We start from the raw sequence: 144,179 nt of genomic DNA, 5'->3' as shown, positions 1-144,179 counted from the left end.
AGGTGTGAAGGCTTCCCAGGGACAGTAAGCCTTTTGAAGTCTTAGCTACATCAGGTTACTCTTGTGATCAATTGAAATAGAGTTCCTTATGGAAAAAATACATTTATCACTTTATAATAAGCAACATGTCTTTAAATCAAGTCTCTTTCAAAATGAAATCACTGTGTGGCACTCTATATGGCATTTTGATAGAATCCTCTGCTTTGGCAGGTTTAGCTTCTGCAATACAGGTCTCCTGTCAGAATTTAGATCGCCAGCGCCTGTCAGTGGCGAGCACCGGTATTGCACCCATTTTTGACAGCTGTCTTTAAATCAAATGTCTTTAACATGGGATTTTGTCCTGAGAACATATGATTCTTGCTGACATTGTACTGATGTGGATCCTTGCAGTAGAGTAATGTAGAACACCCAACAAGAAGTTGTATCCTTTTGGTGGGTTTGTGAGCCATGATTTTTAGCAATTTTGACGTTCAAGAAAATGAATTCCCAAACAGCTCTGGGTTGCTATTGGCAATCAGTATTGCTATTCCCAAGTGGTTTTAGGCTACTGTGTGTGTAGCCCAATGGTGGTTTTAGGTAGTGACCTCCTGTGCTCACTAATATAGGCAAAAGTGGGTGGCAGCCTATTTTTCAGATTTTTACTGTGCATTATTGGATTATTTCTGGCGAGCAGCACGCTTTCCGGGGGCCACACTAATGTTTCTGCTGCCAGCGATGTTGTAGGGCTTGTATGCGTGGGTGAAAACATCCCACACAACCTTCATTGTATTTACTCATTAGACTGAAGTATACTTACTGCTTTCTTCTCCATACATCTTATGTGTATTATCTCTGTATCCAGTATATAATGGTGGATAAGCAAATCATTTTACAAATAGCTTGTCCCTGTCTGTTGTTTTTGTATGGCTTTTCTGCCTCAATATGACACAATGCTCTATTTGAGTGCAGTAATGGGGCGAGGGAGGGGCATACATTGGAAATACGATCCTCACTGTGCTGACCTCTGTCTCATCAGTGAGTCATATTGTACACATGTGTTAACCAGAGGACAAAGCCAAATAGCCCTCTAACTGGTATTTGTCAAAGAAGAGACAGCACAGAGTGATTGTGGTATGCCAAATGCAAGGTAACCCAACTTTATTGCAATATAGACTAGGGGAAAAAGCAAGATTAAAAGACAAGCTCTCACTCAAGGCTTTCTCCACAACTCAACAGGAAACAAGTTGTATAGGCTATATGATGTCACAGTTATTAAGACCTATTACTCCTGGTCATAGGCTCCCTCTACTAAGCTACATTTATAATTCTATATGTCCACAACAATTGATTGGACACCCTTATCTAAGATCCCACCCATAAACCTTCCCATAAAAAAATGGGCTGCTCATCATATTGAATATTATTGGTAGGCCCTAAATTACTTCTGCAGTGATAAAAGACATGTGTTCATCGGTTAACAGGTGGTCATACTCTCCATGAACTGGCTGCATGATGACATGTTTTATGTAGATAAGAGGAGAGAGAGCACAGGCGTATCACCTTGTGTCAAGGATGGCACTCTGTCAAGAGTGGCACAGGGCACTCAGGTAGGTTTTGGATGGCTGTGGTGATGTAAGATGACAGATAAGCACACACAGCAGGAAGCTCAACAAGAAAGAAGAATAGGCAACAGTAGCTGTGAACAAAAAGGGGCCGGGAATACAAAGGTACAAACAAACTGGATTCCCTCTTGGGGTGTATGCAGAAATGGGAAAGAGTGTTCCACGGACCTTTGGAAACTCCAGCCTTCTGCACAGATTGCTATTACAGGGGCCCACTCTGTATGCTCATGGCTGGGAACAACAGCAGTGGGTGTCTGTACCTGAACCCTTAGGCACAAAGAAGGTAACAGTACTTCACAAGACTGAAGCTTGTACGGGCCCAGCAGGAACCAAACAATGACACGAAGTACAACACTGAAAACGCGACAAGGGAAGGGGCAGAGGTTGCCTGCCGGAAACCATCAGTCAAGCTCTGTACAAAGGATTCACATAAGACACAAGTGAAGACAAGCACAGAAATATCCAGGGAAAAAGAAGTCAAAGAGAACAAAGTTCAAAACAGAATCCAGAAGAAAGGAAGGGCAGAAACCTAGCATCTAACTGTAGGGAATGGTGACCGGAAACTGTACAAGGAATAGTAGAACAGTATCTCAGGGCTGGAAAGACAAGAGAAAGCTAGCAAAAGGAAATGAAGGAAACAGTATAACTGAAATGGGTAACCTAAGGGGAGGACAGAGGACTCAAAGAAGAGAAGGACAGGGATCAATAACAGGGGGTTGCAAACAAGGAAGAGAGAAAGGGCGCAGCAGCCAGGAAACAGGGGGGCTGCAAACAAGGAAGCAGGGCTGCAGTAACGGATGACACAAGGTGCAGGCAAACTGTAGTGGACTGCAGAGGACTGTAGTAGGCTGCAAGGCAGCGTGCCCAGAGGAGCAGGGCAGTGAGGCAGGGAGCCCAGAGGACCAGGGCTGAAGGCAGAGGAGTATAGCAGGCTGCAAAGCAGGGAGCCCAGATGACCAGGGCTGAAGGCAGAGGAGTGTAGCAGGCTACAAGGCAGGGAGCCCAGAGGAGCAGGGCTGCAAGGAGTAAGCCCAGAGGAGCAGGGCAGTGAGGCAGGGAGCCCAGAGGACCAGGGCTGAAGGCAGAGGAGTGTAGCAGGCTGCAAGGCAGGGAGCCCAGAGGAGCCGGCAAAGGGAACTGGATCAGAAGCAGGATAATACGGCAACAGGAACAGCATACAATTCGTGGCTCAAGGCAAAAAGGGGCTGGGAGGACTCTTGATGAAAGAGACTGAGCTCCTGCAGGCAGCTGCTTAAATACAGCCCTGCCCTGTACTGAGGCAGGCTAATTGGCAGCACCTGGAGCAGCACACCTGAGGAAATCTGCCTCCTCCCTCTCTGGTCCTGAGAAGGTGGAAGCAGTACTGATCGCTAGGGCATCTGGGGATTGTGGTTCGAATACTGATGAATGGGAATAGCCAGCAATTGATAACTGTAGCAAGGGGCATTATGGTACATGTAGTTAGCGGAATTAAATAAGAAAGTACCAAAGACGTGCAAATGGAAATTAAGGACCAAAGTGTGAATAGGGGTTGTTCAAAGAGTATTCTGAAGATAAATGAGTTCTGAATAGTCCATGATGGTTGCCAATGTGTGCGCCAGTGGCACAGGCATGACACCTTGTTTTTAATTAAATAAAATAGCCCATGTTGTATCCTGCCATGTTGTAGCAGAGCATCAAGGACCTATTCGTGCAACAGTAAATGCTATCCTGTTCTTGACACATTTATCAATAACTATTTGTGAGTCATGCTACTTCCACTCTGTTAAGATTTCATCACGGCAATTAGCTGTCTTTTTAGTCGCATTGCGTTCCTGTGTCACACCTAGCTGATCGCCGAGGCATTAGTCTGCCAACACTTATGAACTTCCTGGGATGTTCAGTCCATCCCATAAACTTCAAATAGTCTGCCGTGTTATCATAACTTAATTTACCTCGACAGCTGGATGCACACAATGGTATAGAGTTTCCGCCCTGTAAGCCTCCGCTTCGAAGCCTTGGGCTTTTGACATTCATTTGAGGCAGCTACCATCTAGCTGGACACAGCATTTTCCCTGAATTAAATGTATGTGTTTAAGTGTGCTCAACTGGGTTTTTTTTCTTAAAGCTGCAGAGCTCAATTTCTTCTGTGCTGGTGCAAAAAATGGCAGCTGCTTGTCACGTTATTTTCCTCTGTAGGACACATTTGCTCTGCATTTATTTTGCTATCTCTCGAGCCCTGGTGCATGTCTGGCACATGATACTTCTACCTATGGGTAAGCTGCAACCTCATCCTACCTATAGCCATGCTGCCCTACTTGTGTAGTGAGCCCCTATCCTGTCACCTAGTATATTCTATTTAATAACACAATAATTGTGCCAGCTAATGCTAATGCCTTATCTGTCCCCTACTTGTGTAGCAAAACTATTCTTTGTGCCAGTTGCATTTCCAGGAGAATTTAAAGTGCAATTTCAAATGTGTCCTTTCTGATTTTATAATTCGATTTATTCTGAGGAAGGCAGGGGGCACATGCTCTCTAGTCAACAATTTCCCCACTACACATGTATAAGATTTTCATTCAGGCATACCATTAATGGATTCCTTCTGAATCTGCTTTGGCTTTGCACAGGGTCCAAAGAAATCCCTCAACAAACGCTGCCTGTACAGTGTATTTGCATGCCGCATTTACTTTTCAATGAGACAGACTGGGAAAATAAAAGACTAAACGTGAGTTTGCCTTAATTGTACTCTTTCTTCCTCCTCTCCACTTTGTGAATGTGTAATATTGCATGCAGGGCACCCAACAGCACGTAAGTGCTAACGTTGGTGGTCCCATGCATGCTATTGACATTTCTTGCAAAATGAGGGTATTTATTTTGGAAAACGATGGAGAGGGTCATTTTAAAATAAATGCAAATTGCATTCAAGTGAAAACCATTGTTAGCACTTACTTGCTGTTGCCTCCCCTTCATGCAATTTTCAGCATTTACAGAGCAGAGGGTACTTGTGAAGAGGAAATCAAGGCAACATAGTCTTTACTGTTGACTGTTAGACTCTTCTGTGTAACAAATTAGATGGCTGGCTGCAAATTACCCTTTTCAGGGGGCGTTTTATAATGGATTCCTATGGAATCCACCTGCTATTTACGAGGTACAAATATGTGGCTTGTTCATAGGCATCCACTGGTTTTACGCCTGCATGAAAACCTCAAGCTGGCATACAACTGGGTGCTCTTCCAAGATGGAGGGGGAAAGCAAAGCAAAATCACAAACTATACCTTGGAAAGGCATGACAATGGGCAGAGCATTACGCCTCACGTTTATGCCTCAATGCAACACCCCACCCCATAGGAAATGACCGCCGGAGAGTTATAGCAGAGAGGAAAGTTGAGTTTACCTGGTTTTATTCATTACTTTCACTCCAAACCTTGCAAATATTAGGAATTGCATGCATGGGACCTCCCGACATGCAAGTGTTAACGTTATAGTCTCCTGCATGCAATTAACATTTGTTAGAAAATGACGGCCACTGTGTGGAACAAGTGGAAACAAGAAATGAAATGAGGAAATGTGGTTCTTAATTAACCACAAGGTGGTCCTCTCTACTAACAGCCTAATTTTGAATAAAGACGGGTGTTAAATGTAGACGCTAAAGCTAGGCATAATGCTTTTTATACCACAGATAAGATCTCCTTCGTGTATTCCTCCTCTGTCTCAACAGTGTGCGTTTCGTTGTACACCTGCAAGAGGTTTTTCATGCTGGCATGAAACTGATGGATTCATATGGAATCTGCCCTGGTTTTGTAGCTGGGAATCTGCCTCGGTTTTGCAGCTGGTCAAGCCCCTGCAGATTCCGCAGGAAACCATAAGCAAACATCAGCTGCAAAGCATATTTGCAGGCAGCGTTTACATTTCCAAGACGGAGTGGAACATGAACATGAATGAAAGAGTAAAAGCGAGATTTAAAAAAAATGTACGCAGAGAAACCGACAGCACGGAAGTGCTAACCAAGGCCGGCCTTAAGGCCAGTAGCGCCGTGGGTGAAGTGGCGCCCCCCCTCACCCACTGCGCCCTCCTGGTTAACAGGGGGGGGGGCAGAAGGGGGCGAGGCCAGGATGGGCAACTTTTTTTTTTTTTAACCTCCTATCTCCTGCAAGGAGGTTAAATAGGTGCCGTTAGCACCCCATTGTCAATGAACGAGCCCGCCATCGCGGGTTCATTCATTGACAATGAGGCGCCTGCCACACCTTCTGCCACCACGCCAGCTCGGGGGAGCGCTTGAAAGATTCCCAGGAGCTGGCGTGGTGGGGGGCTAATGGCACCTTTTCTTGTGAAAAGTGTCCACGGTGTAGGGGCGCATTTAAATGCACCCACCGCCGTGGGCACCTTTTACAGTAAAAGGCCGCCTGCTGCGCCTTGTCCCACAATGCCAGCTCGGGGAGCCCTTGAAAGACTCCCCGAGCTGGCGCGGCAGGGGCAAAAGGCGCCCTGGGAGGCGTGGCGCCCTAGGCGGTCGCCCGGCTCGCCCCCCCTAAGGCCGGCTCTGGTGCTAACGTTGATAGTCCCTTGCATGCAATATACATTTTTTTTATAACCCTGTAAATTCTGAAGGAGTTGGCTATTAGTGGCTGTTCCAAGAATCAACAAATTCAACCATTTTTTTTTAAAGATAATCCGTGCGTACGACTGCCTGATTTACCTTCAATTCCCATGTTGCATTTACAAGAAACCCTAGGTAGCCATTGTTGTCGCTGTAAACTTAAGGCCATTGGGTTTCCATGTCCACTCTTCCAAGGATGGGGCGAGCAGCATTTTTCCAACGGTTCCTGACTTTACTTCCATCGATTGTCGTTTAATCTCTATAAAGCCACCAGATGGTAACATTACACAGCTAATCAATGTTGAATTTAGAAATAAAGTTCTATTTTTCTCATTAAGCATGCCTTGAAGGAAATGCCTTTCACTTGTGGATACTGATGGAGTATATATCTCTCCCATCTCGTCCTCCTGCACAACTTAAAATGACATTGTGGAATACACTGGCGCTGATCTGCGGCCAGCCATAATCAAATTGGAGTGGTTATTTTAAGGCACTTTTAAGCACACTGCTATTTAGTTTAAAGCCACAGTTTCACATTTATTGGAATCTTTTATCGTAGCATGCACTTTTTGTCATATGTACGTTATCTTTATATTGCCTTAAGTAGTAGATTTGTATTCCAATTTTCTGTAACATGACCCGTCTGAGAAATTAACATATACCTTGTTTATTTTTATGGTCTAGAATTTCTAATTCCCAATTGGGGTGGGGGATGTGAATTGGGCTTCGTGTTATTTTCGAACACACTGCGTTCACATGCACAACTAGCACATGCAGTTCATATGATATTATGCACGTGTTGCCCCCAGTTGCCTGAGAAATGAAAAGGCACGTTATAAAAGATGAATTAATGCCATAGCGTGCACATAGGCTTTTAGATTTTTGACATGCCAACTTTAATCCAGCTGTGAATGTTCCGTCGGAAGCGGCCTCTGTGTTCAGAGGTGAGAGTGGGAGAGAGAGGTGCGGCTTGATCTACTTGTGGCAATGTGCCTAGGTCCTTTCCTCAACAGTAGCTGTAACAGCAGATCAGCTTGTGCAGCGTGAAGTGCGGCATGGAGCACCTCTTGGAGCCGATCCAGTGCAGCACGGGCAGCGCCAGCCGTGAGGGGCCGTGTGAGGAATGAATAGCGATGATAGAAACCCGCCCTGTAGTCCTCAAATAAGTGCTGTGGTGTGTCGATCTGTGCAGCGCAGCAAAGCTCAGCTTTGAATATCGCTATAGGACTGCGACTTGCTTCTAATACGTCCTCCGGTGGAGTGACGACTGTGGGGCGTTGTTCCCTTTGAGTCGTCTTGCTTGGGGTGCGTGTAATTGACCTTATTACACCTTAAAGTGGAAATTGGCTTGGGGTGTGAAAACGAAGGAAAAAAGTTAGCATCATTGCAATATCATTGCAGGATCATTGCAGTTTTTTTGTAGTACTGTATCATCACCGCCACAGTACTTGTACTACTAGCACTATCGAACTACTACTTCTTGGGCTGGGTGGAAGACCGGATAAAAGAGGGAAAACTTAAGCGAACCTATGGTATTGCAAATTACGTAGGGGAAGTATGCTTTCCTCACTCACACCCACGCACAAGGCACCATGTTATGAACAGGGAAACCTCTGAGAACTTGAATATTCTGCTCCCCCCCCTCCAAGTAGATGTTAACCTGTTCAAGGTGTGTCTATAGCTGTAGAATCACTTGGGAAGCAGACAAATAATGAAGAAGGTGAGGTGGCATGGGGGGAGCAAAGGGACTTGCCCTGTTCCCAGGACATGGGTTGGAGAAGATCCCCACATGAGGCGACAGGGGCGGAACTTGTACTAAACAACCAAACTGAAGAGTCGACCCCTAAAGTAATGCTCCCTCCCCCAGTTCCCAAACTCGAGTTGATAACTTCAATAGGAAGAAGGAGCCCAAATGTGGGAATTAACCATGAGGAAGCTCTCAAAAAGTGCTCAAATTTTGACACAAAACCTCAAGCATCCCCTCAATTAAGGAGAGCGCAGATAACCAACAAGGACATGGAAAAAGATGAGAAAGAGGGTCCTTCTTCAATGACGGAATCTGTATGTATAGAGGATTGTCTTTATCTGGAAGAGGTGTTTAATAGACCCTACTCACCGGACGATGAGTCCTGGAGGGTTTGGGACCAATTAGGTTCTGTGTCCCCCCCACCATCTTCTTCACTGCTCTCTAAATTAGAGCAACAACACCTAACATTGGCAAATATAATGGCGAAGGACGTGGAACAGCTCAACTCGACTTGCTAATTTCAGAGAAGGCTGAGTGCGTTGAACAAGCTGACAAAACTCTCCCCGGGGGTGGCAGCTGGACCGGGAAATCCGTTGGAATCCTTGACCTTAACGGGACTTAACCCATGCCCAAAAGAGGGTTGCGCTTTACTTTCATCGAGGGAAACTGGGATGGGGTCAATGACTCCTCCAGATTGGAGCCCATGGATAGGATTGCTTCGGAGGCTGCAGAGGTTCCAGAGGCTGATTTACACGACCAAGTGGCGTCACGTTCTTACTCCCTGAGGAAACAATATCTGAATCCACTGCCTCAAGTAATTCACAACTTAACAATTCCTTGATTCGGTGTAACCAGGATGAATATGACTTTGGAGCAAAGAATGGAGGGTTTGATGCGGCCCAGATGCAAAATTTGATCATGGCATCATCAGAGGTTTTTATCAATCCCTTCATCAAATTATATGAAAATAAATCAACAAAAAAAGATCAAGCTACCTTGTTGGCCTTATCAATCAACAAACAAAGGTCAAGCTACCATTGTTGGCCTTATCTCATACAAAGTTGATCTTCTTGGAGTCATTAGTGAGTACCGTTCAAGCAAGACGTGACAAAATAAGCGGAGTTGTCCGCCCAATGGCGGGCTAGGCTTTTTGGCCTAGCGAGAGGAGAAATGACTGACAAATCAACAATGATGGTGGCCCTAATGGATGTAGTGAAGTGGCAGGGACACCAAAAGGAGGCCCATTGTAGGTTGGTGGCACATGAGCCCCAGGTGGACGATACAGTCTCGAGTAGCTTAAGACCTTGCCCTTTGGAGGTGGAAGAGGGCTCGCAAAAGCTATCGACCTCCAACTCAGGCCGCGGCTGGAGGTTACCGGAAATACATCCTCTGCGAGATCAAAGAAACCTGGACGGTCCCAGGAGGGAGGAACCCCAAGGCCAACACAGTGACATAGGTGGGCACGAGACAAAGATTGGGCAGTGACCCACAGGGGGAGACCTCTGTCGCTGGGATTGTCCCGGTCATGGCCGAACCCCATGACAAGGATGTGCTCCGAGAGGCGGGGGTGAACGTATTTGCGGTCTTCAGAAACAAAATCACAAGCCCTCAGGAGAAAATAAACCCTCGGTCCTTCCAACAAAAAAAGCTTAAAAATGTGGTGTCAAGTGGAAGGGGGGACCCTTGTGTTACAAGGGCGTTCCTGATAAAACATCTCATTTCCTAAAACAGGTAAGGAGGGGATAAGAGGGCGGGCATAAAATGGTCACTGAAGAAAACAGAGAGAAGAGTGGTTTAGTACAAACTGAGCTGCCAGAAGAGGACATACAATTGTTGCTGAACATCTCAACGTATACGGAGCCATCGTCCAGGGGGGAAAATGACCAGATGAACATAACCTTTGAGATGGAGGATAGGGACACTAGCTTGACGACCAACCTGATGGACATAAGTGCAAGTAAGACCACAGAGGAAGATCAATGGGAGCCGAGGGGCGATGCGTGGTTTAGGTCACCTTTATTCCACAGAATGGAACAAAAGAGAGGATTGGTGCACAAGCATTGCTTGCCCAGGGCGAATACGGGAAGGCTTCCCTGGAAATCTCTCCTACAGAATGATCAAAGGTTCCCATCCATCTTAGGAGGTGAAGATCTAGGAAAGAGGTTTATCACAATAGAGCATTTGATATCTGAAAAGATGGCTTAATAATTAACAGGTCAAACTTTTTAAAACTCCTCCACTGCTCGGCCAAATTGAGATTTCTTTCCCCGGAGGACATCAACATCGTGGAAGTCGTGGAAGAGGAGTGCCTGGACTGGGTGACACTCCATTTGTCATCTAATCTGGTTAAGAATTGCCTGCTGTAAGCTGCAACTGATTTTTTGCCCTTGGGTTTCGAGCTAACCGAGGGGAGATGCTATGGCATTCAGTCCCTCCTGTGGAAGGGAGGTGAAGGTACCCTGGGGGGAAAGGTGGAGAGGCTAGAAGAGGGTGAAAGGTTGAATAGTGTCACCAAGAACCCTAATATCTGGGGGGAGTAAGGGGAAATCACGATTGAGGGTCACTTTTGAATGTCGAAAGGGTGAGGATAGTAAACTCGAGCAGTCACATACAAAGGTAAGAGGGTCGAATCCAAATGAGGATTGGGGATGGTTGGCTTCTTCCCTGGTGTGAAGATCAGACTCATAACTCCATAAAACAAGAACAGCTCCCCTATCTGTGACTTCTTGGAACTCAAGGGGGTTTACAAACTTGTTTAATGAGGGGGGATTAGACTTGGACCCCCTGGATGTGATTTGCATGGAAGAAACCTGGTTGTTGTCTACACCAATTTGGGAGGGCTTTGATGTGTGCTTGTCCCAGGCCCTGGTGAAGAGTCGTGGCAGGCCCTTGGTTGGTTTGATAACACTGGTAAGAAGGGGCAGCATGTGTGTAGTCTTGCAGTTCAATCGTGTAAGCCCGTTTGCGCAGTTAGTGGTATTGTCATGGGTACATTAGCGGGAGGGGGACCATCGGATACAATTGCTTTTCAAACGTATATTGGAATCCAGCAGGAATTGGGGATGAGGTTTTTGTGGATCTGGTGACTAATGCACTGGACTTATCAAGGGTAGAATATAACAACCCCTCAGTGTTAGGGAGAATTCTCATAAATGTGCTAATTCCCTTCACCTTAGAGACCCCCAGCAACTTTGCTGGGTTTGAGGACTTGATTTCTTTACCTCCCATGTATTTTGATGTTTGTTTTACTCTTGTGTTCTTTGATTATGGTGTTTTAAGACAACTCCATAGGCATCATCTTTTCATGTGTGTTACACAGCACCCTTAGTGCAGTGACACAGGGAAGTTTTTTAGGCTGTCCAAAGGTTTAAATACCTTCTCTGGGATAAACTACTGTTTCCCAAAGAATGTAAAGTTAAATTGACTTTAATAGTCTTTTCAAATTCCTAGACTCAGCACACAATAACTTACAATAGAGTGCTAGAGGGGTTACCCTCCAGGGGTCTAGAAACTCATGTAGCAGTCAAATGCTACCCTTTCCTATCAAAATGGCTGGTGTCAGTGGTTATACAACGAACTACCATGATTGCTCCCGACCGCGAACACCGGTAGCTAAAAATCGTGGGAGCCATGTTTTTCAAGATGCCGCCTAAGCCCCCTTTGTTTAAACAGGTCCCGGTCTTCTTTTTTCACCATTTCTTTTTGGAAAGGTCCCTCTAGAGTTTGTCTCTGTGTGCCAAACTAGGTTTGGTCCCTTTGTTTCGATGCCTTTGGCGGGCTTCAGGACTGAAGACCGCTTCTGGTGCCCAAGTGTCTCGGGTGGGCAGGAAGTGAGGAACGTGCCAAAACTCCCTGTGCTTAGTCTCCTAGGAGACCCAAATGCACTCTGGCATGATTGGCTTGCTGACTGTCCGGCAAGGACAGCCACCCTGCTGTGTGAGTGGCAGCTAGGCTGGAATGAATGGGAGAAAACTGTTTAAAAGGCAAGTCTGTTGGCTTGGAAGGCAGAGTCGACCACTGGAACGAAAGAACCAAAGACGAGCTGGAAGAGGACGGCTGCTGCAACTACTGGACCGTTGGTTTGCCCGGTGGAGCCCTGCTGCAGGTCCGAATTACCACGTTCATCTCGACAGAGAAGCCCCTTCAAGGACGACATCTTCCTTTGAGATGGTAGGACCAATCAACTCTTAAGCCACCTGGATACCATTTGCAGAGCTGGTTAGGATTAACCAAGGGAAGAACACCAGCTTGTGTGCTTGAAGAACGGCAACCGGAATCGAAGAATTGCCATTTTGGCAGCTTGGTGACCCGTCCCAGTGCAGTGCAGGAGTCACCCAACGTCCTCCCTCTTGTCCCCACGACTGAGGCTCAGAAACAGCGAGATCTGCAGGAACTGCCAGAAACAGAAGTCTTCAGCTGCATCTTTTTTTTCAATATAAAGTGCTGTGAAAACCCAACTGAGAGAACTTACCTCTCACCACAAAGGTTTGTGGAACTTTGGCAACTTGTAGGCCTAGTTAGCTTGTGACCCTACATACAAACCTTTCTTCCGTGAACTACTTCTAAGAACCGTGGCAAAGACTTTTTCGTTTGAAATACCAGAACCAATTTTACTTATACAAGACACTAGCCCATTAACTTTGGCCTACCTACTGCATTGAATCAACTCCTCTGGTGAACTCTGTTTTAAAGTAACTGTAATATTCGTTTTATTAACTTTTACCTTTTTGCTCCTACTTCAATGCTATTTGGCTCCTACTTCAAGGGAGCTCAACTACTTAGTAATCAGTATTGTAGTATAATTGTGGTGTGATATTGGTTGCCCTATTTAGTGAATGCATTATAAATGATTGCGTAGTAAATTAAGAAGTGTTTTACCAAGAAACCTTGAGTATAAGTGTCTATCCGAATACTTGTCATTGTAGACCTTTGTGTAACACCCTTACAAGCTCACATTCCCACTTGAGATAAGCCTGGCTGCTCAGCTCGCTACCAAAAACTGTGTGGTACAGACTTATACAAAAGGTTGGTTTTGCTTACACCTGTGTGTAGTGGTCCCAGAGTGTACTGCATAAAAACTTTTCCTAACACTCAGTTATGATATGTGGTGACCTCAATATCAGATGTTTTGATGTGAGTGGCCTAAAACTACACAAAGACCTTTTATCCAAGAAAGCAGCGTTGTGGGTGTCTGCGCTAAAAGGGTTGAATATTATTATATTAAATGGTCATATTATAGGGAAACCAACAAACAATGGTGGGAACCTCCAAACCCGGTACCTAGAGGTAAAACAATACATATGAAACAGGTAGTGGTGCCGGAAACACGAGAGCAACTGAAGAACAAGGCAAAGGGTATTACATCAAAAATTCATTTTATTTTGTTATAGATTGTAAAAAGTCTTTAATTAATTCTAAAAATAGTGCATTTACATTTTTTTAAAGGAAAATGTGAAGAAAGTGCAACAACTGTTCCATTGTTAGGATAAAAAATACGCTTTCTAAAAAAACAATTAATGGGATCAAAAGCAAACACATACAAATTCTGTGTAATGGAAATGATATTGTTTCATTCCATACAAAAGTTACTTTTTCCTTTAAAAAAAATGTAAATGCACTATTTTTAAAGCTGTATTGAGCTGTATTAGTATGAATGAATGTATGAATGTCTATTATATAGGATGTGTTTTACAAAACTACCTGTTTCATATTATAGGGGCCACTCCTGGGAGAACAACCTGGTCCAGGGATGCTCTAAGGCCCACTTGGATTACACTTTTGTGTCCAATTATTTGTTTGAATGGTTAGAATCCCTGGAAATTATTCCAATGCAAAACAGTGATAACTCTGCAAAAAATAACCTTTAAGGGGCACATTGAGGAAGTAATGGTGTCATCAGAAGGCCCTTTACAGGTCAATCAAGGGCGCAATCGCCTAAGAATTCCCCGGATGGAGGTTACTAACATCTTTAGTAGACTTGCAGGATTCATGTCGAACAAGGACAGGGGGTGGATTACTCCCCGGTTTTCGTGGCCTTCCAGCTAAAAACCATTTCAGGGGTCAAACCCGATCTGGAGAGATTACACGTGTCAAGTATGGTAGTGAAACAGAAGAAAAGAGAGCTACGGTCTGATCCAAGAGCTATAGATCGGCATCACTCCAGAGACAAAGTGAGATAAAAGAAAATAAGGAAACAGCGTTACAGAAATTGGCTGCTGGATTCCAGGGCTCAAAGGTTTCAAGATGATGCTGAAACCATGACGAGGGCTCTGGCCAACAGGAATAGTCGAGATCTCTGGACGCTATTGAGTAACAATGCGACATTTCAACTGGCTACTATGACACAGAAGGTGCCAGAGATGGTGTGGATTCGATGCATTACCAACCTTTTCTCAGCACGTGTACAACAGCGACCTCTTACATCTAAATAGTGTTCAGTACCATGGGCAATAGCTTTCAATAGAAGAAAGCGGGTCCAGACGGTCTAAACAATTACATCTTTAGACAGAACCCAGAGGAATGGCCTGACTTTTGTATGATTCTGTTCACATGAATATTGGCAGTAAGAGATGTCCCGGTTTCATGGAGGATGGCCGTAGTGGTCCCTATCTACAAAAAAGGGGAAGGGGACAACCCACAAAACTACAGGTCCATTGCCCTTTTAGATTCTCTTGGGAAAATCTTTGCAGCGATTCTATTAAAACATCTAAATTCATGGATTCAGGAATCAGGGCATTTTGAGACTAGGCAAGCAGACTTTGTTCCAGGGTTGGGAACAAGTTTAAACTGTATGATCCTTTATTACCTGAAGACGAGAGCCATGGAGTCTCAGCAAAATAATCTATATGGCTTTCATTGATTTTGCGCAAGCCTTTGACAGCATCAGTAGAGAAATATTGTGGGAGAAAATGTCTGTCTGGACCTATCCGCTAGCTCTCTTGGAAGCTATTAAGAGCCTCTGCTCGGGAACTTCAATCCAGGTGAGAATGACTGCCAGAGGGCTACTCTCATCCTCAATTCCAACGGAGAGGGGACTGAAACAGGGTTGTCCCTTGGCTCCTTCCATCTTTAATCTATTCCTCTCAGATATGGGTTCACGCCAAGAGGGGTTAGAGCTTTTCCTCTGCAACTTTACGGGCAGGGCATCCCTTGGGTTATGTACGCCGATCGTTTGGTGGTAATAGACTGCACACTAATAGGCCTCCAAAGGCAACTTATCCATCTAAACGTGTACTTTAAGAGCAAAGATGTGCGGATCAATACAGACAAAACTCAAATCAAGGCTTTACCAGCACCAGAAGGAAGGAAATCCTTAATTTTGCATTGTATATAGGCACGCAGAAGATTGAGCGCGTAGAGTCCATAACGTACCTAGGTATTCTAATAAATAAAAGCGTAAAGGAGAAGTTATGGAACGTAGATCTAAAGCACAAGTGTATTAGGCTAGCGACGCAGACTAAAGTAATTTTAAGGAAATTTGGCAGAGTCACACTGGTCCCAATCCTAACATTTTATAAACAAAAGCTAGCTCCCATTCTACTGTACGGGGCGGAAACAGTACTGAGGATTCCACCAACTTTTTGTAGTTTTCTGGAAGGGATCTTTTGGAGGCGTGTGTTGGACCTGCCAAATAGCTTGCCAGTTGCACTTATTAGATTTGAATTGGGATTGCAGTCACACAATACCATTGTGAAGTGGAAGTCACTATGTCTGTACAGGAAAACAATGGTGGTAAATAGTGCTCCAGTCCTGGATATATTGAAGAGTGTTAGGGAGCTTTATCCGAAATGTGCTAATTCCCTTCTACCTTAGAGACCCAGTGCAGTGACACAGGGAAGTCTCTGAGATTTCCCAAATGTTTAAATACCTTCTCTTGGTAAAACTACTGTTTCCAAGAGTAGTGAAGTGAAATTGACTTTATTTACAAATTGTAACTTTCTAGACCCAGCACACAATATCTTACTATAGGGTGCTGGAGGGCTTACCTAGTATTACCTTTGTCTAGTTTCTCATGTAACATTTTTATGTTACCCTTTCTGCAATTAATGGCTGGTGGCAGTGGTTTACTTTTTACTACCATTATGTGTTTTTACCAAGGGCTGCAATTGCAGCCTTGGAAACGCACCCATTTCGAAAAAATGGCCCAGTCTTCTTTTTTTGCCATTTCTTGTTGGAAAGGTCCTTCTTGAGATTTACTCTGTGCGGCAAACCAGGTTTGGTCCCTTTGTTTGTTTTATCTTTGGCGGGGTTCACGAGTGAAGCCCGCCTCTGGCTCCAGAGTGTCTGGCAGGGGCAGGAAGCGAGGGAGGTGCCCGAAACTCCCTGTGCTTAGTCTCCTAGGGGACAGGAATGCACTCTTAGGTGATTGGCTGGCCGGCTGTCCGCCAAGGACAGCCACCCTGCTGGGTGACTGACAGCTGGGCTGGAATGAATGGGAGAAACCTGCATAAAAGGCAAGGCTTTTTGCTTGGAAGGTAGAGTCGACCACTGGAATGAAGGAATCCAAAGAAGAACTTGGAAGAGATGCCTGCTGCAACTCCTGGACCGTTGGTTGCCCGGTGAATCCCTGCTGCTGTACTGAAACTCTGAATTCGCCTCAACTAGAGAAGCCCTGAAAGGACGACTTCTCCCCTTGAGTTGGTGGGACCAATCAACTCCAAAGTAAACTCGTCTGGACATCCTATCGGTGCTGGCTGTACTTCCACTGCTGCTGCAGGAGCCAATCGCCAGGGAGAGGAACACCAGATTTCAGTGCATCGCTTTTAAGTTGGCCAAGAGCTCCAGGAAGATGATACGGACTCCCAGGAAGCAGGACTGACTGAGTATGAGCCACCTCAACTGAGTACTGGACCCCATATGCAAGGGAAGTCCATCTCAACAGCCAAGAGTCTGCAGTAGTGCTATTTGCTTAGAAGTGAGGAGTTGAAACCGCAAAGTGCATCTTAATCGAAGTTTACTCATTGCTGCCACCGACCGTCCAGATCGTAGTGCAGGAGTCCCCAGACGTCCTCCTTCTTGTCTCCATGACTGAAGCCCAGGAACAAAGAACCTTCAGACTTACACAGGAACAGGAGTGCAGCTGGATCCAGTTTTTTCGCTATTCGAAAGCTACTGTAAACCTAAGAGGACTTACCTCTTGTTATGTAGCCGTGCTTATTCTCAGTTGACACTTGCCTTGGTTGCCTTGCAGAGTTGCTTGCATCTTTGTTTTTCACAAGTCTTACAGCTTGTGGCCTTTTCAAGTGTTCTTATTTCTACAAACTCTTTTGGAAACTTTGTGCAAAACTTTTATTCACCTATCCGAAGATCTTCAGCTTCCCTAGACTTTGCTCAACTAACATTGACTTGCTTGGTTCCCTGAAAGACTCTTCTACCTTTGACTTTGTGCCTTTACCTTTCCCCAGGAAAGTGTTAATTTACTTTGCATTGGATGGTTTTAAAAGTACTTACGAGTTTATTGGGTATTGTGTTTTATTCCTATACCTAACCTAAGGCTTAGATAACTGACTGTTAAATTAATAAATAATTGTTTAATCAAAAAACCTTGAGTGTAAGTGTTTATTTGAGTGACTGTTGTGTGAAACTGTGTGTTACAAACTTACTGCTCACATTGACCCCTCTTGAGATAAGCCTGGCTGCTCAGCCACACTACCAACCTGTGTAGTTCAGACTTATACCAAAGGTTGGGTCCCTATTGCCAGGGGGGTCAGGGTTGTTGTAGTGCACCCAAAGGGTACTGCATACAATCTTGCCTAACACTGCCTGCAGCCGGTGAGGATCTATTGTAAGGTTGTTACTTTGAGTGTTTGCTGTACTTTTGTTCAACTAAAAACCTTCACAAGGCTAAGCTCCACTAGAAAAGCAATTGTAACATGCCAAGTATGGATAACTTCAAGCAGGAAGCCCTGGTCATATTAACAGTAGATCAACTGAAAGAAATGTGTAAAGAGAGGAGTCTCCCTGTTAAAGGAAAGAAAAATAAATTGATTGCAAGGTTGTTAGAACACCAAAGGATGGATAGTAGACCTGTAACTCCTACTAATCCTGAACATGTGGAAAATGTTAATGAGGATGATAATTCTGAGTTAAGCTCTAATGTTTTAGGAGAGTCAGAGGACAGAGAGGAGTCCCAGGATGGGAGCCCCTCCTTGCCTCAGCAGGCCCTTTTGCCTCATCCTTTGTCCACTGGGACCCCACAAGGTCCATTACTGAGTCTGGAATTTGTGTCTCTTGGGAAAATGAGACTTGAGTTAGAATTCAAAACATTACAAATCCAAGTTGAAACCAAACATCCGGACATCAAGCTTGGGGAATTGGAAATGCAACATGCTCTTGAAATGAAAGGATTGTCTCTTGAAAATTTTTACACCCCAGAGTCCTTTATGTCTTCCAGTCCCAAGATGCCTCGCCTGCCCAAAGAAGCAGTGAGTATGTATGATGTGAAACTTGATATTTTGTATTGGTTGGGTGCTTTTGAATGTACTCATGGGATTCAGGAACTCTCAGGGAATCAGCTGATTCCTTGGATTTTGTCTAGGCTCTCCCAGGTTGCAAGTGATGCTGTAATAGAGGTGGGGTAGGTGGATAGACTTGAATATGAGAATATAAAGCTGGCATTAATAGCCAGATTTAGGAAAACTCCTTCCCAGTACCTTAAGAAGTTTAGGACCCTCAAAAAGACTGATGATACCCCTTGGACTACCTGAGTGTGGAATGTTTGAAAAACGTAGATGGTTGGGGTAAGGGTTACAGAGTGAACACCTTTGAAGGTATGAGAAATGTATCTTAGTTGGAATTTATTTTTGATTCCTGCCTTTCTTAGCTGAGACAGCATTTGGCTGACTCAAAAGAGATTGATCCCAAGAAGCTAGCAAAGGCTGCTGACTTGTGGGTTGCCAACAGGGCTACTCACAAGGATTCTGGGGCCACTCACAAAAAGGATGAGGGGAAACAGTACAAGTAGGATGACAACGAGAAATCTAATTCCAACCACCCAAAAGAGGGCCACAAATATAAGAAGGGTAATCCATTTGGGAAACCAGGTCAGTCTAGTGAAACCTCTGGCGCTAAACCAAAGGGAGGTCAGCAGAAGCCCCCATTTAGCAAAACATTTTGTAAATGTTATCCTTGTGGGTCAACTGACCTTGTGAAAGGGGATCCCAGATGTAAGGGTAAACCTTCAGGGGTCCACACTGCCTCCTTAGCCTTCTTCCCAGAGGATGTGGTTTATATGGCAAGTGTCAACTTTCAACTAGAGGCCGAAGACCCTATTCGAGTCTCGGACAGTGTTTCTTTAGTATTCCTGGGTCTGTGGGAACAGCAGAATGTTGATGTGTATAACTCTATTCCAGATAATACCAAAGAATATTACAAGAACAGTGTACTTGTGAATGGCCAGGAAACCCCTGCCATTAGAGAAACTGCGGCCAGCATTACAGTGGTGGATGAAATCTTTTTCAAACCTGAGGATGTTGCTGAGGCACCCAAAGGCCCCACTAAGCTTGCTGGAGGCCCTCTCCAGATGGTTCCAATACTACCAGCTCTCATCCAGTGCAACAATATGACTGCAAGAATACCTGTCAGTGTACAAAATGAGGTGTCTGGGAGAGTCCTGTTGGGAAATGACTTTAAAGTTCTTGGAGTGGTATCAAGCACCCCCAGTCCTCCCAGTAAAAGGAAGCAGAAACAGACTAGGAAGGCCAGAGAGTTCACCTTGGATGACTCTTAATGGGTAGTTACAGAGGAATCTATAACTCCCAGCCCACAGGAAGGACCTTCTTCAAATCTCAGGTCGAGAAAGGAGACAAAGGGGAAATCCAAGGTCCTAGGAAAGAAGAAAGGTGCCACTCCTGTGCACAAAACCAGGACATCCCCGAGATAACAGTCCAAAGTCACACCTGTGACTCCACCAGCTGAGGCTGAGTGGGAGGACCAACCAGAGGATGGTGAACCAGCTACTGGTGAAACAGAGCTGGAAGAAGACCTTCCCCCTGTTAGAGATCTGGATCCTAAAGAACATCCTGAGTTGCAGACTTTGATTGCAGAAGGTGGCCCCTGTAGGGCAAAGAGAGTGTCCTACTCTTGAAGGGCTTCGCCAACAGGCAGCTTCCCTGCTGGAAGGGCAAGAGCCAGGGAAGCACAGGCTGTACTGGGGGGATGGCCTCCTCTACAGTGAGCCTATAGAGTCTACCCCAGGGGACTACAGCAGATTTGTAGTGCCTCAGGATGTGATACCCCAGTTTCTACAGTTAGCCCATGCGATTCCTTTAGCTGGTGATTTAAGTTTTAAGAAGACCAGGGAAAGGATTTCTCTATATTTCTACTGGCCCAAGATGGGGTCTGATGTAGACAAATTATGTTAAAGCTGTCACACTTATCAGACTTCTAGCAAGAGTGGAGCCAAGAACGTGGCACGTTTGGTGTCTCTCCCAGTGGTGGGAGTTCCTTTTGAGAGGTTAGGGATTGCCATTTTTGGTCCCCTTGACCCCCCCACATATTCAGGCAATTGATTTATATTGGTTGTGGTAGACCATGCTATCAGGTATCCTGAAGCTATACCTATGAGGCCTGTTACTACTCAGGCAGTGGATAAGGTCCTCCTTGGTATTTTTACAAGGGTAGGTTTTCCTAAGAAGGTTATCTCAGACAGGGGGACCAATTTTATGTCCCACTACATGCAGGCCATGTGGAAAAACTGTGGAGTGACCTACAAGTTCTCAACACCCTACCATCCACAAACAAATGGATTGGTGGAGAGGTTTAATAGAACTATGAAGAGCATGATCGGTACGCTAGAAGAACCCCTTAGAAGAAAGTCGGACCTTCTACTGCCAAGCCTTCTCTTTGCTTATAGAGAAGTCCCTCAGGAAGGGGTTGGTCATCCAGTTAGAAGTCCATTGGCCTTAATTAAGGAGGGGATGGAGAGTGCTCCTTCCCACAAGCCAGTGAGAGTCACTGACTATGTGTTAGGCCTCCGAGGGAGAATAACACACATGATGACAGAAGCTTCTGATAACTTGAAAGCAGGTCAGGCTCTGGTTAAACATTGGCATGACCAGAAGGCCAGCATGGTTGTGTTTACTAGACCAGCTAGTTATGGTACCTACAAGGCAGAAGGCCTTACAGGCCAAATGGATTGGATCATTCAAGGTTGTGGGCAAACTTGGAGAGGTCAATTATTTGGTGGACTTGGGCAACCCCAAGGAGGCCCCCAGGGTCTTTCACACCAATTGCCTAAAGGCATATGTATCCAGAACAGAACTGCGAGCTTTGCTCTTAGCATCTGATCAGGAGGAGGAGGAAATTGAACCTCTCCCTGATCTTCTCAGGGGACAGTCTTTAGATTTAAAGATAGAAGGAGTTCATCTCTCTTCTGATCTGACTCTGAACCAACAAGAGGAGTGCAAAGTTCTGTTAAATCAGTTTGCCTCCCTGTTTTCACTAACACCAGGCTTGACCCCTTGGGGCCAGCATGATATTCTCACTGGTGACTGTGTACCTGTCACAAGCAGGGGTTACAGAATGTCAGACCATGTCAGAACCCACACAAAGGAGGAGGTCAGAAGATGCTTAATCTCGGGGTAATAGAGCCATCTACCAGTCCATGGGCCAGTCCTGTTGTACTAGTGCCAAAGGCAGGATCCAAAGAGTTGAGATTCTGTGTCGACTATAGAGCTCTTAATGCAGTCACCACGACTGATGCCCATCCTTTACCTAGGACAGATGAGCTGGTGGATAAACTTGGCTCAGCCAAGTTCCTCGGTACATTTGATTTGACCGCAGGCTATTGGCAAATAGCTATGACAGACCATGCCAAGGAGAAAACTGCATTTTTCACCCCAGGAGGTATCTACCAATTTAATGTCATGCCTTCTGGACTAAAAAATGCACCTGCTACATTTCAAAGTATGTTAAATGATGTTCTGAATGGGATGGAGGACGTCTGCATGGCATACTTGGATGACATTGCAGTGTTCAGTCCCACTTGGGAAGAACATCTTGACAACCTTGGGCATGTTTTTCAGGCTCTTGAGCTGGCCCATCTGACCATAAAGGCAAGCAAGTGTCATATTGGTTAGAGTAAAGTGGTCTACCATGGACATGATGTAGGAGGAGGTGAAATCAGGCCATTGCCTACCAAGGTACAAGCTGTACAGGACTGGGCCACCCCTACTACTTACACCCAGGTGGGAGCCTTTTTAGGTCTCACAGGTTACAATAGGAACTTCATTGAGAACTATGGGACCATAGCTTCTCCCTTGAATGCAGTCTCCTCACCCAAATTCCCCAAGATGGTCAGCTGGAATGTGGAGTGCACCAAGGCATTTGAAGGACTTAAAAAAGCCCTTTGTCAAGCTCCAGTCTTAAGAATTCCTGACTACAACCAATCCTTTATTGTACAAACTGATGCTTCAAATACAGGATTAGGTGCAGTTCTGAGTCAGCTGGTTGAGAAAGGCAGGGAACACCCTATCTGCTTTATCAGTCGGAAACTGAAGGACAGAGAAACAAGGTAGGCAACCATAGAACGTGAAGGTTTTGCCATTGTGTGGTCTTTGACGAAGTTTAGACCATACTTGTATGGATCTACTTTTGTAATTCAAACAGACCACCAACCCTTGAGATGGTTAATGCAGATGAAGGGGGGTCATCCTACATTGTTAAGATGGTCAACCAGCCTTCAGGGGTTTGATTTCACTATAGAACATAGATCAGGATGTAATCACCAACATGCTGATGGTCTCTCCAGAAAGTATGACCGACTGGAGTAAGGAGATTTATCCAGGAGTGGATTAAATCCTCTTGTCCCTTAGTATGGGTGGGACAAGTGTTAGGGAGATTTATCAGAAAAGTGGTAATTCCCTTCTACCTTAGAGACACCCAGCTCTTTTTGCTGGACTTTAGGACTTTAATTACTTACCTGGAGACAGTGAGACCTTTTTCCCACTCTCTCATGTATTTTTCTGTGATTTATTTTTTGTGTTTCTTTTGACTTTGGAGTCCGTCAAACTCCATAGGCATCATCCTTTACATTGTGACACACAACACCTTCAGTGCAGTGACACAGGGAAGTCTCTGAGATTTCCCAAAGGTTTAAATACCTTCTTTTGGTAAAACTACTGTTTCCAAGAGTAGTGAAGTGAAATTGACTTTACTTACAAATTGTAAGTTTCTAGACCCAGCATACACTATCTTATTATAGGGTGCTGGAGGGGTTAGTTAGTATCACCTTTGTCTAGTTTCTCATGTAGCAATTTTATGTTACCCTTTCTACAATTAATGGCTGGTGGCAGTGGTTTACTATTTACTACCATTATGTGTGTTTACCGCAGGCTGCAATTGCAGCCTTGGTAATGCACCCGTGGGTGCCCATTTCGACAAAATCACCCTGGTCTTTTTTTGCCATTTCTTGATGGAAATGTCCTTCTTGAGATTTACTCTGTGCACCAAATCAGGTTTGGTCCCTTTGTTCATTTTGTCTTTGGTGGGGTTCACAAGTGAATCCCGCCACTGGCTCCAAAGTGTCTGGCAGTGGTAGGAAGCAAGGGAGGTGCCCAGAACTCCCTGTGCTTAGTCTCCTAAGAGACAGGAATGCACTCTTAGGTGATTGTCCGGGTGACTGTCCAGCCAGGACAGCCACCCTGCTGGGTGACTGAGAGCTAGGCTGGAATGAATGGGAGAAACCTGCATAAATGGTAAGGCTTTTTGCTTGGAATGTAGAGTCGACCACTGCAACGAAGGAATCCGAAAAAAGAACTTGGAAGAGACGCCTGCTGCAACTCCTGGGCCGTTGGTTTGCCCGGTGAAGGCCTGCTGCTGTGCTGAAACTCAAAAATTCGCCTCGACTAGAGAAGCCCTGCAAGGACGACTTCCCCCCTTGAGTTGGTGGGTCCATCAACTGCAAAGTGAACTCGTCTGGACATCCTCTCGGAGCTGGCTGTCCTTGCACTGCTTCTGCAGGAACCGATCGCCAGGGAGAGGAACACCAGATTTTGGTGCATCGCTTTTAAGTTGGCCAAGAGCTCCAGGAAGATCCTCCGGACTCCCAGCAAGCAAGACTGACCGAGCCTGAGCCACCTCAACAGAGTTCTGGACCCCAGATGCGAGGAAAGTCCATCTGAACAGCCAAGAGTTTGCGGTGGTGCCATTTGCTTAGAGGCGAGGAGCTGAAACCGCAAAGTACAGCTGAATCGCTGTTTGCCCATTGCTGCCACCGACCGTCCATTTCATAGTGCAGGATTCCCCAGACGTCCTCCTTCTTGTCTCCACAGTGGAACAACGGACCTGCAGACCTACACAGGAACAGGAGTGCAGCTGGGTCCAGTTTTCCATATTCAAAGGTACCGTAAACCTAAGAGGACTTACCTCTTGTTGTGTAGCTATGCTTGTTCTCAGTTGAGACTTGCCTTCGTTGCCTTGCAGAGTTGCTTGCATCTTTGTTTTTCACAAGTCTTACAGCTTGTGGCCTTTTCAAGTGTTCTTATTTCTACAAACTCTTTTGGAAACTTTGTGCAAGACTTTTATTCACCTATTTGAAGATCTTCACCTTCCCTAGACTTTGCTCAACTAACATTGGCTTGCCTGGTTCCCTGAAAGACTCTTTTACCTCTGACTTCGTGCCTTTACCTTTCCCCAGGAAAGGGTTAATTTACTTTGCATTGGAGAGTTTTAAAAGTTCTTACCAGTTTAATGAGTATTGTGTTTAACCTATGTTTTATTTCTATACCTAACCTTTGCACCTGAACAGTCTTGATCTAAATGTACCAGTGATAAATCAATGTCCACAGTGTCCTAGCAATTTAAGTCACCTGATGGTGTAGGAAGTGTCTGTGTGCCATCCCCTATGGGTATTGTGATGCCGGAAATGCATCTGAGGGACAGGGCCTCTGAATCCTTGTCCTTTCTCTGTTTTTACCGTGTGTTCTGTCATGTTTTCTGCCCAGGAGTCCATGAGGGACTCCTGGCAGTGCAGCTCTCTTTTGATTTGGTGAACAGACCCATGGGATACCCTTATGGCACCCATGGGTAGGGGTACAACCCTGTGCCCCTAGTGTATGTTTTTGGGCACCTGTGGGTGGCCCACAGAGCAGGGTATGGGCTGGTGGCAGCTCCATGCTGAATTTGACAGGTGCTCTGGGTGTCCTCCATTTTGGGATACCCAGGCCCTGCCATTGGAATCAGTTGATTCCTGATAGGAAACAAGATGGCCCCTGTGGCCTCTTGCTTTCTATTGCCTGTTATCTTGTTTTTCCCAAAGTCCTGGGAAGCCCTGACTCTGTCCCTTCCCCCTGACTGGCTGTTGGGTGGAAGTTCCATATATGGTGTTGTTGTGAAGGCCCAGCTAGACTGACTGGAGCCTTCCCAGTGACTGTATGTTGTGGGTACCTCCTGTGGGTGGGACCTGGGTGAATGGAGTGTGTGACCAATATACACTCCTTGTTGTGGTTGTCTGGTTTCTGGCATGAGAGACAAAGACTGAGACAGCCCTGCCCGAAACTGGCCTGAATGCAGTGTGTAGTGTTGAATGGCTGGGTACTTGTCCCAATCCACATTCCTTGTTGTGAGTGTCTGAAAGGGAGGAGTGTGGCCTGAATGCACTGTGTGCCTGATTGGCTGACTGACTGCATGAATGCCCTTCTGTGTGATTGGCTGCTGTGTGTGTGCCAGCAGTGTGGATGAGAGACAGAATAGTATATCTGGGGACCTCTCACCACTGGAAATTGTTCAGAAGCATTCAGAAGCTGAGTCTCCACTCAAGAGTAACTGGATTTGCTGATCCTCGACGTCCAGCTGGAAGAAGAAGACTTGCTGTGGCATTTGCTTCGACGGAACTGAAGGTTGTCGAAATTGTCGAGGGCTGACCCGAGAGAGGACCTGGCTAGGCGCCCTCTTCCCGTGCTCCGAGGGACCATCGAGCACCGCTGAATCTTCGCCGAAGCGCCCTGGAAGTCAGACCCTCGAAAGGCTGCCGACCCGAGACGGGACCGCCGAGGAGATCGAAGTGAAGCACCCGGACATCGACGCCGTCGAAGTCCATTGCCGTCGACCAGGGTTCGCAGGTCTGTGTAACCGCTGGAGGCCCGTCGAAGTTGTGTGCCCAGCCGTGGGAACCACTTGACGCCGTGCCGCCGACGATCGGAGCCGTCCGCTCCATTGCCTAAGAACATTCAATCGAAGGACTCTCTCGACCGCATCGTCGACCGCTTATCCTGCCGGAGAAAGTCGAGGACGACCAACGCGCCGAGGAGAAACCTGCCGGTGGGTTTCCCGCCACCCGACGACCCCAAAGACTCGGACGACTCGACGCCCTTGCTGGGCTCCCGTCTCTACAATCTTTGCGGTCCAGAACTATTGTCATCGAGGTGCCCCGCACACCTCCGCCTTGCAGGACGCCGACGCCCCGACGCCGACGAGCACCGCTCGGACGGAGCTGCCGCCTCTTCGACAACGTTCGGCCTCGTTTGTCGACGGACGTTCGACGCCCCGTGCCTCCCGCCTGAAAAGGAAGGCATTCAAGAAGGGCCGTCGATTCCCCGTCGCCGAACAGCGAGTCCCTCGACGCTTGTCGACGCCTTTTCGAGGAACTCGACTCCACCAGGTACATTGGGGGGGTAAAAACATTATAGGAGAGAAATAGACTATTGAACAATATCTGGACTGGGCTGGTGTTATATCTCTTTATTTTGCAGGTTGCCCAGGTGGGGGGATCTCCACACAGAACTGTGTCCAGTAGCAAGGGCCAGTATTCTGCCTATTGTTTCAACCCTCTGTTATCTCTCCTCTCTCTATTGCTGGTTTCCTTCTTATTGATCTGTGTGCCATTTCTACAGTATTGTGAATGCACTTTAATGAGGTCTAATATTAGTGGTACCACTTTAGAATTGTAGATATTTACCATTGCTGATTTTCCTGAGCACAAAGTGCGTTATTGTGATAAGTGTACATAACCCTTGAATATTAATTATATAAAGACTGTGTTTTCAGTAATACAGTGTGTGGACATTCCTTTGTGGGGGCTTGGGGATACACTGTACTTAAGAACCAGCCTGCATCACCTCCTGAGAAGCTAGGCCTTGATTGCTCGCCCATCGCTACCGTATTAGAGAATCTTGGCTGGGGTCCTCTGTGCCTCCCCTCTACCATATAGAGAGCAGAAGTACAGACCCCCCCACCGGTCTTCTTTACAAAGCTGGTGGCAGCGGTGGGATGCTTATGGTTTTAAGACTCAGTGTATAACCGTGCCACTTACAAAATATCCGCACTTTATTAGATTAAGGTTTGGGTGTGTACCAAATAACTGCATTACAGGCAATGGAGCCCATTGCAAATGGTAAATTGACTCGGATGAGCTTAGAGGCTCTCCAGAGTGCTTGTGAAGCCAGGGAGTTGGACTTTGTGGATAAGTCTAGGGCTGAGCTGATAGCTGCCCTGGTGGACTACCAGACTGATGGTGAAACCCTTGATGAAGGGGGGGATGCAACCAGTGAGGACTCTGCCCCTGGGGTTGTCGCTGAATCTGTTTCTGGGAATGCCACCATTCCTGCTGCCTCTGTTCCAAACCCCAGCAATTCCATGGAACTTGAGTTATTAAGGATGAAATTGGCCTTTGAATATCGCAAGTTGGAAATAGAAGCTGAGCTTAAGAAAGAGGAGCTGGCACAGCAAGTGGAACTCAAGAATAGGGATCTTGCGCTCAAAGACAAGGACACTGAATGTCAGAGAATCCAGCTAGAGAGAGCTAGAGTGGAGACTTCAGCTAGACCAATTGAGAGTGGCAGGTCCCCAGCCACCAAGTTTATGAAAGATTTGGTTGGTGTGTTTGTGGAGGGTTCAGATATCCTCCAATGGATTGAAGCGTTTGAAATGGCTTGTGCAATTCATGATGTAGATAAAAGAGATTGGGCTAAGTGTTTGTTAAGCAGAGTGCCTCAAACTGGATATGACTGTATTCTGAAGCTGAGTGTGGAGGAAAGGGGTCAGTATGAGTGTATGAAGTCTGCTTTGATTGCCAAGTTTGGCAAGACACCTACCCAATACCTTAAAAGGTTCAGGGATTTTAAGAAAAGAGAGAATGTGTCTTGGGTTGACTGGGTGAGTACTGCGCACATGAACATGATGGGGTGGATTGACGGTTACAAGGTGAAAACTTTTGTTGAGTTGTCCCACCTCTTGTTTTTTGAGCATTTTTCTGAAGCCTGTTCACCAGAGCTGCGTCAGTATGTGGCTGACCAGAACATTTTGGACCCCTTTAAGCTGGCTAGGTTGGCTGACAAGTGGGTCTCCCACCGGGTGTCCCCTAAGGACTCCAGTGGGAAGGACAAGGACAAAGAAAAGGGGACCTCTCAGAAAGCTGAGGAGTCCCAAAAGCAATCACAGTCGGGTAAACCAAAACCTTCCTCTCCTAAGACCCAAAAATCTGGTGGGGATAAGTCCTCTGTGGGTGGGAATAAGAGTAGTGGTCCACCTGCTGCAAAGCAGGTTCCCAGTGGTTCCAGTACCGTACCCCGCACTCCTGGCACTTGTTGGGATTGTGGGGCTCTGGATCACAAAAGGGGTGACCCCAAGTGTAAAGGTAAGGCACTTGGAGTACAGGCTGTCAGCCTGACCTACCCTTACCCCGTGGCTGAGGTGGAGGCCACTGTCCTCCCCTCCTCTACAGGAATCACATTTGGTGCTCCGGTAGAGATTTCCTTAGTGTCCCTTGGGGCCTGGGACCAGTACGCAGAAGTACTGGCAACTATCCCGCAGAACACCCGTAGGTTTTTGAGAAGTGTCCTCTTGAATGGCCAGCCTTCTACTGGTTTGAGAGACACTGGGGCAAGCATGACAGTGGTGGACAGGACCCTGCTCAAGCCAGAGGACTATGTAGGTGCTCCTCTGAGAACCACCAGGTTAGCTGGTGGGCCTCCCAAATTATCGCCTGTAGCCCTAGTCACACTCATGATTGGAGACAAGACAGCAAAGCTTCCTGTCCTGGTTCAGGACAATGTCCCTGCTAACATTCTGTTAGGAAATGATCTAGTAGAGTTGGGGTTGATCTCGGATGGTCTTCCCATGACTGCTGCTGCAGTCACTAGGTCACAGGTGACACCGGGTCTGGCTGTGAGTCAGGTATCCGAGCCAAAGGCGAGGCCTAAGGCAAGAAGAAGGAAGACCAAGAAGGCCACCTCTGTGGAGGGAACACCTTCTCTTCCTGCTGTTCCGACAGCACCCAATGGGATCCATGCTCCGGACGGGCTGGGTCCAGCGGAAAACCCAAACTCAACTCCTGTGGGAGAAGAGACAGAAGACTCTCCTGTGGGAGAGGTTCTCAACCCGGAGGATCATCCCGACCTTCAATGCTTGTTAGCTGAAGGGGGACCCTCCCGGGCAGACTTCTGTAAGGGACAGAGAGAGTGCCACTCTCTCGAGGGCCTGAGGAAACAGGCCCTGTCCCAGGCACAAGGTGAAGTGCCTAGGACATTCAAGATTTATTGGGAGGGTGAGCTCCTTGTTAGTGAGCCCACTAAGCCCGAACCTGGTGCCCGCAAGAGGTTGGTGGTACCCCAGGTTTACAGGCCCTTCCTACTGCAGTTGGCGCATGAGGTGCCCTTGGCTGGTCATCTTGGGACCAAGAAGACTAAGCAGAGGCTCTCTGCCCATTTCTACTGGCCACGGATGGGAGTAGAGGTGGAGTCCCACTGCAGGACCTGCCCAACTTGTCAGTTGTCTGGCAAGACTGGAGGCAGGGTCATTGCCCCACTGCAGCCATTACCAGTGGTTGGCACACCATTTGAGAGGGTGGGCATCGACATCGTCGGTCCCCTTGACCCTCCCACTTCAGGTGGACATCGGTTCATCCTGGTCTTGGTAGATCATGCCACCAGGTACCCTGAGGCAATACCCCTTCGGACTGTTACTGCCAAGGTGGTTGCCAGGGCTCTCCTGGGCATTTTCACCCGTGTTGGATTCCCCAAGGAGGTTGTCTCTGACCGAGGATCCAACTTCATGTCTAGTTACATGAAAACCATGTGGAAAGAGTGCGGGGTAACCTACAAGTTCTCCACCTCTTACCACCCCCAGACCAATGGTCTGGTTGAGAGATTTAACAAAACTCTCAAGGGCATGCTAGGTGCTTTGGAAGAGCCCCTAAGGAGGAAATGGGATCTCCTCCTGCCATGCCTGCTGTTTGCTTACAGAGAGGTACCTCAAGAGGGTGTTGGTTTCAGCCCCTTTGAGTTACTCTTTGGACATCCCGTGAGGGGGCCCCTCGCCTTGATCCGAGAAGGCTTGGAAGCCACCCCTCCAGGTCCCGCCAAGCAAGTGGGGGACTATGTGTTAGGCCTCAGGCGGAGGATGACACAAATGATGGGTCAGGCAACAGCAAATCTCAAGGCCAGCCAGGAATTGAATAAGTACTGGCATGACCTGAAAGCTTCGCAAGTGGATTGGACTCCGGGACAGGAAATCCTTGTGATGGAGCCTACCAAGCCTAGAGCTTTGGCAGACAAGTGGACTGGACCCTTCAGGATCATCTCCAAGATGGGCGAAGTCAATTATCTGGTGGACATGGGAGCCTCTGGGGTAGCCCCCCAGGTATTCCATGTCAACAGGCTCAAGCCTTTCCACAGGCGAGCAGAGGTCTCATGTCTCTTGCTAGCTTCAGGGCAAGAAGAGGATGAGAGTGAGCCCCTTCCTGATTTGCTGCATAGCAACCCTCAGGATGGCTCAGTGGAGGGAGTACAACTCTCTCCCGATTTGACAACAGAGCAGCAGAGGGCCTGCCGGGCTTTGCTCCAGCAGTATGCCCCTCTGTTTTCACTGACACCGGGCCTTACACCGTGGTGTAAGCACGAAATTGACACTGGTGACAGTGTGCCTGTCAAAAGCAGGAGCTATCGTATGTCAGATACCGTCAAAAACCACATCCAGGCTGAGGTCGCCAAGATGTTGGATCTGGGTGTTATTGAACCCTCCACCAGTCCCTGGTCCAGTCCAGTGGTCCTTGTCCCCAAGGCAAGTTCCCCGGCGGGTACCAAGGATTGGAGGTTCTGTGTGGACTACCGAGGAGTCAATGCCGTCACCAAAACTGACGCGCACCCATTGCCCAGGGCTGATGAGCTCGTGGACACTATAGGTGCTGCCAAATTTGTGAGCACCTTTGACCTTACCTCAGGCTATTGGCAAATAGCTCTGACGGACCATGCCAAGGAAAAGACGGCATTCTCCACACCTGAGGGACTCTACCAGTTTAGGGTCATGCCCTTTGGGTTGAAGAATGCCCCTGCCACCTTCCAGAGATTGGTCAACCATGCGCTCAGTGGGCTGGAAGCCTTTTGTGTGGCTTACTTAGACGACATTGCCGTCTACAGTTCCACCTGGGAAGAGCATTTGACACATCTGGATAAGGTGTTGCAGGCCTTGAAAAGGGCTAACCTCACTATCAAGGCCACCAAGTGCCAGATAGCTCAGGGGAAAGTTACCTATCTTGGTCATGAGGTAGGAGGGGGTCAAATCCAACCTCTCTCCAGTAAAGTACAGGACGTACAGAACTGGGAGACGCCCACTACTCAAACCCAGGTGAGAGCCTTTTTGGGCCTCACTGGGTACTATCGCAATTTCATGGCAGACTATGGAACCATAGCTGCACCCCTGACAGCTCTAACTTCACCCAAACAGCCTAGGAAGGTTAATTGGACTGAAGACTGTCAGAGGGCCTTTGATGGCTTGAAAGAAAGTCTGTGTAGGGCACCTGTGTTGAGTGCGCCTGACTACAGCCGACCCTTTATCGTCCAGACGGATGCCTGCGACACCGGAATTGGAGCTGTCTTGTCCCAGTTAGATGACAAAGGGAGAGAACATCCTATCATATTCATCAGTAGACAACTCAAGGGTAGAGAACTTAGGTGGGCTACTGTTGAAAAGGAATGTTTTAGTATAGTTTGGAGCCTTAGGCGTTTTAGGCCCTACCTTACGGGGTCCACCTTCAAGGTCCAAACAGATCATAAGCCCCTGAAGTGGCTTATGCAGATGAAGGGTGAGAATCCGAAATTGCTCAGGTGGTCGATTAGCCTACAAGGGCTAGACTTCACCATAGAGCACAGACCAGGGAAGAGTCACGATAATGCAGATGGCCTTTCCAGAAGGTATGTTGACCGTCTGGATGAGGGTGTCTATCCCGTGGGAGATTAGGCACCCTCCACCTCAGTCTGGGGGGGGCGACTGTGATGCCGGAAATGCATCTGAGGGACAGGGCCTCTGAATCCTTGTCCTTTCTCTGTTTTTACCGTGTGTTCTGTCATGTTTTCTGCCCAGGAGTCCATGAGGGACTCCTGGCAGTGCAGCTCTCTTTTGATTTGGTGAACAGACCCATGGGATACCCTTATGGCACCCATGGGTAGGGGTACAACCCTGTGCCCCTAGTGTATGTTTTTGGGCACCTGTGGGTGGCCCACAGAGCAGGGTATGGGCTGGTGGCAGCTCCATGCTGAATTTGACAGGTGCTCTGGGTGTCCTCCATTTTGGGATACCCAGGCCCTGCCATTGGAATCAGTTGATTCCTGATAGGAAACAAGATGGCCCCTGTGGCCTCTTGCTTTCTATTGCCTGTTATCTTGTTTTTCCCAAAGTCCTGGGAAGCCCTGACTCTGTCCCTTCCCCCTGACTGGCTGTTGGGTGGAAGTTCCATATATGGTGTTGTTGTGAAGGCCCAGCTAGACTGACTGGAGCCTTCCCAGTGACTGTATGTTGTGGGTACCTCCTGTGGGTGGGACCTGGGTGAATGGAGTGTGTGACCAATATACACTCCTTGTTGTGGTTGTCTGGTTTCTGGCATGAGAGACAAAGACTGAGACAGCCCTGCCCGAAACTGGCCTGAATGCAGTGTGTAGTGTTGAATGGCTGGGTACTTGTCCCAATCCACATTCCTTGTTGTGAGTGTCTGAAAGGGAGGAGTGTGGCCTGAATGCACTGTGTGCCTGATTGGCTGACTGACTGCATGAATGCCCTTCTGTGTGATTGGCTGCTGTGTGTGTGCCAGCAGTGTGGATGAGAGACAGAATAGTATATCTGGGGACCTCTCACCACTGGAAATTGTTCAGAAGCATTCAGAAGCTGAGTCTCCACTCAAGAGTAACTGGATTTGCTGATCCTCGACGTCCAGCTGGAAGAAGAAGACTTGCTGTGGCATTTGCTTCGACGGAACTGAAGGTTGTCGAAATTGTCGAGGGCTGACCCGAGAGAGGACCTGGCTAGGCGCCCTCTTCCCGTGCTCCGAGGGACCATCGAGCACCGCTGAATCTTCGCCGAAGCGCCCTGGAAGTCAGACCCTCGAAAGGCTGCCGACCCGAGACGGGACCGCCGAGGAGATCGAAGTGAAGCACCCGGACATCGACGCCGTCGAAGTCCATTGCCGTCGACCAGGGTTCGCAGGTCTGTGTAACCGCTGGAGGCCCGTCGAAGTTGTGTGCCCAGCCGTGGGAACCACTTGACGCCGTGCCGCCGACGATCGGAGCCGTCCGCTCCATTGCCTAAGAACATTCAATCGAAGGACTCTCTCGACCGCATCGTCGACCGCTTATCCTGCCGGAGAAAGTCGAGGACGACCAACGCGCCGAGGAGAAACCTGCCGGTGGGTTTCCCGCCACCCGACGACCCCAAAGACTCGGACGACTCGACGCCCTTGCTGGGCTCCCGTCTCTACAATCTTTGCGGTCCAGAACTATTGTCATCGAGGTGCCCCGCACACCTCCGCCTTGCAGGACGCCGACGCCCCGACGCCGACGAGCACCGCTCGGACGGAGCTGCCGCCTCTTCGACAACGTTCGGCCTCGTTTGTCGACGGACGTTCGACGCCCCGTGCCTCCCGCCTGAAAAGGAAGGCATTCAAGAAGGGCCGTCGATTCCCCGTCGCCGAACAGCGAGTCCCTCGACGCTTGTCGACGCCTTTTCGAGGAACTCGACTCCACCAGGTACATTGGGGGGGTAAAAACATTATAGGAGAGAAATAGACTATTGAACAATATCTGGACTGGGCTGGTGTTATATCTCTTTATTTTGCAGGTTGCCCAGGTGGGGGGATCTCCACACAGAACTGTGTCCAGTAGCAAGGGCCAGTATTCTGCCTATTGTTTCAACCCTCTGTTATCTCTCCTCTCTCTATTGCTGGTTTCCTTCTTATTGATCTGTGTGCCATTTCTACAGTATTGTGAATGCACTTTAATGAGGTCTAATATTAGTGGTACCACTTTAGAATTGTAGATATTTACCATTGCTGATTTTCCTGAGCACAAAGTGCGTTATTGTGATAAGTGTACATAACCCTTGAATATTAATTATATAAAGACTGTGTTTTCAGTAATACAGTGTGTGGACATTCCTTTGTGGGGGCTTGGGGATACACTGTACTTAAGAACCAGCCTGCATCACCTCCTGAGAAGCTAGGCCTTGATTGCTCGCCCATCGCTACCGTATTAGAGAATCTTGGCTGGGGTCCTCTGTGCCTCCCCTCTACCATATAGAGAGCAGAAGTACAGACCCCCCCACCGGTCTTCTTTACAGGTATCAACTGATTTAAATCAACTGCAAGTGTGTTTTGGTGTGTACTTAAACGTTACATGTGATTTGCTCCCTTCTGAAGAAAGCTTAGATAACTGACTGCTAAATTAATAAATGATTGTTTAATCAAGAAACCTTGAGTGTAAGTGTTTATTTGAGTAACTCTGGTGTGAAACTCTGTGTTGTATTGCCGCAGGTGATTGACCACTCTTGAGATAAGCCTGGCTGCTCAGACACACCACCAACCTGTGTAGTTCAGACTTATATTAAAGTTTGGGTCCCTATTGCCAGGGGTACAGGGTTGTTGTAGTGCACCAAAAGGGTACTGCATACAATCTTGAATGACAAAGAGCAATAAGAACGAGGTGGGGGTGCTCAGGGACAGAATTGTTGACTCCTGGTAACTTAAGTGTAGAGAGGACTTGGAATTTATGAGTTTGAATGAGGAGACACTGTTGAATGTCTACAGCTAAAATCCAACTGAGAAGGGTGGATTGGACAGAGACCATGGATGTGAGATCTGCATACAAGGCTTCCATCAGTTTTAAGATGGATCATAAGGCCATTAACCAAATGCCAATATATCTGGTAAAATTCCAGTCTAATAGACATAGGAATGTCTTTTTGAGGTTGAACATTCTCCCGACAAATGAAATTCTATGGAGGAGAAGGGACAAGGTGGTTGATTCTCCGCTGTATAGGTACTGTATGGCAGAGGTCGAAACAACTAAACATCTCCTGTTGGATTGTGGGGCATTGGAGGCGAAGAGGGGGACATTCTTAGGTGATGTTTTACAGGAGTATAGGACCCTAACAAAAGATGAATGGTGGGAGAGGTCCATGTTGGTCGAAAAAGTTTCAGAGGTATTGGCTATTATGAACAAAGAAGTGTTCATTCATGTTTTTTGAAGGATTAAAGGATGCCTGATGTTGGAACTTTTAAGGACTATGTTGGGAATTTGCTTTGATGTTGTTTTTGCATTGGGCTGGAGGGAGTGATTGTATCATGAAAGGTTTGTAATAAACCGTAACATGTTTAAAGAAAACAAATAAAAATGTAAACCAGCTTCCCATTCTCCAGGTTTTAAGGAACGTTTTTGTGACAGAAATGGGTCACACCATAAAATAAAATGGACAGCGTTGAAGCACCATCGTTGGAGCTGCCTCGCTCCTCTAGTTCTTTAGAGCTCGACCAGCCATGTGCTAAGCCTGTAAAGACAGGAGCTTTGGGCCCTATGAAAAAGTAGTCAGGCACCTTCTAATAAGTCTGGGAGCTTCTTTTATACGTTCCTCTTAACTGCATCTGCTAAAAGTACAGTATCTGAAATAGTTTCAAACAGAATTAAAATATAAAACGCATCTATGGCAGCGCTTACGCTTCTGGTGCAAAATGGATTTCGCACTGTTCTCGCTCCCTACAGGGAACCTACGGAACCTGACCACACCTCTTGGCACAGCCAAATCCTCCTGTTACACTAATCTTGTTTCCTCCCTCATTCTCGTGCCCTTGTATCTATGCATGGCCCTCATAGCTATGCCACTACCAAGAACTGCTCCATGTTCCCCCTCTCCACAGAAGACGTTGGCTCTACTTATCTAAAATCACCAAATATGGGACACCATGCCCAGGGACGTCAAATCACCAAAATGCCAGGATGTCACAAAAAGCATCATCACGCGATCTTTGACCGTATTGGCATAACAGTGAGGGATATCATATGCCCTTTTGGAATTTACATCATCACATTAAAAAATAAAAAACGCAATAAGTGTAACAATAACGTAAAGCACAACACTGAATTGGACAAATGGCTGTTGTAGTTGTCAACAGTACATTAACTACAATGATACCTCAAAATTCAGTTAAGATATGCAAGTGGAAGGAAGATCAATCAGCACCATCAAAGGCCAAGAGTACTGCTTCACTATGTCAGCATAGTCTCTTAAGAACAGTTGCTGCCATTTAATGCCTGTTATAGGCTCACATGACAGGAACTGCCATGATATGTTGTGAGCTCCAATATACCCAGGTAAGGATATTTTAGGCCAGGTTAAGCCTCATACTCCATGTAAGTCATTATATGCCGGGCACAGCCCCACAAACCCATATGCTGCCATCATACGCCAAGTGCAGCCTCAATCTGGACCCAGCCCACACTGGACCCCAGTATCCCAACGAATTATAGACCGACCACCACCGTGCCTTTTCTTCTAAAAATCTTGGATAGATCAGCTTTCCTGCAAATCCTAGAGCATCTAGAAGTAAATAACATCCTTGGACTTAGACAATCTGGCTTCAGACTCTTGCAGGGAACCAAAACGGCGCTGATTGACCTTAAGACCCAAATTGAAAACCTCAAGGACAAAGGCACTCTAGCCCTCCTCCTATTATTAGACTTGTCGGCTGCAAGGTACTCTGCAACCACCTCTCCACAGCTGCACACTTCTCGGACAAAGTTAATAGCTGGATCCAAACTTTCCTCAACAATAGATAAATGAGGGTATTTGCACCCTCAGCTTCAGCACAACCAGCAGCAGTCACATGTGGCGACTCTCAAGGCTTGTGCATATCCCCTACGCTTTACAATGTGTTTACAAAACCTTTGTTTGATGATCTTGATTATTTGGGTGTCACCTATGTCCCTCTTACCGGCAACTACGCTACCTACTCCAAAGCGCTGAATGACATTTACAGCATCATCCAAGCTTGGATGGCCAAGCATGGTCTTTGTCTAAATGATGACAAGACCAAACTACTCATCGTGGGCTCACCCTCCAAAATCAATAACCTAAACACACATTTCAACTCTTTCAACATCGATGGCAACAACACCAAAGTCTCCAAGGCTGTAAAAATGCCAGGCATTTACAAAGACTCCACACTGAACCTCTCCAGACAAAGTAATGTGATTGCATCCTCAACCGCCCACCCATGCAAACAAATTACAGCTTGCAGACCATACATCATGACTGCCAACCGCATTACCCTAGCCAGGGCACTAGTCTTGTGCAAACTGGATTACTGCAATGCTCTTTACTTAGAAACCAATCAACAAAACATGCATAAGATGCAGGTAATTCAAAACAACGCCATCAGATCAGCACTAAACATTGCCAGATCTGAACACATCTCATCTTCCAGACGAAACCTGAACTGGCTTTCAATCAAACAAAGAATTGCCCTCAAAACCATATCCCTTACTCACAAGTGCCTCGATATTAAAGCACCCAGCTACCTTAGTAACAACATCTCCCGAAATATCTCAGAACGCCCCACCAGAGATGCTCAGTCTCACTCTCTCAAAGTCCCGTGCTTCAAACTCCAGACGGCAGGAGTTAGCAGCTTCCGGGTCTTAGCAGCTAAGCTGTGGAACTCCCTACCACGTACACTCTGATCAGAACCATCCCTAACCACACTTAGGAAAAACGCAAAAATCTGGCTCTCCGCACAAGTGCACTAGCAACATGCACTTCTTACACTGAACTATCTCTGCAATCTAATGTGTAATAATACAACACTGTATATAATCTATGCAACTTTCTGAAACATGTAATATACTTTGCAAGCCATTCGTAAATTCATCACTGCCTTCTTACACTGTACTATATCTCTAACCTAATGTGTAATCATACAACAATGTATACAATCTATGTAAATTATTGCAACATCTGATATACCATGCAAGCTAAAGTGCCCAGATGCCTCAGTGCTCGTTGCGCTCTGTAAATAATAAATAAATACAAATCTCCCAAGCACCGCCAGATTAGACCAGGTAAATCTGGGGCATGCCAGAAATAAGTTATATGTAAGGTGCAACCTTACATGCACAGGTTTGGCACCAGTATACCAAGATTTAGGACTTGCGTACTGAAATGAGCAGAACCATTATTTTGGGTTTAATACATGTTATTTGTAAAACCAAAATTACAATCTAAATCAATTTGAAAACATGAAACAGGTCATTATCGAAACGTTTTGGGTAAATAGAGGTTGATTTTTCTCTTATTTTCTGAATAGGGCTTGCTAACATAATCTTTCCATTTAGTAGCACCTCAAAACACAAATATTGATCTTGTCCTCCTTACAGTACTCAATTTCTGAACATTAGAAGGGTCAAGGGGTAGGCCAGCATAGCTAGAATTCACATCTGTGAAAGGCTACCGGAAGAACACAGTTACAAACAGCAGCCACATAACCCACAAAGCTATCTCCATTCCTTAACAGGCAGTGCTTAAAAGAGGGAATGTTTGCAAAATGTAGAAAAGTACAGATTGAAATGCTTTTTACAGATTGTTCTAAAATATGACACAAGAAATTAAAGGTGTCATTTAAGGAAACTGTAAACACTCAAACATTGAGCACATTGAAAGTAAACAGACTAAGCCAGTTCTACCCAATCATAATCCTAAAGTTTCCATGGTCAGGTGATATTGTGGAAAATGCATACTTTTCTTAAGCCAAATGGAAGGTTGCACTCTGCATTAGCTGTTTGTGGTGTTTGGGCCCACATTGTACAAAGATTTCTATCTTTGAAAAGGTGGTTAGGACATTATTTGCTTGAGCGTGAAAATCAAAGTGATTCAATTCAGGAAACCATTGTTTTTTCACTCAGCAACAACACATTACTTTCTGAGTGCTAAGGTTACTGGACCAGGGGACACATAGGGAATACCAGAGGTACCAAGGGAGCTGCCAGGATTGACAGTTGCTACCCCTAGTTACACCAAAATGATGTCCAAGACCTTGTCCACCTTCTATTTCTCCCACCTCCTCCTTCATCCTGCTCTCTGCACATCGTCACCACACTGTCTTCTCTTTCTTATGTCTCCTCCACCTCCTGCACTGAACATCTTCCCATCCCTTGCTCTGCCAAACCAGTCTATGCTTCAGTTGATCACTTTGCAACACGAAATGTTAAGCAACTTGTATCAAACACCTCCTCTCTTCGCCTTATTTAACCTCTCTTTATCAACTGGTATCTTCCAAGACTGTTAGAAAACAGCCCCATTATTGCCTATCCTCAAATAACCCAAGTGCTGACCCTAACAACCCCTCATTGCACAGTCCTGTGTTTTTTTTTTATTAAGTGTATTCTTGGTTTACAAATGTAACCTTATACACTTATATACATTTACAATAAAAGAAAAGAAAAACAAAAAGAAAGCAACATGAATTATTCAGATCATGCTAGACCCATTTTCACTACTAAATCATTCCATACACAATATCTCATTATTAAAAATCGATTACACACTATTCATGACATACATTCTTAAAACCTAATCTAAGCCGATATAGCTGTGCTAAACGAGTGATAAAGCGCCCCAAATATTGATGCTTGACATTCAACTTCAACAAAGCTACTTCCTGGTCTTCCAAAAATGTAATATTGTGTATCGGGCTAAATTACCTACCATTAACACATCTGTTACAAAAAAACGTAATGATGGCCAATTATATACAAATCTATCAAAATAACAAACACGGAGATACATGCTAGACTTGCACTTTAGAAACAGATATTTTAGCGTTTTGAGTTTTTCTGGATTATTACATAGTTGGTAGGTTCCATCAGCCTTCGCAATATTCTGCCAGGGTGGTTTGATCTCGTACTTCCAAAAGATTTAATCAGAATTTCATTGGAAGCGTCTGTGATCTTTATCTGGAAAGAGCAACGGGTAAGGTTGAAGAGAATGTTTAAAATAATCTGTAGTTTGCTTCAAGGAGGCAAGGTGTGCAGAATTTTGGTTCTAGTACCGGTGTCTAGCTGGCTTCATAAATAAATGTTCTGTTGTATTCTCCTTATTTACAATGTACCTAATCTTACCTAAGAATTGTTGATTTAATTCACATAATTCTTTATTCCGAAAAGAGGCCCCTTTGCCATAGCTTCTTTGAAAATCCCAGTGATGTTTGCATCTTTGGGATTCTGTATTTTTAAAAACACAGTTGCCCTTTTCGAAATGAACGTTCAGTGCTTATGTATGAAAGTCTCAACTTGCATGTTAATAGAATCAGGGAGGCACTCTTAGAAACCCCTCGGATTGTCTTGCAAAACCATGAGAAAAGGCTCTCAGAGGATAGATATACTTTCTAGTCCATAAAACAACCAATGTATACATATTTACTAGTACCTCCTTCCTAACAGAGTCATCGAGAAACCAACATATTTTCTGGCCAGCCCTTTCAGAATCGCTCCAAGGGCTGCGCATCTTCACACTTGTCCCAAAGATATTTAAACGATAGCTTATTGTTTTCCTCCATTCCTAAATAACAATGGTCATTGACTACTTCTAGGGGTACTGTATTTAATATCCCTTTACATTTGCTTTGGGTTCTTTTATTTGGAAAAATCATAATGTTCATGTTCCTACTGATAATCAAATGGTTGTTAATAGCATATTTGCTAAGTGCATTAATGGCTGCTTGAAGGCCGCATTCTGTACGATCATATATAATCTGCATGCTCTGTCCAGACAATGAGCTTTGCCAAGCCTATGAGGTACACTTTTAGACTAACTAGTTCATGGTAATCAGCCAAAAAAACATTTAATAAACATGGTGCAAGTATGTGTCTTTGTTTGAAACATTTATCTCTATTAATGTCCCCCGGAAAATGCCCTAATCTATACTTTAATGGAGTTGTTAGTGTTTAATATGTTAATACACTCTACCCAGATTTCCTCAACAACTCTTTGCTGAAGTTTCCGCCTAAGGCATATACAAAAAATTGTGTTGAAGGCCAATGTGAAGTCAACAAAGGCCACACATATTGACAGCTGGCTTCCTTCAAGGCTGATTTGGTCAATGCATTAAAGACCAAACGATTATTAGCTTAAGACCATTTTTCTAAAAAAAAAAAACTATTTGGTTAGGAGGGAAGAAATGTTTTTCCTTGGTCCATTTTTTCAGTCTGTTTAATACCATTGTTTCAAAGATCTTACTGACACTATCCTGTAAAGCAATATGGCTATACTTGTTCAGCTCCATTCACCCGTATTACAAATTGGAAGGATTCGATGCAGGGCTTCATTTCAACTTTCTAGTGCCTTTAGCTCCTCCGGACATCTAGCATTCCGAGCTCCCCCTGCAGATAACTAAATTGGCGGGAGCGAGAGTCAACAAACTTACAAGGTAAAGTGTTATTCTGTCACGCTCTAGAAGCTCAGTATGAACACGTGTGTAGATCTTGTACCATGTTATTCTGTGCATTCTTATATCCCCAAAAAATTGCAATTATGGGCCTGATTCATGGAAATGTATGTAGAATTCCTGCACGGGGTGCGCGCCGAAAAGGACACTGCGCGAGTCTGTGCGCAGATAGAAAAATGCTTGCCCCTCGTATTCATTGAATTTACAGTGCAAAGTAACCGTATTCGCAAGTCATGCCCGGACTGCCCCGACACGCCCACACACAAAGCATAAACAGCCAGAACAGCTACCTTTGCACGTTCCCCAGGCGCGAATACACACATCCTTCAAAATGTGTGTGGGGTCCCCTGTAAGCAGGCCCGCGACTCAGGGACCCTGTGCGGATCCCCCATAACTGTATTCAGCACCCCAACAACATGCGTATAAATAAAATTGTAACTCTGCAATCACTCATGAAATCTGCGTGCAAACCCCCGTAAAATGTTCCTGACCCCTGCTACACCTTATGCGCACCCCTAAGTTACATCGGATCCCTGATTGAGTACATGCACACCATAATACGATGTGTAACCCCACCTGCCCGCTGCAGATCCTATGCGCAAGTGTACTTACGCCTGCCTTCAGGTGGCGGATAGTGTGAAGGACTTGTGTGGCCATTTCTCAGCCGAGACGTTGCACAATCGAATCATGAATATGTCTCGTGCCGCGCAATTGTGGGCGAGCGAGGGACTGCCTGCAGGCCATCCCTGGGAATGCCTAGTTTTTCACAAGTTCTTCCCCATTTTTGGTGTTCCACCCCCTTACCAGCCCTCTGCGCAAGCCACGCCCACGCTCTGCTTGGAGTCTCACGCAAGGCCCTCAACGGCTCGCACAGAGGTGCCGAGCCAGTGTGAACTCCACGCTAGTCTAGGAAAAGTAGCGTGCAATTGATTCCATGAATCGACGAAGGTGCGAAGTTGCACACACAAGTACCCTATTTTGCAAGCAAGAAAATTCCATGAAGCAGGCCCTAAGTATTTCCCACAGATTTTCCTTTTGAATTCATAGAATGCATATTTGTTTTTTAAATAAACAAACAGGACAGCTTTTGAATGCCCTAGTTTACTTATACTTACTCGAATGCTGTAGGAGGTGAACCCATCAAAACTGCATCGAATGAGTAAGCCATGTTTCTTGTATTAGGGGCACATCATACTTGGAAATCTCTTTTTTAACTTTAGGATTATTGATCAATTGATTATGTCCTCTTGGAGTCCAGGCCAGGGTTTCCAAAAACTGGAAGTAATTATCAGGAATGTTTCACACTATGTTTTTTCAACATTTGTGGTAACCACTTCCAGTTGCTTGTTCCAATATCAGCCACATAAGACTTTTTACCACATATTTCCACCTTCCTGACAAGCTCCTTATCCACGTGAGGTTATACAAAAAAGTTCTCTCCTTTTGTGAGCTTTTATCTCTTCTTTCTAATTTAGATGTCATCATTATATGTTGTGTAATGGCTTTAACCACTAAATTTGACGAAAAATGAACTTGAACTGAATTTAGGGCCACTAAAGTCATCTCTCTCTACTGACTATCACTCTAAATTCCTAGTGAGCACTTTCCTCAACAAGCTCGAGAAACACTCACTTGCTGACCCCCTGCAGTCTGGGTTCTAGGTCAAACACTGAGTCTGCACTGAACGATGTTGTGAATATTGTCACCACTACCTTCCACTCCATGCCCCTTTCATCCTCGTCCTTCCAGAACTTTCCCTTGCTTTTGACACTGTCCATCATCCATCGCTGCTTAAAAGTATCTACCTCATTAGCATCAAGGAACCATATACGACGTTGGTCTTCCTATGTCACTGTCCATCAAATGGGACTCCAGTACCTCATCACTACCACCTTTTCATGGTGGTGGGCCTCAAGCATCAGTCTTAGGCCTACTCTACTATCGACCTCCTTCCTTGGCAAACTCATGTAATCGTTTGGCCTTAAATATCACCTCTTTGCTGAAAATATTCCGATAATTTGCTCCTTCCGCTCCTTCACGCCTGCAATTAATGAACGCATAACCAGATGTGTAACCAGTATACAAAACCAGATGGTTCTATGCCGTCAAAGTGTTAAGTCATCTTTCTCCCTGCCTCCAATGTCAACCACACTATCCCCCTCTCTCAGTGTTCTTGTCCATGATCTCTTCACTCCCTTGCCCATGGCTTGCAACCTTGAGGCCCTCTGTGATAGTGACCTGAAATTCTACCAGTTTATGATGATGACGCCTACTGCAGCCAGACCGAAACTCCTGCATCTCACTAAAACCCTTCTTTCTTCCCTTGTGCTCAGCAAACTGGACTACTGCGCAAGCCTATGTATTGGTCTATCACTTTACTCTTTTGCTCCCCTCACCAAAGTCCTCAACTTTGCGACACACCTTTTTATCTAGATCCACTCCACCACTGCTTACCATCAGCACACTGATGGATGGTTCTCCATGCAAAATTGCTCCCTCATTAAATTCCTGCAACTCATCTATATATCCATCCCTGATCTTGCCCCCTCTACTTTCTTGGATGCATGTAATTGTAATCACCCCTTCAAACTATCTGCTCCTTGTCTCCTCAAAACCAATAAGTACCCGATTTCCCAATGCCTCCTGCCACTTTCACTACTTTTCCACACTTGCATCTCTCTTCTGGAATGCTTTCCCCCTGGCAATAAAAGCAATCTCTGCAGTGGAACTCTACAAAACCAAACTTGAACTGCAATGGAAGGAGTCCAGCCCCTCCCTCTGATCCAAACTAAACACCCAACACCCTCACCTGCCTTCTGCCCTGAGAGCTACCTTTTAAAATGTTTAGATATGCAGAAACTGGTATCAAGCTCTCAATGCAAGGGACATTCTTAAGTCCGCCAGCAAATGTCCCTGGTTTGAGACTTTTAACCCTTCATCACCATATATACATAATACACTTCAACAATACCCTACAATACCCTTATGTAAAGGAACGTGACTATAGGTCTGACTCATTTCTGTTATTGCATACTTTGTAAGTTATTTGTGCTCTCAATGACGCCCGCTTCTTAAATAAATTCAATTACAAAAATACAAAATGCACCACATTTATATTAAGAACATAGTAAATAGATGTGGTTGAATTCAACTAGTGGCCTTAAAACAATCAAAGAGTCAGAACTCCTTGCAGTGACATCACCACAGAGGATTATGAAAGTCATATTCCGCTGCACTGACATACATGGCACCGCTCTGCTCATGTCTTATTGTTAAGCAAAATGCTTACCCTTCCACTGCCATGCACCATATCCCTAGTGTCACCCCTCACATGCCTCTGTTCCCAGGGCACAAAGGGATAAATAGAAAGCTGCTTGGCATCGGTCTACAATCCACTCCCTTCAGCATAGCCCAGAACCCATCTATGTCATCCATCAAAGCCACTCTAAAAAATAACTATTATGTGAGTAGATCGAACCCAGTGCAGTTGCTGTGCGTCTTGTTGGGTTAAGCATCAAGGTTATTATAAAGTATTATTCAAGCACATGAAATGCAAAGCAAAACCCTAATAAAGATCTGTATCAACTAATACTGGGAAGATGTGCTCAGTTGCTTAAATTGTCCACATCCCTGTTTCATCATTTAACCAAAGTGTGTGACCCTGGGAAAATCATTTAATATCACTGTGTCTTATCTGTAGTTCTGTAAATGATTCTGATTTACTTCATAGCTTATGTTAATATATCATGCTATTATGAAAAAAGCCCAATGACTACAGAGTTGCTCCATATATAATAATAGTGTAATTTAGATATTTTGCACCACAATGTTATTTGCTACTTGGCTTACTTGTGACAACTTATTCTAAATCCACTTCCATGGTGCCTCCAAGTATCAAAGGCTGATGATGCTCCTTGCAATGTCCTTTTCTGTGAAATCACTTCTGTTGGTGCAATCCATATGCAAATTAGGAGGTTTGCTTGTATTTTTCCCCAGAGCGTCTCGTTAGCGCTCTAATACATGAGTGTCCTGCATCTGTAATGATCCTGCAGTTTTATATTTTCTGTTATGTGTTAAAATACTATCTGCCAATAATGTTAGCAACAAAGTAGATTGGGGCAGAGGTGGGCGGTTTGAGGGTGCGAAAGAGACCGTATGGAATAGCACGCATTGCATTTGGGTGGAAGAGTAGCAGGACTATAGGATGGATTCAATGAGCAACTGGGAAGTGATATTGTGTGGACTTTTATGGAACCAATGTGCAATGCAAAACAACGAGCCACAAGAAAAGACTCCAGTGCCTTTTCTCCCCAAAAAAGTGACACTATATACAACTAGATAAAGACAAAGAGATCGTTTCCCTACAAATAAATAGCATTATCGTTAAGGTCGGCAAGCCATCTACTCACTCCTCTGAAAACAGCAGCAGCGGTTATGAGGAAGACTTATGCAAACAATACGAATAACACTTTCAGATTTCCATGCCAGGAAAAATCCGTAGACACAAACACGTACAGCACTAAAAAATGATGTAAAACGTTAACTGGGACTCTTACAAATAGTAAGGTTCAGCATAAAGCAATAGGCTCGCCTCTGTGTGAGGTCATTGTTTTCATAATCATGTCGGGTTCCTTGAGTTTCGTTTCCCGGGGACTGCGGCTGCTTTCTGTTTCTCTTTGGAGCCGTGCCTGAGTTTCATTTTCTGGTTTCCATTCACATAAGTGCGCCGCTCTCAAGTCACATGACACTGGAGATAGGTTTATAAAGGTGGTTTCTGTAAGAGCACTGAGCACACAGCCCGGGCAGTCTACTGGTAGCAGAGGAGGAGACTGTCTATCGGAGTCTGAGTGGACGTAAAGAGCTGAAAACATGAGGTAAGGCAAGATTCGGAAGGCGCTGCATGCAAACGTATGTAGTTTTATTTACATGCCATTTTCTCAAAACAGCTTGATTGGTCCTGTCATAGTATCAGACAATGACGTTGCATTACGTTGCTTCACCAGTTTGGCAGATATAGACAGATGTAGCACGCCGCCCAGGTGTTTAGTTCCTGTTGAAAACAGAAGTGTAATCATAAAGTATGCTGGTATGTGTAGAGTGTTTTACTTTTGGCTCATATTTGCCAACATTATGTGACCAAAAAGATGTAGGATTTATTTATTATTATTTTTTCCTCCGAAAAGACGTTCCAAAAATTGTCTACTTCAAGTTTCAAAAATAATAATTCGCATAACAATGATATCACAGGAAAATACAAAACATACATTGTTGGTACCATTGAAGCATTCTAAAATACACAACCCATCAAACAGCACAACATGGAAAGATGTTCAAATGTTAAAAATGTATAATTCTAAATGGTAAGTTAACACCAAATGCAATTACACAGAAGGTGATCACACACAGCTGGTAGGCAACGTTTGCCACTGCTCTCTAGAAGCAGCAGCCTGGGGAATACATATGTATTCCTGTAGTGCAAGGTGAACACTGAATGCCATGGAGACCGATACCCCTCTCAGTCTGATAGGCAGATGCTGTGTTATGGTGTTACGCTCTGCCACTTGCCTTCACTGGTGGTTCACTTAAGGGTTGTACCGGCAAGAGTACAGGACAGAGTCATGTAGCTGTCAGGTCAATGGATTGGTCTGAGCCCAAATTAATCACCTACCAGCCCACTGTACAGACAGACTAATGCGTTGCATGCTTTGTCCTGGAGCCTGTATTAGAGTCACAAAAATTACCTGCCACTGTAAAAAGCAGTAGGAGCTGTCACACATCTGTAGGGGCTAGGACTGCTTAAAAAGCAGTAGCGTACTGCCTACATTTATAGGGTTGGCAAGTATGTTGGCTGTATATGCTGAAACTATTGCATTAGAGTAAAGCTAGGGAGAATTGGCAAATGAGGAGGTACACACAGTTTTCTAGGTGTTGTTTGGTTATTTACCCACCAACTTTCGCCCTAAACACATTCTCCTCAGATCTATAGCTAATTTTTTCAAGCCCTATCATCAAACTTTTTGCTCTTAAGTGTCTGCTAGTGTTTTTTCACAGCAGTGTTCTGAGAGTTAATGACTTTATAGGAGCTGTAAACCTGATACTAATATAGTGTTAAACCCCCGTTCCAAGGGCTGGAACGCGGGTAACGGCCCTTCAGCCCGCAAGGGCGGATAACGTGGGCACCGGTCCGTTACCCTCGTTCCAGCCCTTGGAAGGGGGGAATAAGACCAGGGATTTGATGCTTTGTTATGAGCAGGGATCTTGCAGAAAGGAGGTGGGGGACGTGGCAGAACACTGGGAATAATAATTCCTTTTTGGGGTTCGGGAAGTACAGGAAGACACATGAGAGATATGGGGGAGGTAGCCAGGAAGATGCCTGTATAGTTTTCCTGTTCGGGAATGGGGAGGGACGCACACAAGTGAGGTGAAGGAGGATGACAAGGAGTGTGTCTTTCCTTTTTTAAAGGGGGAAGGAAGCTTTGTGTTGAGGTAGTCCCCTGTGGATTCCCCTCTCCACCTCCCCCAATGCTGGTCCATGCGGATGCTGCATTGGGTGGAAGAGGGATGTGGGGGTGAGCATACACAACATGAAGTTACAGATGGGCTGCTGCTAACTCTGAATCATTGTCTGCCGTCGTTCTCCTCCATCAGATGTCACTTGGAACCTTCAGGGGAGAATATATCCCACAATTGAGAGCCATCCATCTATAATGATATCATGTTTTCTTTGATTTCAATAAATGTTTCCAATCATATTTCCCAATTTTCATGGTATATAAGAAAACCGATCCCATGTGAAATCATGACATGTACATAGATATGAACTGCATCCACAAAACATAGGTGTGCAGTCAGTCACTTACAGCTCCATATAAACCCAATTCTGTTCGTGTGAAGAAACATTTGCTTAATATACTACAATACAACTATTACTGCATGAAATAAGTCAGTTAATTACAACATCATGGAAACCAATAGTAGTGTACAGGGGTTCATTGGCTCGTAGGTTTCTCTTCCAAACTATATTAAGACATAATCCCTCGGTATGCCACACACACTTTTGGAAGGACCAAAACAATATGTATATGTATGAACGAATATGTATCATGTTATCTTATTTTGCTTGGCTTCAACACAAGATACAATGGTTTGGGTCCCCCCACATCTTTGGTATTGCTGCTAGCACCCACCAGTTAAGTTTGTACCTACCGCATAGCTTGACATGTGTTACCATCGTGTTTGCTAATCGAGCACACACCTTGTTTGCTGGGTTAGCAAACAAGATAGTAACCCCTGTTCGTTTGATGACAGAGCGGAAAAGCATTAAAACTGCCCTATCAAACTGCAGTGAATGGTATGTCTATACGGTGTACAGGTTGCCAGGTTACCAGATCACAAACACAATATGACAATGCTCATTGAAAGGATTGGTTTCATCCCTCTGCACAAAACGTGCACACAGTATGCATCAACGGAATGCAAGCAATTCACAATTAAATGCAAGGGGGGGTGTGCATCTGGAAGACGTGCACAAACTGCCCTGTCTGCACACAGTTATGTAACTGGGTGGAAACCGCTGGGCAGAAGTGTGTTTGAACACAAATAACAGACTCTTTGCAAATTAAAATTGGAAGTTGGAAAAAGGAGTTTGCAAGCAAGTGAGGGACAAAGGGTCAATCCCACAGGCATTTGGTGATTCACTAAGCAGTAACAAAAACGTGTCTTTACATTTCGCTGCTAATATTTTCCGCATTCAAAAATGGCACGATGTGACCAGTGCAGTTTGGTGAATTACTTTACAAGTACGCTTTTTTCAAGGCATTCGCAGATTTGATCGGAAAAAAACAACTGAGTGGTAAATTTGTTCCAATTTCGGCAGTTTGAAAAAAACGAACAGCCGAAATTTCAAATACGTGTACTATTCGGTGCCTTTATAGTGAACAAGCGGACCAGAGGATGCAGGGGTGTCCTCCGCACCCTTGTTCACTTTTAAAACATTGGTAGTATAATACATTTTGAAAAAAAAGAGGACCCTGCGGTGCCTGTTCCCATGCATGGAAGTGAAGGGAACCAGCGTTGCAGAGAGATGCAGGAGACGGCGGCACACAAGGAGGTGTGCCGCTCACAGGTAAGTAAGGGGGAGTGGGGAAGCGGGTTATCAGACTTGAAATCCTTTTTTCAATGTATTTTACTATCATGAGGGACACTTCACCCTCTATAACGTTTCTTCTTGTTTAGTGAAGGGAGTAACACTGGTATTGGATGTTGCACTCTGATTCTCTTATCAAATACGGCACACCCCAGACTCTTTTCTTGACCCTCTCCAGTCATATGGGGTTTAGCTAGAATTCTCAAATTGTTTCCACTTTTGTGGCATGGCAATAGCAGCACATACAGATGGAGTCATGCCGATCCCTCCATCTCGTAGTAACATAGGTTGTCCCCCAAAATTCCATCCACTCTCCAATGTATACATGGAACAATTTGGAGCACTTCTAGAAAAAAAAACATCACTCTCCACCAACATTCTGACAACACCAACAGGTATGCCAAAGTGTAATTGGCACACAGTATCCACTTCCTGAAATCATGCCTCATACTCAACCAATCCTAGACCTCTTCCAAGTACTTGAAACTAAACCCAACACAACATGAATGTCACTTCTTTTATTAGGCCCCAACAAACAACCATATACAGTATTTGCTGTCAGACAGTACCAAAGTTAGCTTAAGAAATTTTTTTCCGAAAAAAATAAAATCCTTGCTTTCACTCTACAACTTCTACTCAACTGTTGAAATCCATTTAGATCAGAGGTCTTCAAACTGTGTGGCTGGCCGCCCTAGAGGAGCCGGAAAGATATCCAGGGGTGGGTGCGAAGCCCTTAAAAAATGTGGCAACTTCATGTAATGGGAAAGATAAGCAGATATGGCTTCTGGGGGGGCCTGGCAACAATATTTGCACTCAAGGGGGGCTCAGCAACAGGGAATATGGCAACCAAACACATTTCAAGGCCCTTTTCCACCAAACAGTATTCCTATTTTTGACCACATAACACAATCTTGCAAGAACCTCATTAGACCTGCACATGCCATGCATCATGTTCATGAATGGTTGCATTATATAGACAAGTGTTGGCAAAGCCAATAGTTTGGGCTTTTGTGTAGATATGCAATGGGGATTTTCCAGGCAGTGTCTTAACAAGGCTCACTGGGAATAAGATGGCAACAGTTGCTCAGTGTTGTTAGTACCTGGGCATATTATGGCATGAATGGCAACCTATCTATTGCCTATAATAGAGCCAAACATTGCAGTGATTGTTTTGAACAGAAATTCAGTATGAGACAGATGCAAGGACACACATTGCTCTATAAGTAAGTGACTGAAGACACGCTCGGCAAAGACAATTTTATTACACCAGAATGTCTGTCTTGGGTTGATAAAGCTATGCAAAAAGTAGCACTGCCCTCTTAGACAAAGACAATTTCAGAGAGAAAATGGTTTGCATTTGAGCTAATTTGCATACCCAAAATGTCTTGCTGTTCTTGCTCAGAACTGGAGGTGAACATCCAGCGATGGCTACTAGGTGGTGTTGTGGAATGTGTGACTTGGCTCAAATGTTCGTATGGCCATTGCCGGCCCAGGTTGCATGAGGATGCATGAGGTCTCCAATTCACAGATGCATTAGTACATTTCATACAGACTTTGGGAACCTCCATCAGTGTCACATGCATGCTGTTGCCCCAAGATTACTCCCATGGCCTTATGACCATGGGCTTGGCTTAGTCTTTTGTAATGAATCCTACAAACTCCTCACTAATTCCCTGCATAAAGTCTCCTTTCAAGAGGCCAGGGAAAGGCAGACACTTTCTGATCTTGACCTTGGGGGTGGTTTTCTGCAGTAGGGTCACCTGGGAGGAGAAAAGGACCCTGTGGGATGAGACATAGTATTTGCCTCCCTCTAGGGAAGATGGCTCTGCAATGCATGTAATGATAAGTGTGGGAGACCTGTAAAGCTGAAAAACTCCCTAAAACCCAAAGGGGCAGTGAAAGGAAAGTTCTAAATACCATCAGTATAAAAGAATTGCCTTCCCCTGTACAATCAAGGCTAATGAATAACTCTTATGGCGTTCCTCTAAACAATGTTATAAGGAACAAACTGGGGATTAATTGTAAAACACCAGAAATAAGAAAACCACATTTTTCCATTATTGACTTCAATTCCCATAATTCTCTAGGTACTTGGACAAAGAAGAGGGCTGAGGAGGCACAGTGTTGCAGGAATGGTTAGTTTATTAATTCAGATGACCCACACCTGTGGGAGAGATCGAGGCTTAAAAGGCCATCTCATTTGCAGGCCACATGAGGAGAGGAAGAGGAGATGCCATTGTTGGTGAAGAGTAGAGGAAGTCAGAAGCATAATGGTTTGTGCTGGCAGTCTAGCCAGAAGCTGGTGGAGTGAGAAGATGCCGGGTCCACTGCTTGGCAGATATCAGCTGCGTTCCTGAGAGGGTCTGTGCCCCTAGAAATCTGATGTGCAGCGGTAGAACAGCAGGAGACATGCAGGAGGAAAGCTTTCCCACTTGTGACCTGTTCTGCAGAGGCTGTGCAGCGGAAGGCTTGCAGGAGGCTGCCACAGGTGCCTGGCATGCACCCAAGGGCCTCTAGGTTGTCTCAGGTGCCTGGCGTGCACTCGAGGGCCTCTAGGTTGTCTCCAGGAGGTTGGGGTGACCCAGTGGGCCTCGGGAGCAAGAGGAGCTCAAATTGGAAGTGGCATAGGTGAAGGCCGACTCACCGAAGCAGTTTGCAGAGTTGCGAGTAGCCAGAGCAGAAGAAGTTCTGTGAGCGACGAGGGGAACAGTGGTGCTCTTGTTATCCGGTGAGTACACAGTTTATCAGTGACCCCGGAGTGTCTGTCCCCTCTCGTGTGAGAGAAGCAGGCATTCGGTGAGCCAGCAGCAATTATGTGGAAGCAGAATTAGTGCAAAGCAGCACTTGCGTGTGAATGAAAGTGATTCTCGCGTTACTTTTTACTGAGCTAGTACAAAGCAGCAGAAGTAGCACTCACGTGCGAATGAAAGTGATTCACACAATACTTTTGAATACTGAACTATTATAAAATAGCAGCAGCAGCATGGAAAACCCAACCACCAATGGGGGTGACTTTGTTGAGAGTAAATTTCAAAAAGCATTGCCCAAGCCAGGGGAAACTGAAACCAAGGTGAATACGACATAGCCAAGATTGCCAACAGCAGAAGGGGGCTAATGCAAGGTATTTTAACTCTGAAATGTGTTGCCCATAATTGTACAACATCTGGTACACACAGGGTTACACACACATTGCCAAACCAGGTGAGCGGCAGGAGGAGACCCTATCCCTATCAGTCTTTGGTTGTTTGTATAGTGGGGAAACAGGAGTGGCAAAAAGGCTGCCCTTATAAGGAAAGGTATCCAGAAGGAATTTGCAGGAGAATATTAAAGAGCATCAATGTGAATCTTGTTTTCCCTGAAAAGTAGTGGACAGTTTTGAAGCTGCAATTTGTTGAATGATGAATGGTGTGAATCTGTTGTAAACCTCTTATCAGTTGACTTTGACCATAAAAGCACTTGTTATGAGGCAAGCTGTTTGGGCAAAGGAGTATACCCAGATGGCAAACCTTTGGATATTGTTGGCCTGGCATGGAAGCAGGCCAAAGTTGAAGGAGTGCTACAAGGTGGTCTTGACAGAAAGACTTTGGGCCTCATTACGACCCAGGCGGTAAGTTACCGCCTGGGTCGTACCCTTACCACCATGGTGTAAACAACGTTTACACCATGGTGGATGGCGGATTTACCGCCCCATTCCAAGGTGAGTGGGGCGGTAAATCCCCATTTCCCGTTTTACCCTTCCCCATTCCCATTTTTGCCCCATAGGGCATAATGGGAGTGGGGAAGGCGCTAATTACGCCACCGTAAATTACGGTGGCGTAATTAGCACCATGGTCCCTTAGGGCCATGGATTTTAACGCCTGCAAAAAGCAGGCGTTAAACTCACCATGGCGCAAAGGAACCTCGGAATCAGGCGTTAAGGGTCGGCACTGTTTACGGCGCCGTTAACCCCTTAACGCCTGATTCGTAATGAGGCCCTTTATGTTGTGTGTGGTGCTGGAGGAAGAGCCATTCAAGGCCGTTACAGAGAACTTGTATTTCTTTAAGTCTTCAGAATGGCAGATCATCCTGACTTCATTGTTGCTGTTGAGTAACTGAGAACATGTTTAAAGAAGGAGAAGATACTTATATCTTCTGTGTTGGAACTTTCTGTTGACAAGTCGAAGTTGTTTCAAACTGTATTAGAACTTTGTTAGGAATCAGGATTTTCTTGTGCTCTTTTCTTGAACTGTGAAGCAGAATCACGTTTAAACCTGGGGAAGGGGAGTTCACACAGGTTATGAAGAGAGTGTAATCACATTGTGAAATCAATCATTATTGTTTTGAACTGCAATACATTTTCTTGTTTATATGTTATATGAGTGTGAGGAACAGATATCCTTTGTTAGATTGTTTCCTTTAGTTTATTTTAGGCACAGGAATCCTCATCCCGTTAGGGATAGTGAGGTGTTTAATCGAGCCTTATATAATAATAAAAAGGCATTTGTTAAGAAAACTTCACAACTTTGACCGCTTTACATTTCTGACTAAGTTGATACAAACCAGGAATCTACAAGAAAGAAAATGGTTAAGGTTTCCTTATGAAACAAATACTACACCCTACAGTGGCAGAGGAGTTTGTTTTACATGTTAAACCACAATATATCATCTTCAAAATAAAACAACGAATAGTAATTAAAACAGCCTTCCAACTTGACCAGCAAAAAACCCTAATCTATATTAAGAGTGTCAGACTATAGTTACAAATCTTATAGTAAACTCACTTTGACACTTGTGCCTGGAACCTAAATTTCATGTACCCTCTCATCAATTTCTCTTGACAGTGTTAAAAGTGAAGCAGGATAAACGGAGGTCAAAGCACCCATAGAAGTAGATCTATGATCTGAGTCAGACACTAGCAAGGAATACCTTACCCCTCCTGGCGATTCAGAAGGAATTTCTACCAGACAAGTAGAAATACAATCAGAAGAAGTAACAATTGCTACGCTAGATGCCCTTTTAACAAAATTGACAAAACACCAGATGCAGTCTGAAGCCAGGTTCCAGAAAGGGCTCGACAGAATATCTGCATCTTTACAGAGACAAGTAATTCTACAAGAAATATTACAGCCCTATAGAGAAGGGGAGGATTTAGGGAATTGTTTCCTAAATTTTGAAAGATCGGCATACCGTTTAAATTGGAGCCCACGTTTAAAGACCTTTTATTTGGCAACTCTTCTAAAAGAAAAACTTCAGAACTCCTATCATCTCCTAATTTCAGAAGGATTATTAAAGAAGGTAGGCCAGACAGAAGATTTTTTTATAAAACAGAAGCTTAGAAATATTAAACTGAATCTAGAAGAGACTCCTATAGAATTATAGAATTGGCTGATAGAAAACAAAATACATTGTTGAAGGGACACAAAGAGCACTAACACTTTGCCAGATTTTCTGAGATGATGAAGCCCTAGGGTTATTTAACAGACTTAACATAAATGAAACCAGGTTAACTTTTAAGGAACCTTCCATTTTGCTTGAATCTGTTTCCAGTAGCTTCAATAGGTTCCTTTCAGAAGCCTGGAGATTGTTTGCAAAATTAAATTATGATTTATTTGGAACAATTCTATTTGACTTAAACCATACATTACCGAGGCAACCCGTTTCAACGTTAGCAAATGAAATATAACAAAATAGCAATAGCTTTATAGGCCCTGAACATCATTTTAACTGGATAGGCATTGAAGAATTTAGAAAGTTTAAAAATACCTCATATAACGTACAATATTCTAAACAACTGATTTATTACATGGTGTGAGCTACACTAAATAAATGCCAAGACAATCATACACTGGGGCTCTTTAGCTCACATTCACATTATAATTAAAAGAATGAGCGGGGTAATATCTATTAGACGATGAAAAGACCATTATGACCAACTTGCAGTGGTCACCTTTAGCACCAATTTATTCGCTCTGCAATAGGTGTGAGGGGTCAAAATTGTGAGGCAGACAACTTGGTGAAGGTTTTTCAAATAATGTCATTTTACTAACCTGAAAGGTTGGATAAACACCTCACTATTCCTACCCTGAGTAGTATTTCCCTTTGTAAAATAAACTAAGGGAAACACTCTAACATAAGGTTTCTGTCCCTCACACTTATACATACAATAATACAAGCTAATATATGGCACTTCAAAATCAACAAATATAACAGTTACGTTCACAATAAGATAACTGTTTCTCCTTATAATCTGGGTACATTCCCCCTCCCCAGATTCAAGCAGGATTCTGTTCAACAGTTCCAAAAAGAGTAAGGAAATCCTCTCTGTTAAATAAGTTGTAACACATTTCTTTGTGATTCCAACTTATTAACAGAACAGAACGCTCCAACACAGTTCTTTGTGGTTCCAACTTGATAACGAAAAGTTCCAACACAATTGTTGGGCTCCCACTTGTAATAGTAAGAACTCAAACACTCTTCTTTGCATGAACCAAGGATACTTCCTTAGTTCATCAAGGTCAACATAGATAGTCTTTGTCAAGATTATTTTGTCACAGCATGTTTGTGTAGAAACACTTATATACTTCTGCAGAAGTTTATATAAGACTTTCTTCCACAGTGAAAGTTTACCAGGATGATTCTTAAACACCACTTCATAGCGCGTCTACAACTTCCACCTGGTTTACTTTCACGCAAGGCCTACTACTTGAATGACACCTGGTTTACCCCCATGCCAGGCCTACTACTTCGATGTTCCCTGTTCTGGTATACTCCCCCGCCCAAACACCATTGAATGTTATCACAAAACCCCTGACCCGGTATAAAAAAAAAACACTCAACAGAATGTGGAATTTCACTCCTAAAATCATTGGGGTAGGAAGATTTGGTATTACTGCCACTAATACCAACATGGGTTTGGCTATAATAGTAATATCAACTTAAGTTAAGGAGTGTCCTTCTACTTGTCCATGAACACAACCAAAAGTCTTTTCTCATAGGGTTCCCCCATATGCTGGAAGAGCGCTAGCTTGTACTGCAGAACCTCTACTCCATGTATCTAACTGTGCCCAGATTGATTTACCTGTTATAATGTTCTTTTCTCAGGTACAACACATTACATCAGGGTTACCTTTAGATTCCATTTGGGGGGATTGCAGGGGTATCATATTATCATAAGAAATTCCATAATTTTCTTCGTCCCACTCATCCCTCAAAATAGATGGAAATGTGGATGTACTTCAATAAACAGCATGTTAAAAACTCCCACATCTCAAACAGTCTAATTCCTTGGAGACATGACCTTCAGAAAATCCTGGGTTTCTGAATCCTAGAAAATGATCACCCTTACAAGATTCTGATCTCTGCAATGTATTTAAACTTGGAACTTTATAATAATTAGTAGATGACAATGTTTTATGGTTAACTGGTAGAAAGTTCCTGACATGGTTCCTTTTGTCAAAACGGGATTGCTTAGATTCAAGGGTTAGGTAACCTGGTCAGCCTCTGAACGCCATGAAAGATCAGATGGTTCTTTCTTCATGGGCTCAAGGTTGGGACAAGAATTTTAGCCCCCTTCTAATGGACCTTTTTCAAAAAGTACAACATACTTTCCCTCTCTCCTTCCTTTTTTAAAAAAAAACACACTTAGTTTCATTAACTTCACACTCAGAGGGATCTGGTCTTAACTTTTGATGTGAATTTAGGTTTGTAATCTTTTCTCGATTCCAAGATTCCCAAGTTTAATGAAGGCATGGTATCAAAGCAAGACAGACACAAGTAATCACAGTTCAAGGGTGTTTATTAAACTCTAAAAGGGTGAAATAAATGCCTAATCCAAACCTAAATCTAAGATGAGAACAATCTTTGACCATCAAATAATAATAATAATAATACACTCCTAGTAGAGTCTAGTCAAAGGAAAGGGCCTATACTAAAGAAAAACGATTGCCAATCCTTACCGCTATGCTACAAAATAGTGTGGGATAATGTTCACAAGAAAAGACAGAAGTGTTCACAAAATTATAAGTCAGGATGTTATGGCCAGGTTCTTCCTTCCCTGCTTTTTTTAGCACAGGACAAGGCAGGACTCTTGAGCACAGCACACTCCCGGGATTCTCCCATAAGGTTACAGTTCATTTTCATCAATATCAGGGACTTCTGTGTCCAAGTCTCTTTCATGCAAGGAGTATTGCTTCTAAGGGCCTGCTGTGCCATAAACAACAAACAAAAATGTCCTTTTACTCACGTCGGTTGATTATTCTTCACCCTTTTTTCCCCTTCAACCGGGCTCCGATCCTTCTCTCAATGGTAGCTTCATTCAGACAGGCTCAGACCAACCACTCACTGTGGACATCCCTCAGTCAGATTCACACTTGTTGTGACAATGTTCACAGGTGTATTACTATTCACTCCAATTCGCAGGCATCCCTCTGTTGGGTTCATGTTTGCCACCATAACACAGTTCACTTTGTTTCCACAAAGTGTCAAAGACTTTCAACTGTAAAATGGTGTTGATTTGACCCTCATATGACCACTTTGACACCTCAGGCCAGCCTCCGCTAAGGCCTCTTGGTATTTGTAGTTTCAATCCAACCTAGTTCAATTCATTATCTTAGTTCGGGAAAGGTGTACCAGCCAGAGCCCTTCGAATGAGCACCCACGTGCAGCCGGACCACTCTGTTTCTGGTACCAATTTCACTTACAACAGACCTCTGTCTTTTATCTTCTATCTTCATATACAATGTTGCCACTGCAACCTTGAGCCTAACACAGTCCGGTCCACTATCAGTTTCCTCCGATTCACTGGCAGTGCTGAACTCGCTGGCTTCTCTTTTGCCGCTGAAGTCAAGGATGGTACCACAATGGCCACTGTTAGGGAGAATTCTCAAAAATGTGCTAATTCCCTCCACCTTAGAGACCCCGAGCAACTTTGCTGGATTTTGAGGACTCGATTTTGTTAACCTGGACAGAGTGAGACTCTTTTTCCCACTCTCTCATGTATTTTCATGTGAATTTTACCTCTGTGTTTCTTTTGATTATGGAGTCTGACAAACTCCATAGGCATCATCTTTTACATTGTGTCACATAGCGCCTTCAGTGCAGTGACCCAGGGAAGTCTTTTAAAAACATTCTTTGGGATAAACTACTGTTTCCCAGAACAGTAAAGTGAAATTGACTTTACTTAGCAGTCTACTTGCTAGACCCAGCACAACCTATCTTACAATAGAGTGCGGAAGGGGTTACTTAGTATGCCGTGTCTAACTGCTCATGTAACATTTTTATGTTACCCTTTTCTCACAGAATGGCTGGTGGCAGTAGTTTTGTTCTGAACTACCATGGTTTGCATTTCCCTCGGCTGTTCGCAGCTCCAGTAATGCTAAATGTGGGAGCCATCTTTTTCAAAATGGCACAGAGCCAGCTTTGACAAAATGGTGCCTGATCTTTGTTTTGCGCCATATCTTTGTGGAAAGGTCCTTCTAGAGAGTTTCTCTGCGCTCCACACCAGATTTGCTTTCTTTGTTCATTTCGCATTTGGCAGGGTTTCTGAGTGAAACCCGCCTCTGGCTCCAGAGTGTCTGGGGTAGGCTGGAAGTGAGGGGGGTACCCGAAACTCCCTGTGCTTAGTCTCCTAAGAGACCCAAATGCACAGACAGCCACCCTGCTGGGTGAGTGACAGCTAGGCTGGAATTAATGGGATAGAACTGAATAAAAGACGAGTCTTTTGGCTTGGAAGGCAGAGTCGACAACTGGACAAAGGGACCGAAGAAGAGCTTGAAGAGGACGCCTGCTGCAACTCCTAAACCGTTGGTTTGCCCTGTGAAGCCCTGCTGCAATGCCAACTTGCCAAGTTCGCATCGACAGAGAAGCCCCTGCAAGGACGACTTCTCCCTTTTGAGTTGGTGGGACCAATCAACTCTATTGTAAGCCACCTGGACACCCATTCCGGAGCTGGTTGAATTTCCTCAGAGCTGCTGCAGGAAACCGTATAGCCAGGGAGAGGGACACCAGAATGTGTGTGTTACTTTTAAGCTAGCCTGAAGCTTTTGGAAGATCCTCCGGACTCCGACGAAGCAGGACTGACCAAGCCTGAGCCCCCTCCGCAGAGTGCGGGACCCCAGAAGCAAGGATAGTCCACCTTGACAGCCAGGAACTGCGTTGTTGCTATTTGCGGTAGCTGAAACGCGAAACAGCCACTGAAAGTGAAGTTTGCCTGTTGCAGGTTTTGGCAGTCCCAGTGCAGTTCAGGAGTCCCCTGACATCCTCCCTCTTGTCCCCACAACTGAGGCCCAGGAACAGTGAGATCTGCAGAGCTGCACAGGAATATAAGTCATCAGCTGCACCTTTTCTTCTTTCTAACTTCCACAACTCACAAGCCTAATCATCTTGTGGCCCTATATTTGATTCTTCTTTTCATCAAAGACTCCTAAGAACTTGTGCAAAGACTTTTCCATTTACTTACCAGATGTGCTTTATCCTATCCAAGACTTTTGTCCATTGACTTTGGCTGAGCCTATTGAATTGAATGACTCTTCTAGTGAACTCTAAAAGAATCTGCACTGCTTAAAAATAATTGTGATCTCTTGTGTTCTAATAATCTTTTCCTTTTACCAACTTTTAAAGAGTGTTCTGAATGCCAACAGTAATATATTAATGTCCCCAGCACCCTTGTTACTGAAGTCCCCTGTGGATGTAGGTTGTGTCTGTGGGCCATCCCAAAAGGGTGGTGTCTGATTCAGAAATTCAAAGTGTATAGTATTGAAGTATATTTGTGTGTTACTATTCCATTGCTCCCTTCTGAAGAAGGCTTTATAACTGACTGATAAATAAATTAATAATTCTTTATGCAAGAAACCTTGAGTGTAAAAGTTCATTTGAATACCTGTAACTGTGAATCTTTGTGTAACTCCACTACAGCTCACATTTCCCTCTTGAGATAAACCTGGCTGCTCAACACGCTACCAAAACTGTGTAGTACAAGCTTATACCAAAGGTTGGGTTGCCCAAACCGGTATTCATAGTTGTTCGTAGTGTTCCCAGAGGGTACTGCATTCAAACTTTGCCTAACAGCAACCGCTTCTCCCCGCCCTTACTATCATTGTGGGAGGGTCCCATGTACCGCTGGCATCCGTCTCACCACTCTCCAGCTGCAATTCCCAGTCTTACATTTCCTTTCTCTGAGGCTTTGCGGGTCTGGGTTGAAAAGAGCATGGGCAATTCCCTCCTTGTCGTCTCCTCAGGTCCCACCGCCTTTCTCCTCTGTTTGACCTGCAATCCCAGAATGGCTGCTTCCTCATGCGTTCGGCCTTTCTCAAAGTGTGCTCTCGTGCATCCTCCTTTTATCCCTGTGGAGAAGGGAAAGGGCAGTTAGGTGCGTGTAGTAATCAGCAATTGCCTGACTCTGCCTGACCCTTGTGTTGGGACATGCCAGGTACACAACTCTGGAGTCTGTTGTCTTTCACAATGTGGGAAAGTGTTTGTGTCGGAAAAGGGTGGGGGTAAAGTTTCTAAATTTCCTACTGGGTAGGATGGGAGAAAGGTGTCATAAGGAAGGGGATACCATGTCTCACCCTTCAGTATCCCACTTCCTCTCCCCAAAGACCCCCCCCCCCATCCAGGTGATCCTACCGCACTGATCCACCCCCGGGAACTGGATCCAATAGCGATGGTCATTCCTGGCCACCTGGATGACAGATACCCAGGGACTAGAGGGTGAGACACCTTAAACTTTCTCACATACCCTTCCTCCATGCGATGGAGCCGCATCTGTTTCGCAGGGGAACCGGGAAAGGAAATCTACATTCCCCTGGTCTTTACCTTTTCAGTGTTCCACCGTGAAACAGTAGGGTTGCAGGTCTAGAAACCATTGCATGACATGAGGGTTGGAGTCTTTGCGTTGGCTCATCCAAACTAGGGGAGAATGCTCTGTGACGAGTGTGAATTTCCTTCCTCAAAAGTAGGATATAATGTGTATAGTGGCCCACTTGATGGCTAGGGCCTCTAATTCCAGCACAGAGTAATTATTTTCACATGGGAAAAGCTTGCGACTCATAAACAAAATGAGATGTTCTAATCCATCACAACTTCGAGATAGGACTGCTTCTAACCCTGTAAGGGAGGCGTCTGTTTGCAATATGAAATCTTTAGAGAGATCTACCACCTTTAGAATCGGGTTCTGGCACAGGGTTTGCTTTAAGATAACATATATCATCCCTGTCAGTCCAATGATGTTTCTGGGGTTCAGCGTTGTTCAGTTTATCTGTTAACCTAGCTGTTTTGTCTGAAACGTTTGGGATAAACCTACGGTATTATCCTATTAACCCTAGAAAGGCTCTAAGATCTCTTTTAGTTTTGGGGGTAGGTGTGTCTAAGACGACTTTCACTTTCTCATGTTGAGGTGGAACATTCCTATTCCCTACAAAGAAGCTGAGGTATTTCATGACTGATTTGGCCAGTCTGCATTTAGATGGGTTAGCACTTAGGCTGGCCTATCTGAGGACTTTCATAATAGTATAAAGATGGAAAAGATGGTCTTCCCAGTTTTTACTATAAATCACAATATCGTCAATATAAGCTCCACATAAATCAAAATAGGGTTGCAATATTTTATCCATAAGGCGTTGGAAAGTGGCTTGCGCACCGTGTAAGCCAAAAGGGAGCACTTTGAATTTGAACAGTCTTAGGAGTGTTGAAAAAGCAGTCTTTTCTTTATCTGGCCCATATACTGGGACTTGCCAGTACCCTTTCGTTAAGTCTAGGGTGAATAGAAAGGTGGCTGCTCCAAGTTTATGAATTAGGACATCGATGCGTTGCAAGGGGTAGGCATCAAAATCGGAAATGGCATTAACTTATGGGAATCTATGCAAAACCTCCAGGAACGGTCAGGTTTAGTGACCAACACGATAGGGAGGACCATGGGCTCAAAGAAGGCTCGATAATATTGGCTTTCAACATTTTATTTATTTTCTCAATCACTATCTGTTTAAGGGCTTCCGGGAGTCTATACGGTTTTAAATTAACCACTTTACCCATAGGTGTTCTAATATAGTGGTATGTGTGTTAGGCAGAATTATATGCAGTACCCTTTGGGAACACTACACACAATTAGGACTACAAGTGGCAGCACACATTTACCTTTGGTACAAGCCTGGACTACACAATAAAGTGGTAGCGATGGCTGAGCAGCCAGACTTATCTGAAGAGCAAGTGAGCAGTATCAAATAGTTACACAAAGGACAGCAGTTACAATGATTCAAACAAACACTGACTCAAGGTTTCCAAGTAAGAGAATATACATTTATTTACTCTTCAGTTGTATAACATTTCACCAAAGTGAAGCAGTTAAAAAAATCACACTCTTAATACACCACACCACTCCCAATAGTGTCCAGACAAGTTAAGCTCACAAAATGAAGTGGGAGCAACATGGCACTCTGTTAATTTAAAAGGGAGGGAATGAAAAAATTAGACAGAAAGGAAGCAGTAACAACAAGTAAGTAAGCAGGGCAATCTAGAAAGAGGAACTACAGTGATGGAATCAAGAAAAATAGGCTTGGGGCCAAAGTCAATAGGACAAAAGTCTTTTGCTCAAGATCACACAGTGCAGGGTAGTTCGCATTTAAGTCTTTGCCAAGAGTTCAGAACGAGGTTGGTCGGCAGAAAAGTTAGCTTTAAGAGAAGAGAAGGACAAGCCCTCACATTGGCGAAAGGTTTCACACCCTTCCACCGTGGCTGGACGAAACGAACAACTGGATGTTGAACAGTACTTTAAATGGAGAAGAAGCTGTAGCTGAGGCAGACATTGTGGGACAAGTTTCTAAATATCCTACTGGGTAGGATGGGGAAAAGGTGTCATAAGGAAGGGCATTCCAAGTCTCACCCTTTGGTGTCCCACTTCCACTCCCCGAAAACCCCCCCATCCAGGTGATACTCCCGCACTGGTCCACCCCCAGGAACTGGCCGTGTCCTGACCACCTGGATGACAGATCCCCGGGGACTAGCGGGTGGGACACCTTCAGGTTTCTCACATAAGCAACATCATATATCAGCCTTCCAAATATTTCTCCTTTATGTATCTCAAAGGATTTGTTGATCGATTAAAAGGTATAGTTCTTTGCCACTAGAGATTAGGGGGCACACCTTAAATCTAGGTCCCTGATCAGGCATAATGCAGGCAGATATATACACAGGAAATTCTACTTCTAATAATAAAGGAACCAGCAGTTTATCGTTCCCAGGAATAATATAGCTCTGATGAAAGAATAGATGGTATATATTCCCTTCTACTGGCTGTCTGATTGGAATAATAGCTTGTCCTGAGAGTTTAAAATAATGTAATCCCACATTAATTTTAAGAGGCCTTTGATTACAATGGATCTCTTTTCTTCTCCTGGTTCCTTTGATGGAAATAGAACGAGAATTCATCGCCTCCCTGGTAAGGGAGGTATTAGAACCATGGATAATAAAAGAGGCATATTCTTTAAGAAGAGGGAGTGTATGGCCGTACCAATCTTCTTATGACTCAATCTCTGTCTGATCCAAATCTGTAATATACATATTGGATCCCCAGTTTGTATCAACTGATTCCGATCCCACTTCTGAATCCATATATGAGGGGTCAGAAATGTGTGGTGGACAACTTTGGGAAGGTTTTTCAAAGACCCGGTCACTGAGCATTGGTGCATTGTTGGTTGGTAGCCGTCATGTGATATTGAGGTATGATTGGGCTTTGTGTGTGCTTGTTTTTAGTTTCATGTTGGGTGTTGCGAAGTATGTGTGGTTTGTGGTGAGGTAGATATAGGGTTATATTTAGTTTAAACTTTGAGGGTGAGTATGCAGAATATTAGGTTTCAGTGCAGTTAGTTGAGTGCAACACATTTCCTACCCCCAAAATGTCAATCCAAGTGCAACACTTTTCCTACCCCCAAAAACCAGCTAAGTGTAACACATTTGCTACACCCTACTAAGGGTGACATATTTTCTGCCCTCTAAATTACAGCCAAGTGCAACACGTTTCCTATCCCCATAAATACAACAAAGGTGGAACACATTTCCAACTAAGTGCGACACATCTCCACCACCAGAAATCCATCTAACTGCAGCACATTTCCTACCCCAATATACAGCTCAGTACAACACGTCATCCCTCAAAAATCCATCAAGTGCAACACATTCCCTATCCCCCAAATACAGCTAAGTGTGACACATCTCCACCCCAGAAATCCATCTAAGTGCAACACATTTCCTACCCCCAAAATACAGCTAAGTTTGACACATCTCATTCCTCAAAAAGCCAACTAAGTGCAACAGATTTCCTACCCCCAAATATAGCTAAGCGTGATTCATTTCCCATCCCCCAAAAATCCATATAAGTCCCAACACATTTCCTACCCCCAAATACAGCTAAGTGCAACACATCTCCACCTCCAATAATCCATACAAGTCCAACATATTTCCCATCCCCAAACATCCATGTAAGTGCAACACAGTTCCTAGCTCCAAATACAGCCAAGTGCAACACATCTCCACCTCTGGAAATCTAAGTACAACACAATTCCTACCCCCAAAGTACAGCTCAGTGCAACACACAAGATAACTCCCAATACATCTATCCCGGGAGGATAGCTCAGCAACAATGTGTTTGCCTTGGAAGCAAGACGACACGAAGAAACACAGGTTTGATCCCCGTGTGTGCGCTTAGAACCTCTGGGTATTTAAGCTCGTTATAAATATGCAACTAAGACAAAAAAAAAAAACTTTTATGCAACCATTCCTGTAACAGCGCCTCAATGCCCACGGGCTGTGTGAGGGCTTTAGAAATGTAAATTAATTAATTAATCTATCAGGCTATCTAGGTGGTGAAGCAGGTAATCTACACAGTGTTATAACATAATGGTGGTAATGTAGAAGTGGCAGGGTTTTCATTGAGCACAGTAATGGCTTTATTCACTGTCTCTCATCCATGGGCAAATAGGGGCTAATAGGACATGGAGCTGCCCATAAGGGAGCTGCCCTTTGCCGTAGACCCTTGGCCCGCTGCCCGGACAAGGCTGCCCTGGGAGGTTTGTGAAGGGGTGTTGGGCCGGTCACGTGACCGGAGTCACGGACCAATGAAGGCTGCAGGGGATAATAGCTGTTAGAAACCAGGCAAAATTGCCAGGCTGCTAATCGTTGTGTATTTCCACTTGAGAAATGGCAGACACAGAGAACACCAGAAGTTTCTTATGTAAAAAAATACATTTAAAAAAGATGGCTGTTATGGGAATGACAATTACACTGAGCCCCTTGTCCATTTCCATTGGTGACCAATCAGGGGTATAGCTTTTGGGTAAACATGCCTTGATGACAGCAGTTAAGAGGTATGTTTTTGTGGAGGGGTGGGGTCATTCAGTGAGATGTGTGATGAAGCCTACAGACCCCTCACTGAAACTCCGCCTAAAGTCTCTTCCAAGGTGGCCAGTAAAAGGTAGAAACTTCCTGATCCTAACCCTGTGGGTAGTATACTGTGGGAGGATAACCTGGGAGGCGATAGGGCACAGGGTGGTGAGGAGATCTCGTGGGACACTTTATTTGTCCTTTGAAAGGAAGTACCTTTCTGGGTTGCCAAAACAGGTAATGGCCTATTGCCATTAAAATATCCCTTATCCACATATAAGATCTGCGGGGTATACGTTCTTTTAAAAATGAGCAATCCTTAAAAACAGAAGAATTTTATATAGTATCCCAAGTAGGACACCCTTCTTACTCCCATGGGTATAATGTAAAGGAGTATGTGGAACAGCTAATTCTAACAGTCCATCTTTTAATTAGTTCAGGGAAATTAGATCTACTCTTAAAATTGCTAGAAGAAACACATGTCTAGAAGTGCACTACGCATCCCAGAATCCCAGAAGTACTGGGATCAGGAAGAGGACTGAAGAGGCATGCAGTTGCATGAGTCAGGCAACTGACCCTATGAGCACACACCTGAAGAAACCTGGGAGGCATAAAATCCCCCCTCAGGTGCATGGAATTGGAAGGAGATGAGGGAGCTGGAACTGTGACTGGAATGCAAGCCGTAGCATTAGTATCAGAAGGAAGAAGGCTCGAGACCGGCAAACCAAGCACAAGTGGGAGAACAAGAGGGATGCTGCAACATGGAAACAGAAGATTTCACCTGCATAGTCTGATAGGGTCCTGTTTCCCCAAACTCTGAAGTGCAGAGGCTGTATAGCAGAAGGCGTGCAGGAGACCTGTCTTTCCCCATGTGAGCCTGATTGCCATGGTTGTCGCGTATTGAATGTGCTGGAGACACTGAGGCAAGGAGTAGTTACCAAGCCGTGGGTCTCAGGAGCAAGAGGCGCTACAGGAATGTGTTTGGCCGGACCAGAGGCACCTTCACGGAGGAAGGGTGTGGGTCCTTAAGCAGCCAGAGGCAGCAGAAGTCATGGTGGGGGTCGTAGAATCAGTGCAAGCCACAGAGCAAGTGTTGAAGAAGATGGTAAGTGAAGCTCAGCATTCTAATACCTTGTGCAAGCGTTGCCGACAACAGTATCCAGTTCCCCGTTCACTCGCATATGAGTAAAGCGAGAAGTTGTTAATTGAATCAGAAGTACCTGAATAATGGCAAATGTAGCACTCACGTGTAAATGAGAAGCTCTTTTACTCACGTAGAAATAAAATATTCCTTACATCCCTTGTTCACCATTCTAAGACTGTTACTCGGAAGTACCTGAATATTGGGTAATGCATCACTCACGTTTAAATGAAAAGTCGTTTTACTCGCGTAGGATGAGAATACTGCTTACATCCATTGTTCACCATTATAAGACTGTTACTATTTGAAGGAGTGGTCATGAGCCACCAATTAAAGAAAGTGAACGTTGAAAAGACCATTACCAAATACCCAACCAGTCTTTTACTTCTAAAAACTACATCAAGAAGTGGTCCCATGTGGAGGAGGACTGAACTCTATCCTTCACGTTACATGAGAATACAATTCAATACCGAAATTTACATTTCTAAACTCTAAAAACAACATCATGGAGTGGTTACGTGTGCCTAATTGTGGTTTCTAAAGGAAGATTGCATTCTTTTCTTTACTTGAACAAGGCATACCTTTCACAAATAAGAAGTTAAAGTGTATATATTACTGAAGCAGAGAACACGCATTTCCCAAGCCAAGGGTTTCCCCAGGGCCTAGCCCTGCCAGTTGCACGCCTGCACTTCCTCCCTGGCAACCCTTGCACCTGGGGACTGTTTTCTGTATCCCTACAATCCCCCCACCAGCACTTATGTCTGCACTCCCCCTGCACTTGCCACCAGCTGGTCGTTCTTTTATTTATCTTGTTATTTATTATCCCATGTAGTACACATTCCCCTCCCCTTCCCTGCCCCCCGCACTTTCCTTTTCCACCCTTCCCTTGCACTTGCGCGAATTGAATGACACCGGGCCTAGTAAGATCGTTGTCTGTCTTCCTTCTGTTCCTCCTCCCTTGCCTCGTCGTGCCTTGAAACACCTGTGTCTAGACGCATTATAAATGCCATATCATATCATATCATATTAACATTAATACCAGCCTTTCTCGAAATTGAAAAGCACTCTGAACATACTGTGAAGTTACTAACAGTTAATTGGCCTAAAATACAAGTGTGCAAGCATTACCTGGAGCTAAGAGAGGGACACCAAGGCTTCTGGATAATTAATTGTTCTGATATCTGGCAGAAAGGTATAGGTGAAGCTGGGGAAGGGGAATGGATTGCTTGTAAAGACTATTTTGAAGCAGACACAACCTGTAGTGCCAAAGACTGTGGACGGCAGAGAGAAGTGAGTCTTAAAGGAAACCCCTGGTTGTCATTGTTGCTGACAGACAGCAAAGGCAAAGAGGCAGATATTCAGAGGAAGAGTGCCTGGTCTACCAGAGATTGTTGAAGTATGAATTACGTTTAAGTATATTTTGTCGAAGACTGTCTAAAAGCCCAAATCACTGAAGCTGCAGAAGTAGTCCAAAGTACTGAAGCTGTAGTGGTATATCTGGTTGTCAGTAGATGCAACATTGCAATAGGTTAAACAAGGTGGAGTACTGTGAGCCAAAGATGACTGTTCTCATGGCAAATCAAGTAGAAGTGTGGTTGTTGACATAGAAGCAGCAGTACTGAAAAGTCATCCTGACAATTATTCCACTGTGAATGTTACAAACTGTAACTAAAGAAATCCTTGCTGTTGACCAAGAAATGTGTGTTACTAACAGTGTGCAGATTGCATTTCCTTTTTGAACTCTGACACATTCCTGGGTGTAAAGTGAATATCTTACCCAGAAGAAGAGATTTGTTGCCGGTGGAACTTTGGTTAATTCATTTTTACTTTGACTTTAAAACATCAAGAAATGATTCAAGACCTTGCTTTCTTTGGTTGAATATTTGCAGAATTGACTTTGGATCCAGGGAAAGGTTACCCAGGACATTAGAAGGTCATTCAGGAACTGTGAATGTTGTTCATTTCATGTTTTATTGCTATATATTTTCTTTGTGTATTTGTTGCTGAGTGTGTGGACCAGTTATTCTGTGTTAGAATGTGTTCCCTTTGCATTGGTTAGGCAGGGAATTCCACAGTAGCGTGGAGTCAATGAGGCATTTTTTATATTATTTTAAGAATAAAATGGCATACTTTGATAAATCAGCAAACAGTTGTCCGCCTCGCATTACTGACCCCTCACAGATGGCCCCTTTGAGACCCTAAGAGGGTGTGGGGTCCAGCAGAGTGCCAAGCCGATTCAAGGGTTAAAAATCCAGGCAATTGCTATTGTGTGATTCATACCTTCCTACTCCGCTTATTGGCTGAGTGATACCGCCTGGTGCTAATAATATCCACACATTACCTTTCCCTTGAATGGAAATCTTCTCTACCCAAGAGATTTATACCTGAAGGTTTACATCACTGGATGTCAGAACATTTTCAAATCTTGTGCCTAATGTTTACTGCGGAATCCTCTTTAGAGTCCTGTTCAAGGCACCTTTGGAGTCTGTGTCAGATCCAGTTTCATAGTAGGTTTTCTTCAATCAGGCATTTAAGGTTAATATTGTTTTACAATGTATTTGATTTGCTTTTAAGTGTATTCACAACTAAATAAAGAAAAATAAATACTCGTTATGGCAGTGACTCTGGACACCCCTTTGCTTTGTCAATACACAAGTGGAACTGTCTTCTAACTCTTCCTTGTCTTACGCTAGTTCTTCCTATTTCAGTAGGATGGAACTGATTCATGACTTATTCACTCTTATAGTGCAACGCAGCATTATATGAAAATTCATGAAACCGTCAGATGAAGGGTTTCCCAAACATGACCTGAAGGATGATGCATCAACAGGTGTGGACCTTAAAATAAGTGAAGAAATTAACTCTGCAAAGAAATTAACTCCAAAAACAGTGATCTATATACTATGTTCCTTATATATATTTGATGCTTGTTTCAATTTACTCTATTTTACTTGCACATTCATGATGTGGTGTTGCAGTTTTGTAAATTATATACATTGAAGTGTTATAGCCTTGTTCAATTTGCTATGGTTATGCTTGCATTAATGTAATGTTATCTTTACGTCTACAGTGAGGTTACCAAAAATAACTTGAAGCCAAGTCTCTTGCAAATGGAATGCCACTTCACGTGGGGGCTGCTAAGGGATGACACAGACCTTGATGATTTGGAGGACAGACTGTATGACCAAATTGAATTTGTTGTAACGAAAAACAAGTCCATGGTATACAATTTGCTTGCCTATGTGAAGCACCTGAAAGGCAACAATGCAGAGGCTATTGAAAGTCTCCAGAAGGCAACGGATTGTATCCAGAAGAATCATACTGATGACCAAGACAGGAAAAGCATTGTTACCTATGGGAATTTCTCCTGGGTGTATTATCACCTGAACCAACTGGACGATGCTCATACATACATAACCAAAGTGGAAGAGGCCTGCAAAGCATTATCAAGCCCTTTCCGCTATAAGGTTCAACTTTCTGAAATATATGGAGAGCAGGGTTGGTCCTGCCTTAAGTTTGCAGGAAGGTATTATGAAAAAGCAAAGGATTGTTTCAAAAAAGCTCTAGAATTGGAACCTGACGAACCAGAATGGAATTCTGGGTATGCCATAGCAGTGTATCGTCTTTGTGGTTTTTTTAAACTAAAACCCCCTGAAAGTGATGATGAAACCTTAGAATTGTTGCGCCGTGCAGTGAAGTTGAATCCAAGCGACACTGTTGTCATGAGTCTTCTTAGTTTGAAACTGCAAGAGATGAAACAATTTGAAGAGGCTGAACAATACATGAAAGAGGCACTCGAGAAGACCCCAGATCTTCCATATCTCCTCCGCTATGCTGCCAAGTTCTACAGAAAGAAGGGGTCACCAGATGAATCCTTGAAGCTTCTGAAACGGGCTATAAACCTGACACCAACATCTGGGTTTCTCCATCACCAAATAGGTCTTTGCTACAGGCAAAAGTTGATTCAGATGAAGAAAAATGAGAAGTATTCAAAATTATCGTATCCTCCCAGAAGCTCTAACGTTGAAAAGGAGGAACTCATTCGAAATGCGATTTATCATTTTGAATTGGTTGTCGAACAAAAAACGAAGTTTATTTATGCATATTCGGACCTGGCAAACATGTACGTTGAAGCAAACCAATACGAAAAAGCAGAGGAAACATTCACGAAAGTCCTTGCTATGGCTAATCTTACTCCTCAAGAGAGTCAACAGGTAAACTTAAATTACGGACGCTACCTAGAATATCACAAAAAATCGGAAACTGAAGCCATCAGGCATTATAAAAGAGGGCTGATGATCAAAGATGCAAATTATGAACGTGATATGTGTAAAGTTTGTCTGAAGCGCTTAGCTGAGAAAATGCTTCAAAGAAATGCACGGAATGCCACAGCTTTTGGTGCCCTTGGATACATGCATCAACTTGATGGAGAAAAGATGGAAGCGATTGAGTGCTATGAGAAAGCACTTCAGCTGGAGCCTGACAATGAGGAATACTTGTCTGGTTTGTGTGATATGCGTCTTTCAATATGATTAATATCCTTAATGCACAAATTCCTCTATCTACATATCACTCGCTTTGACATTCCCTCCAAAAATTAACTATTTCATTGATTTCCTTTCAGACAGCCTGCATTTCACATTAGTCTGAAAAAGTATGTATTTTAATGTGACTGTACAGTATTGTCACAAGAAACACAAAAAGCTATATTTCCAACAGAACTATCATTATGAACCTTATATTCAACTAATCTTCATTATCAGGTACAACAAATGCCAAAAACAATCGCCAATACCTTTTCTTTCAAAACTACAAAACAATTACTGTAATTTATTATTGCATTTTGTGAACTGTTTTTCGATAATAATAATTATTTTGCTTTTGTGAGTGAAAAAAGTTTGGAGATGTTTTCTTGGCATCTGTTGTACTAAATAAGCAAGATGTAATAAGGTTTATAATAGCACCCATGTTAACAATATTGTATATTAAACTTCCCAATGGGTTTAATGGGACATCCTTGTTTGTTATAAGATTGCACAGTATTGTTACCTTTGGACAACCTGCAGTGACAATATTTTCCGAGCATTAAAGATAAAATTAAGTTTTAGGCTGAGAAATCTAATTTGGTGTTGATTTATCAAATGACATTATATGCATACAAACTAAGGCACTAACACATGGCAATTCAATAATATGTATTTGTTTATAGAAAACGTATGAGGCATAACCTGTGACTCTTGGTTACTTAGAGATTCTAGGATATCCTCTCCACACCCATCAAACAACAGAATGCTACATCTCTACAGTCTACTTACATATCACATTCTCGGCCAATGCAGCCTAGCACCATGGGCCCACAAGACTCCCCTATGGACACAAATACTATGCTCTGGCCTGCTCGACCAACTACATGCCTACATAACTAGAAACAGATCTTTATGCATACTTCATGGTACTCTAAAACTGCACGCATCAACACAATGTCAAAGCTACCTTGCATTCTCCTTGCCTCCCCACTAACCCTACTCTTTCAGACCTGCTAGAGTACCTGGAGAGCGTGCAAATGCCAGCGTTGTGCGTTTTAAATTCCAATAACATAGCATAACATTGAGGAATAGTGCTTAGCTCAGCAAGTCTTCTCAAACCCAGCTTTTGTTGTATGAAGTGTACCATAGTTTGGGTTTCTTTAATGATCTCTCCAATATATAAACGGACCTGTTTGCTCAGGTATAAAATGTTGCGATATTACAGATTGCCGGTGCACACAGAAAAGTTATAATGCCAAAAAGAGAATAATTCACACAAGTGCACAAAGATCACAAATTATGTCAAATACAGATGTAAATTAAGAGTGCAGTCTTAACTCCTCAGTTACACATTGCTACTGCTGAAAAACAATGAACATCAGTCATCATTAAATTAGTGATCACCATACAATGTAAAGACCCTCTTGCTCATTGTTCCCAGAATACTCCACTCACAGTCATCTTTAAACTGTCTGTAAAATCCATGTGCTTACTTTGGCAAAGTTAAGTGGACATGGCACACTTACATGTGGGTATAGGCTTCTAGGTGCTGCAATCGCAGCTGTTATTGTAACCCCATTTAATTGTACTCATGTTATTGACCACGGAATGTTGATCAGACCTGCCAGTCGATTCACGTTTTGAAGTTCAGGCTGGTGTCATGTGAGAAGCCAGTGCTTTTCTCCTGAGCTATCCACCCAGATGTCCATTACTTACCACCCAAAAAGTGTCCACCCTGAACTGCACTTGCTTATGCTGTATAAGAGTACTTCATGTTCTGTGATGTGAGTAGCATAGGTTGACAAAACAGGTTGGCTTTGTTATCAATGTAGTCCAAACTCATAATGTGCACTGTGAAACAAATGCAAACGTTTGGCTAGCTCACTTTGTAAAATTGTGTTAGCCCTGGCTTTCCTCCTCCATACACGTGTAGCTGTTGTCAAGAGGCCTCTCCTCCTTCCATTTGCACAGTCCCTGTCTAGAGGCTTCAGTTTTTGCAACCATTGATGCCTCAATCTGTCTGAACACAGCCTCCACTTTCTCGCAAGCACAATGAGCTATTCCAAGCCTCCTCCACTCCAGGGCCATTCCAATATATGTTTCTTGTGATACATTTTGAATCGGCAAAAAGGCATCACAGCCCTTTTCCACCACAGAGGCACTCCTTGTGTTCACATGCAAGATGAAGCTTCACAGCCAGATGCTTGTATCTGTTCTGTTTGTCACTGTGCATGTTCGTTCATGTTTTAAAGATGTAGATAATAGAAGAAATCTCCCATTTAATATTTTAATGTGAAGGATTTTTAAAATGTTAATATTTCATAAAAAAGAAAATTAGGATCCAAACACCCAAGTGCTAAATCTTTTGCATATTACAAAAGGCAGATTTTATTGCATGTTTAGCTTTAAATTTATGTTGCACAACATTTGATTGATCAATAGGTTGTTATGAAATCCTTCACCAATAAACACTGGTATGGCACCTTGCACACCAAAACAAGCATTGTAATATAGATAAACCATACATGCTTTCCTAACTTTCATTGATTTTGTTCTCTAATATGAGCAATACATCTACTGATGTGCTACAGTCATGCCTGTATATATATATGTTCTTTTTATTCTGGTGTGTAAAATGTCTGTATGCTCACAATGTAAGAAGTCTGGGTACTTTACATGGTGATGTGATGTAATCCGATTTCAAAATAAACGCGCACAATTAACTTTACTGGCAGTCAATCGCATTGAAAACCATCGAGGACATAATGCTGTCATAAGGGAGAACCTGTGAAAGCTGCTGAAAGCATCGAGTGAAAGAAGGGAATACAACCACAGGGAGGCCGCAAACAATTGTGCTCCTCAGCCCCGGATTAAAATTCTAGCAAAGTGTTAAACTCACGGGCGCATATTACATTAGATTTGCACTGGGCATTGTATAACACCGGCATTTTAAATGGAGTGGAAATTGCCCTGGGCAAGATATTTAATCTGTCAACACATTCAATGTAAGTGCTTTTTTTGCTCAGTGCAAAAGTGGAGGAACATTCCATTGAAGCAGTGCAACGTTTCTAACGCTGGTGTACTATGAAGTTTAATAAATAAGGATACCATTTGTCATTTTAAAACCTTCTGTTGTGTTATGCCTTCCATTCAAAAAGGCATGGTGGTGTATGCATAACTATCCTATGCAATCCCAAGAAATAACCAGGATGGGGACTAATATTGATTAGTAGGCATAGCAGGATGTTAGGGAGAATTCTCATAAATGTGCTAATTCCCTTCTCCTTAGAGACCCCCAGCAACTTTGCTGGATTTTGAGGACTTGATTTTTTTTTTTACCCGGAGAGAGTGTGAGTCTTTTTTCCCACTCTCTTATGTATTTTGATGTGTGTTTTACTCTTGTGTTCCTTGATTATGGGGTTTTAGATAACTCCATAGGCATCATCTTTTCATGTGTGTGACACAGGGAAGCCTTTTTTCGCTTTCCCAAGGTTTAAATACCTTCTCTGGGATAAACTACTGTTTCCCAGAGAAAGTGAAGTTAAATTGACTTTACTGCTCTTTTTGAATTCCAAGACCCAGTACACACTATCTTCCAATAGAGTGCTGGAGGGGTTACCTAGTATCCCCTATGTCTACAAAGCCTTTCCTCTTGAAATGGCTGGTGGCATTGGTTTTACTATAAAGTACCATGATTTCTCCTGACCACAAACACTGGTAGCGTTAAATCGCGGGAGCCATGTTTTCAAAATGTCGCCTAAGCCTCTTTTGTTTAAACAGGTCCCGGTCTTCTTTTTTCGCCATTTTGTTTTGGAAAGGTCCTTCTAGAGTTTGTCTCTGCGCGCTAAGCCAGGTTTGGTCCCTTTGTTTCTATGCCTTTAGCGGGCTTCAGGTCTGAAGACCGCCTCTGGCGCCCGAGTGTCTGGGGTGGGCAGGAAGTGAGGGAGGTGCCCCAAACTCTGTGTGCTTAGTGTCCTAAGAGACCCAAATGCACTCTGGCATGATTGGCTGGCTGACTGTCCGGCAAGGACAGCCACCCTGCTGGGTGAGTGGCAGCTAGGATGGAATGAGCGGGATGGCAGTTTGCAAAAAGGCTACAAAAGGTCCAGGAGTACAGGTAGGGCCTCCTCCACCAGAGGCTCCGCTACTCCCAAACAATGATGCCCCGCTCCAGACCCCTCACATGCTACTCCAGGAGGAGGTCACATCTCTCAACTCACTCACACATGGGAGGGGATCACTTCAGACAAGTGGGGTGTTCTCCACCATGGCAGGAGGGTATTGCATAGAACTCCAGCGGAAACCACTCAACCATCTGCCAAAACACAGGAAAATTACACTAGACGAAAGCGCATAGTACAGGAACAGGTGAATACCCTCCTGAAGATAGACGCCATAGAAATAGTCCCAGCAAACCAGGTAAACCAGGATATCTATTCAATGTACTTCCTTGTGCCAAAGAAAGACTTGACAATGCGCCCTGTACTAGACCTGCACCCAGCATACACATATGTGAGCCACAAAGGTTTCGTGTGACAAAACTCCAAGAGGTAATTCCTCCCCTAAGACATGGGGATTTCATGGAGACATTCGATATGAAAGATACATACTTTCATATTTCATTGTTCCAAGAGCACAGAAAGTATATGCGCTTCCAGTAGTGGGAAAACACTACCAGTTCAAAGTGCTACCTTTCGGCATAGCCTCAGCTCCAAGAGTGTTCACAAAGGTACTAGCAGTGATGGTGGCGCACTTACACAGAGAGTCAATCCCAGTGAACTCTTATAAAGACGACTGACTGATAACAGTATAGACTCCTCAAATATGCAAATACAACACCCAAAGAACAATCAATCTTCTGTTCCAATTGGCTTTCTCTATCAATGAGAACAAAATCAAGCCTCGTCCCAAGCCAAGAAAAACAATTCCTGGGAGCGATCATAAAAACCCAAGAGGAGTTAGTCTTTCCGTCAAACGAGAGAGTACAAAACATGTTGTTTCAAGTACCTCATTATCTAGCCGGTCACCAGATAACTGTATACAAGGCAATGCGCCTGCTTGTGATGATGGCCTCATGCATCAACCTAGTTTCACACGCGCCACTGCACATGCATCCAATGCATTAATGGTTAGCAAAACAATGATCTCAGGTAAGCGGTCAGTGGGACAATCTAGTGGTTGTTTCGCTAACCCTAGCATAAGCTCTTCGCTGGTAGTCCAAGGACAACCTGCTAAAGAGAAATCCACCAGTTCAAGTGATACTAACAACAGACACCTAACTTTTTGGGCTTACCCATTACCTTCATCACACAGCACACTGTGGACTCAAACTACATCCCAAAACCACAAAACCTTCTGGAACTTCTAGCAGTGCTCAATGCACTCCAAGCTTTTCAACAGCTCCTAGTAGGTCGAACAGTGCAAGTCCTCACAGACAACACCATTGCCACATTTGACCTAAACAAGCAGGGAAGAACACAATCTCTAAGTCTGTCCAGGCTATCCCCAAAAATTGGAAAGTGGGCACTACAGTGGAACATGTTCCTAATCTCTCAGCACATTCCAGGGGAACTCAGTGCTCTAGCAGACATTCTCAGCAGAAGTGTTCTACCCGAGGCACACGAGTTGTAAATCCACAAGGACATTGTGAACAAATCTTCTCCATATGGGGTCATCCACCTCTTTTTCTTCTCTTGACCAACACCAGAAGGGGCTGATCAGATTGTAGCTGCCTGTTGCAGTCCCTTTCCCTCTTGAAGAACCATCCATAGTTGTGAGCTACCAGACTCCATTGCCAGAGAAAGTAAGCTCCCTTGGGCTCGTGTATCGTCTGAGGGGGCACACTGTGCACACACACCTGACCGCTCATACTTGTCTCTCCAGCAATCTGATTTGGGGACTTGTATGCTCGGGGAGCATTTTATTTTATGTGTGTGTTTGGTGTTGGTCCATACTTAATCATGAAGCGACCACCTTCCAAAATGACTGCTCCTTTTGCTTTTGAGCCTCCTGGCCATGCAGCTTGGATTGGCTACAGTGCCTTACTTTGCATCCAATGCAGAGCTGGGATGCAAACGACGGCCCCCACCTAAGGCCCACTTGTAAAGCCCTGTCTTTGGCAGCATCCTCATTTCTTCTCTTGACTTCGCCGACACAAGAAGGGGATGATTACATTGCAGCTGCCTGCTGCAGACACTCTACCTCCTGAAGATCCATCCGTAGCTGTGGGCTACCAGACTCAATTGCCAGAGAAGGTAAGCCCTCTTGGGTTGGTGAATTGTCTATGGGGCACACCGTACACACACACCTGAGCACTCATACTTGTCTCTCCAGCGTGCTGATTTGGGGACGTGTATGCTCAGGGAGCATTTAATTTTAATTGTGTGTTTGGTGTTGTGCCATACTTAATCATGAAGTGACCACCTTTCAACATGGCCGTCCCTTTTGCAAGTACTGTAGTGCTTTTGTTTTTTCTGGCCATGCTGCCCTGATTGGCTACAGTGCCTTACTTTACATCCAATCTGGAGCCGGCAGGCAAACACCGGCCCCACATGTAAGTCCCACTTGTAAGGCCTTGTCTGTGCATGTCCGGTGGGAGGGCCCCCCACCCTTTAACCTCCTCCACCAACTATGTGGCAGCCTGCTGTGCACATCTATTATCACAAACGAACTTGGGACTCAGCACCTCTACAAACTGTTTAACCCAGTGAGTGATAGCTGAACTATTAATTTTCCTCCTCCGCTAGCAGCTGGATACAGATCTGTGTGTATCTCACTCTGCCTATCCTCATCACCTACTCTACTCTCTCTCTGCTTTCTGTTAACTGAAAATCGATTTTAGCTGTGTGTAGTTTCCATCCTGCAGCCTAATCTCTCTGCATTTGTGCCTTTTCCATTATGTGCTCAAATTTTCATTGCTTTTTGTTCTCCCCTTGTTACTACTAGGCCACCTGTGGGATCAGGCCAGAACAGTGCAGTGCAGTCTCCCCTCTCTTTTCAACTTCGCTCTGCCACCCCAATGTCACTCTCCATCTCTCCCATCTTCTCTAATTGCTACTCTATCTCCTACCCCCCCCACTCTCACTAAGTCTGGAATGAAAAAGCACATAAAAGACATTCTGCGTTGCAGACACCTCTGTCAGCACACCCTCCAGAGAGGTTTTCACGGATATCCTTTTCTCTCTCCCCTCTCCAGATCTTTGGACTCCTCATCTAATCTCTACTCTCTCCCGTTTCAATTCCTCTCCCATCAACGGTGGCACTAAGTAGAAAGTCCTTCTGGCTGGCTTCTCATCCTCACCTTGAATCGTTAATGTCTACCACGCTGGCACTATCCTGGTTCAGGGTCCTAAATCCAACCTCTTTCTCTTTGACCAGATCCTGCATTCCCTCATTAACATCATTCCTTCTGCTGCCTCTCCCCCACACCACTCTCACTGTCCATTCCCCTCTGACCTGAGTACCACACAACTTCAAAGAGAGATACTGCCTCTATTTGGTGATTCTTAATGCCTGCTCAGTCAACAAACCCTCTGCTGACATCTGCCTCCTTCTTGAAGACACTGACCTCAACATTCTCACTCCACTGAGACTGACTTGATTCAATGCCAGCTCAGTCACTGCTTTTGACTCCCTCCTCCCTGACGGCTTCAAGAACATTTCCTAGCCTCAAATTCACTGTGCAGTTGGTGGGGTTGCCTTAATCTATCCTGAGTAGGGTCCCTCTTCCATCGTACCCACCCAACTCTATTCTTCCGTTCAGAGCCTGTTTTGCAGGTTGGTCATCTCTCTCTCCTCCACTCTGACCATTACTTCCATTTACCGACCTCCAGGCGCTATCACCCTGTTCCTCTCTAAATGGGATGATTGTGCTCCTCCTTAATTTCAATTGCCACCAACCTCCTCCTCTTGGGTGACTTCAACATCCAATTGGACTCCCCTACCTCAGCATCCACTATTTTCATTAACCTCTGTGCTTCTCTTTCCCTCTCCATTCTGCCCTCTGGTCCAACCCCACTCAGCTGGACACACCCTGGATGTCATCATCCACTCTGACCTCTCTCTCGCTCCCCCTCTCATCACCCCTCTCTTTTGGTCAGGTCATTCTCTCCTCTCCTCCCTGCTGAGTAACTTTGGCCCTCCTACCGCACCCATAAAAGCCCTTCTAACCTCGATCTTGAACATCCATCGGGGTTAAACGAGTGTCAGCTGCTGCCTTTGCTTGTTCCTTCATCCCCTCTTGCCCCCTACCTCTGACTCTACCACCGACTCGGCTCTCAGCAACCTCCACTCAGCCTTCACCAATACTGTCGACATCCTTTCCCCAAGTCATGAGATTCCGCCTGAAACCTAATTCGTAAGTGTAACATCTGGCATGGCCCTGAACTTGCAGCCCTGAAACGAAAGCGCAGAACAAAAGTGGCAAACTTCAGGTTTACCCTCTCACAAACTGGTCTTCAGCCTGCTCCAAAGGCAATACAGACTCTCTATCCATGCCCAGAAAAGGGCCCACATTCAGGCACAGGTATCTGGTGCATCCAATAACACGGCTGAACTTTTCGAAATCGGCAGGGATCTAGCCAACCCTTCTGCAGTCTCTTCTTCCCCTCTTCCTTCCCAGGCCCTCTGCAATGCACTGGCCACACACTTTGACACCAAAACTCAGGACATCCTGAACACTGTTGTTACTCACCCACCAAACCCATCCCACACCCCCTTGCCTCCCATGGCCACTCTCCCTCCTCCTTCTACCTTCTCCTCCTTCGCACCTGTCACTTCTGAGGAAGTTACCAGAGTTGTCCACTCTATGAAGGCCTCTTCAAAACAGGCCCCTCATCCAGAACCATCAAGGACAACATTGTCTCTCTTGCCCCTGCACTCGCTGATTACTGCAACCACTCCCGGTTCTTTCCCCTCCACCCTCAAGCACTCTTGTGTTCGCCCAATCCTGATAAAACCTTCAGGAGACCGTACCTGTCAATCCAACTACTGCCCTATTTCAATCACCTCCGTAATGAGGAAACTGCTTGAGAAGCTGGCCTTGCCCCAACTCAACTCACACACTGAACTTGTCAGTGGTCTCCACGATCATCAATCTGGATTCTGAGCTTTCAGGGGCATGGAAACGACTCTTCTGAGCACCCGTGAAGAACTGCTCACATCACTGGACTTCATCTCCTCAGCTTTCCTCGTCCTACTTGATCTCTCCTCTGCCTCCGACACTATCATCCATTCCATCCTCATACAAAGGCTCCACAACATCCTTGGTATCTCGGAACGGGCACTGGAATGGCTGACCTCTTTCCTAACTGACTGCTCCTTCAAAGTCATCTTGGGCACCTTCTCCTCTACTACTTCCATCTCCACCTGTGGTCTCCCCCAGAGATCTATCCTCTCCCCCTGGCTCTTTAACATCTACCTTGCTCAGCTGGCACTCCTCATCGCCTCCTTCTCCCCAATTTCTAGTGTTATGCAGAAGACACTCAATTCTTTTTCTGACTTACTGCTAACTCATTCGCACCTTCTTTCCTCCCTGATTGCTTATCTGCCATCCATGCCTGGTGCACTTCCAACAATCTCTACCTCAATGCCAGCAAAACTGAGATCCTTTCTATTGGGACCCCTGCTCCCTCCTTCTTCCCTTCTCTCTGGCCTCCCACCGTGGGCGCTCACCCTGCTTCTTCTTCTGAAGCCAAAAACATTGGAGTCATCTTTGACTCAGGACATTGCTAAGAAGTCCCACTTTCAACTCTTCCTTCTCAAAGGAATTCTCTGTTTTCTCACTTTCCCCCAGAAGCTCAATGTTACCCGAGCCCTGGTTCTCTCTAGGCTTGACTATTGCAACAGCCTCCTCATCAATCTACCTTCTTCCATTCTGCAACCCCTTCAGCTAATCCAGAATAGAGCAGCGAGATTTATCCTTGGCCTTAAACCCAGGGACCACATCTCTCCTGCCCTAAAAACTCTACACTGGCTGTTGTTGCTGCATGCATCAAATTTAAATCCCTCTGCATCATCCACAAGGCTTTCTGGGGCCAGGGACCACACTATCTGCAACTCTCTCTTGCAAAATACTCACCTTCTAGATCTCTATGTTCCTCTGGCACCAAGTCCCTGTGTGCAAAGCATTTTGCTAAACAGAGAGCTGGAGATTGTTCACTTTCCTCAGCTGGATACCTCCTATGGAACAGCCTCCCCATCTCTCTGCGTCTTGAGCAGGACCTTCTTAAGTTCTGAAAGCTCCTCAAGACTTTCCTTTTTTCCGCCTCCTTCCCTACTTTCCTCCTCTGCTAATCTCACAGTTGCTGTGATTGGTGTATTGGACCCTTATGTAGCCTCTGGGCCCCTAACCACTCACACCCAATCTCACCAGCTTCTGTCTAACTACAGCACTTGCCTCGGCACACCCTCCACACTCTAGCCTCATGCTTTTCCATCCAATACGGCTCCTGGCCGCATAGCACTTACCAACCTTGCACATCATCTGTGACTCACCCTCGAGCATGGACACCCCAGCACCTACCCCACTGCCTTCTACCTTGCTGCACTTGCATGTTCTGAATACTAACAGGGCATAGTAGGTTTGGCCATCCCTTTCCCCACTGTATTTATTTGTATATTTAGTTGTACTGCAATCCCATGTCCCCTCCCTCTTGCCCTGTGGGTTCTTTGAAATGGAATGTATTTACTGTATAAACACCTAACAAGCAAACAATAAACTAAACCAATAAACTAAACTAGATTTGTTAGCAACAAACATAAATGCACAATGTCCCAACTTCGCATCCAGTTTTCCCCAACCAGGATCCAAGCTTAATGCCCTGTGGATGAGCTGGCCAGGGAAGTTTGCGTACCCTCTTCCACTGATACCACTCCTCAACAGGATAGTGCACAAGATGCACCAGGAACAAGTCACTCTAATCTTAATCGCTCTTATGTGGGAATGACAAGCATGGATTCCAGACGTACTCAAACTAACGATGCGAAAGCCAATCAAACATCCGCGCCCCTTCAACATGCTGTCCCTGCATGAGGGGACAGTACTTCATCCACACCCCAGTCTTTAAAATTGGCAGCTGGGCTCCTGAAGTCATAGAGTGTGGGCACTTAAACCTCCCTCAAAGGTTTATGGACATTCTCAAAGAATAACAGAATCCAAACACCAGGCACTGTTACTTTAACAAGTGGAAAATGTTTGTTGTTTGGTGCAGATCTCTTACTTTAAACCTAATTGAATGTTCACCTTCTAACATTCTCCACTATATGCTTTACCTAATAGACTCTGGCCTAGTATTTAATTCCATCAAGGTACACATAGCAGACCTGTCTGCTTACACTAATTCTCACTACTTCTCAAAACAAGGTGCCTTGGTGGAAGGTACCTGTTATCAAGGCCTTCATGGAAGGAGTAAAGAGGCAATACGCTCCCATTTGAAACCCTCCAACAGGTTGGGACCTTAACGTTGTACACACAAAGTTCATGGGTCCTGCTTTTGAATGAATGAACAAGAGCAGCCTGAAACATTTAACTTACAAGATTGCCTTTCTAGTAGCTATCACCTCCATAAGACGAGCCACTGAGCTAAAGGCACTGTCAGTACAAAACCCTTTCATTGTCATTCACAAAGACAAGGTGGTTCTGAGAGCACACCCTAGGTTTGCAGCTAAATTCATATCTAAGTTCCATGTCAACCAGTCCATTGAACTATCTACTTTCTTCCAAAGTCCATCAAACACAGCTGAAAGTAGGATCTGTACCTTAAATGTCTGGAGGGCGGTCGTGTACAACATAAACAAAAGGAAACCTCTTAGGAAAACAGACCAACTCTTTGTTTCCATAGCACCTGGGAGAGAAGCAGATCACATTTCTAAAAACGCTATCTCCAGATGGATGTTCAAGTGTATACAGCTTTCCTACTCACTATCAAAGAATACTCTAACCTTTACTCCAAGAGCTCACTGTACAAGAGGTATAAGAGCTACTTGAGGATTTATTGCAAATGTCCCATTAGACACAATTTACAAAGCAGATACTTGGAGCGCCATAAATACTTTTACTCAGCATTACTGCATTGACACACACTCTAAAGCAGATTCCCAGGTGCGACAATCAGTGCTAAAACATTTATTTGCTGCTGTACCTTCTCACAACCCACCTCCTTCTTCAGGTACTGCTCACTATTTTATGAATAGCATGTAATCAAAACATCCACAAGCATCAGAGAGCATACATTCCTCACCATAATCGTATTTATTATTTTTTTATTATTATATTTGGTTTATTACAAACCTTTCATATTTTCCAGTTATTACAATTCAGCCTTTACTAAATAATCTCAACCTACAGACAATTCCACCAACAGTAAAAAAAAAGGTTAAAAACAATTACACCTTAAGCAGACACACAAATAAAATGTCATCCAGGAATTTCATGGAGGGGATCTCTCCAGTTATGAACATACTCCACCAATCATCCACCATCAAGGTTGTACAATTTTTGCCAATATCGTATTTCTGATGCTTATATCTGCTTAGATTCACATGTGCACCCCCTTCCTCCCCTTCTGGAGTTGAAGGTGCATAGATGTTCTTGGTCTTTCTACTTTTCTGCTTCTTATCCTGTACTCGCTACACTTCATGCACTCTCATGTCAGAAACAACACAATCTGAAGGACCATGGGTACAGTAGACGCCACACTAGGGGTAGTAATACTAACACGCCCGTTCAATGTCCTTTTTTGGAGTTTTGAAAACAAGTCATGTAATACTCTGAGGCTACCACTAGATGACAGCCTATGCATGTGAATCTAAGCAGCTACAAGCATCAGAAATATGATTACGGTGAGTAATGTATGCCATATATAATCAGTCATCCCCAGATAAAAATATGAAGACATTGAATTTAATGAACAACAGAATAAAATGTGCTAGAAATGGGCATGAGGGGTCAACCCATAACATGCAACATAGAACATACAACATAACAAGAACACTGAGATCAAGCACCGACATCGGCCTGGAGCCAAAACCCGATAACAGAAGAAAACTCAGAGAATCCCCCTTCTCTCACCAGGCACCGAAAACCTGGAATTACCTACCTAAGAATATACAGAACACAAACCAACTAGCATTCAGGAAACTCCTCAAATCATGGCTCTTCACAGCGTAACCACAAAAGCGATGCACTATAAATGCGCACCCCATTAAAACAACAATGAAAATAACGCCAACCTCGGCCACTCTCAAATGGACAAACACTGAACCCAAAGAACCGACCACACGACAGACCATAAGAAATCATGGGATATAGCCTCAAAAGGAGACCTCCAGAGACTGATCACATACTCAGACCCGGACGAGAGCCTAAATGACTCCCCCGGACGTACCATATCCGAACCGGCAGACGCATTCAGATAGAAAGTTTGAGAGGAGTCCGCTAACCAGCCCCAGCACCCAAGGAGGAGAATAAACACTCAACCCACATTAATCAATCCACCAGCATTAGAACACCTACAAAACTGGCTAGAATAGAACGGCGAGGAGCAATCAGAACACGTGCAAAGCACGTTAGAACAGCACAGGGAGCACCCCACACAAACCAAACCCTGCCAGGCGTAGCCCTTTAGCCCACCCTGATGAAATTGGGAGGACTGGCAAGTGCCACACTCGGAGAGATTCCTGAACTTCTGCTAACCTTCATACAACCGACTAACAAAAAAACTCAGCATTTCTGCAAACTTATCTCACTCAAAAATCACACAACCATCTCTCGCACACCAACCAGCACGCACTTCACAACACTGCAACAACACATATGCAACTGTCAGGGGTTTTGACCCATGTTCGAGTTATTATGCTGCAACATTTGGTGCTGTGGGCTTAGAAAATCCAAGATGGCGGAAAAGCCCACATTTGCGCCAACATCCAGGAAAACCACGCCGTTTTTGCGCACACCAAAATGGTCGCCTGACCTACCACCCACCAGTGCGAGTGTGATGGGCCAGAAGCGCCATGAGTGAAACCTGGTGCCAAAGGAAAAACAGCAGTGCCTGTTAGCTCAAAAAGCGCTTTGAAGTCACCTTTGTTTCTCTGAAATGCAAGCTAAAAATGCCTATTTTAAACATTGCAAGATATTCAGAAATCTCACTGAACACCAGCAGACATTTGGCAGAATGTAGTCTTGTGTGCATACAAAATATGGAAAGATGAAGAGCCCAAAACAATGCTTATAACATAACTGGCTGAGCTGTGGATGTCAGCAGCTGAAGTGAAATTGGACTTAAAGCCACTAAAATCGAAATGTTTAACATAATTGAGTGACCTACTTTTGAGTGTCAGATAGGTTGCAACTGTTTAAAGGTCATAGTTTTGAACTTAGAATCAGCGTTCTAGCTGCATGTGTAAAAATTGTAAGTTTGTTTTCAATGAAGAAAAACTAGGAACAAAAGTGACATTTGGCTGAAGCCTGGCTTGAAGAGATTGAATTCTGCCTGGCAACTACCCCTGACAGGAGTGAAACTTGCCCAGCAACTCTTCCCAGGCCTGGATGCATTCTGCTGCCCCAACCAAAAGGAGATGACACCTCTCTGATTGAATCAGGGGAGTTGCACCTAGGACTGGAAGGAAACAGAACAATGTACTTTCCTTGGCAGGCAAATGTTATATTGGGGGTGGGGGGTCGTAAAATAGCTTCGTCTTCGGTGAAACTGGGAGGGGCAGTGCCTCTGTGAGCCAGCTGAGCTGGAGGAAGTGGACAAACCAGAAATTCCACCATGTGCTTTGGGAAACCACACCCCTCTGGGCCAGAGCATAATTTTAAAAAGATGGATAATTCATAGTACTGACTTGTCAAATTATATAATTAACATCAATATTCTTGTGTATGTTCTGTGCACATTTTAAGAGGTGTTAGGACTCTGTGGTATGTTCTGTGGGGTAGTAGCGGAAAATAAGGTATTACTCCAAATGTCTGTATGTTAAAAATCTGACATTTTATCATCTGATGCCCATATTCCTTGTGCATGTTTGTGTAAATTCTGGAAAAGTTTAGAGGTTGTGTTCTTGATGAAAAGGGCAGAATTCTGTCATAAGTGGACACAACATCTTACAAAGACAGGGATCGGATGGTTTGGTGCTACAGAAAATATGTTAACTGGACATATAATATTAGAAAAATGGTACATAGATAAATATGTATTTGCATCAAAAATAGATTTGTGTGCAAATTGACCAGGGGTGGATCCTCTGACCCATGAACACACCTCAACACGATGACTCACAACTCAGTTCCCCCAATCAAGGGAGAGAGGAGAGTTTGGCGAATGATAAGTTGTGAGGGGCAGGCTTACTTATGCCCACGCACACACCCATTTTCAAAACACATAAAAAGAGACTGCTTTGGACAGGCAAGACATTCACTTCACACTTCAAGGTGATTTTGCCAGACCACACAACATCTAGAAGGAACATCCAGAACTTAGACTCCAGTTAGACTACAGAACTTAAACAAAGGCCTAACCCACAAGCTGAGAACTCTTCTCAGCAGGCCTTCAGAATCCAGCAATCCAACCAAACTATTCTACAGCCGGGCGAGCTGTTGGATTCTTTGCCAAGAACTTTTGCCAGAACCGGTAGCAGACCCAGAAAGAAGTGCCGACAGCAGAACCACAGACCAGACCAGAACCAGAGAGACCAGACCAGAGAACCACAGACCAGACCGCTGTGAAGTGCAGAGCAGAGCTGACCCAGAGAGCTGTGACTTCAGAACCACCCGCCAGGAGTCCAGTCCAAACCTGCTGACCAGACCCTGACGGCCTATTTCAAAATCATAGTGTGAGTACTCAGCCAGAACTGTGCCAGAACCAATCTCTTAGTTTAAAATAATCTGATTCAAACCATTTTAACCTGTCCAGAACTGCATCATAGAATCGTGTGTCCCTTCTCCGATTTTAAACCTGCAAAAGTGTAATTTTGCCATTTTGAATCAATATTTCATTTCTGAAAAATTACCTTCATAAAATCGTCCGTATCTTTGGAATCGTAGGTGCTAGGAACGTGGTTTAACTTTCATCTTAAAGCTAAGATTCTAAGCTTTCCAAGAAGCCTAAAACTGACTTGCTACTCCGTAATCGCGATCGACGCACTCGGAAAAAAGTGCCGCGAATTGACAGTTTGCTTCATTTCAGGGCTGACCTTAACTGATTTAAAGAATCTCTCACTCACCCTGAACCTCTAGAGGGAATTAAAAGCATTTTCAGCATATTTCTCACTTCATTGCAACCACACTTAAAAGGATCTTGCCTGCTTTAAAATCATACCTGTTTTCCTCTAAGCTCGCTGTGGGGAACTCGAAATTTGTATTGCATTTTGTATTCCTGAGAATTGTGTGCTCCCCTTCCATCTCCTTATCTTGCATAGGAGGGAAGGGAATTGTCAAAGAAAAAGTGGTCATATTATCATTTGTTGAAATCATATCAAGTTTATTTCTGTGCTGCATTTTTCCCTCATTGCTTTCCCTGAAACCATAAAAGTATTTTCTGCTACCTTATCCTTCCTATACTAACTCCTCATTGATTGTAAAGAAGTGTGCTAGTGTCAGATTATCTATTGTCGATCAACATTATATTCATAAGGGTGCTATCAAATATTAATTTCTTATAAAAGTGTGATATATATATATATTGTTTAATTTTTCTAATAAGTCTTTTAAATTGCAAAACAAACCTACTTCTTGGCTCAGTGAGGTCAGGGGGATTCAAAGAGAGGGGCGTTATATAAGGGTTTATCATCCAGAGTATAACTTGTTATAAAAATACATAAATAAGGGTTTCCCTTGGGCGTCCCAGACGAGGCACTGACTTAGTGGGATTGCTGAATTGAAGTCACTTAACAGATTGGGGGCTCGAGCCGGGGATTCTGGATTAGAGCTATCACTTGTGCAGATTAATACGGTGTGCTAACTGACAGGATACATAATCCTGTTGGATCACCACGCCGTGTTACACTGTAAAAACACCCCTTAAAGGAAGGCTCTAAGGAAACGGTCTGTTTTGTAAAATAAAATACAAACTTCTGTAAATCAGGAAGGAAATCAATTTCCAGAATGACGACCTTGGTAGATATCAAAATAGCCAGAGAGCACCTCTTAAATAAGCTATTTGTGAGAGGTGAGTGGGCTCATCAGGACCAGGTGGTCTGGTTGCAGGCAATCGCACCCCAGATCACTAAAACAGGGTCAGACAAATGGAGAGATCAGGGTCCATTACATGTGGCCCTGAGTGAACCATATATGGCCCCTAAGGCCAAGGATGAGCACAACAAGATTGCCAGGGTAGCGCCATATTTATATTTATATATGGGAGCCATACATGACAAATGTACTGAAGGCAAGATCTGGCAAATAGGCAACTGGTGGCATTAGAGAAGGCCCAATCTGACCTGGTCTCTTCCGAGCAGAGGCTGCAGAGGAGCCAGGAGTCAGAAAATGATAGTAGACAGTATATCATTAAAATAAAAGAGGATATGGGTATCCTGCAACAGGAAAAGTCTGACCAGGATAACAGATTTCTGGCCTTGCAGAAGGAGTACCAAGAAGGTTTGGACGCCCTACTGCGGAGCCAGAAAAAGCTGGAGCAACAACTGGACTTCAATAGGGCATGCGCAGAGCAGGTAGTCACCCTGAAAAGCCACCTAGATAGGGAAAAGGCAGAGAGCAATAAACTGATTTTGAAAGACCTGGATACCCAGGCAGAGTTTGATCAAGAACGCCAGAAAGCTGGTGCCTTTCAAAGGCAGAGGGACGACCTGGTGGCACAGATGCAGGCTCTTAGTCAGGAAAGGGTACCTTAGGCCAGGAAGTCTGCCAATTAAAAGAAAAAATTGAAGAAAATCACTTGGCCCTCCAGGGACTGGGTGACCTCAAAAAAGAGCATCAGAACCTGTTAAAGCACACCAGGAGGGTGGAAGATTCTCTGACAAGAAAGGAACAGACCAGTAGGGATGGGACTCAGGAGGTAACCCTCCTGCAGCAAAGACTGGCCCAGTATTCCAGGACCAACCAGAAAGCAGAGAGAGAAAATGAGGGTTTCTGTCAGCACAATGATAGGCTCCAGCAACAGGTAGCCACGCAGGAGAGACTGATAGAGTCTCGTAAGGCCTTAACTGAAGAACTGAAAGCGCAGACTCTTGCATTGCAACAGGGAGCAGGGGCTGACAGAGAAGAAGTTCGCTGGGAAAGGGAAAAACCTGAGCAGAACCTCAGGAGCCATAGTACCAGAGGCCTTCATCTCTCCCAATCCTTGGACTCTGCCACCCCCATGTCCCCTGGCGCACATGAGCACAGGGCCACAGGGATGGCAGATTACTATCCAGCCAAAGGTATGGGGTTCATAGGCCAGTACCTCCCAGGAATGGATGGGCGGGCATCCGGGTATGGGCACCCAAGCACAGTGCAATTTAGTGGGGAACCCCAGGAGAGTAGGCCCACTAAGGGCATCCTGAAAACCTCTGCCCAGTTAGGTCAGTGGGGGGGTACCCATCAAATCCTGGCAGCAAGGAGGGATCTGAAGACTCCTCTGAGTGGCCCAGGACACAGGAAACTAGGTCCCCACATTCTGCGAGCCATTCCCAAGCTCGCAGAATTCGGGAATACCTGGAAGATCAGACGGGCACCTCTGGGAGCAGTACCTCTGAGTCAGAGGATGAGTGGACCAGGGTTACCCGAACCAAAAAGGCCAATAAGGCAAAAAGGGCCTTGCTTAAGGACCCCTTAAAGCAGATCAAGGCAATAAGGAGTGTCATCACCGCTTATCAAAAGAACGCCAAGTATTCCGTTTGGGAACACTTGGAGCTTTATGAGCAAATGATGGAGACTTTCCATTTGAAAGACAGCAGTAGCTGCATTCAGTATGTAAAATGAACAATACTCCAGTTTCTTTGCGGGGCTGGAGGACCAAAATCATTCAAGATGGTCCACCTACAGGGTGGCCATCTTGAAACATTTTTCTGTTCACAGAAATCTCCAAGAGGCTCGCAAGGCAGCCCACAATGTGGGGAGGATCAGGCCCCAAAAGAATTTGTGCAGGAGTTAAAGCGTGCTTTTGCGCAGACTACAACAAGGGTACGCACGGACAGTAAAGAATTTGTTAATACGTTTTTCCATGCCATACCCAAATACATAATGACCCAGCTCGTGAGAAACTTTCACGAGAAAAGATCTTTAGACTGGGTCATTGAGCAAGCCACTCGCATCTATGATGTGCAGAAACCAGTAGAAAATAAGAATCAGCCCCAAAACCAACAGCACCCCTGCTGCTGCCAAGGTGGCAGAGGTAAAGGTTGGCCCCGTTTGAGATTTGGAGATGGGGGGGCCTAAAAACCTGCCTGCACCAAATAATTCTAAGCCCAGAAGGCCCTCGGTCCAGTCACAGACAGGGAGTCAAGGAGGTAGTCCGACAAATGGGGTCCCTCGCTCCCCTGACTATGTAAGTCCCCGCTATAAGGGAAACAGTCCAATCCTGGGCTATGTGTGGACTCCTCCGGCCCAAGGGGGGGATCCAACCAAGCGCCCAACCCAGGGAACTTCCTTCCGCACTTCCCCCAGGAGGGTAGAAATTCACCAAATCCTGGGCAGAACTTGTTCCCCAGGTATCCACCCAACTTCCAGCCCCAAAATCATCCATCCTTCTTTCCCCAATTCCCTGAGCCCAGACAACCGAAACCGGGAGAGGGGAGGCCAAGGGTAGAGGGGTACCCAAATCTTCCCAACCCGGGGTACTACCAGAGAAGGGATAGCTACCCTTCCCGGGATCAGCCCAGGGGAGAAAATAGAACTCTGTATCAGCCTGAGCGGGTTTCACAGTTAGAGGGCCAGGTCCAAAATATGGCACGGGATCTGGGTCACATACTGAGGTCTCGACAGAACCCTCAGATGAGCATGCCACCGCAGAATGCCCCAAACTCTGGGCCTGGTGCTCCAGAACAATGACGGGGGCAGCACCCCGACAACCCACCGGTTCCCAGGGAGGAGGCACAAGGGGAAGGGGGGTGTAAAGCCTTGGAGGAAGCTTCCTTCCCCACTTGTAAACAGCCCCTGGAAACCCAGGAACCAGAAACACAATCTCCTACCCCTGGAAGTCTGCCACCCAAGGAGCAGAGAGAAGGTAGGAGAAACAAAGGACCCAAACAGACCCATTTTGTGGAGGAGGTACAGGTCTTCAGAGATGGGGGAACACCTCCCAAGGAAAAATGGGTCCCAATGGATTCCAACCCAGACAGGGTAGATGTGGGGATTGAGCTGTGGCCGCCCATCATCCTATCCCAGAACCAATAATACCGAAAACCCCTGATTTAAACCCATCATGGTGACTGCCTCCAAAAAGGGGGGGGGTGGCCCAGAACCGGAATCAGGGGAACCTAAAACCGAATCAATAGACTGGGTAGATGTGGGGATCGAGCTGTCGCTGCCCATCATCCTATCCCAGAACCAACAATACCGAAAACCCCTGGTTCAAACCCATCCTGGTGACTGCCTCCAAAAAGGTGGGGGCGGCCCAGAACCGGAATCAGGGGAACCCAAAACCGAATCAATAGACTGGGTAGATGTGGGGATCGAGCTGTCGCCGCCCATCATCCTATCCCAGAACCAACAATACCAAAAACCCCTAGTCCAAACCCATCCTGGTGATTGCCTCAAAAAGGGGGGTGGTGGCCCAGAACCGGAACCAGGGGAACCCAAAACCATATCCAGTTGCCAACTTTTTCTTTCAGATTCCCGAGACTCTCCACAGAATTTTGCCCAAATCACTTCTCTCTCAATGTCCAAAACCAGAAAATTAGCCCAGCAGTTGTCCAAAAGTTTACATTATCTGTGCCCCCTTGAGAAGGAGGGAAGATACTATGCCCCGGTACAAGAGGGGCAGGGTACAATTTTGGCACTGGTGGACACTGGATCCCAAGCTACTCTTCTGTCCAAAAGGGCCTTTGATGAACTAAATTCAGGAAGGGGGGAGAAATACCAAATTCCTCTCACCTCTCTTCCTGGACAACTCCAGAACTTTGACGGGAAGGAAATTCCCGTCGAGGGGACTGCAGATTTGGACATCAAAATTGGGCGACACAAGGTGAAACGCCCTGTCATAGTAGTGACTCCAGAGGGCACCCCTTGTTTACTAGGGAATGACCTCCTGAGAAGGTTGTCACCCCTAATATATTGCATAAACAAGGTCCCAGACTAGCCGACCAATAAAATTAAAACAAAGCGTCAACCATGTTAGTTTAAATGGTACCTCCCACATGGTTGAACAAAAATCTGACCAAGTAGAATTTCACTTCCAGAACAACCAAATTCCAGATGTGACAGTAATAGCAGTAGGACAACAGACTGTTGATGGGGGGTCCTCTCTATTTCTGAAAATCAACCTTCCTTCCAGTTTAAGGTGGTATTCCACACTGGAAAGAAACACTCTGAAATTCTTTACTAATCCACAATCAGACATTCCCACTCTGATAGTCCAGAAAGATGTGAAATCAGCTCAGAGCCTGGCTGATATTCAGCAAATTGGAGAGCAGTTGTTCATCCCTGTTCAGTTAAATGATGGGAAGGACTCTGTTCTCGCCCGAGTGTGTGTGAACAACGGTAAGAGCTTCATCAGCGAAGCCATGTTCCGCCAACTCCCAAAAGATCCAGCCATTCCTGCATTCAAACTGATAGACTAATGGGAAATGGACCTGGAAGCACCTAATTCCAAACATCTCCTGCCAAGCAGGTGTATGCTCAAAATCTCCATTGGCAACAAGAGCATAGTCCATAATTGTTGGGTCGTGCAAGACGTCACTGCCGCCTTTTATTTACGCAGTGACATTCTCAATCGCTTTGCCATTAGTTTGGACCTAATAAGCTTCAAAGCTTGGTCCCGATTAGCGGATAATCCCATGGGCTTTGATGATCCAGAAAAAGCATTTAGGTCAGCTCAATTGCTACCTTATGCAGTTGAAATTCAGATTAAAGAGGAAGTCACCATCTCAGAAAGGACCCGACAATTCTCCCTGGAAGTGAAAGTTAAAAGAGGACAAAAATTGAAAAACCCTGATGCTCTTATTAATCTAAATGCTTTTCTCCAACAGCAAGGGTTAGGGGTAAACCCAACACCATTAGTCAACATAGAACATGACACCATTCCAATAGAAGTGGATAACAGCGACTTAAAGAGTATTACTCTAGCCGCAGGCACCATTATTGGAATGGCGGTTGATGACCGACATTTCTCCATTGATCTAGGAAATGAACTGTTAGGACCAATCCCCAAGGACTGTTTTGACAGTGACAGTGATGACAATACAACACCAGACATGATCTTTACCCGGCATGGGGGGAACTTCCTGGTGTACACTTCCTGCCCTTATGGTAAGGAAGATGTGACTTGTGACTTCAGGAGTGATTTGGTGATTTTCCAGGTCCATGAGGGCTGCCTTTCCCACCTGAAGCCTCCAGTCCAAATCAGCACTCTGACCAGGGACTTCTCCAAACAGCTGGAGGAGGCCGCTGAGATAGCAAATCCAGAAGTCTTTCCAGGCTTCAGGCAGATGGTGGAAGAGAGAGTCAATCTAGCTGATGCCTGCGTGACTCTGGAACAGAAGCAAAAGTTTTCTTGGATTTCCAAGATCTCTTTGCGGTAGACTCATATGACTGTGGTCGCACCGACATCCACACAACAACAATTCCCAAAGACCCTGGCATGACTCCAGTGTTTGTGAAGCAATATCGCTTGCCTCTCGCATCAATGGAGTCCCTTACTGAAATAATTAAGAACCTTGAGTCCCGGGGAATAATCCGTCCAGTACACAGCACCTTCAATAATCCGGTGCTGGGAATATTGAAGCCAAACGGCCAGTGGAGACTCTGTGCCGACCTTAGGGAGCTCAACAAACGGGTCCATACTTTCTGATGGCCTCTTCCCTACATTGACCAAGGGCTGGCCCAGATTCAGGGGTCACAGGTATTCACTGCAATAGACCTGACCAATGAATACTGGACCGTGCCTGTCAGTAGGGAGGACCAATACAAACTGGCTTTTAACTTTGGGGGCCAGCAGTACACATGGACCCGGACTCCCTTAGGATACCTCAACTCCGGCAATGAGTTCAACATTTTCCTACACAAGGCCATGCCCGACCTGGGTGCGAGGGGTAACCTGGTTTATGTAGATGATGTCCTCATCAAATGTTCATCTGTGGAGGAACACATAGCGGAGATCCGTTATGTTCTGACACAGTTGAGGGCCGCCGGAGCAAAGCTTTCCTTTCAGAAAGCACAGTGGTGTTGAACCCGTGTTCATTTCTTGGGGCATGAGATTACTCCTCAGGGTCTCTGTCCCCAGGAAAAGAAAGTGGAAGCACTCCAAAAATTGAAGGATCCCACAACTCTGCGGGAACTAAGGAGCCTCCTTGGACTGACTAATTACAGCAGAAAGTTCATTGAGGTAAAAGCAAAGATCACCAGACCCCTGATTCATCTCTTGAAGGGGGGGCAAGAGGGAATGGGGTCCAGAACAATCCGAGGCAGTAAGACAGCTCAAAAGAAGCCTCTCACAAGCACCCTGCCTAGCTTACCCTGTCAGAAACAAGGAGTTTTTCCTGGAGACAGGGTTCTCTTATATGTGCTTGACGGCAGTATTATACCAAAAGCATGACAAGGTCAATAAAGTAATCTCCTATGCGAGCAAAACTTTATACTCTGTGGAGGAAAAATTCAATGATTGTGAGAAGGCACTCCTGGCAACGGTGTGGGCATTGAAGAATTACCGCCCGTTCATCCAGGGGGAACATATCATAGTGGAGAATCCACACCAGCCTCTGCAATATCTCCTAAGTGACCGAATCTGGGCCGGAAATGTGAGTAAATACCGAATCACTTCCTGGATCCTGTCAATGCAAGACTTTCCTATGGAGGTCAGATATGGCCAAAACAAGAAGAGTCCCCTCGCGCAAGGTCTGGCTGACTTGCATGATTGTGCCAGAGAAAACTGTCTCGAGGACAAAAGTCTAAAAATCAAGGACAACATGGAGGCATACCTTACTTCCCCACACAAAGTCTTTGAAGAAGACAAGTGTGAGGGAATGCGCACTGTCTATGTGGATGGATGCTCTTACCATGTTGACAACAATGGGGAGAAAGAACTGGTGGCCGGCGTAGGGAATGCATGGGTGAATGAGTCCCCAGAACCCTCCGCTGGGTACAAAATTGGTCCCCGAAGTAGTCAGGTGGCAGAATTGATGGCTGTGCATCAGGCCATCCTCACTGCTGTCCAACATCAACTCCATGAACTGGTCATACTCACAGATTCAGATTATGTATGGAACAGGTTCGTGGAGCACCTGGTTAATTGGAAAACCAGAGGCATGTTATGTGCTAATAACAAACCCTTGAAACATGGAAAGTTAATTCAAAACATTGATGATCTGGTCACCTCGAACGGGATGACCATCTACTGGAAAAAGATCAAGGGTCATTCCAAAGTAGAGGGACCAGACAAAACTGGAAATGATTTAGCAGATCAGCTGGCCAAAACCGGCACCATCCAAGGGGATCTAATAGAGATTGAGTCCCTGTTGGGGGAAATCCAGGTCACTGCTATCACTAGGTCCCAGACAAATGCTCACAATGATCCCTCAACTGCACAATGGAGTAAGGAGACCCGAGATGCTGATTTGATCACGGCTCAGAAGGGGGATCCAATAATTGGTAAGTTTTACCAACACATTGAGGACCCTGAGAACTTTCCCCTGACAGATATCGATTACATTGGGAAAGAGGACTTAGAGTGTTGATGGAATGTCCAAAAATGTTCCGAATCCAAGACGGTTTGTTGGTAAGGAAATCCCAAGCTGGGCATGATCAGTGGGTGGTCCCTACATCATTCCGAAGCCTGATGTTAAGTCACGCCCATGATGCGGCCACCGCCGGTCATAGGGGGTTTCACACAACACTTAAGATCTTAAGAGAGGTTGTATACTGGCCACACATGGGGCAGGACCTTCACCAATACTTGAAGGGGTGTCTTGTGTGTGCACAATTTCAGCCAACATCCCTCACACACCGGGCGCCTCTCCAAAAGAGGTGGATGACACTGCCATGTTCAGATTTGCAAATCGACTTCATAGGCCCCGTGATTCGCTCCTCTAGGGGAAACAAGTACATGTTGACGGTCACATGCTTGTTTACCAAGTGGGTGGAATGTCTCTTGGCCCCAAACTGCAAGGCAGAAACAGCAGCTGCCCTGATGATCAACCACATCTTTTTGCGTTTTGGTCTACCCCAAAGGATTGAGTCAGACAGAGGTAGCCATTTTACCAGCAAAGTAATGACTAAGATGTGGGAGATACTGGGGGTTAAAAGGAAGCTACATAGTGCTTACCGGCCAGCCTCTACTGGTGCAGTGGAGAGATACAACAGAACCATAGTGAGCATCTTAAAGAAGTTTGTGGCAGAATCTGTCCAAGTTGGGATATCCAATTACCTCTGGTCCTAATGGCCATCAGATCTACCCCTTCATCTGCAACCAAAATGTCACCATTTGAGCTGATGACTGGACGCAATATGGTGCTTCCCCAGCATTTGCTCTACAGGACCCAAGAGCAGACATTAATAAATGCCTCCACAACTCACGAATACGTTGAGAATTTAAGGAAACACCTTCAACATGCTTTTGCCTATGCTCAGCGGAATCTAGAAAGATCAGCTGATAGCATGAAGACCCATTACGATTTGAAAACTACCAGGAGAGAATACAATGTGGGAGACTGGGTCTATCTATACAATTTCCAAAGAAACCAGGCCAAACAGCAAAAAATTTTGCCTACATGGAAGGGACCTTTTGAAATTATAGACAAGATCTCCCCAGTTGCCTACAAGATCCGCATCCCCAAAGGTAGTTTGGCAGAAGAGGAAGACAAGTGGGTCCATATAAATCAGTTAAAGTGTTGCCATCCCAGGCACAGTCTGCAGCAACTGGAGGAGTCCTCTGCAATACCAGAGGGGGCCGCTCCAGAGTAATTCAGTTCCAAACCTAAAACATCCCACATATAGTCTCTAAAATATTATGATTCTTGAATGAAAATAATTCTTTATTATATCTTGTTTTTTTTAAAAATAAGAATGTAAATGTCTATTGATTTATAAAATGTATATGCCGCCCCACTATATCAATAGTGGGGGAGAAATGTCTATGAATAGGTATTGCGGCTTTGCTTTGTCATCCTAGGAGAAAGAAAACCTGGAGACTGACCATGGAAGATGACCTGGGGACCGGGAGAAAAGATCCGAGGGGCCCGGGTTACCGCCCAATACTCCCATCAGGACCGGAGAGGAGAACCGATCGATCTACCCTGATGGAGGAAAAGTTGCTGAACTTTGTCATCTGCGGAATCGGAAGAAGATGATGCAGACCTCCCATCGCGTGGATCAAAACATCCTTTGCACCCGCCTCCCCCTCGACTCGAAATCAAAGCGCAGTCGGGCGGGGGGGCTTGTCAGGGGTTTTGACCCATGTTCGAGTTATTATGCTGCAACATTTGGTGCTGTGGGCTTAGAAAATCCAAGATGGCGGAAAAGCCCACATTTGCGCCAGAATCCAGGAAAACCGCACAGTATTTGCGCACACCAAAATGGTCGCCTGACCTACCACCCACCAGTGCGAGTGTGATGGGCCAGAAGCGCTATGAGTGAAACGTGGTGCCAAAGGAAAAACAGCAGTGCCTGTTAGCTCAAAAAAGCGCTTTGAAATCACCTGTGTTTCTCTGAAAAGCAAGCTAAAAATGCCTATTTTAAACATTGCAAGATATTCAAAAATCTCACTGAACACCAGCAGACATTTGGCAGAATGTAGTCTTGTGTGCATACAAAATTTCGAAAGATGAAGAGCCCAAAACAATGTTTATAACAAAACTGGCTGAGCTGTGGATGTCAGCAGCTGAAGTGAAATTGGACTTAAAGCCACTAAAATCGAAATGTTTAAAATAAATGAGTGACCTACTTTTGAGTGTCACATAGGTTGCAACTGTTTTAAGGTCATAGTTTATAACTTAGAATCAGCGTTCTAGCTGCATGTGTAAAAATTGTAAGTTTGTTTTGAATGAAGAAAAACTGGGAGCAAAAGTGACATTTGGCTGAAGCCTGGCTTGAAGAGATTGAATTCTGCCTGGCTACTACCCCCGACAGGAGTTGAAACTTCCCCAGCAACTCTTCCCAGGCCTGGCTGCATTCTGCTGCCCCCACCAAAAGGAGATTACACCTCTCTGATTGAATCAGGGGAGTGGCACCTAGGACTGGAAGGAAACAGAACAATGTACTTTCCTTGGCAGGCAAATGTTATATTGGGGGGGGTCATAAAATAGCTTCCTCTTGGGAGAAACTAGGAGGGGCAGTGCCTCTGTGAGCCAGCTGAGCTGGAGGAAGTGGACAAACCAGAAATTCCACCATGTGCTTTGGGAAACCACACCCCTCTGGGCCAGAGCATAATTTTAAAAAGATGGATAATTCGTAGTACGGACTTGTCAAAATTATATAATTAATATCATTATTCTTGTGATTTTTCTGTGCACATTTTAAGAGGTGTTAGGACTCTGTGGTATGTTCTGGGGGTAGTAGCGGAAAATAAGGTATTACTCTGAATGTCTGTATGTTAAAAATCTGACTCTTTATCATCTGATGCCCATATTCCTTGTGCATGTTTGTGTAAATTCTGGAAAAGTTTAGAGGTTGTGTTCTTGATGAAAAGGGCAGAATTCTGTCATAAGTGGACACGACATCTTACAAAGACAGGGATCGGATGGTTTGGGGCTACAGAAAATATGTTAACTGGACATATAATATTAGAAAAATGGTACATAGATAAATATGTATTTGGATCAAAAATAGATTTGTGTGCAAATTGACCAGGGGTGGATCCTCTGACCCATGAACACACCTCATCACGATGACTCACAACTCAGTTCCCCCAATCAAGGGAGAGAGGAGAGCTTGGCCAATGATAAGTTGTGAGGGGCAGGCTTAGTTATGCCCACGCACACACCCATTTTCAAAACACATAAAAAGAGACTGCTTTGGACGGGCAAGACATTCACTTCCCACTTCAAGCTGATTTTGCCGGACCACACAACATCTAGAAGGAACATCCAGAACTTAGACTCCAGATAGCCTACAAAACTTAAAGAAAAGGCCTAAGCCACAAGCTGAGAACTCATCTCAGCAGGCCTTCAGAATCCAGCAATCCAACCAAACTATTCTACAGCCGGGCGAGCGGTTGGATTCTTTGCCAAGAACTTTTGCCAGAACCGGTAGCAGACCCAGAAAGAAGTGCGACAGCAGAATCACAGACCAGACCAGAACCAGGGAGACCAGAACCAGAGAACCACAGACCAGACCGCTGTGAAGTGCAGAGCAGAGCTGACCCAGAGAGCTGTGACTTCAGAACCACCCGCCAGGCGTCCAGTCCAAACCTGCTGACCAGACCCTGACGGCCTATTTCAAATTCATAGTGTGAGTACTCAGCCAGAACTGTGCCAGAACCAATCTCTGAGTTTAAAATAATCTGATTCAAACCATTGTAACCTGTCCAGAATTGCATCATAAAATCGTGTGTCCCTTCTCCGATTTTAAACCTGCAAAACTGTCATTTTGCCATTTTGAATCATTATTTCATTTCTGAAAAACTACCTTCATAAAATTTTCCGTATCTTTGGAATCGTAGGTGCTAGGAACGTGGTTAAACTTTCATCTTCAAGCTAAGATTCAAGCTTTCCAACCAAAAATATCTGTCTTTTGCTTCCATTACTGAATCCCGTTTTCAACCTGATAACCATCCCTGAATCATTGGTAGGGCTGACCTGAACTGATTTTAAGTATCTCTCACTCACCCTGAACCTCTAGAGGGAATTAGAAGCATTTTCAGCATATTTTTCACTTCATTGCCACCACATTTAAAAGGATCTTGCCTGCTTTAAAATCATACCTGTTTTCCTCTAAGCTCGCTGGGGGGAACTGGAAATTTGTATTGCATTTTGTATTCCTGAGAATTGTGTGCTCCCCTTCCATCTCCTTATCTTGCATAGGGGGGAGGGAATTGTCAAAGAAAAAGTGGTCATATTATCTTTTGTTGAAATCATATCAAGTTTATTTCTGTGCTGCATTTTTCCCTCATTGCTTTCCTTGAAACCATAAAAGTATTTTTTGCTACCTTATCCTTCCTATACTAACTCCTCATTGATTTTAAAGAAGTGTGCTAGTGTCAGATTATCTATTGTCGATCAACATTATATTCATAAGGGTGCTATCAAATATTAATTTCTTATAAAAATGTGATATATATATATATCTTGTTTAATTTTTCTAATAAATCTTTTAAATTGCAAAACAAACCTACTTCCTGGCTCAGTGAGGTCAGGGGGATTCAAAGAGAGGGGCGTTATATAAGGGTTTATCATCCAGAGTATAACTTGTCATAAAAATACATAAATAAGGGTTTCCCTTGGGCGTCCCAGACGAGGCATTGATTTAGTGGGATTGCTGAATTGAAGTCACTTAACAGATTGGGGGCTCGAGCCGGGGATTCTGGATTAGATCTATCACTTTTGCAGATTAATATGGGTTGCTAACTGACAGGATACATAATCCTGTTGGATCACCACGCTGTGTTACACTGTAAAAACACCCCTCAAAGGAACGCGCTAAAGAAACGGTCTGTTTTGCAAAATAAAATACAAACTTCTGTAAGTCAGGAAGGAAATCAATTTCCAGAATGACGACCTTGGTAGATATCAAAATAGCCAGAGAGCACCTCTTAAATAAGCTATTTGTGAGAGGTGAGTGGGCTCATCAGGACCACCCGGTCTGGTTGCAGGCAATCGCACCCCAGATCACTGAAACAGGGTCAGACAAATGGAGAGATCAGGGTCCATTACATGTGGCCCTGAGTGAACTATATATGGCTCCTAAGGCCAAGGATCAGCACAACAAGATTGCCAGGGTAACGGCATATATATATTTATATATGGGAGCCATACAGGACAAATGTACTGAAGGCCAAGCTCTGGCAAATAGGCAACTGATGGCATTAGAGAAGGCCCAATCTGACATGTTCTCTTCCGAGCAGAGGCTGCAGAGGAGCCAGGAGTCAGAGAATGATAGTAGGCAGTATATCATTAAAATAAAAGAGGATATGGGTATCCTGCAACAGGAAAAGTCTGACCAGGATAACAGATTTCTGGCCTTGCAGAAGGAGTACCAAGAAGGTTTGGACGCCCTACTGCAGAGCCAGAAAAAGCTGGAGCAACAACTGGACTTCAATAGGGCATGCACAGAGCAGGTAGTCACCCTGCAAATCCACCTAGATAGGGAAAAGGCAGAGAGCAATAAACTGATTTTGAAAGACCTGGATACCCAGGCAGAGTTTGATCATGAACGCCAGAAAGCTGGTGCCTTTCAAAGGCATAGGGACGACCTGGCGGCACAAATGCAGGCTCTTAGTCAGGAAAGGGACACCTTAGGCCAGGAAGTCTGCCAATTAAAAGAAAAAAATTGAAGAAAATCATTTGGCCCTCCAGGGACTGGGTGACCTCCAAAAAGAGCATCAGAACTTGTTAAAGCACACCAGGAGGGTGGAAGATTCTCTGCCAAGAAAGTAACAGACCAGTAGGGATGGGACTCAGGAGGTAACCCTCCTGCAGCAAAGACTGGCCCAGTATTCCAGGACCAACCAGGAAGCACAGAGAGAAAATGAGTCTCTCTGTCAGCACAATGATAGGCTCCAGCAACAGGTAGCCACGCAGGAGAGACTGATAGAGTCTAGTAAGGCCTGAACTGAGGAACTGAAAGCGCAGACTCTTGCAATGCAACAGGGAGCAGGGGCTGACAGAGATGAAGTTCGCTGGGAAAGGGAAACACCTGAGCATAACCTCAGGAGCCCTAGTACCAGAGGCCTTCATCTCTCCCAATCCTTGGACTCTGCCGCCCCCATGTCACCTGGCGCACATGAGCACAGGGCCACAGGGATGGCAGATTACTATCCAGCCAAAAGTATAGGGTTCATAGGCCAGTACCTCCCAGGAATGGATGGGCTGGCATCTGGGTATGGGCACCCAAGCACAGTGCAATTTAGTGGGGAACCCCAGGAGAGTAGGCCCACTATGGGCATCCTGAAAACCTCTGCCCAGTTAGGTCAGTGGGGGGGTACCCATCAAATCCTGGCAGCAAGGAGGGATGTGAAGACTCCTCTGAGCGGCCCAGGACACAGGAGACTAGGTCCCCACATTCTGCCAGCCATTCCCAGGCTCGCAGAATTTGGGAAAATCCTGGAAGATCAGACGGGCACCTCTGGCAGCACTGCCTCTGATGAGTGGACCAGGGTTACCCGAACCAAAAAGGCCAATAAGGCAAAAAGGGCCTTGCTTAAGGACCCCTTAAAGCAGATCAAGGCAATAAGGAGTGTCATCACCCCTTATCACAAGAACGCCAAGTATTCTGTTTGGGAACACTTGGAGCTTTATGAGCAAATGATGGAGACTTTCCATTTGAAAGACAGCAGTAGCTGCATTCAGTATGTAAAATGGACATTCTCCCCAGAATACTCCAGTTTCTTTGCGGGGCTGGAGGACCAAAATCATTCAAGATGGTCCAACTATAGGGCGGCCATCTTGAAACATTTTTCTGTTCACAGAAATCCCCAAGAGGCTCTCAAGGCAGCCTACAATTTGCAATGTAGGGAGGATCAGGCCCCACAAGATTTTGTGCAGGAGTTAAAGCATGCTTTGCGCAGACTACAAAAAGGGTACGCACGGACAGTAAAGAATTTGTTAATACGTTTTTCCATGCCTTACCCAAATACATAATGACCCAGCTTGTGAGAGACTTTCACGAGAAAAGATCTTTAGACTGGGTCATTGAGCAAGCCACTCGCATCTATGAGGTGCAGACACTAGTGGAAAATAAGAATCAGCCCAAAAACCCCAAAACCAACAGCACCCCTGCTGCTGCCAAGGTGGCAGAGGTAACGGTTGCCCCTGTTTTAGATTTGGAGATGGGGGGGCCTAAAAACCTGCCTGCACCGAATAATTCTAAGCCCAGAAGGCCCTCGGGCCAGTCACAGACAGGGAGTCAAGGAGGTAGTCCGACAAATGGGGTCCCTCGCTCCCCTGACTATGTAAGTCCCCGCTATAAGGGAAACAGTCCAATCCTGGGTTACGTGTGGACTCCTCCGGCCCAAGGGGGGGGGATCCAACCAAGCACCCAACCCAGGGAACTTCCCTCCGCACTTCCCCAGGAGGGCAGAAATTCACCAAATCCTGGGCAGAACTTGTTCCCCAGGTATCCACCCAACTTCCAGCCCCAAAATCCTCCATCCTTCTTTCCCCAATTTCCTGAGCCCAGACAACTGAATCCGGGAGAGGGGAGACCAAGGGTGGAGGGGTACCCAAATCTTCCCAACCCGGGGTACTACCAGAGAAGGGATAGCTACCCTTCCCGGGATCAGCCCAGCGGAGAAAATAGAACCCCGTATCAGCCTGAGCGGGTTTCACAGTTAGAGCGCCAGGTCCAAAATATGGCACGGGATCTGGGTCACATACTGAGGGCTCAACAGAACCCTCAGATGAGCATGCCACCGCAGAATACCCCAAACTCCGGGCCTGGTGCACCAGAACAATGACGGGGGCAGCACCCCGACAACCCACCGGTTCCCAGGGAGGAGGCACAAGGGGAAGGGGGGTGTAAAGCCTTGGAGGAAGCTTCCTTCCCCACTTGTAAACAGCCCCTGGAAACCCAGGAACCGGAAACACAATCTCCTACCCCTGGAAGCCTGCCACCCAAGGAGCAGAGAGGAGGTAGGAGAAACAAAGGACCCAAACAGACCCATTTTGTGGAGGAGGTACAGGTCTTCCAATTTGAGGGAGAGGGATCCTCAGAGGATCCTGGGAAAAGGATCTTCTCCTTCAGAGATGGGGGAACTCCTCCCAAGGAAAAATGGGTCCCAATGGATTCCAACCCAGACTGGGTAGATGTGGGGATTGAGCTGTCGCCGCCCATCATCCTATCCCAGAACCAACAATACCAAAAACCCCTAGTCCAAACCCATCCTGGTGACTGCCTCCAAAAAGGGGGGGGGCGGCCCAGAACCGGAACCAGGGGAACCCAAAACCATATCCAGTTGCCAACTTTTTCTTTCAGATTCCCGAAACTCTCCACAGACTTTTGCCCAAATCTCTTCTCTCTCAATGTCCAAAACCAGAAAATTAGCCCACCAGTTGTCCAAAAATGTGCATTATCTGTGCCCCCTTGAGGAGAAGGAGGGAAGATACTATGCCCCGGTACAAGTACAGGGACAGGGTACAATTTTGGCACTGGTGGACACTGGATCCCAAGCAACTCTTCTGTCCAAAAGGGCCTTTGATGAACTAAATTCAGGAAGGGAGGAGAAATACCGAATTCCTCTCACCTCTCTTCCTGGACAACTCCAGAACTTTGACGGGAAGGAAGTTCCCGTCGAGGGGACTGCAGATTTGGACATCAAAATTGGGCGACACAAGGTGAAACGCCCGGTCATAGTAGTGACTCCAGGGGGCACCCCTTGTTTACTAGGGAATGACCTCCTGAGAAGGTTGTCACCCCTAATATATTGCGTAAAAAAGGTCCTCTTCACCCAGACTAGCCGACCAATAAAATTAAAACAGAGCGTCAACCATGTTAGTTTAAACGGCACCTGCCACATGGTTGAACAAAAATCTGACCAAGTAGAATTTCACTTCCAGAACAACCAAATTCCAGATGTGACAGTAATAGCAGTAGGACAACAGACTGTTGATGGGGGGTCCTCTCTATTTCTGAAAACCAACCTTCCTTCCAGTTTAAGGTGGTATTCCACACTGGAAAGAAACACTCTGAAATTCTTTACTAATCCACAATCAGACATTCCCACTCCGATAGTCCAGAAAGATGTGAAATCAGCTCAGTGCCTGGCTGATATTCAGCAAATTGGAGAGCAGTTGTTCATCCCTGTTCAGTTAAATGATGGGAAGGACTCTGTTCTCGCCCGAGTGTGTGTGAACAACGGTAAGAGCTTCATCAGCAAAGCCATGTTCCGCCAACTCCCAAATGATCCAGCCATTCCCGCATTCAAACTGATAGACTAATGGGAAATGGACCTGGAAGCACCTAATTCCAAACATCTCCTGCCAAGCAGGTGTATGCTCAAAATCTCCATTGGCAACAAGAGCATAGTCCATAATTGTTGGGTCGTGCAAGACGTCACTGCTGCCTTTTACTTAGGCAGTGACATTCTCAATCGCTTTGCCATTAGTTTGCACCTAATAAACCTCAAAGCTTGGTCCCGATTAGCGGATAATCCCATGGGCTTTGATGATCCAGAAAAAGCATTTAGGTCAGCTCAATTGCTACCTTATGCAGTTGAAATTCAGATTAAAGAGGAAGTCACCATCCCAGAAAGGACCCGAGAATTCTCCCTGGAAGTGAAAGTTAAAAGAGGACAAAAATTGAAAAACCCTGATGCTTATATTAATCTAAATGCTTTTCTCCAACAGCAAGGGCTAGGGGTAAACCCAACACCATCAGTCAACATAGAACATGACACCATTCCAATAGAGGTGGATAACAGCGACTTAAAGAGTATTACTCTAGCCGCAGGCACCATTATTGGAATGGCGGTTGATGACCGACATTTCTCCATTGATCTAGGAAATGAACTGTTAGGACCAATCCCCAAGGACTGTTTTGACAGTGACAGTGATGACAATACAACACCAGACATGATCTTTACCCGGCATGGGGGAAACTTCCTGGTGTACACTTCCTGCCCTTATGGTAAGGAAGATGTGACTTGTGACTTCAGGAGTGATTTGGTGATTGTCCAGGTCCATGTGGGCTGCCTTTCCCACCTGAAGCCTCCAGTCCAAATCTGCACTCTGACCAGGGACTTCTCCACCCAGATGGAGGAGGCCGCTGAGATAGCAAAACTAGAAGTCTTTCCAGGCATCAGGCAGATGGTGGAAGAGAGAGTCAATCTAGCGGATGCCTGCGTGACTCTGGAACAGAAGCAAAATTTGAAACAAGTTTTCTTGGATTTCCAAGATCTCTTTGCGGTAGACTCATATGCAGTGGTCGAAGTGGGGAAAAAATAGTAGTGGAGCTATTGATTTTGTAGACAAATTGGTGTTGTTTCCAGTGACGGCTGGTGAATTTTATAAATGGGCAGGGCTGGGAATAAACATTTACCATAAATACGTGGTAGCAACCAAGTGTAGCGAGTGAGCCTTAAATAAATGAGCAGGGTTCAGAGGGTTTTGCCCGTGAGAATTATTTTTAAATAATAGGTTAAACAGTACTTTTTTGCAGCACATGAGATCCCATGTATGGTATTCTTCATATGCTTATATTTCCTAGACATTACTTTACACAGATACTCTTATCATTTGCTGGTCTTATCATGAACATCTGTTGCTTAAAAATGTGTTAAGAACTAGGTGTGGTTTAGGATACAGGGGTGAACATTTCAAGTTGCAAACTACTAGCCAGCCATAAAAAATCACTTACCACCTCAATTGCACATATACAGCACACCATTTTCCAAATGGATATGTATCTATATAATAACACTTCTGTATATCCAGTGGGAAGAGAAAGCACAGTGAGCACTGCAAAGCACCCATTTCAAGCCCCAGAACAAAAATAGAGAAATTAATATATTGCAGTGTTACAAAACTGATGACTGGCAACACAGGGACTGTTGCTGGGGTGGGCCCAATTGACATGAAAGGTTTGAAAGGCCCTGACGCTGTCCCTGTCACAGCTCAATGCATTTTATTTAGGAACTCCTCTGTGGTACCAGAAATATTTCCCTCCATTGAACTTAGTTTTTCTGCTTTTGTGGGGTTGGGTATGAAGCTGATGAAATACCCACACATCACTGCTTCCAAAGCTCATCAACTTGAAAAGAAATACATTTTAGGTAACAAAAATAATACTGCTTTTGTATACCGTTCGAACCTAGGGTGTTTCCAGATCCTGTAGTAACGGATGACATTAATATTACTGTATTCAATAGTATTCATTTTTGTTAACTTTAGAAGGATAAAAGTGTGTGCTTGTCCTGTTGGGAGGCTATACTCTGATTACATAACCTTCTCTGCAGTTGCCACATTACCCTCTTTTGACCTATTTATTAAGATTGCTTGCATCCCCCATCCATTACATTCTCTCCCAAAGAATCAACCCCAGAAACTCTCCCTTCTCCCAGCAATCCACTCTGGAGCAATGCAAAGCATGTAGTGTGTTACAAAAAAATAAATAATGAAATAAGCATCAGCTGAAATCCCATATCTAAATTTTACACGTAGATTACTTTCGACTGCGCACGTCCACAATAAAGTAACAAGACGTTTGAGATAAAAGAGGGTGCCCAATAGCTTCCAGTTGGGGGTAGCTCTTAAGTAATGGGCTGCCCTGCAGCAATGGGGACGATGCAATCTATTCGGCATGCACGTTGATCAGACTCACATCAGCACATCACGACATGCATCCATTTTCAATGATGTGCTCTTTCATTATTTAGGAAAGTACTCCGTTTTGCAAGCTGCTGTCCTTTTAGAACAGGTTGTGTGAGAATGCTATAGGGGTGCACCTAGACTAAAATTTCAGGGGGGGCGAACCCTTCAAATATTGGAGGAGGCACTAACTTCAGAGATGGTGGAGGAGTGACAAACTTCCTTGTGTAGGGGCATCTAACTTCATGACTCATTATAATGAGACTATTCTAGTGCAGCTTCAATGTGACAAACAGTTAGCTCTCTCTTTTATGTCTGAAAACACCCACTTCTTGCAGATCCTGAAGGTCCCAGAAAGTGTGAGAATGGCAGATGGTGGTGTGCAATGATAGACTCAATATCATATCATAGCATTACAGGTCATAGCAGAGTGTGGGGCAGTACTCTGGACGAACCAAGCAACTTCAGTGGCTTGGAGCAACATGGGATGAAATGTAATGTTGGTTCAACCACAGGTAGTCCGCAATTCCAGAATCTCTGGTGCGCTGATTGGCTGGTGAGACTATGTCTGCCTGTCAAATCAAGTCCTATTCTAAGGGTGTAAATGTAATCAGTTATACACCTCACATTTTTGCAGTTGAAGCCAGGGTGAGATTACATTATATGCCCAGGATCACACACTTAAGCTAAACATAAGCTAAACAGTGAACAGGGATTTTAACCCACTGTGCTACTTGGGCATGGCCATCTTCCATGTTTTACTTTGACCAAATATTTAAGTTTTGGGTGTCAATCAAGAACTACAATAATACTGCCCTATAGAGTTTACTTGCAAAATACACAAATTGCACAGTAAAGCATCATGACAACCTGTAAATTCGTATAACAGCATGTTGGGCCAAATTAATATCAGTGTACCTTTTATTTTCCACATCCTAAATGGAAAACAATAAGATGCAAAAGGCAAACAATCTATTCACCCACTTTAATTTTAGTGATTTAAGACACACTCATGAAATAAGTTGTGTCATAAACTCACTTAGGTTTGGAGATTCGTCACAAACCTCCAGCATGACGTGTTGTTATGTATGATTTTAAGAATATTCCACTAAGGACATCAAAGCAAACTTTAGTTTTTAGCATCAAACTATTAGACATTATGGGTGGCCTGGCTGGCCCCTGTCCTCCTGAGGGTTTTCATCCCAGGAGACGGCGTTGGCGCTCTGACTTGGGGGGTTCTTGGATCAGTGACCTCAGGGGCAACACAAGCGTACTATCTCAGCAACCCGCCCCCTAAAAATGATTCTCATTCTAACACCTCCCTGGGACCGGATTAAGGTAAGAATCACGTTCCATTTACAGAGGACTTTGAACATGTTTAATAAACATTTACAGAGAGCTGTACTGCATTTCCCATTATATTATAAAAAAGGTGGTGCGGGGGTTGCTTGTGTTACCCAGTGCAATGCAGTTTAATTATTCGCCTGTGTGTTTATTCTATTTTTGAAGCATTTTTATAGTGCCAGGTTGCTGGATAGCTTCTAGGCGCCTGGCTATGCTCGCATAGGTAACAAAAGCAATGGATGCCCTCAGTCTGCGAATGCTCTGGGTTCATGTAGTCTCCAGCTTTACCCATCCGCTCTCAATTGTATTTATTTTCCCCCACAGTCGGACTGGGCCATAAAATTGTCTTGGGCACCAATGAAAAAGTGGGCCACAGTTGTAAATGGCAATTCATTCCTTTTGTGACACTGTTTACCCAAGGGGGAGGTATTTATTTTGAATGGGGCAAAAATGGTGGATTTTAATGAATATTTATTCAGCAACACTCCTTAAAACTACTATCCGCATAGTTAAGTAACTCATGAAACTGGCGCATATTGGCCCAAAAAGTGTTTCACTGCCGCAGACGTGGAAACACGCAGCTTCTGGGCGCTATCCTCTGAACTCAGACTACTGCATTGCAGTGCAGTACAATATGCTGGTCGGGAGAGAGGGACAGCACTGAACCGTCCCTCCCTCCTGACCCACTAGTCATCTGGCCTGGCTGGCCCCTGAGCTCCTGGCCGCACACTGCACTGCAGACATATTTCACTGCACTGCAGACTACTGCAGTGCAGTACGATATGCTAGGGTCGGGAGAGAGGGACAGCATTGAACCGTCCTTCTCTCCTGATCCAGCACCTGACCTGGCCTTGTGACCTCCCTCCCGCCCGCACCAAAATGAAATAAAAAATGCTCAGGTCGGGAGAGAGGGACGGCACTGAACCATCCCTCTCTCCCGACCCACTAGTCATCTGGCTGACCCCTGAGCTCCTGCCCGCACACTGTACTGCAGACATATTGTACTGCACTGCAGACTACTACAGTGCAGTACAATATGCTCGGGTCGGGAGGGAGGGACAGCACTGAACCGTCCCGAGAGGGACAGCACTGAACCGTCCATCTCTCCTGAACCATTTGTCACCAGACCTGGCTGGCCCCTGACCTCCCGCCCGCACCATGCACTGCACTACTGCAGTGCAGTACAATATGTTGCTCGGGTCGGGAGAGAGGGACAGCACTGACCGTCCCTCTCTCCCGACCCACTAGTCATCTGGCCTGGCTGGCCCCTGAGCTCCTGCCCGCACACTGCACTGCAGACATATTGTACTGCGCTGCAGTACAATATATTTGGGTCGGGAGAGAGGGACAGCACTGAACCGTCCCTCTCTCCCGACCCACTAGTCATCTGGCCTGGCTGGCCCCTGACCTCCCGCCCACATCATGCACTGCACTACTGCAGTGCAGTACAAAATGCTGCTTGTGTCGGGAGAGAGAGACAGCCCTGAACAGTCCCTCTCTCCCGACCCACTAGTCATCTGGCCTGGCTGGCCCCTGAGCTCCTGCCCGCACACTGCACTGCAGACATATTGTACTGTACTGCAGACTACTGCAGTGCAGTACAATATGCTCGGGTCGGGAGAGAGGGACAGCACTGAACCGTCCCTTTCTACCGACCCATTAGTCATCTGGCCTGGCTGGCCCCTGACCTCCCGCCCGCACCATGCACTGCACTACTGCAGTGCAGTACAATATGCTGCTCGGGTCGGGAGAGAGAAACAGCACTGAACCGTCCCTCTCTCCCGACCCGCCACTACATTCGCCTCTGTCTGTGTCTCCCCTTTACCTACCTGTTTGGCAGCACAGACTGCAGGGGGTAAATTCTAGGGCTGGTGCAGTCCAACTCCGACAGAGGCTGCTGGACACTGGACCATGCTTGCGCATAGTGAGGTGCACGTGCAGAAATGAACGGCACTGCACCTCAATGTGCTGGCGTGTGCCAAGGCTCTGCCATCTGTCTACTGTCTGCAGCATGCATCACACCGTGCAGTGCTACAAACGTTCCTATACTTTTACTTTAAAAAGGAACGCTCCAGAGCGGATCCTTTTTAAAATAAAAGTATAGGAATGGTAATGAAGGAGGAAAAAAAGTACAGGAGCACCGCTCCCATCCGCTCCCCCTCACTTCGATCACTGCTCATATGACTGTGGTCGCACCGACATCCACACAACAACAATTCCCACGGACCCTGGCATGACTCCAGTGTTTGTGAAGCAATATCGCTTGCCTCTCGCATCAATGGAGTCCCTTACTGAAATAATTAAGAACCTTGAGTCCCGGGGAATAATCCGTCCAGTACACAGCACCTTCAATAATCCGGTGCTGGGAATATTGAAGCCAAACGGCCAGTGGAGACTCTGCGCCGACCTTAGGGAGCTCAACAAACGGGTCCATACTTCCCGATGGCCTCTTCCCTACATTGACCAAGGGCTGGCCCAGATTCAGGGGTCACAGGTATTCACTGCAATAGACCTGACCAATGGATACTGGACCGTGCCTTTCAGTAGGGAGGACCAATACAAACTGGCTTTTACCTTTGGGGGCCAGCAGTATACATGGACCCGGACTCCCTTTGGATACCTCAACTCCGGCAATGAGTTCAACACTTTCCTACACAAGGCCATGCCCGACCTGGGTGCGAGGGGTAACCTGGCTTATGTAGATGATGTCCTCATCAAAAGTTCATCTGTGGAGGAACACATAGCGGAGATCCGTTATGTTCTGACACAGTTGAGGGCCGCCGGAGCAAAGCTTTCCTTTCAGAAAGCACAGTGGTGTAGAACCTGTGTTAATTTCTTGGGGCATGAGATTACTCCTCAGGGTCTCTGTCCCCAGGAAAAGAAAGTGGAAGCACTACAAAAATTGAAGGATCCCACAACTCTGCGGGAACTAAGAAGCCTCCTTGGACTGACTAATTACAGCAGAAAGTTCATTGAGGTCTAATCAGAGATCACCAGACCCCTGATTCATCTCTTGAAGGGGGGCAAGTGGGAATGGGGTCCAGAACAATCCAAGGCAGTAAGACAGCTCAAAAGAAGCCTCTCACAAGCGCCCTGCCTAGCTTACCCTGTCAGAAACAATGAGTTTTTCCTGAAGACAGGGTTCTCTAATACGTGCTTGACGGCAGTATTATACCAAAAGCATGACAAGGTCAATAAAGTAATCTCCTATGCGAGCAAAACTTTATACTCTGTGGAGGAAAAATTCAATGATTGTGAGAAGGCACTCCTGGCAATGGTGTGGGCATTGACGAATTACCGCCCGTTCATCCAGGGGGAACATATCATAGTGGAGAATCCACACCAGCCTCTGCAATATCTCCTAAGTGACCGAATCTGGGCCGGAAATGTGAGTAAATACCGAATCACTTCCTGGATCCTGTCAATGCAAGACTTTCCTATGGAGGTCAGATATGGCCAAAACAAGAAGAGTCCCCTCGCGCAAGGTTTGGCTGACTTGCATGATTGTGCCAGAGAAAACTGTCTCGAGGACAAAAGTCTAAAAATCAAGGACAACATGGAGGCATACCTTAATTCCCCACACACAGTCTTTGAAGAAGACAAGTGTGAGGGAATGCCCACTGTCTATGTGGATAGATGCTCTTACCATGTTGACAACAATGAGGAGAAAGAACTGGTGGCCGGCGTAGGGAATGCATGGGTGAATGAGTCCCCAGAACCCTCCGCTGGGTACAAAATTGGTCCCCGAAGTAGTCAGGTGGCAGAATTGATAGCTGTGCATCAGGCCATCTTCACTGCTGTCCAACATCAACTCCACGAACTGGTCATAATCACAGATTCAGATTATGTACGGAACGGGTTCATGGAGCACCTGGTTTATTGGAAAACCAGAGGCATGTTATGTGCTAATAACAAACCCTTGAAACATGGGAAGTTAATTCAAAACATTGATGATCTGGTCACCTCGAACGGGATGACCATCTACTGGAAAAAGATCAAGGGTCATTCCAAAGTAGAGGGACCAGACAAAACTGGAAATGACTTAGCTGATCAGCTGGCCAAAACCGGGGCCATCCAAGGGGATCTAATAGAGATTGAGTCCCTGTTGGGGGAAATCCAGGTCACTGCTATCACTAGGTCCCAGACAAATGCTCACAATGATCCCTCAACTGCACAATGGAGTAAGGAGACCCCAGATGCTGATTTGATCACGGGGGATCCAATAATTGGTAAGTTTTACCAACACATTGAGGACCTTGAGAACTTTCCCCTGACGGATACCGATTACAATTGGAAAGAGGACCTTAGAGTGTTGATGAAATGTCCAAAAATGTTCCGAATCCAAGACGGTTTGTTGGTAAGGAAATCCCAAGCTGGCCATGATCAGTGGGTGGTCCCTACATCATTCCGAAGCCTGATGTTAAGTCACGCCCATGATGCGGCCACCGCCGGTCATAGGGGGTTTCACACAACACTTGAGATCTTAAGAGAGGTTGCATACTGGCCACACATGGGGCAGGACCTTGACCAATACTTGAAGGGGTGTCTTGTGGGTGCACAATTTCAGCCAACATCCCTCACACACCGGGCGCCTCTCCAAAAGAGGGGGATGACACTGCCATGTTCAGATTTGCAAATCGACTTCATAGGCCCCGTGATTCGCTCCTCTAGGGGAAACAAGTACGTGTTGACGGTCAAATGCTTGTTTACCAAGTGGGTGGAATGTCTCCAGGCCCCAAACTGCAAGGCAGAAATAGCAGCTGCCCTGATGATCAACCACATCCTTTTGCGTTTTGGTCTACCCCAAAGGATTGAGTCAGACAGATGTAGCCGTTTTACCAGCAAAGTAATGATAAGATGTGGGAGATACTGGGGGTTAAAAGGAAGCTACATATTGCTTACCGGCTAGCCTCTACTGGTGCAGTGGAGAGATACAACAGAACCATAGTGAGCATCTTAAAGAAGTTTGTGACAGATTCTGGGCGAAGCTGGCATATCCAATTACCTCTGGTCCTAATGGCCATCAGATCTACCCCTTCATCTGCAACCAAAATGTCACCATTTGAGCTGATGACTGGACGCAAGATGGTGCTTCCCCAGCATTTGCTCTACAGGACCCAAGAGCAGACATTAATAAATGCCTCCACAACTCACAAATACGTTGAGAATTTAAGGAAACACTTTCAACATGCTTTTGCCTATGCACAGCGGAATCTAGAAAGATCAGCTGATAGCATGAAGACCCATTACGATTTGAAAACTACCAGGAGAGAATACAATGTGGGAGACCGGGTCTATCTATTCAATTTCCAAAGAAACCAGGCCAAACAGCGAAAATGTTTGCCTACATGGAAGGGACCTTTTGAAATTATAGACAAGATCTTCCCAGTTGCCTACAAGATCCGCATCCCTATAGGTAGTTTGGCAGAAGGGAAGACAAGTGGGTCCATATAAATCAGTTAAAGTGTTGCCATCCGAGGCACACTCTGCAGCAACTGGAGGAGTCCTCTGCAATACCAGAGGGGGCCGCTCCAGAGTAATTCAGTTCCAACCCTAAAACAACTCACATATAGTCTCTAAAATATTATGATTCTTGAATGAAAATAATTCTTGATTATATCTTGTTTTTTTTTAAATAAGAATGTAAATGTCTATTGATTTGTAAAATGTATATGCTGCCCCACTATATCAATAGTGGGGGAGAAATGTCTACGTATAGGTATTGCCGCTTTGCTTTGTCATCCTAGGAGAAAGAAAACCTGGAGCCTGACCACGGAAGATGACCTGGGGACCGGGAGCAAAGATCCGAGTGGCCCGGGGTCCGCCAATACTCCCATCAGGACCGGCGAGGAGAACCGATCGATCCACCCTGATGGAAGAAAAGATGCTGAACTTTGTCATCTGCAGAATCGGAAGAAGATGATGCGGACATCCCAGCGCGTGGATCAAAACATCCTTTGCACCCGACTCCCCCTCGACTCGAAATCAAAGCGCAGTCGGGCGGGGGGGCTTGTCAGGGGTTTTGACCCATGTTCGAGTTATTATGCTGCAACATTTGGTGCTGTGGGCTTAGAAAATCCAAGATGGCGAAAAGCCCACATTTGCACCAGAATCCAGGAAAACCGCGTAGTTTTTGCGCACACCAAAATGGTCGCCTGACCTACCACCCACCAGTGCGAGTGTGATGGGCCAGAAGCACCATGAGTGAAACGTGGTGCCAAAGGAAAAACAGCAGTGCCTGTTAGCTCAAAAAAGCACTTTGAAATCACCTTTGTTTCTCTGAAATGCAAGCTAAAAATGCCTATTTTAAACATTGCAAGATATTCAAAAATCTCACTGAACACCAGCAGACATTTGGCAGAATGTAGTTTTGTGTGCATACAAAATCTGGAAAGATGAAGAGCCCAAAAAAATGTTTATAACAAAACTGGCTGAGCTGTGGATGTCAGCAGCTGAAGTGAAATTGGACTTAAGGCCACTAAAATCGAAATGTTTAAAATAAATGAGTGACCTACCTTTGAGTGTCACATAGGTTGCAACTGTTTAAAGGTCATAGTTAGAATCAGCTTTCTAGCTGCATGTGTAAAAATTGTAAGTTTGTTTTGAATGAAGAAAAACTGGGAACAAAAGTGACATTTGGTTGAAGCCTGGCTTGAAGAGATTGAATTCTGCCTGGCAACTACCCCCGACAGGAGTTGAAACTTGCCCAGCAACTCTTCCCAGGCCTAGCTGCATTCTGCTGCCCCCACCAAAAGGAGATAACACCTCTCTGATTGAATCAGGGGAGTGGCACCTAGGACTGGACGGAAACAGAACAATGTACTTTCCTTGGCAGGCAAATGTTATATGGGGGGGGGGTCGTAAAATAGCTTCCTCTTGGGAGAAACTAGGAGGGGCAGTGCCTCTGTGAGCCAGCTGAGCTGGAGGAAGTGGACAAACCAGAAATTCCACCATGTGCTTTGGGAAACCACACCCCTCTGGGCCAGAGCATAATTTTAAAAAGATGGATAATGCTGTCAGATTTGCAATAAAACCTCCCTTCCTTCCTTCTCACCTTTATCGTCTAGGTCGTCTTCTTGTGGTGCTGTCTTTCTTCGTCTGCGTATTTCCTTGGTCCTCTTCTTATCGTGTAAATAAGGTCGGTCTCTGCTGGAAGCCACGCTGTCGGGAGGTAAACCCCCAACCGCGGGGCTCCCCGGGAGACCGTCCTCCAACAGAGAAAAAGCCTCCTGGCTGAAAAAACCCTGTATTGGATCCTTACGGATGTTTCACAAGAATGGCTTCGTTCAAGGTACATAGTCCACACGAGAAGGATGAGAGTGTGAGAGAGAGACGGAGTAGCTTGGGGAAGCAACGGAACGGGAAACGAAGGTAAGAACAAAAAGAAAACAGAAGTAAGTACGCTCAAAGAGGTGAGAGGGAAGAACAGTAGGCAACGATCGAAGGGACGATCGCGGGAGAGAAAGACAGAAAAGATAACAATGGAGCGTTAGCTCTGAGAGTGAAAGTTACTAGCGTTGGCAGGACGGTGAAAAGACCGAAGGTGCAACGCATCCGAACGCCAGCAATTCCTCCAGTATAAACAACGGGTAGCCATCTTGAAAAACACTAGACCGGTCACAGGAGAATGTAGTGTAACGTGAAGGCACTTTCAATGGAGTCTCCAGGAATGCCATAACTTCCATCGGGGAAGCATGACAGTATGCCTCCTCTTCACCGGGGGACCCCCGGCTTTCCTGGATGGAGGCGATGGAACCTCCGAATGAGTAATGGAGCATGTATATGATTGTGGGGCTCCCAAGTGCGTTCCTCGGGGGTGTAACCCTTCCAATGTACCAAGTATTGGAGCCCTCCTTCATAGTAACGGGAATCCACCAAATATTTGACCTCATACTCCTCAGGATCGCTTGGTTTGTTGTATGTGGGTCGGGTGATCTTTCTTCGATAAGGGTCTGGACGGTATTCCATGAGTAGCGAAGAATGGAATACCGGATGTACTCGACTCAATTGAGGAGGAAGGTCTAGCGGGAAAGCCACTGGGTTGATCTTTTTCTTGACTTTGGAAGGACCGATATACCTTGGGGCAAATTTTCCGGTGTGAACCCACCTAGGTAAGAACTTGGTAGCCAGCCATACCCGGGATCCTTCATTCCAGGGAGGATTGGGGAGCCTTTTCTTATCGGCCCATCTCTTATAATCCTTGCGACTAGCCATTAAGGTGTCACTGGCTAGCTGATGGGTCTCTTTCAGAGATTGGATAAGAAGTTCGATAGTAGGCAGCTTTGAAGGTTCAGGTGATCCTACCAACATATGGCGAGGGTGATATCCATAGGTGCAGTAGAACGGACTCATCCGGATGGCCGTGTGGAAGGTATTATTATAAGCAAATTCTGCTGATGGAAGATACAGATTCCAGTCTTCTTGTCACTGACTACAAAAACAACGTAGATATTGTTCCATAGTTTGGTTCAATCTCTCGGTCTGCCCGTTGCTCTGGGGATGGAAACCTGATGAAAGAGCTCGCTGAATACCTAGTTGTTTACACAGAGAGGTCCAAAATATTGAGGTAAACTGGGAGCCCCTATCAGATACTACTGTATGGGGGAGACCATGTAACCTTACTATGTCTTTGAGAAAGACTCTGGCTGTTTAAGGAGCTGAAGGTACCCCTTGTAAGGGTATGAAATGAGCCAATTTACTTAGGGAGTCTACCGTGACCATGATGGCAGTCATACATTGAGAGAATGGGAGATCTACCACAAAATCGATCAATATATGAGTCCAAGGTTGAGAAGATATGGGTTCTTGTTGAAGCAGACCGAGAGGTCAAGACATCTGGTGTTTGTTCTTGGCACAGGTGGGACAAGTGGCTACATAAGTCTGGACGTCTTTAGCGCAATCTGGCCACCAGAAATACCGTAACACCAGATCTAAGGTAGCTTTCTGGCCCTTGTGACCAGCCAACGGAGTGTCATGACACCATGACATAACCAAGGTCTGTTGCTCTTTACTGGGTAAATATAGGGCATCATTTCGGAAATAAAGTCCTGATCTTTCATTTAGTCTGGTCCTTAACGCCTGAGATGGCCTGTTGAGAATGAGGCTGTCTCTGGTATCCTTTAGGAAGGTATTGGCAATGATCCGAAAAGTCTTATTAGGCAGTTATCTTTTGGGTTTTCCAGGAGATTCGATATTCGTACCCTGGCTGCGGGATAGTGCGTCCGCAAGAACGTTCTCCTTTCCTGGGATGTACGAAATATCAAAATGAAATTGGGAGAAGAAGTACGCCCATCTGGCATGTCTGGCGTTTCTGCATTCCATCTGTTGAAGTATCTTCAAATTCCTGTGGTCTGTCCGAACGGTAAAGCGATGTATAGCTCCTTGTAATAGGTGACGCCACTCTTCACAGGCTAGTTTGATAGCCAATAGTTCCCGTTCTGTCACCGAATAGTTCCGCTCACTGGAGGTGAAGGTGCGTGATAGGTAAGCTACTGGGTGTTCCTTGTCATCTGTATGTCTTTGTAACAATGCTGCTCCTATCGCTCCGTTTGAAGCGTCGGCTTCTATTATAAAGGGAAGTGCTTGGTTAGGTTGAATCAATATTGGAGCTGTGGTAAACGCTTGTTTTAATATAAGAAAAGCTTGATCAGCTTCTGATGACCAATTGAATGTCACCCCCTTCTTTAGGAGGGCTGTGATGGGGAGTACCAGATTAGAAAATCCAGAAATGAAATGTCTGTAGAAGTTGGCCAACCCCAAAAACCGCTGAATATCCTTGACGTTCTTGGGTTTGGGCCATTGCAGGATGACCTTTATCTTCCCTGGATCCATGTGAATCCCTTCTCCCGACAAAACAAATCCCAGATAGGACACAGAAGAAGAGTCAAAGACACACTTTTCCGGCTTAACGTAAAGTTGGTTTTGCAGGAGTCTCTGGAGCACTTCCCTAACATGATGATGATGTTCTTTGGATGAGTTCGAGAACACCAAAATATCGTCCAGGTATACTACTACTGTGGTAAACAGAAGGTCCAAAAACAGTTTGTCGATGAATCGCTGAAATATGGCAGGAGCATTTACCAAACCAAATGGCATTACTTTGTATTCGAAATGACCTAGAGGTTTCCGGAATGCAGTCTTCCACTCGTCTCCAACTCGGATCCTGAGCAAATGGTATGCACCCCGTAGGTCAAGTTTAGTGAAGATGCTGGCTCCTTGTACTGCCTCCAAGACCTTCTTAATTAGAGGCATAGGATACCGGTCTTTGATTGTTACTTGATTGAGTCCTCTGTAGTCTATACATGGCCTAAGTTCGGAGGATCCCTTCTTCGGGATAAAAAACAAAGAGGCTCCGGCAGGGGACTTGGATTCCTGAATGAGTCCATGATGAAGGTTGCAGTCCAGGTATTCCTTGAGAGCTTGACGTTCAGGTAAAGATAGGGGATACATCTGTCCGAAGGGTATTGAAGCTTCTGGCACTGTTTCGATGGCACAATCTTCATTTCTGTGAGGAGGAAGGATATGAGGTTGATGATCCAAGAATACTTCCATGAAATCCAAGTAATGGGAAGGTATCAGATGTATTGAAGCAGCTGACAAGGATCCTGCGGAGTTGGTTCGTGGATGAGGGGAGATAGGCTGCAAACACCCTTCTGAGCAAAACAAAGACTTGAAATGAATGGTATTAGCCGTCCAATCGATGGTAGGATTATGGCGGCGTAACCAGGGCATCCCCAGTATTACGGGGAAATGAGCAGCACGGATGAGATCAAATACCACTATCTCCTGATGTTGGAACAGTTTGACATTAACAGGTTCTGTTTCATACCTGATGGGACCGGATGACAAAGGAGTACCGTCAACTCCTTCCACTGGGACCGGCTGTAGTCTCTTGCGGAGAGGTAGGCCGTTCTTCTCTGCCCACTGTATGTCGAGAAAATTTCCAGCTGCACCACAATCCAACATTGCTATCACATCCCAAGGGTCAGATTTGCCGCTCGTGAGTTGGACAGGAAAAACCATCAAACGTGTATCGTCACTAGAGGGTACAGGTAAGTGGTTGATACAGGGAGTCGGACTACTGTCCCCGGACCTTCCCCTATTCAGGTTCGGCGGGTAGCGTTTCCCTGTCGCCTAGGGGGTACCTCTGGACAATTTCGCAAGAGATGCTTCTGGGACCCACAGTGCATACAGAGACCGAGATCACGTCTTCTCCTTCTTTCTTCTGAGGTTAGCGGGCCTCTTGTCGCACCAATTTGCATTGGTTCTTCTCCGTGATGAGGGACCGTACGATTTCCCTGACCCGGCGTATGGAGGATGGGCGTCGTAGGATTCCTTCTCCGTTCTTGCCTTCTCTCTCCTAAACGGAATTCAATCTGGAGAGCAAGAGAGACTAAATCCTGAAAGGAATGTGGTCTAGCAGTCCTGGCTAACTCATCTTTGATATCCTCATTGAGACCCCTGCGAAACAATGTTTGTTGGGCAGAATCCGGCCAATCAGAATTGGTAGCAAGTCTCATGAAGGAAGAAATATAAGTTTGCACGTCTAGATTACCTTGTTTGAGGTCTATTATTTGTTCATAAGAAGAGAATTGGACCTCAGGACGTTCAAATCGTGCTTTGAACATTTGTGTGAATGCTGCATAGTCATTTGTAGCAGGGTCAGACTGGGTTATAAGAGGGGTTGCCCATGCTAGTGCATTGCCGGCCAGGTTCGAAACTAGGAATCCCACCTTCGCCCTATCGGAATCAAATGCTCTTGGACGAAATGTGTAATAGATCAAACAGGAGTCTAAGAACTCCCTTAGCGATCGTGGGTTCCCATCATACTTGCCAAATTGCACCGGGAGAGGAGGAAGGTCACCCCTATTTTCCCTGTTCTCATCACGAGTATTAACTTGCTGGCGTAATGTCTGGTTCTCATTTCGGAGGGTTTGGACTTCCACAGTTAGCCCTTGTATGGCCCCTACAAGTTCTTGGTACTGTTCGAGTGAAGCCATTCTTACTTCCTGGCGTTGCACGCTGTCAGATTTGCAATAAAACCTCCCTTCCTTCCTCCTCACCTTTATCGTCTAGGTCGTCTTCTTGTGGTGCTGTCTTTCTTCGTCTGCGTATTTCCTTGGTCCTCTTCTTATCGTGTAAATAAGGTTGGTCTCTGCTGGAAGCCACGCTGTCAGGAGGTAAACCCCCAACCGCGGGGCTCCCCGGGAGACCGTCCTCCAACAGGGAAAAAGCCTCCTGGCTGAAAAAACCCTGTATTGGATCCTTACGGATGTTTCACAAGAATGGCTTTGTTCAAGGTACGTAGTCCACACGAGGAGGATGAGAGTGTGAGAGAGAGACGGAGTAGCTTGGGGAAGCAACGGAACGGGAAACGAAGGTAAGAACAAAAAGAAAACAGAAGTAAGTACGCTCGAAGAGGCGAGAGGGCAGAACAGTAGGCAACGATCGAAGGGACGATCGCGGGAGAGAAAGACAGAAAAGATAACAATGGAGTGTTAGCTCTGAGAGTGAAAGTTACTAGCGTTGGCAGGACGGTGAAAAGACCGAAGGTGCAACGCATCCGAACGCCAGCAATTCCTCCAGTATAAACAACGGACAGGCATCTTGAAAAACACTAGACCGCTCACAGGAGAACGTAGTGTAACGTGAAGGCACTTTCAATGGAGTCTCCAGGAATGCCATTACTTCCATCGGGGAAGCATGACAAATTCATAGTACGGACTTATCAAAATTATATAATTAATATCATTATTCTTGTGATTTTTCTGTGCACATTTTAAGAGGTGTTAGGACTCTGTGGTATGTTCTGGGGGGTAGTAGCGGAAAATAAGGTATTACTCCGAATGTCTGTATGTTAAAAATCTGACACTTTATCATCTGATGCCCATATTCCTTGTGCATGTTTTTGTAAATTCTGGAAAAGTTTAGAGGTTGTGTTCTTGATGAAAAGGGCAGAATTCTGTCATAAGTGGACACGACATCTTACAAAGACAGGGATCGGATGGTTTGGTGCTACAGAAAATATGTTAACTGGACATATAATATTAGAAAAATGGTACATAGATAAATATGTATTTGGATCAAAAATAGATTTGTGTGCAAATTGACATGGGGTGGATCCTCTGACCCATGAACACACCTCATCACGATGACTCACAACTCAGTTCCCCCAATCAAGGGAGAGAGGAGAGCTTGGCCAATGATAGGTTGTGAGGGGCAGGCTTAGTTATGCCCACGCACACACCCATTTTCAAAACACATAATAAGAGACTGCTTTGAACAGGCAAGACATTCACTTCCCACTTCAAGGTGATTTTGCCAGACCACACAACATCTAGAAGGAACATCCAGAACTTAGACTCCAGATAGACTACAGAACTTAAAGCAAAGGCCTAACCCACAAGCTGAGAACTCTTCTCAGCAGGCCTTCAGAATCCAGCAATCCAACCAAACTATTCTACAGCCGGGCGAGCTGTTGGATTCTTTGCCAAGAACTTTTGCCAGAACCGGTAGCAGACCCAGAAAGAAGTGCCGACAGCAGAACCACAGACCAGACCAGAACCAGAGAGACCAGAACCAGAGAACCACAGGGCAGACCGCTGTGAAGTGCAGAGCAGAGCTGACCCAGAGAGCTGTGACTTCAGACCCACCCGCCAGGAGTCCAGTCCAAACCTGCTGACCAGACTCTGACGGCCTATTTCAAATTGATAGTGTGAGTACTCAGCCAGAACTGTGCCAGAACCAATCTCTTAGTTTAAAATAATCTGATTCAAACCATTTTAACCTGTCCAGAACTGCACCATAGAATCGTGTGTCCCTTCTCCGATTTTAAACCTGCAAAACTGTGATTTTGCCATTTTGAATCATTATTTCATTTCTGAAAAACTACTTTCATAAAATCGTCCGTATCTTTGGAATCGTAGGTGCTAGGAACGTGGTTTAACTTGCATCTTAAAGCTAAGATGCTAAGCTTTCCAACCACGTGTAAAACTATCTGTCTTTTGCTTCCATTACTGAATCCCGTTTTCAACCTGATAACCATCCCTGAATCATTGGTAGGGCTGACCTGAACTGATTTAAAGTATCTCTCACTCACCCTGAACCTCTAGAGTGAATTAAAAGCATTTTCAGCATATTTTTCACTTCATTGCCACCACATTTAAAAAGATCTTGCCTGCTTTAAAATCATACCTGTTTTCCTCTAAGCTCGCTGGGGGTAAATGGAAATTTGTATTGCATTTTGTATTCCTGAGAATTGTGTGCTCCCCTTCCCTCTCCTTATCTTGCATAGAGGGGGAGGGAATTGTCAAAGAAAAAGTGGTCATATTATCTTTTGTTGAAATCATATGAAGTTTATTTCTCTGCCGCATTTTTCCCTCATTGCTTTCCTTGAAACCATAAAAGTATTTTCTGCTACCTTATCCTTCCTATACTAACTCCTCATTGATTGTAACGAAGTGTGCTAGTGTCAGATTATCTATTGTCGATCAACATTATATTCTTAAGGGTGCTATCAAATATTAATTTCTTATAAAAGTGTGATATATATATATATATATATATTGTTTAATTTTTCCAATAAATCTTTTAAATTGCAAAACAAACCTACTTCTTGGCTCAGTGAGGTCAGGGGGATTCAAAGAGAGGGGCGTTATATAAGGGTTTATCATCCAGAGTATAACTTGTCACAAAAATACATAAATAAGGGTTTCCCTTGGGCTTCCCAGATGAGGCACTGACTTAGTGGGATTGCTGAATTGAAGTCACTTAACACAACACCAACAGCACACGAGGACTGGCATCGACCCAATACTCGCACCAAAGCTCAGCACCCGGTATATACCGAGTTGAAGCTGCTAACAGAACACCACTCCTCTCACTATCCTACTCCCGCTTCACCTACTAACCCATCCCACCTTCTCATTTACAGATCCGCCAGAGCGCCTGGGGACCAACTCTGTTGGTGACGGTGCGCGGTACAAATACCTTTACCATTTAACATTTAACAATTGGGTGATTTTAACATTTAATTTGAAGCCTCATTTATGCTTGAGGGAGTGATGGAGGAGGAAGCCCTGGTGTGTGCGATCCCTGAATTAATAGCCCCACCTCCCCCAGGAATACAGAAAAGTAAATTAGATACTGGTAGGATTCTTTTCACTTCAGGGATGAGGGCATAGATTGGTAGGTCCTCTGACAACCAACGAAATAAAGCTATGTATGTTGACATGGGCAAAGCCACGCACATTGATTACATTCTTGTGCCAACCAATGATTGGAAGTTTCTTGAGTCCTTCAAAGTTGACGAATGTCACAAGAGTGTTCAACGGCCACACTGCATACAACTAAAGTGGGGCAGAGGTCTGAAACCCCTAATGGATAAGCTGAGTATCAAAGCTAATGCCCTAATGGAGATCACAGGCAATGCATGCCACACTATTACATGGGTAGAACTGGAGGGCACTATCTCTCTAACCAATTTATATGTAAAGATACTCGAGCCACTAGACAGTTTTGCATCCCTTGGCACATCGGATGACAGGAAAGCACTTGTTACTCATGGGGAAATGATAAGATGCAATACTAGACATACTATAAAATTCAGGGAAAGTGGTCACCCAACAGACGGTGCATGGCTAATTATTAAGAAGAAAAAAGAGTTTGCCAAGAATAAATGGGACATGTTACTTCACGCAGCAGCAAATAAAGATAGTGGGCAATTTTGGAAAATAGCAGGGGCATTAATGGGGACAGGAATATTTTGGATGTTAGCTTCATTGAGGGACCGTGGGTGGGACATTTTAAAGCCTTGTATAGTGACCAATCCCCCGTCCATATGAACACTCTAATATCCTTTATGCAATTTAGATTTTTTTTAATGACCATTCATGAGATTTTCAAGCCAGGGTAAAACCAATGGATTCCTATGGAAGACACCTCGATTTAGTCTCTAGTAAATAGCAGGTAGATTCCATAGGAATCCATGAATACATTCTGCCTACAAAGCTTAATTTGCAGGCAGTGTTAATTTATCCACAAGATGGAGAGTAAACGTGAGGAGTACATGGGAGTATGTTTGTTATTACTATTCATGTGTACACTCCACTTTGTGAATGTTTAAATGTACCTGCAGAGGACCAAAATGCATGCAAGTGCTACACTGGTGTTTCCCAGCATGCAATTTGCATTTATTGTAAAATGATCTCCATACAGCCTAATTATAAATGGGGTCGTGTGGGTAATGGACATGTAAATGTGAGGTGTAATAGTTGTATGCCTCCATCTCCCACTCTGCCTCACTTTCTAGCAGTGACAAGGCAAAGGAGGGGCACAGAGATGAGGTAAGCAGACTGATTTTACAAGATGCAGCAGTTGCATGCAGGGGCACACCAACATTGCAAATGCATGCAATGGGGTTACCTGAATGCAATTTTAGAAGTCCATGAGGAGGCGTGGACAAAGAGAGAGTACAAGTGAGGCAACCTTTCTTTTATTCTTCCACTTCCAATGCTGCCTGAAAATATGCTTAGCAGGTGGTATTTACGTATGGATTTCTATGTGGTCTGCCTGGTTTTAACAAAGGTACATTTCATAGACATTTGCTTAACTCTTGCATGAAATCTCATTAAATGAATTGCTCAAACGAGACTGAGTAGGTGAGTATGGCGGAGAACTGATCTCTGCTATGTGCCCCTCCTCTGCTTTGTGTCAGCAGGAACATGGGGAAGATTAAAGAAATGGAAGCGTAAATGCATTATGCCCTGCATTTATGTTTTCTTTTACCCCTCCACCCTTTTTAAAATCAAGGTGTAGAGCTTCACCGGACTAACCTCCTCTGCCTTGTCAATGCGTTTTGTTTTACGCCATAAAATGAATGGATCCCAATGGAATCCATCACGCTTCAGGACCTTCTACATTGCTGGCTACTTTGATAGGAGACACATGAAATCCCATCAAGACCACTGAGGGACTACACTACTCCCAGATGACCCCCAGCCCCAACCAGTGTTCCGGGTGTGTTATACTGGAGGACCTTGAGTGGCCTATGAACACGCGCACACTGTTGCAGGTCTCCTAGCAACCATGTGAGCTACAGAGAGATACCAGCTCAAACCGCGGGTGCCACTCGGATCCCGTTACGAGCTGCTTTGAGCTCTTGCATTGAATCTGACAAGGTAAGCACTTCGGCAACCAGCCCCACACCCCCTTATGGAGCAATGAGCAGCTACTGTTTTCCACGCCTGGGTGACTAGTTGTAGTCCTTAAGCACAGAGCTTTTTTGACCACCTTGGACCCACGCAATACGCTATGTTTGCTTTTACAGCAGGGCGTTTTTTCAACAAAAGAGAAAGCTGATCACTATTCCTGGTCCTGACAATATAGAGACTATGCCCACCCAAGTTGGAAGGTAGGTGGGAGTGACTACAGATGGTGGGCACTGCGCCCCCCCCCCCGGTGTGTGTATTGCTAACAAAGATGCCACTTTTGAGTAGTTACTGTTTGTGCATTAAGGCAAGCATAGCTGACCCACATAGCAATTACCTGATAATATGTTCCCCCTCTTTCCATAGGACATGGGATGGCCGCTAGATCCTCACCCTATTGAGGGATGCATCACTCTGTAATTACACATCTACGTACATGGCAACATTCCGATGCACCTGGGAGGGAGATTTCGTCAGAGAAATCGGGAGCCAAAAATGTTCCCCCAGGAGTGCATTGGTGAAAGAATTATTTTAGGCAGGAGAATGTGAAAAATAGAAATATTTTTCACTGAAAAATTGTGACTCTCCCGCCTAAATCGTGATGGTTGGCATGTATGCATCTATGAAGTCCTTGGTACTGAAGAAGATGACACAGTAATTAGAGTCATTGAAACCAGTCGACCCGTCGTTCTTTATATCCTTTGACTGAGATGGGATACAATTCTTTAAACTCGCATTCCCTGCCGGGGGTTGCGCTCAGAGCGATGCAGACGTCAGTTTCTGCTCCTTCTTTTACATGTTTTACTTCATTCTCTACCTTGTAGAAACAACTGGCCCGCTCCTTGTTTTTGAACACACTGCATTGCGGGAGAATAAATAAATTCATAGGATAGAAACTCCCCTTTGGAATGTTCTGACTTTGGCAGGAAATCTAACTATTGTTTTCTGATTGCGGGCGAGTCTGTGTTATCAGTCCAAATGATCTTTGTTTTTAGTGGGGAGATAGTTTCTTCTTCCCTTTGATGTAGATCGGTGGCACAGCACCGTGAACCTAGAGATAGCACCCCCTGACAGGGATAGGGTGTGCTTTAGGGTCAGCATTAGCAACCTTCATTGTATTTACACATTAGACTGAAGTATACTTACTGCTTTCTTCTCCATACATCCTATGTGTGTTATCACTTTATCCAGTATATAATGGTGGATAAGCAAATCATTTTACAAATAGCTTGTCCCTGTCTGTTGTTTTTGATTACTTTTATCAGAATCCATCAATGAATTCCACCTGCAAGGATCATTTTCAGGCATGGAGTGGCAAGTTAAATGAAGGAGGAAAAGCAAGCAGTATGGCTTTTCTGCCTCAATATGACACAATGCTCTATTTGAGTGCAGTAATTGGGCGAGGGAGGGGCATACATTGGAAATGCGATCCTCATTGTGCTGACCTCTGTCTCATCAGTGAGTCATATTGTACACATGTGTTAACCAGAGGTCAAAGCCAAACAGCCCTCTAATTGGTATTTGTCAAAGAAGAGACAGCACAGAGTGATTGCGATATGCCAAATACAAGGTAACCCAACTTTATTGCAATATAGAGTAGGGGAAAAAGCAAGATTAAAAGACAAGCTCTCACTCAAGACTTTCTCCACAACTCAACAGGAAACAACAAGTTGTATAGGCTATATGATTCACAGTTATGAAGACCTATTACTCCTGGTCATAGGCTCCCTCTACTAAGCTACATATATAATTCTATATGTCCACAACTAGTGATTGGACACCCTTATCTAAGATCCCACCCATAAACCTTCCCATAAAAAAATGGGCTACTCATCATACTTGAATATTATTGGTAGGCCCTAAATTACTTCTACCATGAAAAAAGACATGTGCTCATAGGCTAACAGGCGGTCACACTCTCCATGAACTGGCTGCATGATGACATGTTTTATGTAGATAAGAGGAGAGAGAGCACAGGCATATCACCTTGTTTTTGATTAAATAAAATAGCCCATGTTGTATCCTGCCATGTTGTAGCAGAGCATCAAGGACGTATTCTCGCAACAGTAAATGCTATCCTGTTCTTGACACATTTATGAATAACTAGTTGTGAGTCATGCTACTTCCAACCTGTTAAGATTACATCATGGCAATTAGCTGTCTTATTAGTCGCATCGCATTCCTGTGCCACACCTAGCCAATCGCAGAGGCCTTAATCTGCCAACTACTTATGAACTTCTTGGGATGTTCAGTCCGTCCCATAAACTTCAAATAGTCTGTCGTGTTATCATAACTTCATTTACCTCAACAGCTGGATGCACACAATGGCATTGTGTTTCCGCCATGTAAGCCCCCGCTTCGAACCCTTGGGCTTTTGACATTCATTTTGAGACAGCAACCAACTAGCTGGCCACAGCATTTTGCCTGAATGAAATGTATTTGTTGAAGTGTGCTCAACTGGGATTTTTTTCTTAAAGCTGTAGAGCTCAATTTCTTCTGTGCTAGTGCAAAAAATGGCAGCTGCTTGTCACATTATTTTCCTCTGTAGGACACATTTGCTCTACATTTATTTTGCTATCTACCGAGCCCTGGTGCATGCCTGGCACATGATACCTCTACCTATGGGTAAGCTGCAACCTCATCCTACCTATAGCCAGGCTGTCCTACTTGTGTAGTGAGCCCCTATCCTGTCACCTAGTCTATTCTATTTAAAAACACACTAATTGTGCAAGCTAATGCCTTATCTGTCCCCTACTTGTGTAGCAAAACTATTCTTTGTGCCAGTTGCATTTCCAGGAGAATTTAAAGTGCAGTTTCAAATGTGTCCTTTCTGATTTTATCATTCGATTTCTTCTGAGGAAGGCAGATGGCACATGTTCTCTAATCAACAATTGCCCCACTACCCATGTATAAGATTTTCATTCAGGCATACCATTAATGGATTCCTACTGAATCTGCTTTGGCTTTGCACACAGTCCAAAGAAATCCATCAACAAACGCTGCCTGTACAGTGTATTTTCAGGCAGCATTTACTTTTCAATGAGACAGACTGGGAAAATAAAAGACTAAAAGTGAGTTTGTCTTGATTGCACTCTTTCTTCCTCCTCTCCACTTCGTGAATGTGTAATATTGCATGCAGGGCACCCAACAGCACGTAAGTGCTAACGTTGGTGGTCCCATGCATGCTATTGACATTTCTTGCAAAATGAGGGTATTTATTTTGGAACACGATGGAGAGGGTCATTTTAAAATAAATGCAAATTGCATTCAAATAAAAACCATTGTTAGCACTTACTTGTTGCCTCCCCTTCATGCAATTTTCAGCACTTACAGAGCAGAAGGTACTTGTGAAGAGGAAATCAAGGCAACATCGCCTTTACTGTTGACTGTTAGACTCTTCTGTGTAACAAATTAGATGGCTGGCTGCAAATTACCCTTTTCAGGGAGCGTTTTATAATGCATTCCTATGGAATCCACCTGTTATTTACGAGGTACAAATATGTGGCTTGTTCCATAGGCATCCACTGGTTTTACGCCTGCATGAAAACCTCAAGCTGGCATACAACTGGGTGCTCTTCCAAGATGGAGGGGGAAAGCAAAGCAAAATCACAAACTATACCTTGGAAAGGCATGACAATGGGCAGAGCATTACGCCTCACGTTTATGCCTCAATGCAACACCCCACCCCATAGGAAATGACCGCCGGAGAGTTATAGCAAAGAGTAAAGTTGAGTTTACCTGGTTTTATTCATTACTTTCACTCCAAGCCTTGCAAATATTAGGAATTGCATGCATGGGACCTCCCGACATGCAAGTGCTAACGTTATAATCTCCTGCATGCAATTAACATTTGTTAGAAAATGACGGCCACTGTGTGGAACAAGTGGAAACAAGAAATGAAATGAGGAAATGTGGTTCTTAATTAACCACAAGGTGGTCCTCTCTACTAACAGCATAATTTTGAATAAAGACGGGTGTTAAATGTAGACGTTAAAGCTAGGCATAATGCTTTTTATACCACAGATAAGATCTCCTTCGTGTATTCCTCCTCTGTCTCAACAGTGTGCGTTTCATTGTACACCTGCAAGAGGTTTTCATGCTGGCACGAAACTGATGGATTCCTATGGAATCTGCCTCAGTTTTGTAGCTGGGAATCTGCCTCGGTTTTGCAGCTGGTCAAGCCCCTGCAGATTCCACAGGGAAACCATAAGCAAACATCAGCTGCAAAGCATATTTGCAGGCAGCGTTTACATTTCCATGACGGATTAGAACATGAAAGAAAGAGTAAAAGTGAGATTTAAAAAAAATGTACGCAGGGGAACCGACAGCACGGAAGTGCTAACGTTAAGATCCCTTGCATGCAATATACATTTTTTTTATAACCCTGAAGGAGTTGGCTAAAAGTGGCTGTTCCAAGAATCAAGAAAATCAAGCTTTTTTTTAAAGATAATCCCTGCGTACGACTGCATGATTTACCTTCAATTCCCATGTTGCATTTACAAGAAACCCTAGGTAGCCATTGTTGTTGCTGTAAACTTAAGGCCATTGGGTTTCCATGTCCACTCTTCCAAGGATGGGGCGAGCAGCATTTTTCCAACGGTTCCTGACTTTACTTCCATCGATTGTCGTTTAATCTCTATAAAGCCACCAGATGGTAACATTACACAGCTAATCAATGTTGAATTTAGAAATAAAGTTCTATTTTTCTCATTAAGCATGCCTTGAAGGAAATGCCTTTCACTTGTGGATACTGATGGAGTATATATCTCTCCCATCTCTTCCTCTTCCAACAACTTAAAATGACATTGTGGAATACACTGGCGCTGATCTGCGGCCAGCCATAATCAAATTGGAGTGGTTATTTTAAGCCACTTTTAAGCACACTGCTATTTAGTTTAAAGCCACAGTTTTGCATTTATTGGAATCTTTTATCGTAGCATGCACTTTATGTCATATGTACGTTATCTTTATATTGCCTTAAGTAGTAGATTTGTATTCCAATTTTCTGTAACATGACCCGTCTGAGAAATTAACATATACCTTGTTTATTTTTATGGTCTAGTATTTCTAATTCGCAGTTGGGGTGGGGGACATGAATTGGGCTTCGTGTTATTTTCGAACACACTGCGTTCACATGCACCCAATAGAACATGCAGTTTATATGCACGTGTTGCCCCCAGTTGCCTGAGAAATGAAAAGGCACGTTATAAAAGATGAATTAATGCCGCAGCGTGCGCATAGGCTTTTAGATTTTTAACATGCCAACTTTAATCCAGCTGTGAATGTTCCGTCGGAAGCGGCCTCTGTGTTCAGAGGTGAGAGTGGGAGAGAGAGGTGCGGCTTGATCTACTTGTGGCAATGTGCCTAGGTTCTTTCCTCAACAGTAGCTGTAACAGCAGAGCAGCTTGTGCAGCGTGAAGTGCGGCGTGGAGCACTTCTTGGGGCTGATCCAGTGCAGCACGGGCAGCGCCGGCCGTGAGGGGCCATGTGAGGAATGAATAGCGATGATAGAAACCCGCCCTGTAGTCCTCAAATAAGTGCTGTGGTGTGTCGATCTGTGCAGCGCAGCAAAGCTCAGCTTTGAATATCGCTATAGGACTGCGACTTGCTTCCAATACGTCCTCCGGCGGGGTGACGACTGTGGGGAGTTGTTCCCTTTGAGTCGTCTTGCCTCGGGTGCGTGTAATTGACTTTATTACATCCTAAAGTGGAAATTGGCTTGGGGTGTGAAAACGAAGGAAAAAAAAAATGTTGCTTAGTCAGCATCATTGCAATATCATTCTGCACCTGTGGTTTCTCCCTGATATCTATCCTCTCCCCCTGGCTCTTTAACATCTACCTTGCTCAGCTGGCACTCCTCATCGCCTCCTTCTCCCCCAACTTCTAGTGTTATGCAGACGACACGCAATTCTTTTTCAGACTTCCTGCTGACTCACACACACCTTCCTTCATCTCTGATTGCCTATTTGCCATGCAGGCCTGGTGCACTTCCAATGATCTCTGCCTCAATGCCAGCAAAACTGAGATCATTCCTATTGGGACCCATGCTCCCTCCTTCTTCCCTCCCCTCTGACCTCCAACCTTGGGCTCTCCCCCTGCTTCTTCTTCTGAAGCCAAAATATTGGAGTCGTCTTTGACTCCTCTATCTCCTTCCTTCCTCACACTTAGGACATTGCTAAGAAGTCCCACTTTCAACTCTTCCTTCTCAAAGGAATTCTCCCTTTTCTCACTTTCCCCGAGAAGCTCAATGTTTCCCGAGCCCTGGTTCTCTCTAGGCTTGACTATTGCAACAGCCTCCTCATCAATCTATCTTCTTGCACTCTGCAACCCCTTCAGCTAATCCAGAATAGAGCAGCAAGACCTATCCTTGGCCTTAAGCCCAGGGACCACATCTCTCCTGCCCTAGAAACTCTCCACTGGCTCCCGGTTGCTGCACAGATCAAATTCAAATCCCTCTGCCTCATCTACAAGGCTTTCTGGGGCCAGGGACCATACTATCTGCAACACTCTCTTACAATATACTCTCCTTATAGACCTCTATGATCCTCTGGCACCAAGTCCCTCTGTGCAAAGTGTTTCGCTAAACAGAGAGCAGGAGGTTGTTCACTTTGCTCAGCTGGATACCTCCTATGGAACAGCCTCCCCATCACTCTGTGTCTTGAGCAGGACCTTCTTAAGTTCCGAAAGCACCTCAAGACTTTCCTTTTTCCTCCTCCTTCCCTTCTTCCCTCCTCTGCTAATCTCACCAGCTTCTAACTACAGCATTTGCCTCGGCACACCCTCCGCACTCTAGGCACATGCTTTTCCACCCAATACTGCTCCTGGCCGCATAGCGCTTACCATACTTGCACTTCATCTGTGGCTCACCCTCGAGCACAGACACCCCAGCACCTACCCCACTGCCCTCTTCCTTGCTGCGCTTGATTGTTCTGAATCCTCACAAGGCAGAGTAGGTTTGGCCATCCCTTTCCCCACTGTATTTATTTGTATATTTAGTTGTACTGCAATGCCATGTTCCTCCCTCTTGTCCTGTTGGTGCTTAGAAACGGAATGTATTTACTGTAAAAGTAGCTAACAAGTAAACAATAAACTAAACCAATAAACTAAACTAGATTTGTTAGCAACAAACATAAACGCACAATGTCCAGACTTCACATCCAGGTTTCCCCAACCAGATCCAAGGGGAATGTTCTGTGGATGAGCTGGCCAGGGATGTTGTAAGTGATTTCAACCCGGCACTTCACCTAAGTCAATGCCTAGCGTGTGATGCACAGCTGAAACCCTTAATTATATATCACGCACCTCTCTTTGAATCCCCCCGGTCACACAGAACCAGGAATCAGGCTGGTTTGCAAAGTTAAAATATTTATTTATGGATTTCACTATATATATGTATCACACTATTTTTAATGGGTATACAGTAATCACCATTGGGGTGATGTCACACTAACAATCTCTTTAATCACAAGGAGCAATGATGGGAAAAATAATGCAGCATAGAAATAATACTTTTGTGTGTGTTCAATCAAATGGCGATGTGATTACTATTTCCCCTGCACACCCCTCAATCCCCCCAATGCAATATAAAGAGATAGAAGGAGAGAGAACAGGTTTCAGGAATGCAGAAATCAAGCAAATATATCAATCCCAATTCCCCCCAGCAGATACCAGAGAAAAACAGAATTGATTGGCAAACTTGTCAAAAATGGTTTTAAAGTTGGCTTTGAATGAATGTGGTAAAACACCAAAAATTGTTTAATTCACTGAAATTGTTGAAATACTAATGGGAGCCACTTTGTATGGGTTCAGACAAACACTAGCAATGATTAGAGAGTAATAAGCAAGTAGAAAACGTAATTTTGAGGTCGGGTGCAATGAAAAGCTATTTCACACGTTATAGATTTTGGCCAAACGAAACATTTGTGGCAAACTTTTCCGCGCGTGGTAAATGCGATTGTGGAAAAACTATAAGAAGTTGCGGTGCGGTTTTGGGTTCTTTAGAAAGCTTAGGATGTTAGCTACTTCGTTTCTAGAATGAAAATTGAAGAAGTTACAGAGGTTTTCGTGGAGGTCGTTTTTTTTCAGATAGAGGCAAATTGTAAAACAAGGATGCGCTTTTAAAAGTACAAACAAGGTTTCTTTACATTAGGGATGGACTATGAAGAAACAAACTACACAACAGCACAACCACCAGACCAGGACGCATTTGATCAGGATGTTGCCCCCCGAGACGCTTGCCTTCTTCAGAAAATATATATCAGCGCAAAGATGATTTTAAAAATATTATTACAGAAGGACTATAGGATAAGAGAGAGTTCATGCAAGACAAAAAGTATTTCTAACAATACATTTCTGGATAGAAGATAGGCTGGACTTGGATCGGGATGACTATGGACAGTACATAGGCTAGTGACAATCCTATACTAAGGATACTCACAACCAATGTTCTTACTGGAACCGTCAGGAATTCTGGTTCTGCTCAAGGATTTTTCTGGGACAGACTGCTGGGCACACCGGACTGGACGGGTCAGCGATCAGCAAGGCCCTCTGGACACCGCACGGCAGGACTGGACAGCAAGGCGCTCTGGTCTACACTGCACAGCACGACTGGACTGGATCTGCAATGGCTCTCTGGTCTGCAGAGCACAGCACGGCACCAGACGGGGTTTAATCTGCCTTTCTGGTTATGAAGATGATTGTTTGCCATGTAAGCAGTTAAAGCACAGCCTGGCTGCTTCTTTGGGTTCCCCTTTTAAGTTGAGGAATGGGTTCTGGAAGTTAGGCCCAGCTGAAAGTGGTTCAGCTATGCTCTGAGCCTTTCTGCTTGCAAAGTTTCAGGAGTCTGGAACAAGGAGTATGGATGGATCTCCTTCAAAGTGCTTCGCCAAAGTCGGGATGGTGGGTGGATCAGTGTGTCTTTTCTAGTCCTAAACTGTCTCTTTTTATGTGTTTGATAAAGGGGTGGGTATACTGAATTATCCTAGACGCACCCCCTAGGTAGTCTATTAGCTAAAGTCTGCTCTCTCCCTTGATTGGAGGGGAAAACAGAGCGTCATCATGATGATGCAGTTTATGAGACAGGGAAAACCTCCCCTTTGCCTTTTGCACATAAAATCTGTTTTTTATATAATACATCTTCACATGTGTACAATCTTTATACCAATAACATAAATAGATCACATATTTTGTGGAGAAAGCCCTCTTCCAATCCTCGTTGCGGTGAGATCTCAGATCTGGATTTGACACATTTTCGCACTTTTTGTCCGGGACACAACATCTGATTTGTCCACAATTTTGTACATATGTGCGCATGATATCTGGGCATATTAGTATGAAGTTTCATGCTTCTAACATAAATACAATTGCTACAAAACCATAATTTTCACTGTGCCTTCTCAGAACATCACACAGAGTTCTGAGTCCTTTTCAAATGTGCACAAAAATATCACATTAACGATGCTATTAATTTTATAATGTTTACAAATTCGCACAGTCCTTTATTAGTCTTTTTCAAAAATATGCTTTCTGTGCTATGTGAATCCACAAATGGTCATCTGTCCCTGCCTCCTTGGCTCTCAGACAGGTCTGAAGCAATCCGCCCCCTTCCTTCTGGGAGAGGCCACTTTGACACTTTCCAATCTGCATATCCTTTCAGCCAAGGAAGGTTCATTGTCTCCTCCAGGAGCAGCCTCAGTGCCCCTCCCCTCTTAATCAACACCTGAATGTGAGTTCCTGGGCCAGGAAGCAGAAGGGAGGTGCATTGCCCAGTGGGGGAGTTGCTTTGTAGTTTTGGCTTGCATCAGGCTATCAGGCTTACTTTAAAAGTTACTTTGTTAAATTTTTTTTTGTTGAAAATAAAACTTGCAATTTTAAACAAGCAACTAGAACTCTAATTCCAGTCTCTAAACCATGGAGATTAAATAGTTGCAACCTATATTAGTTTTGATAGCAGGTCACTTAATTTATAGGCATTTGATTTCGATTGCACAAGTTTAAGCTTCTAATACAACTAATGACAGCTGTCATACAGGCGGCCACTGGTACTGCACCCATATTTTGACAGATTTTCACAGGCAAGCACACTTTTTACTGTGGATATTTTGATGATAGATTCTGCTTTTCCTGACATTGTGTGTTCATAATGATTCCCTAAATGAACTGGCGGATAACACCCAGCTAAGATATTGGATATTTTGTGGTGTTTTGATCCGGTATTTTGTATTTTCAGCAACCAAGAAAAAGGGATTTAAGAGCAATTTCTGGGTTTCTTTCAATAAATCACTGCCTTTCCTGCAGTGTTCATTTTTTCTTGGTGGGCAGCCCGGTAACATGTTTCAGCAGTGAGGTCTCCATTTCACCACTGACACCAGGCAAAGTAGATCTGGCAGCCATCTTTTCCAGTTTCAAAGCGCAATTTTTCTAGGGTTGGCACGCATAGGGTTTTTGTGGCCATTTTTGATGATTCTTTCACCATCAGCACACAGGGGTGTCGCAGGGCAGAGCCTAGTGGGTTAAAACATCCCACAATGTTTGCGTACGCTTTTCCGCCAACACTACTCCTCAGCAGGATAGTGCACAAGCTGCACCAGCAACAAGTAACTCTAGACCTAATCGCTCTTATGTGGGCAGGACAACCATGGATTCCAGACCTACTCAAACTAGCGATGTGAAAGCCAATCAAACTTCTGTGTCCCAGCATGAGGGGACAGTACTTCATCCACACCCCCAGTCTTTAAACTTGGCAGCTTGGCTCCTGAATTCATAGAGTTTGGGCACTTAAACCTCCCTCAAAGGCGGATGGATATCCTTAAAGAAGTACAGAATCCAAACACCAGACACTGTTACTTTAACACGTGGAACATGTTTGTCGTTTGGTGCAGATCTCTAACTTTAAATCTAATTGAATGTTCACCTTCTAACATTCTCCACTACATGATTTACCTATTAGACTCTGGCCTAGTATTTAATTCCATCAAGGTACACATAGCAGCCTTGTCTGCTTACACTACTTCTCAAAACACGGTGTCTTGGTGGAAGGTACCTGTTATCAAGGCCTTCATGGAAGGAGTAAAGAGACAATACCCTCCCATTTCAAACCCTCCACCAGGTTGGGACCTTAACATTGTACACACAAAGCGCATGGGTCCTCCTTTTGAGCCAATGAGCAAGACCATCCTGAAACATTTGACTTACAAGACTGCATTTCTAGTAGCTATCACCTTGATAAGACGAGTCACTAAGCTACAGGCACGGTCAGTACAAAACTATTTCATTGTCATCCACAAAGACAAGGTGGTTCTGAGAACACACCCTAGGTTTGCAGCTAAATTCATATCTAAGTTCCATGTTAACCAGTGCATTGGACTATCTACTTTCTTCCAAAATCCATCAAACACAGCTGAAAGTAGCTTCCATTCCTTAGATGTATGGAGGGCGGTCGTGTACAACATAAACAAAAACGAAACCTCTAAGGAAAACAGACCAACTATTTGTTTCCATAGCACCTGGGAGAGAAGCAGATCACATTTCTAAAAACACTACCTCCAGATGGATGGTCAAGTGTATACAGCTTTGCTACTCACTATCATAGAATACTGTAACTTTTACTCCAATAGCTCACTGTACAGGAGGTATAAGAGCTACTTAAGCATTTATTGCAAATGTCCCATTAGACACAATTTGCAAAGCAGTTACTTGGAGCTCCATACATACCTTTATTCAGCATTACTGCATTGACACACACTCTAAAGCAGATTCACAGGTGCGACAATCAGTGCCAAAGCATTTATTTGCTGCTGTACCTTCTCACAACCCACCTCCTTCTCCAGGTACTGCTTGCTATTTTATGCATAGCATGTGATCGAAACAGATCCACAAGCATCAGAGGGCATACATTACTCACCATAATCATATTTATTATTATTTTTTTATTATTATGTTTCATTTATTAAAAACCTTTAATATTTTCCAGTTATTACAATTCAGCCTTTACAACATTATCTCAACCTGCAGACAATTCCACCTTGTTAAAAACAATTACGCCTTAAGCAGATACACAAAATAAAATGTCATCCAACAATTTCATCACAGCAAAAATCATGGCGAGGTTCTCGCCAGTTATGAACATACTCCACCAATCATCCACCATCAAGGTTTTAACCTTTTTTTTCCAATATCATATTTCTTATGCTTCTATCTGCTTAGATTCACATGTGCCCATCCTTCCTCCACTTCTGGAGTCGAAGGTGCATAGATGTTCTTGCTCGATCTACTTTTCTGCTTCTTATCCTGTAATCACGTTCCACTTCATGCACCCTCATGTCAGAAACAACACAATATGGGGGGACCTTGATGCATGAAGGACCATGGGTACAGTAGACGCCACACTAGGGGTAGTATAACTAACACGCCCGTTCGGCGTCTCTTTTTGAGTTTTGAAAACAAATCATGTAATACTCTGAGACTACCACTAGATGGCGGCCTATGCATAGCATATGAATCTAAGCAGCTACATGCATCAGAAATACGATTACGGTGAGTAATTTATGCCATATATAATCAGTCATCCCCAGATAAAAATATGAAGACATTGAATTTAATTAACAACAGAATAAAATGTGCTAGAAATGGGCATGAGGGGCCAATCCATAACATACAATTGAGGGATTTTAACATTTAATTCAAAGCCTTATTTATGCTTGAGGGAGTGATGGAGGAGGAAGACCTGGTGTGTGCGATCCCTGAATTAATAGCCCCACCTCCCACAGGAATGCAGGAAAATGTATTAGATAATGCTAGGATTCTTTAGGGTTGAGGGCCTCTGAACACCAACCAAAAAAAGCTATTTATCTTGACATGGGCAAAGCCATGCACATTGATCACATTCTTGTGCCAACCAATGATTGGAAGTTTCTTGGTTCCTTCAAAGTTGACAAATGTCACGAGAGTGTTCACCGGCCACGCTGCGCACAACTAAAGTGGGGCAGAGGTCTGAAACCCCTAATGGATAAGCTGAGTATCAAAGCTAGTGCCCTAATGGAGATCACAGGCAATGCATGCCACACTATTAAATGGGTAGAACTGGAGGGCACTATCTCTCTAACCAATTTATATGTAAAGATACTCGAGCCAATAGACAGTTTTGCATCCCTTGACACATCGGATGACAGGAAAGCACTTGCTACTCATGGGGAAATTACAAGATGCAATACTAGACATACTATTAAAGTCTGGAAAGTGGTCACCCAATAGACGGTGCATGGGGTTGGTTGGTACGAAGCAGAGTGAAGAAATAAGAAAAGGGAACCCGTGTTGGGACTGAAGGCATTGGAAAAAGATTTGTCTGTAGATATCTGTGTCCTAAGAAAGGGCTATAAAATGCTAATTATTAAGAAGAAAAAAGAGTTTCCCAAGAATAAAAGGGACATGTTACTTCACACAGCCACAAATAAAGATAGTGGGCAATTTTGGAAAATAGTTAGCAAGGGCAATAATGGGGACAGGAATATTTTGGATGGTAGCTTCATAGAGGGATCATGGGTGGTACATTTTAAAAACTTGTATAGTGACCCATCCCCCGTCCATACGAACACTCTAGTATCCTTTATGCAATTTAGATTTTTTTAAATGACCATAAATGAGATTTAAAGCCAGGGTAAAACCAATGGATTCCTAGGGAAGACACCTTGATTTAGCCTTTAGTAAATAGCAGGTTGATTCCATAGGAATCTATACAAAAGGGGTTACCTGCACCCTGGTCCTTCAGGTAAGGTAAACATGAAAAATATATAAGTTGGACTAGCGGTAATGGGATGATACAACCTTCTTATATGAGTCAATACATATTACATATTTTATTAAATGATTCCAATATATCAGTACATATACATCTGTATGTCACACTAAAAAAACACAAAAAAATGAATGCTTACTCAAAAACATCATAATTCATACAATTTCATACCTCATATCCACAAACTTTTCATCCTTCATTCATACATACATACATAAAACCATCACGGCTTCCTATTTCCTCGTGTAACTCTTCCTAAGTGTTATATCAGATTAGTTACCAATTCACATATATCTGAACCTGTCCATAATCATGGTTTCATATACAGATGATCATCATTTTACAACAGTTCATAGAGTCAACATGTGTTTCAGTCAATGGACAACCATACTGTCCTTTTCTTCTCAAGACCTTCTTCAGGACGTACGGCAAATTATAAATGTATTGCCCCTCAAGGACTGGGATAAGCCAAATCACATCTAAAAAAGACATACAGAAAATAAAACCTGTCAGGATCTTGTGTCAACCCAATTTCTTTATACAAAAGACTATTATTGTCATATATGCAGTTCTCACAAATATAGGTATAATCTCTTACTCACTCCCGTATAACAACTCTGGAGATGCAGCAAGAGGTGATGGACTGAATCACTCACAAGTACCTAGCAACCTATTTAGGCAGGTCCTGCGAAATATAATGGGACAGCAAACACTCATTTGTTTTCTGTCAAAATTATCTTTATCGTCCAAGTTATTAGTTATATACAAAATGTACTTACAATTCCACATTCAAAGTGTGAATATCAGACACACATTCTTATGTTCTTAAAATGGTTGTAGTCAGTAACCGTCTTTCATCTCTATCCTATAATCATAAGACACTGGTGTATATCATGGTGTTTATAATACTTCTTGTGGTAGGGCCCATAATGTGATTAATACATAAAAATACTTACCACCCTTACAATTCCAACTTAGGTGGGTAGTTCTTATGTCAGAAGGTATAATTCTTCCACTGTATCTTACTCGTGGGATCAAGAGTTGCACAACATTCTTCTTATTGATTCTGTGTTTCGAATACAAAAATGATATGTCTTTACCATGTAGACTCAACTAGTTATCTATCAATTTTTCTATCATTTTATCATCATTCCCTTCATGCACCAGTACAGCCTACCTATAATATTACTGGCAGGGTGACCTTTGCCTGCGTTTAAGAGGAATCGAAACCTAAGACAAAAATTGGTGCACACGTACAAGGAACAGAAAAAAGAACAAACTGTCCTGAACCAATGGAGACTTCCGCCCATTATGGGACATTACAAATGTGGTAAATTTGTGGCATTCCCACTCACTGAAATAAAACATGAATTTTGCTACGGGACTGTAGTATGGGAATTAAAACACCACACAAACTGTCTAACAAAGAATGTTATCTATGTGATAAGTTGTCTTTGTCAACTTCTATACATAGGAAAGACTACCAGAGAAATAAGACAGCGTATATTGGAGCTTAGAAGCTGTATACGCAATTAGGTTGCAGACAAGCCTTTGGTTAAACATTTCATTAAATTTAAACATAAGAATACTGATATGAAATGGTTTGTTCTTCAGCATGTAAAAGCGAACAGGAGAGGAGGTGACATGGGAAATGTATTACATCGTATTGAGCAGCGCTGGATCTATACTTTAGATACAGTATGGAGGGGTTCAAACGTTTCAGTGGAATGGAATGCCTTGGTGACCAAAAAATGACACTCATAAAATGACAATTATGCCACAAGGATGTGTACAGGGTTCTATCCGTCATAGTGGCACTGAATGTCTGTTGCACTATTATTATTAAAAAACCGGTATCCTAAAATATCATATCAGCTCATGTATGTAGTTACTCGACGGGGCAGATATGGATTATGTGTCCCATCTGTTAAGCTAGGTGATTTGACATTGGTTTTTCCAGTCGGTCACATCGACCAAGCCACTTTATGTTTGGTTGCATTTAATTATGGCGATGCGTTTGATTTTCCCAGCCAAATGTTTGGTATAACGTACAGCAGGCTGACATATCCAGTAAACGTTTGATATACAGTTCGTTTTCTGTGGTGACTATCGTTCATTCGTATATGGATATACAGATATGTCATCCACAGGAGTACGTCTATGCTCTGCCGAGTAACGGAAGATGTAATCTGTTTTCTGTGTGTACCATCCTTCATTGGTAGTTGGATATATATAGTAGTCCTTTCTCTATACTTATGCCTCTGAACTAAACTCATAGTGGAATGGTCACACTCTGTTGACTAACGGAAGTAAAAGAATATTCGCAGGCTGCAATATTTTGGTAAGTGGGCAGCTAATGTAACTGCCAGTGTAATACCACATGAAATATATGCAAAAATGGCTAAATAAAGCTGTAGTATTACAGCCGTGGGTATAACGGATACCACAATGTGAGTCAGGGGGGTGTTATCGTGGGTATCACAAATGCAATACCACGTGAAATATATGTAGAAATGGCAAAAATGCCGTAGTAATAAGAGAGCGGTATATCAGCAGGAGTATGTGTATAATATATTGACAACTGCTAAGTAGAAATTTATGAACTGTTGAGAAAAAAACTCGCTTTGCGCAAAGGTCACCCTGCCAGTAATATTATAGGTAGGCTGTACTGGTGCATGAAGGGCATGATGATAAGATGATAGAAAAACTGTTAGATAACTTATTGAGTCTAGATGGTAAAGACATATCATTTTTGTATTCGAAACACAGAATCAATAAGAAGAATGTTGTGCAACTCTTGATCCCGCGAGTAAGATACAGTGGAAGAATTATACCTTCTGACATAAGAAATACCCACCTAAGTTGGAATTGTAAGGGTGGTAAGTATTTTTATGTATTAATCACATTATGGGGCCTACCACAAGAAGCCTAGATAGTCTTATAAACACCATGATATACACCAGTGTCTTATGATTATAGGATACATAGAAAAAAGGTGGTTACTGATTACGACCATTTTAAGATCACAAGAATGTGTCTCTGATATTCTCACTTTGAATGTGGAATTGTAAGTACATTTTGTATATAACTAATAACTTGGACCATAAAGATAATTTTGACGGAAAAAAAAGGAGTGTTTGCTGTCCCATTATATTTTCGCAGGACCTGCCTAAATAGGTTGCTAGGTACTTGTGAGTGATTCAGTCCATCACCTCTTGCTGCATCTCCAGAGTTGTTATACGAGGGTGAGTAAGAGATTATGCATATATTTGAGAGAAATGCATATATGACAATAATATTCTTTTGTATAAAGAAATTAGAATGACACAAGATCCTGACAGGTTTTATTTTCGGTATGTCTTTTTTAGGTGTGATTTGGCTTATCCCAGTCCTTGAGGGGCAATACATTTATAATTTGCTGTATGTCCTGAAGAAGGTCTTGAGAAGAAAAGGGCAGTATTGTTGTCCATTGACCGAAACACGTGTCCACTCTATGAACTGTTGTAAAATTATGATCA

The 144,179-nt window shown here is 44.6% G+C and overlaps 1 protein-coding gene across 1 annotated transcript; it reads left to right on the top strand.

Annotated features, from left to right (window-relative positions):
- Window positions 1–46,355: 46,355 nt before the first annotated feature.
- On the top strand, window positions 46,356–72,356 carry LOC138472859 (interferon-induced protein with tetratricopeptide repeats 5-like). The gene is made up of 2 exons (XM_069611243.1): window positions 46,356–46,489; window positions 70,320–72,356. Exons 1-2 carry the CDS (start codon window positions 46,485–46,487, stop codon window positions 71,779–71,781), a joined length of 1,467 nt encoding a protein of 488 aa, XP_069467344.1. The 5' UTR covers window positions 46,356–46,484; the 3' UTR covers window positions 71,782–72,356.
- The last annotated feature ends 71,823 nt before the right edge of the window (window positions 72,357–144,179 follow it).

Source organism: Ambystoma mexicanum, chromosome 8 (assembly GCF_040938575.1).
Source record: "Ambystoma mexicanum isolate Mex_15411 chromosome 8, UKY_AmexF1_1, whole genome shotgun sequence".
NCBI classification, from domain to species: domain Eukaryota; kingdom Metazoa; phylum Chordata; class Amphibia; order Caudata; family Ambystomatidae; genus Ambystoma; species Ambystoma mexicanum.
Note: the sequence above shows the minus strand (reverse complement) of the source record. Positions and strands in the feature narration are given on the sequence as shown.